Here is a 122250-nt window from a genome sequence, read left to right as displayed (position 1 = left end):
TTTCCCTCCTAATAAAGCTCTGAAAACTAACACTGGGTTCTGTCATGACCGGGACCTTTCCACGCGGTAACCAGCGCCGCCACCAGCGCTGTTTATCATCCTTTCATTGGTGCCGTGGACTCGGATAGGAAATTCCACTCACTCGGGGTCGGGGGCTGAGCATTGTCGGAAACCTGTACCCAGGACCTGCGACTGCCCGCTACACTTACGCTTTTTCCATTTGCTCAGCCGCAGGACCACCACACCACATGTGCTGCCAAGACTGGTGAGTCCCCCCACCGTTTCCTGCGACTGCAGCCTGAGCTCTATGCCTCTTGCTGGACCCCCAGGGGCTCCTTGGGCTGCGCTGGCACCGACTCGTTCTCTCTCTTGATGAAGAGGTCAATGCTGTTAGACCCCCCCCCCGGGGGGGGGGGTCCTCATGCTGTGTCCGCTCCCAGCCCTTACTCCTCTCTTGACGAAGCAATGAATCGGGGAGTAACCAGTCCTGATGCATAGATCCGTCTCCTACCTCAGGGACGCCTGGGACTGGAGTCTGACCCTGGTTTGTTGTTTTAATTTTTTATTTTTCTCTCTCGGTGCTGCAGCCATGGGACACAGGGGTGGATACCAGTAAATCTGGCTGTTTCAACCCCGATATTTCACAGGAATTATCTGACTTCTGCCAGCGAACGGGCATATGAAAAGAGCTACCTTACCCCCAAGCTTTCTGCTGAAGTTCTGAACCCTTCTCCTTCTCCATTTCTGATTCTTTCTCTGCCATGTGCTACCACGGCTGTCTGTCTGACTTCCGTTCTCCGCCCTCCAGTGATGCTTGGGCCGCTTCTGCCCACTTTAACTGTCTCTCACTTTAACTCGCCTTGACTCCCCCCCCCCACACCCACTCATTCTCAAGCTGCCCTGAGAAGCACAGACAGGTCTGGAAGCAGGCTAGGATCCATGCAAATAAGTTGACAGTAATCAGGGTGGCTCTTTAGCCAGAGATCAGTTCACACCCTGCCTCCTGGCGGGTCTTCCTAAAGCTGTCCCCAAGCCAGCAGACATTTAAAAAAATAAATTCAAGGCATGAAGTAAAATCCATCTCTTGTCCCCCAGACCTCCCTGACATAGGACTAAAACTTAATTAAGCATCTGGAGAGCAAGGCTCCTGACCCCACAGGCGGAAGTTCAGCTGTGACATTTAAAGTGTACCAATGGAGAGATGAAAAAAAGCTCGAGAACAGAATTGCCAAGCGCTGGCACACACTGGCTCCCGAAAGCCGTTGGGTCCCTGTTTTAAGTATGGGGGGCAAGGGGGAGGCCATGAGGGCTAGTGCATGCCCTGCCAGGCCATCAATTGAGCCTTGTTCAAAGTGCCGCCTAGAAAGACAACCAGTCAGCTGACTGTACCCAAGCACCAAGGTGCAAGGGAACATCAAGCTGAGACCTCCAGCAGACCTAGGCTTGGCCACAGGCTCGCAGGGAACCCAGATTGCAGCATGGAAGCGATCCATTTCTTTCCTTCTGGACACCAGAGCCACTAACCCAGTCCTGGGAGTTTTGGGGTCTCACCTTTCCTCGTTTCCCTAATGTTGGGGTAGAGAGGACAGCCTTATCTCCACCTTCCCAGATTTAATTGTACTTTCAGGGCTACTTGATGGGAAAAGATTTCCCAGCTAAGGTAGGAGCTTTCATTTCTTTGCTCCCTCCATGCCTCACTCCGGACCTTTCAGAAGCGCTTCTCCTCCTCATGCACAGGGACACAGACAGGGCCCTGATCTCTGCCTTGTCCCTAATTCCAAAGAAATAATTTCTCACGCACCACAAGCTTTTCTCTTCCCGGTTCCCTCTCCTGATTAACTGCTCAGCTAATGATACAGGACCACCACAGAACTGGAGTCCAGAGATCATCAAGTAAGAAACTGTAACAGCTAAAAGGTATTTACACCCCTAGAACCAAAAGTGTCTGGTCTCTACAAAAACAGACTTTAACATAACCATCTATTACTGTTAAATGCTCTCAACAATTGATCATCTGTGTCTCCAGGATGCTAAACTAGTAAAGGAAACAGGTGCCTTAAAATAATCTGTCTCTGATAAAGCTTAAAAACATGTTCCAATCTCTCTGTCTCTCTCATTAACACTAACTAATATAAGCAGAGTACTAAACACTACAATGGTCACTAATTTTCTCATGGCTGCTTCTTAACATGTTCAATTCCCGCCCCCCCCCCCCAAGCCCCAGAAACCAGCTTAAATCCATCTGGACAGGTCGGATCTACTTCAGGCTTTTCCTGTCTCACCAGCATCCTGTCAGATACAAAAGCGGCCAGGGTGCCACGCCAAGAGGAATGGATGGCTCCAGGGCAGCAGGACAGCCCACCATCCCAGGACGGCTGTCTACCTCGGAAGGCCTCCTTCCCTGCCCCCTTCCCTACCCCCCCTAAAAGAGCCAACCCATGCCCACCAAGTCAGCTGGAAGCAGTTTTTCTAAGAGAAACGATGCCCCTATTCTTATTCACTTGCTTTTCTATAATGAGCAAAAAGTCTGGAATGTTAGAATCCTCCCCTCATTCCCGCACATGCGCAGCTCGGGGTCTTGCGTCTTACATCAGGGGGCAACTGGCGACTATGTATGTGCGGCCTGGTCATGCAATCTGCGTCTTAGAAGCCGGATGCAGACCCCACGCTCTCTCTGCTCTCTGCTCCCCTCTTCCTCCACCCCACCATCTTCCTCTCTCCCCAGGCCTGGTCCCCTTCCCCCACCTTTTCCCTCCTAATAAAGCTCTGAAAACTAACACTGGGTTCTGTCATGACTAGGACCTTTCCATGCAGTAACGAGTGCCGCCACCACCAACGTTTACCATTCTTTCAGTAAGGGTCAAGATTCATTTTGCCTACTGAACCCTGACTATTTCAAAAATCATTTGTTGGGGCTGGAGAGAAGGCTCAGTGGTTAAGAGCACTGACTGCTCTTCCAGAGGACCGGGGTTTAATTTCCAGCAACCACATGGCAGCTAACAACTCTCTAAAACTCCAAGATCTGACACCCTCACACAGACATACATGCAGGCAAAATGCCAATGCACATAAAATAAAATAAAATATTTTTTAAAAAATCATTTGTTAAGTAGACTCCCCCCCCCCAGTTGAATTGCTATGACACTTAAAAAATCTACTTATCATTGATTCAGAATGAGGCCTTTTCTGAACTCTCCATTGATCTGGATGTCTGCTGTTTCCTTAGTTCCTGTAGCTCCTCTACACGCTGAAAATAACTAGTCCAGGTTCTTCCACTGTGCTCCCTCTCAAATCGCTTGGTTTCTGTAGGTTCTTTGCATTTCCAGTAAAGAACAATAAACTCTGCAGTTTTTACACAACCCCCGCACCCAGGCACACTTTCCAGAAGTTTGGTTGGAATTTCACTGAATTTATGTATCAGTTTGAGGAGAACTCACCTCACATCCAGTTTGTCATATTATTTCACTTATTTAAATCTTCCTTATTTTTTCTTCACCATCTGTGTTAGGTTTTGGTGCGTATAGGTACTATATATGCTGTGTTAAGTTGACCAAAAAGTATTTCATGTTTTCAGAGATGACTATGAATTGAGCAATAATTATTATTGTTAATTCAATTGCTAGCCTGAGCGATAATATTTTTGAATCACTTTAACATTTTTTATTGCTCCTATTTTCTTTTAGTATCTAAAATATATATGATTTTTGTCTTTAAAGCATGTGACCTTGCTAAATACACATTCATTTGTAGAATTTTTACTATTTTTTCTATTTTCTATATAAATGACTACATTCACTATATATTCACTATAAATAACTTCTTTGTATTTGTTCATTAGTTTGTACCTTTTATTGCTCAGTATTATTCCATTCCACTAGTGTGCCTTTCTAAAATATTCTCTCTTTAAGAGCTTTCTTTAAAAATATTCATTAACGTTTGATTAAAAAAATGGGTTGCTGTGTTTTGAGCCATCAAGCCACAGGAGCATTTGTGGAAATTCCTCCTGCAGACACGAGCTTCGGCAAATACCAGCGGGTGGAATGGCTGGCTCCTGTCAATCACAGATGTAGACTTGCTTCTGTAGGAAAACAGCGAACTGTCTCCTCACAACAGTTGTACAGTTTTGCGTTGCCACGAGCAGAGCACTGGCAAAAAGCAGAGCCAGCCTTTACTGACTGCCCGCCACACTCACCTCTTCCTCTCAACACACTCCATCTACTAGATGACCTCTCCTGCTCTGGCCACCTGGTCCCCTCCCAGGGGCTTCAGCATACACAGCAACTTCCTGTTTCACAGCATCCTTACCACTGGCTTCCTCTCTCCTGACCCTCTTCCTTTGTCTCTTCAGAAGTTCTGGCTCTCTTGTTCACCTAGGGTTGTAGACCACATCCTCAGAGCCTAAGCACTCTACTTAGACATTGCCTGCCCCTGCTTCATTATTTTCTACTTGTTTTTTTTCCTTTGTAGCATTCTTTCCTGCCTGTAATTATAGTTAGTTGTTTTTTTTGTTTTTTGTTTTTTTTTTTAAATCTATTTCCTTGGCTGAATGAAAGTTTTCCCACAGCATACTGTGAAAAGAACTAAGACTGGGACTTCGATCATTGAACCCTTTACTTACAACCCATTTGCTTATCACTAGTGTTTTTTTGTTTTTTCATCCTTATTTGAGAAATACTAGGCAAATTTGTAGGAAGATGCAACTCAGCTGAACAGACTGACTTGGACAATACTTATTATAATAGACTGAAAAAAAAATATGTTCTTATGAGCCCACCTGAGAAAACTGCTGTTGAATCTGCCATCAAATCTTTGGGCTTTCTGGTTGTCCTTGTGGAATAGTTCAAGAAGAGAGGACACATTTGTTACTCCCACGCTCAGCCCCTGCCTGAATCTTTTATGAATGACACACAGTTTTATTAAGAGGGACCAGCGTTGCACCTATGACAAATGGGATTTAGTAAGAATTAACTTTGGGCGCACACACTGTGCAAGAAGCGAGGACATGGCCTGTCTAAGGTCTGGTCGAAGGGAAGGCTTTTGTTATGAGGGAGAGTACAGAGTTTCTCCCTCTCAGATGTTTCTCACGAGAATTTCTTTCCTCGCTTTCCAGCTGCTGGAATTTTCCTCACGCCACCTTCAGCTCCTGGTCATGAACAATGAACAACTGGAACCTCATGGAACTAAAATCCTTCTGTACAGGAAAGGAAGCAGGCAAGTGAGGGAAGAGGCAACTTACCGAGTGGGAGAAAGAATCTCCTGGCTATTCATCTGTCAGAGGGATAATAACTCTGACAGATGAATAGCCAGGAGATGCTATAATATAATATTGAAGGAACTAAAACCAAGAAAATGATACAATAGGAAGTAGAAATGAATGTTGAGTCTCAAAATACAAAAAAATTCAGATTCTGTAGTGTACCCCTGTATCCTCAGCCCTTCCACATCCAGATGCAAGGTAGAGACAGGAAGTTTGTGGGACAGGTAGTTTAGAGTGTACAGCTTGACAGAATCACCATCAGAGACTCTGCTTTAACAGGATGGAAGGCAAGAACTGACTCGTGAAAGTTGTCTACTGACTGCCACATACACATTCTGGCATGCACATGCCCCCACATATCACCAATAACAATGACAACAATAACCACAACCACCACCACCACCACCATCACTACCACCACCACCACAACAACAATGGAGCTACCATATAACCCAGCCATACCGTTCTTGGTAATATACCCAAAAGACTCTCTAATCTGCTACAGCAATGGTTCTCAACATGTGGGTCATGACCCCTTTGGGTTCTGCATATCAGATATTTATAAAAGTAGCAAAATTTCAGTTATGAAATAATAATAGCAATGAATTAATTTTATGATTGAGGGTCACCACAACATGAGGAACTGTGTTAAAGGGTCACAGCATCAGGAAGGTTGAGAACCCCTTTGCTATAGGGTTATTTACACATCCGTGTTCACTGCTATTCTAGTCACAACAGCTGGAAAATAGAATCAATCCAGATATCTATCAACAGATAGATAATGAAAATGTGGTATACATATACCATGGAATTTTAAGGAAAATAGAATCATTAACTCTGTAGGAAATGGATGGAAATGGGAAATATTACTGGGTCAGATAACTGAGACCCATAATGACAAACGTTGCATGTCCTTTCTCAAATGTAGTGCCTATTTTTGAATTTTTAGATTTATATGTTTAACTTGGAGTACCTGTAGAGGTGAGGAAGCCAGAAAGGAGTCGTACGGGGAAGGAGGGATGCCTTCAGGGAAAGAGGATACAACAAGATGATGTGAAAGAGAGGAGTACTGGATGGAGATGCAAAGATTTAAATGGGGATGAAGTGGAGGATGGGAGAGATGAGGAGGTGGAGGGGAAAGCCAATCAAAAATAAAGATATATGGACCATACTTGATAAGCTAATTAAAATATATTAGAAGGAGAAGATGAGGAGGGGGGGGGAGGAGGAGGGGGGAAGAGGGGAAGAGCTTGAAGGGAGGTACCTTGCATATGCAGACAATGCTGTTCCCTCCAGTCCTGTGTTATTAAATGAAAATCCCAATTGCTCTGTGTGGGACTGCCCAGAGACCTCCAAAACCACACAGGCATCTGCCATTGCTCTTAATTACACACTAGAACTAGACGATAATACTCCATTGCTGAAGACAACACACATTTCGGTTGCCGGACTAGAGAAATCAAGCTGAAACTGAGCTGGGATCTTCCTCCCTGCTGGCTAGCTTTCATGGTGCTGGAAGGTACCATGTAGGCTGTTGAGAGAGAAATGTCACCAACAATTTTACCCAGACGTGAACCCCCAAAACTACAATGTCAACCTGCCAGGCAAGAGGAACCCACTGATGCAGCAGTGGCGTGATTGTCATGGAGTAACCAATTCCTGATTAGGCTGGAGACCCACTTCATAGCAGGGATTTTTCCCTGGTACTGTAAACCTGGTCAAAAGCCCCATGGGGGGCTGGGGATTTAGCTCAGTGGTAGAGCGCTTGCCTAGCAAGCACAAGGCCCTGGGTTCGGTCCTCAGCTCCAGAAAAAAAGAGAAAAAAAGACTTATTTGCCGGGTGGTGGTGGCGCACTCCTTTAATCCCAGCACTGGGAGGCAGAGCCAGGCTGATCTCTGTGAGTTCAAGGTTGGCCTGGTCTATAAAGTGAGATCCAGGAAAGGTGCAAAACTACACAGAGAAACCCTGTCTCGAAAAACAAACAAACAAACAAACAACAAAAGCCCCATTGGGAAGTCATTGGCCCTAAGGGGGTATATACTACTGTTGCTTTGCTAAGATACAGTGTATAAAATTTTCTTCTAAATATTTGTTTATAGCCATGTTAAGTGCAGCATTCAGCCTTGGTCACAGAAACTTCTATTTGCTGTGGGTGACAGTTAATGCAGACTCATAATTGGTCAAAGTGATGAGAATAAGTGACGGTTGCCTGCTTGGCCTTAAATAAGACTGTAATCAGAGCTTTTTCATCAGACCATTGGTCAGCTCTGTCTCACCAGCTGCTCCCAAATACCCACAACTGAAACTTAATATCAATTATAAATGCTTGGTTGGTAGCTCAGGCTTGTTACTAACTAGCTCTTACAATTTAAATTGACCCATATTTTTTATTTATGTTCTACCATGGGGCTCAGTACCTTATCTCATGTTCATCTCCTGCTTCCTCTGCATCTTGCTTGGAAGAGACTCTGCCCTTCTTCTTCCCAGCATTCTCTCTGCCCCGAAAATTCTGCCTAGCCATTGGCCAGTCAGCTCTTTATTAACCAATGAAAGTAATATATATTTAGTGTGGAAAAGATTGTTCTACAGCATAGGACATCTGTAATTGCCTCCTGAAAGTCCCAGAGATCATTGTGGGAGAGGGTTGGAAAGAACACAAGGGCCAGAGGATGAGAAACAGTGTTCTGGGGCTGGCGAGATGGCTCAGAGGTTAAGAGCACTGACTGCTCTTCCAGAGGTTCTGAGTTCAATTCCCAGAAACCACATGGTAGCTCACAACCATCTGTAATGAGATCTGGTGCCCTCTTCTGGCCTGCAGGGACACATGCAGGCAGAATACTGTATACATAATAAATGAATAAATCTTTTTAAAAAAAAAAGAAAGAAAGAAAGAAAGAAAGAAAGAAAGAAAGAAAGAAAAAGTGTTCTGAAACATGATTGTGTGGATCTGACAGGGTTGTTATAGACTTGCATTAGAGAGGCGACATAAACATTCCATCATGAGCGGGAGAGGGGGTTGTGAAGCCCTATGCATACCCGAGGGACTGTGGGCAGCCAATGAGCTCCAGGGGAGGTAAAGTCACATTCCTTAGTGGTATAGTACCACTGGGGCAGCTTGTCTTTGTCCCAGTGAATAACCTCACTTCCATGCAGCCATAATTAAGTGTGGGTCATGAAGAAAAACGTGAAAGTGAGAGGAGGGGAGGCCTTGCTGAGAAGAAAAGATTTAGTGGGAGGGGAATTTGATTTAAAAAAAAAAAAGAGTAATTATGGTGAATATAACCAAAATACATTATACACATATGGAACTGTGAAAGAATAAATAATTTCTAAAAAATAAAGTCTACTTAACAATGGGTATAGATATGTATAAAAGAAAGGGTTTGGCCCACTGTGATGAGAAGGCGTGGTGATGGAAAGTGTGAGGCGGCTGGCCACACTGCCTCTGCCCTCAGGACGCAAAGAGATGAGTGTTGATGCTCAACCCGCTTTTCCCGCCTTTGTGCTTTTATTCAGCCGAAGATCCCAGCCCACAGGACAGTGCTATCACATTCCTTCCTCTGTGGATGCTCCCCAGAAATGCCCTGGCGACACGCTCAAACTCGTCTAAGAGCGTTGTCTCTTAGGTGACTTTTAAATCGCTCAAGTTGACGAGGGAGATTAAACAGAACAGAAGTTTTCAGAGAGAGGGGCAAGATCATTTCTCCTTGTGATTTCAAGTATAGTCACAACTGCAGTATGTGGGCAGGACATGTCACTGCCCCCCCTGCCCCCCGGAATAACCCACAGCCAGGGAAGAGGCCTGCCAGTGACCTGGGCACACACCCAGCCTCGGTGTCAGCCTTGATGTTTCTGGGAGAAGCTCTGAGGAGGCTGAAATTCGAGCACACCCTGGCTTCTGAGGCATGCAGGGCTGACGAGGCAAACTCTACCCTAACTGCCTATGTTTGCTCATTCACCGCTGACCTTGGTGCAACAATGTCAGGGGCAGCTGCAGTGCCCCCCTGGGTGTGTATAGAACCATCTAGATGGGCAGCCACTAGCCACATAAGACTCTTAGGCACCTGATATGTGGCTAGCCTGAATAGAGACATATGCTCAGGGTAAAATGTCCATCCAATTTTAATATAAAAGCGATTGTAAAGTATCGCTACAATATTTGTGCTAAATGATAATATTTAACACACACTTGGTTGAATAAAATACATAATTGAAATTAATTTCTTTCTAATGTGGTCACCAGAACTCTTAAATTCACATATATCACCGATGTTTATTCATATTCAGCAGCACTGACCTCTGATTGATGGTCACGTGGAAGCAGGTAGCAGCAGGCAACAGGTTTCCAGGCCAGCCATGGAACATAATCCACACTCAGTGTAGTAGGAAGAATAAAGATGTGGTGTTTCCAGGGTTTGAAAATGCAGGTTGTGGACACAGCAGCTCAGTAGGTCCTGACATGTGCGTGTCATGTTCCCACTCTGCCCTCATCTGGCACAACTCAAAGTTGGTGGATTGTGACATTTTAAGGGTCGCATCCAGATATTGTCCATGATCAGGGGAAGTGAAGCTATGCAAAGATTGCCTTTCTTTATCTCTCTCAGTGACAGCGATGGCATCTTTGCAATGCTCCTCCCAGCCACCTCCTCCGTATTCCGTTTCCATGTGCCTTCTCAGTTATCTTGCCCCACAATACACCTGAGCCTTAAAACAATTCCATTTCATCTCAGCAGAGGGCGTCCTTTCCTTCTGGGAACACAACCAGCTCTTAGTCACAGGAGGCGTAAGACATAAGCTATGGGACCTTCAGAATGAGGCCATAAGAACAGTTTCAAAATCTGAAAAGATGGGCTCAAGTGCACTCATTATCCAACCTAATGACCTCATTTCCTGTGTGACTATCATTGCTCAGAATCCCACGTTCTGATGATGCCTAGCTAAGTACTAGGATTTAGGCTTCCTGTCGTCTACCCAATGCGTCTTCTCATGCTCTTCCACAGCCCTCTGTGCATTTGCTAAGCAAGAGCAAGCTTAGCCCATTTACATTTAATGTAATTACTCATGTTTTGGAGGTTTAGTCTACCTATAATTTATTCTTCTTCTCTCTCTCTCTCTCTCTCTCTCTCTCTCTCTTTCTTGACTTCTTTTGGATTGACAACATTTTTTAAGCATTATTTTCCTCTTTTACTTGTTTAGAAATTTTGGTATTTTGGAATTATCTATTTTTGTTAGCTAGTCTAAAATTATAGTTGCTACTATTATTTTATTTTAACCTTGCATTAACTTATTAAAATGTTACGTGAATATTGATTTTTACCATTATCCTGTATAATTTGGAAACATCAACAAGTTAAACCCCATTCACTCACATCTCAACTAATTTGCTATGTAGTGACTTATAATTCTATATAATTTTTAAACTCCACCAGATGCTTTTTTTTTCTTTATTTCTTTTTGCATCTTGGGCCTTCCATCTGGATCCTTCCATTTCTCCAGTAAGTGTAAGTTCCGGGATTTCCAAAACTCATTTAAACAAATGATAATAGAATTTCTGATAATAGAGTTTTAGGATTCTAAGTGGGCATCTGTTTTCTTTCTCTGGGCTGATAATATAGTTTTACTGCCTTTTGACTTTGAAAAATCAGTTTTTTTACTCCTTTGAAGGTAACATGTTCTCTGCCCTAAGTACGCACACTCCATCAGTTTCCTGTAGTTTCACTATGGTGCTTCTGGGAGTGCCATGTGACACATGCTAGTCTTCCTGGATCTATGGATTATGTCTTTCATCTGTTTTTAAATCGCCTTGTTGGTGACTAAGGACCCCAGGGCTGCCGTCTCTGGCGCTTCTGGCTCTGTTTGTGTTGCCTGTTACTTCTGCTTCTTCTTCTTCTTTTTTTTTTTCATGTGTTTTGTATCTGTGCATGAATGGTTCTTCTCGACACGTGTGTTTTAAGATATTTGTGAGGATGAGAATCCTTTTCCAAAGAGAATTTTTGTTTTCCTCTAACAGATACCTGAGGCAGTTTAAATCCAGATCAAAATCCAAGGTTAGTGGCTCCCTGGACCACCTAAGTGACATAAATCAAGACAAGAATTCTTTCCAGGAATTCCAGGGATTCGTTTACTTACAATTCATGTTGTCTGCAGCAGAAGCCATTTGGGAATCACAGCTTTAAGTAAGGTGGCCGATTAGAACCCTCACCTCTGGGAGACAGCAGATCTTGGCTTTGTCTCCCTCACACCAACTATGCAGCTGAGTTACAAATCAGTTTTGTAAGGATTGGCAAGTGTTCTGAGGATGAGATCCAGTTTGAACGTTAGTCTTGTTCTCTGGGTTTCCTACATCTAGCTTTTCATTTTGCACACCTTCACTATCTCGTTAATACTTTGATACTTTAAGCTATTAAAAGTTCTTTTCATCTATTTTTTCGGGTACCTTTAATGGGAGACGTGTCCAGACTTTCTAGTCTTCAGTTACTGCAAACAGAAGTTTCTACTGCCGTAGGTAGTCTTAAAGGCAAATCTCCATGGTTTTCTAGTTCCTCTTCACGATTGTGAACTTGTCAGTCCTTATTGGACATTGTTCTTATACAAAGGATTACTAGAAACAATTCAAGGGAGGAAGGATTTTCTTTGGCTCATGGATTGAGAAGACATTTTGCACAGTGGTGAGGGGATGGTGGAGAGGGCGTGGTGGAGAGAATGATGGAGAGGGCGTGGTGGATGGAGTAGCTCCCAGTCGTGACTGTTTACCTTGTCATATCTCTGTAGAGCAGGAAGGAGACAGTGGATGACAAGTGGGCCTGGGCCATCAGTCCCAAGACCTCAGTGACCCGCTTCCTTCATCGAAGCCCCACTTCCTAAAAGGTTCCACAAGCTTCCAAAACAGCATGAAGTGCTGACCCTGTGGGGACGTCGTATTCAAAATACAATGCAGTGGAAATAACATGGTGTGCGCTCCAGGGAAGAGCACAGGCGACCTTGTAGCATTCGCTCATTTGAAACCCTGAGACATTTATGTCTTGAAATGGAAAATACCCACACATACAGGAAGATGTCAATACCAACATAAGGAGAGGGGGCCGGAAGGAAGGATGGTGTAGCATTTAAAAGCACCGACTGCTCTTCTAGAGGATCTGGGTTCAATTCCCTGCACCCATACGGCAGGCCACAACTGTCTGTAACTCCAGTCCCAACAAATCTGATGCCCTCTTTTTCTGACCTCCAAGGGCACTGCACACACATGGTACACAGACATACATGCAGGCAAAGCACTCATATACATTAAATGATATCTCAATTTTTTTTTCAAAGGAGAGAAAATCCCAAGCAAAACAGGAGCAGGGGGAGAGATCTGGTATAAACTGCTAAAGATCAAGTTAAGACAAAAAGTCTAAAGGGACACAAAAGTTCTCATCGTGGATTCATTCCATACCAAGTAAAATACGGCATGGCGAGTTCCTGGGGGGGGGCCAATGGAAGCAAAATCACTGCCCCCCAGGACTCTGACCGTGCAGGGCCAGACGGGAGTCGGGTTAGCATGGTGGAGGAGGAGATTCATAGCTCCTCACTTCCATTTGGTGGAGAAATATCTTCTAGTGGTGACCGGCAGCTGTGAGCTTGATGGAAGACAGGGTAGTGACCTTTGAGAGAAATGTTTAAATTCAGAACCAGACATGAAGCTGAGGCAGGAGGAACCTGAGTTGGAGGCTAGCTTCGGCCACATAAAGAAACCTTGTCTTCAAAAAAAGAGGGTGGGGTGGAGAAAAGAGAGAGGGAAAGAGAAAGAGAAAAAGAAAAACTAGGGAAAGAGAAGGAGATCCCCGTGATGGGCTTGAAAATGACCTGTCAGAAAGTCTTGTGTTTCTTGGAGCCAGGGGGATTTTTGAAATGGAATCAGAGGAAAAAAAAAAAAAAAAAAACTGGGGCAGAACAGGGAAAGCCCGGAGGGTTCTGATCACCTCACAGTATTTGTCTCTCAGGAGGCTCCCTTCCCTTCCACAGTTAGAGCATCCCTCCTCCTCTGGGGAAGCTTCCTGCGCATGCTCTTTGAACTGTGCAAAGGTGGACGCCTCCCTGCTCTTTCCCCAACAAATCACAGCTGGGGGGCCGTTAGAGAAGCCAGTTTTCCTGGGTTGTCACCCCGTTTTAATGACTGCGGCCCCCTTTGTAAATGGAGTCCCATTTTAGTGATTGAAAACACAAAGCATACTGTCAAATATGACTCCTGAATTTGCTGTCTTTTGTGATGATGTTCTCAAGGAAAGACTGGGAAAGAGGCTGGAGAGGTGGTTACAGGGAGTGAAAGCATTTCCTGCACAAGCATGAGTTGGGATCCCAGCACCATACATATCACACACACACACACACACACATGCACTCACACATACACACACTCATACATATGCACACACACATGCACACACACACACTCACACATATGCACTCATACATATCCACTCACACATATGTACTCACACATGCACACACTCACTCACTCACACATATGCACTCACACATGCACACACACATATGCACTCACACATGCACACACACATATGCACTCACACATGCACACACTCACTCACTCACACATATGCACTCACACATGCACACACACACTCACACACAGACTGGGAAAGGTAAGGACGTTTGTGTGTGTAATGTAACGCTCCTTCTCCTCACCTCAACCCCACCTCTCCACTTCTCACCAGCACTAGATTTTAGCAATATCGCTACGGGAAGGAAAGAATCCAAGGCAAGGCTGCAGGCTGAGCAAGCGCCTGGTGTCAGTCAAGACAAGGGCCTGCTGTCAGATCCCAGACTTGAGCACCACCTTGGAGACTCGGGACCCAGCAGAACACAGGCCAACCTCGCAGGCCGTCTGCAGCTCTTCCTGTATCCAGAGGTCTTTTCCTGTGTTTGAACTCGCCACCAATGGCTGTCCTACCAAAGGTAAACAGCAGAAGCCTGGGCAATCCTCTCTGTTCCCAAAAGAAAGCTTTTAACTTTTCTTTTGGAGGAGGAAGGAGGGGGTCGTTTGAGGACTGGGTGGAGGAAGGGAGGGAGGGGGTTAGACCAGAGGAGACACAATGACCCCAGAGGGGGCCCTGCTGTGACTCTTTCTTCTCGCTGTCCCTCTCTTCACCTCTCTCGTTATTTTTGGCTGGCTCCTTGGTGCAGGCTACCTTCCATTCACGGACAGCTGCTTTGAACATCAGTCAGAGCGGGTCACCTGCCAAGCTGTGCGCCTCTGGTCACATCCCTCTCGGGGCTCCCGTTTGTTAGCTTCAAAGCCCTGCACAAGTGGCAACTTGCCTCCTTCAGAGTGAGCATTAAAAGAAGAGGAAGCCCGGGCCAGAGTTACGAAACCTGCGAAACGAAGGCTGGAAGAAGAAGAAGAAATAAGAAGCGAAGAACAGTGGCGGCCCCTGCCAGGCCCCGCTGGCTGGTCCAGGGAAGCTGGGGGCAGGAGGAGAGCGGAGCGTGTCTAGACTAGTTCTTCCCACTCCTGGGATTTCAAACTGCTCCTCACCGAGGCTCAGCCCGCCACACAGGTGACTCAGCACCAGCGACATCTCAGGAATGGGTTCGAAGGAGAATCAGAGAGAATGGCCGGAGGACAGAGCTCCACCCAGTCTCTTCTTCCTGGTGTCATTTTTATTTTTTATTTTTTTGTTCAGTCAGTCATTCAGCAGATGGTTGTAGGGCAGCTCGCCCCCAGAAGTGACTTCCTGACACCGCACAGGCAGCCCTGTTCAATTCCCACGAAACATTCTGTTGTCTATATTCACTTTAAAGTAATGTAAACCTTTGGACAAAGGGCTCTGCAGTTGTTGGCTTTTTTTTTTTTTCCATACTTAGACATTTCTAATGTCTAACTTTCTGAGCATTAACTGGTATGCAAAAAACATGTATATATTTTATACTGTATATAACAAATGAATAATTCTGTCACAACTTAAAACTTACCAAAAAAGACACTTAAAAAGAACCTGCAGAGGCAGGCGGATCTCTGTGAGTTCCAGGAAAGGCACAAAGCTACACAGAGAAACCCTGTCTCAAAAAACCGGAAAAAAAAAAAAAAAAGAACCTGCCTGAACGTCATCTCCCCCCTCCCTAACCCCACGACGCAGGAGAGAAAATAAAACAGCAAGGAGATGTTGTGGTGTTGGTCTGTCTTCTCCCAGGGGTTCCCATTGTCTCTGCCTGTCCTCTCCTAGGTCAGGTATTTGAACGCTATGAGAAGACTGAACTCAACCTTCCTTGGTTGGTGTTCAGGATGCAATGGTTAGCAGTTCTGTTTAGCATCAGGGTCAGACTTTCAGAGAAACCTGGGAAGATTCTCAGCTGGGATATTTGGTTTGCAAAGTTCAAGCCCAAAGCTGTAAACTAGAAGCCTCCTGGAATCTAACTGTATTAGTTATCTTTTGCTGCTTATCAAATTGCCCCAACACTTAGTGCTAAAACCAGCAACAATGAAAACCAAAACCAAAATAACCATGCTGTGGTTTGAATAGATATCCAGAAATCATGTGTTAGAAAGTTAGTCCCCGGTGTGGCAATAATGTGAGGGAGTGGGACCTTTAGGGGTGATTAGATCATGGGGGCACCTGTCTTCATAGGTGGATTAATACTGTTCTCTCAGGATTGGATTGGCCACCATAAGAATGGGCTATTATGACCTCCCCCGAGGTTCGTCTCCTCCACAAGTGCCTGCTTGTTCTTACAGTTCTCTGTCATGCGGAGACAGAGAATGCTCATCACCAACTATAGCTCCCCAAACTTGGATAGCTGGTAGAATCATCAGCTACATGCACGTTCTTTTACGTATACCGCAGCTAATGGATGGAGACAGGTAATTATTGTCTTATAGAGTCTCTGAATCAGGAATTCAGGATATGTGGGTGTTTTGTCTCAGGCTCTCTCAGGGTCTGGAAGGGCTGCTGTCACCTGAAGGCACCAGAGGTGACATGACCAGAACAGAGAGAAGACGGCCTGCACTCTCCTCCATGCGGTCCTTTCCATAGACTGCTCGGCTGCCGTGACAAGCAGCTCATTCCCCAGAGCAAGCAGTAGGACAAGAGTGGGAGATGAGAAGCCTCGCTGCCTTTGATGACTTTGTCCCCTAGGTCCCTCACTGTCACTTCGGCCTGAATTATTTTTCCTTTATGAGTAAATCACTAATTCCTGCCACAGGGAAAGGGTTAGGGGATCAGGTATTTTTGAGCCAATAAAGTATTATCAAAGAATTTGTGGGCATATTTTAGGATTATCCTTAGGTTCCATTTACAGATAGAATTTGTTTTTCTTAGAGACTTTTGTAATACATTACAGGCACATAGCTTTTTAAATTTTAATTTAAAAATATTTATTTATCTAATGCGTATGGGTGGTTTTTTTATTTTTTTATTTTTATTTTTATTTTTTTCAAGACAGGGTTTCTCTGCGTAGCTTTGCACCTTTCCTGGAACTCACTTTATAGCCCAGGCTGGCCTCGGACTCACAGAGATCTGCCTGCCTCTGCCTCCCGAGTGCTGGGATTAAAGGTGTACGCCGCCACCATCCGGCAGTGTGGGTGTTTTATCTGCATGTGTGCATGTGCACCGTGCACATGCCCGGTAAATGCCGAAGTTGGAAAAGGGTGTCTGATCCCCTGGAACTGGATCAGTGGGTGGAGGTGAGTTGCTGTGTGGGTGCTGGGAACTAAATCCAAGTCTCCTACAAGCACAAGTGTCCTTAACTGCTGAGCCATCTCTTCAGCACCAAAATACTGTCTTATCTGTTGATACTTTACTGCATATTTTTAAAGCATCTCATTATTATAGTCAACAAAATTAGTGATAGTTCCATAATATTTAAAGAAATAATCTGTGGCTCTGATAGCTTAAAACAGAGGTTCCACACAAAAGTTCTTATTTCTGTCTTTTGGGGGTTTTTTTGGCAGTGGTGGGGAATGGGGTGGTGGTTCGAGACAGGGTTTCTCCATGTAGTTCTTGAAGGGTTCACAACACGGTCGCATTTACCAGGCGGACACTTCCGCCTAGCCAATTCCGGTCAGGCCGGACACCTCCGCCAAGCAAGTTCCGGCCAAGGCATCTCGCGTTACCAGAATCCATGATGCTACATGGCTACGTAAGTGCGCAACGTGACCATGTGATCTACGCACAAGCGTGGAGTAGTGACGTGACCTGGCCACGCCCCAGCCGGTTTTAAAGTGGAGTGCCATGCTTCCCAGTCTCTCTTCTCTCCACGCACGTGTCTCTCCCACAGGCCTGAGCACTCTGTCCCTTTAACTCTAATAAACTCTTATAAGCGGATTCTGTCGTGTTTTGTAACGTTTCCTTGCAGGGTAAGAACACAATGCAGCTAAATAACTAACAGTTCTGACTATGCTGGAACTTGCTTTGAAGACCAGGCTGGCCTCGAACTCATAGAAATCTACTTGCCTCTGCTTCCCAAGTCGTAGGATTGAAAGTATGTACCAGTATGCCTGTCTTTTGATTTTTGAAACAATAAGGTCTCATCACCCTAGGTCTGTGTTCTCACTTAGTTATAGAACTTTGATGGCTTATGACTAACCAGTTAACCCAGCTCCCCGTTACACCCTCTTGTGAACATTATTTTTGCACATTTGTGTTAGCTGCTTGGCTCATTCAAATATTTGCTTTTGTGTCCAAATACAGTCCAGAGCTAAGGAGGCTGGATGATAGGCTTGAAGAGGAGAGGACCCTGACCCTTGTGGAGTCTCAGAAGACCAAGAACAGAACTCAACTGGGAGTTGAGTTTTGTTAGAGTAGCCATGACCATCTTTCTCTGGGGGAAAGGGTTCTGGGGTTAGTTAGTAGGTCTTTGGTATTCTGAATGCATGTTCCTGTGACAAGTCTTGACAATGAAGGCCTGGAGCCACAAACAAACCAGCCAGCTTTTGTGGTCCAGATCACGCCAAGGTTGGGTGCTAATTCCCTTTGTGTTCTCTGTCTGGAACAACTAAATGAAGAATGTGGCATCAATGAACAATAATGACATGGAGCTGTCAGCCGACTTAATGTCTGTGAAAGAAGTCTTTTCTTGGTTCTTATGTGGTATAGACGCAGAGGCTCCTGGAATGCTCTCTAGAGAGCCTGTAAGGAGGAGGCAGGCCTTGCAACCAGTTTGGCAGAGGAAACTGAGGTGGGCACTTCTGTACTACAGATGTGAGTACTGGAGGACGTGAGTGCTAACCTCTGGAGTTACAATACACCCAGTTACTTCAGAATGCAGATAGTATTACACACAGATTTTATGTATATAATCACACACACACACACACACACACACACACACACACACACACACACACCCCTTCTTTAGTTTTGTGAATGTATATCCTAAAATTCTTCCTGAAGATCCAGCTCACCAGTGGCCAGTAATTCAACCATGATCACATAAATGAAGCTCCCATGAGTTTGAGAGCTTGTAGATAGCCTAATATGGATGTTCCTAGACAATGGTGTGCCCAGAGACTGTGGAAGCTTTGTTTTGTTTCTCCATATCCCTTTCTACTTACCTCCATCTGGTGTTCATAGGCATCCTTTGTAGCATCCTTCATAACAAAGGACTGAACAGCTTGGCACTTTCCTGAGTTCTGAGTTCTGCTCTGTCAAATTATTCCAGCCAAGGAAAGGGTTATGAAAGCCCCAGCTTATAGACAGTTTGTTGAAAACTCATGTGAAACAAATTATCTCTTTGCAATTAGTGCCTGGAACAAGGGAGCAGGCTCAAGAGACTGAGCTCACAGCTTTTGACCGAAATGGTTTCTCTATGTAGCCCTTGCCAGGACTGAACTGAATTGGAGGACACTGACATCTGATGCAGAGATATTTGCTTGCTTGGTGTGTAAGGAAGTGTGTGCTTGCAAAGGCAGTTAAGTACTGTGTGGCCAGAGAAGCTGAGTCTGTGTTTTTTTCTCCTTCTCAGTCTTAGGTAATCCTTACAGCTATGTATGCTCACCCATCAAGTAGAGCAGAGTTTGCTTAGACAGTGTCGACCTTGGTTCTAACACGGAATAGCTAACATGTATTCTCTTCAACTCTAGCTCTTTCAACTTCTAATACACCACCCAAACTTGCCCCTTTCAGGCAAGCTTTAAGAGCGCTTGGTAGCTTTTTGGCAACAGCACTGGGTGGGTCCAACTCTGTGGTGTGGCTGATGATAAATTTAGGCATAAGAACACATGTTGAGACAGTAACAGAGAGGCAAGCAGATAGAATGTCAGAGTACTCAGATTGGAAAATGGGGATGGAATTAGGGGTGTGGTGGAAGATGTTGTTTGACACTACGGATCTTTCATAAACTATTTACATTTATATCACACATTGTCAATCTTCATTTTCTTGTCATACAATCTATCAACATAACTGTCAGTCTGTCATGGTTATTCTGTGTCCAGGTGTTAGCATGCCTGGCTGGATTTCTGATAGTCCTCACCAGGACCATCCACATAGCCTATGCTTTACAACTACCCGTCCACATTCACTCTTGCCTCTCCACAACCCACCTTTGCACAAGGACCAAGCTAGTCTTTCTGAAATGTCTTTGTGGTAATCCCATCTCTCATGTGAAAGCTTTAAAGGTTTTACATCCTTCTTGTGAGCAAGTACAGAGTCTGAACTCAGAGCTACCATGCTGTCCTTATATGAGTTTCCCCTTAGCATCGTCATTCCTTGGCACATGCTTGTTCTTTGGGCCTCAGTTGACACACAGTTTTCCCTGGAAAAGACTCTCTAAGCAATGATACTTGTTTAGGTATCCAGGCATGATTTGTTTAATTGCTTAATATAGCTCTATCAGGCAAACAAAATCCAGAAGCACACTGACCACTCACAGCATGAAGCCTTCAAATCCACAGACTTCTCACTGAATGGTTGTCTAGTGAGCTTCTTGGCCATGCATTTTTGCTTCTACAGTATAAAGCACAATTTCTCCAATTTTAGGGACCATTTGTTGTATTTTTTTTACAACTTGACAGGCATAGCTTACGTGGAGGGCAAAGCCAGTTGGTTCTGCGGCTTAGAATTAGAGGCCTGAGCTGGAATTCATGGGATTTGTAATCTTACTGATGGTGTGACGCTGCAATGGTGCCACAGTGCCATGACTACATGTTCTCAGCCACGGGGGGTTGGGGGGGGTGGGGAGGGAGGGGGATGGGGGGGACGGGACAGGGGACGGTGGCAGCACCTCCTTCACAGAGCTGTTTGCCCTGAGGCAGACCATGACATTCCAAGAGTAAACGGTGCCACAGTCCGTCAATATATAATGAATATGACAGACTTCCTTCCCCAGTAACCCGTTCAAATGAATCCTTCATATCGCTTTTTCAGGCAAACAAAACAAAACAAACTAAAACTAAAAAAGAAGAAAGACATGGATGTTCCCGAAATTTTGAGATGTATATATTTTGAAAAACATCAGGGATTGATATGAGAGAGAGAGAGAGAGAGAGAGAGAGAGAGAGAGAGAGAGAGAGAAGAAGAAGAAGAAGAAGAAGAAGAAGAAGAAGAAGAAGAAGAAGAAGAAGAAGAAGAAATCAAAGAGACAATGGATATTTCAAAGTATTTTCAGGCTGGGGATTCAACCAACCCTTTGACAAAACTGGATGATAGGACTCTGTGTGTCCACGTGGAACCCAGAGGGCATTAGAGACTTGCTGTCTGCAGAACCCCAAGAGATGAAGTCCACACCATGGGGCTGGAGAACAGGAGCCAGGGTCTCCAGGTCCCTGCAGGAAATGAGAGCAGCGCCCCAAAAGCTCGTTCAAGCTTCTCAGGCACTCTGCCAGCATCTCCAAGGTATCACCATATCCTCAAACCGAATCCATCTGATTAAAAAAGAAACCCTGACTCGGTGTATCCCAGGTGCGAGGAGGAACTGGATGCCAAAGGAAGGCAAACCAACCAAGCAACCAACCAACCAAAAAGAGTGAGTCATGGGAGAGGACGCTCTCCCCAGAGAGAAATGAGACCTGCCTCTGACCTTTAAGAAGACATCTGGTAGGGACAGATGCGACGCTGTATGGTAGAAATGACTCAAAGCTGCAGACGTGTAAATGGTGGTGTAGTCCCAACTTGAAGTACCGGGCAGCAAGGAGATGGAATAAGCTCAGTGCTGGGGAGGAATCTCGAAAATGCCAAGGCTGAAAACCCCCAGGCAGATAAACAAAAACCAGGTTCATACTTTACGCAACTCCAAAAGCAACTGTTGTTAGACATTAAGATGATATCCCCTGAGGACAGGTGTGGTAGTAGGAGCGTGAAAGCCCTGTTTTCGCGGCGGTGGACGCTGACCACACAGACAGATGTATTGTGGACTTTCACTGAGCAGTACACGAAGCTCTTGGTTCACTTTTCAGAATGTGCATTCTGTTTCAACCCTATCTCCCCCGTGGCTCCCCACCTCCATCATCTGGGACTGAATTACTCCCAAGGTGAACAGAAGGCTCCCCAGTTCATTGACATCATAGCCGGAGATGTCCTTGAGTTGGGATGGTTTAGAAGTGGGAAGCTGTGATGAGCTGAGTTCACGTGAGGAGAGAAGAAGCTGGTGCTGATGTTGGGTGGTTAGATTGTTGTTTTGGTCCCATCGTGGTTTTTCTCCAAGTCCCATGGGTCTAGGGCCCTTTCTGGCCAACTCAAATGATCTCTATAATGAGTCATGCTATGTGGAGATAATTGAGGTGGGGATCAACGCCCAGGTTACAACCATGCCACACACACACATCTTCACACTTGCTCAGCACTAGTGTCCATCCCCTTCTCCCTCAGTAGGATCCAGAGCAACCTCCAGGAGCTCCCTAGAGCTTAGGGGCTGGCTCAGATCTCTCTCAGGAGGCCTAGTGGGAGGGACCGAGGAAGTTGCAGTTTCTGGACCCCAGTGGGTGATGGGATGAGGCTCCTAGGTGACTTTCCACATGACTGGCAGGGCAAGGAAAGAGGAAGAAGCCTCCCTGTGGCTCCAGCAGGCAGGTTACAGCCAGGTGTCTGCATGGAGCAACCTCGGGGAGGCCCATGGGCATCCCAAGAGCCTACTAGAGGTTGACACCGGAATCCAAGGCCAGCACACTGAACGGACATGTTCCTGTCCAGGCTCTCCTGGGTGGGTCAGCTAGCCATGAGAAAACAACAGGGTCCAACGTGACAGGTCCCCACATTCTGAAGACTTGAAAGGGAAATCCTTTGGATTGGGTCTGGACTCCTGGGGCTCAGCCTGGCCTGGCCTGAGGCTGCCAGAAGAATAACAAAGAGGAAGGGTCATGGGGTGTGATTGGCTCCTGAGGTGGTGAAGGATTCTTGGCTGCAGGGATTCTTGTCTGTTCCCACCCACCTCATTGCTGTGATGACTGATGCCCACCCTCTCCCTATGGCTCCCACTGGCCTCTGTCTCAGGACCTGCTGTGCATGGTAAGGTGCTGTGCTCCACAGTCTCTGTGCTCCACAGTCTCTGTGCTCCACAGTCTCCGTGCTCCACAGTCTCAGTGCTCCTCAGTCTCAGTGCTCCTCAGTCTCAGTGCTCCACAGTCTCTGTGCTCCACAGTCTCTGTGCTCCACAGTCTCTGTGCTCCACAGCCTCAGGACTCCTCCCAGCTGTGCTCCACAGCTCCAGGACTCCTCCCAGCTGTGCTCACTGGTGCTCCCCTCCGAAGCCTCTGCTTCTGTTCTTGCCACCTCCGCTCTCTGGTGCGTGTTTCTCTGGCTTTCCATTTCCCTTTTCCTCCCCTCCCTGCAGATGCAGGATGCAGAGGAAGGCCAGCAGAGGGCAAGAGCCCTGGAGAGGACTCAGGAGGCAGATGAGTGCTTGCTCCCCACTGCTTGAAGGGCAGAGGAGTTTTGCTGGCTGTTGGTGCTCTCACCTATGGGGACAGGCTCACTCATGGCGGGAGTCTCTGTGGGAGCACTGGATGCATCGCAAATGGAAAGAGTAGGGTCCCCCCACTTCTTATAGACATCCAGACTACCCTTCTTACATGCCCTTTCTGGTCTTGCACCCGTTTAGACTGACAGGTTGATAGGCAGGCAGATAGGCAGAGACCAAGATGTAGCTGGAAAACATGGGGTAAACACTCACTGCCGTGGACCATAGTACCCGGTGAAAGTATCGTATGGACTCTGAACCCAAGCCTCACTTTCTCTGAAGTCACCTTTCCCTTGGCAGTCAGGTATACCCCCCCATTTTTTCCCCACTGTCAAGTAAATCGAGGAAGCAACTTATAAGCAATATTTCTTGTGCCTCCAAAAAGGACCACAACTGCTGGTTCCTGTTTGTGGCGGCTATGGTCTCAACTGAGCGAATGGAGGGCACGGGACTCACAGAGCTGATTGGACGACTTGAATCCAGCTCCCTCCGTAAGTGCGGGCATCTCTCGCCGAGTCCAGGCCTGCCCATCGAGCCCCAGCTCCCTCCCCTGAAGTCCAAGCATTCCTCACAGAGCCCCGGTCTGACTCCTGAGCTCCAGCTTCCTCAGTTCAGTGCAGGCATGCTTCACAGAGCCGAGGCCTGCCCACCGAGCGCCAGCTCCATCTTCGGTAAAGGACGCTCACTCCGTTTTTCTCTGCTCCCACTCAGCCTTCCCACCCTCCTTCAAAAGCAGACTGATTTATCTAAGACCTCGGCCGTTTCACAGTATTTTCAAAACAAATTAGCACTCTTCCTCCGGAGTTCCAGAGGTGACTACATCCAAGAGAGACAGGGCATGTAAACAAGAGTCGGGTCTAACCATGGCCGGCAGCGCCCCGCGCTAAGCGGCTGCTTTGCCTTTTTCGTCCATCAGCAAAGATGGAGCTGGACTCGGCCCCACTGCACAGAGTCCAGTGAGCGGTGCATAAATCTGCTTTTCGGTCGGTCGGTCGGGAGGAACTCGAAGGACCCGGAGTCAGCCAAGGAACTGTAGCAACGGTGGTTTCTCAAAGCAGCTAGGAAGAGCCAAAAGGCCTGGGTGACCAGCCGCCATGCCCTTTGTGAAAGGCTGCAGGTTCCCTTTGGTTAGCACTATGGCCGGCTGAGAGTCGACATGACATGATTTGTTCCTTTGGGGCCGTGTCAGTTCTGCAAGCCAGATACCGGAGGCCGCGGCTCAGGAGAGCCTGCGTTTGTTTGGACAGGACAGGGCCACTCAGGAGCTCCCATCTCAGTCAAACTCCCAGAGCAGAGAGCCTATCTGAGAAATTCTTTTCTGTAAAGATTTTCTTCCTTTCTTCCCCCCCCAGCCCCCTCCTCCAACATTTTTGTTTAAGAGAAAATGAGATGTCTATCTTCTGTTTCCTTATTTTTTTTCAGGAAAGCGAAGGGTTGTTGACTTCCTCCCTCTTCCCCTCCCTTCCTTCCTTCTTCCCGAAGGTACTCATCTGAGAAAAAGAGAACGAAGTATTGTTCCTGTTCTCTTTCTTAAGTCATTTGAAACACTGTCCCTGCGAGTTCCCCAAGTTCCCCTGCAATCTGTACACAAGAGAAAGAGGGAGAGAGAGAGAGGGGAAGGCAGAGACAGCCAGAGACCAGGTGGGGCTGCAGCCACTGAGCCCTCAGGAGCTGGTAAGTGACCACATAATCCTTTCTACCTTCCTTTCAATGTCCTTGCGATGGAGGCTGACCCGGCATCTTCCCCAGAAACCACTGGGCTGCTCTTTAATCAAAAGGTGTGACTGATGGATGGCCCAGAATGTAAACTCATGCCTCTTTGCAGAAGGGAATATGAAGGCTTGGCAGAGCCCAGCCTGGCAGAACTGGAAATGGAATTGTATCGGGGCTGAGGAGGACGCTGTGTGAAATCTGAATGCTTTGGCACGGACAGCTTGGTTAACCAGGAGCCACTGGGACATGTGGTGTGCCCTACTGGTGGGATCCCTGCTCCCCCGTGCTGCATCCTGGGAGCCCTCTCAGGGTGTCCTTTGGGAACTGCTATTTGCTAGGGGTTTTGCTGGATTGTCTGACGTGAGGCGCCCTTCTGCTTTTTTTTTATTTCTCTCCATTCTGTATTCCACCTTCCCAAAGAGAACTGCTCATGTGTGACTGTTGCTCTGCCACTCAAGTGGGAGAAAAAGGAGGGGAATGTCGCTCTGAAATGGTCTGCATGTGGGGGACTTAAGGGAGGGGTCCCGAGTGTGGGTGAAATGTAAATGTACTGTCCACCGTCAGTGGGGGGTGTCATGGGCTACCCAAAAGAAGGTGGAGATTCCAGGGCATGTAGCTTTAGTTTTGAAAACTGGCGTGTGACTGGAGCGGGAGGATTTAGATTGATTGCTGGTGTCAGGAAGAATGAAAAACGAAGCCATGGATGCAATTGAAAAACAGTCACTCGGAGCCTGCTTTTCTAAGTGCCAAACAGAACACAGCAAGGTAGCCGGGCGTAGACACACAGTGCCACCAGCGTTTAAACATCTCACTCTCTCCCACTGCATTTGTCAGAGAGGATAATGTTACCAAGAACTTATTATGGCACGCCATGAGGGAGCCAGGATCATGTTGTCAAAAACAGGTCATCAAGGTCAGGCCAAGACTGGGGCATGCATGGCTGCAGATAGTAATAATTTAATTCAGTGAGGCGCTGGGTGGGCAGAAGGCGATGGCCATGTGCACTTCTCAAACTACTCGTTTTTATGTATGGGTTGAAATCCTCAGGGTATGAAGAGTGTAATAGAGGTAGCCAGTCATTTTAAGATTAATTTGGCCGGATTATGTTTTAACCATGATCAAGTAATTAATCTTTATTTGAAACGGAGCCATCATCTCAGTGAAGATGAGAAAAATCTGATAGAACTGGATGCTTAATATAGGGTTTGTTCCATTAACAGGCTTATTTTCCTTTGTTTTGAAAAAAATAAAATGCTTCCCCTAGAATTCCCATAAAACAAGCTACATGAAAGAGGCATGATGAGCAGTTGCCCACTTAAGGATGCAAATGAGTGTGTAACAGCCATGACAAGCGGTGCCCAGCTCTCCCACATCCTACCCTAGCCACCCTGTCCTCACACATCTCAGGGCAGCAGCTTCCAAGGTTGATCGTCTTGGGCGTTCTGTGTTAGTTCTCGGCAATTGTGACCCCAGAAGAAATGCAGGGCTGCGCGGGATGACTTCTTTCGGTTTCCTTTCTCCCGATATTATTAATGTTGTGTCCAATTAAAATACTAGCACGGGACTTTGCTTATTGAGAACAAGCCTCAGATGTGATGTGATGGGAGACAAATGGCTTTGGGGTCGCTCTGTTTAAAGGCAAGTCAGGTAAAAGTGGGGAGACCATGTTTACCATGTCCCTTCATGGTGGCCAAGACTAAGCAGCCGGAGTAGTGAAGTCTTTGCCAAGATAGCTGTTGGATACTGTGGGGGAGGGCGGAAGCTCAGGAAAAAATCCTTCAGGGACATTAATTAGCCTAGGTCACTGCTACTCAATTTATCTTTTATTCAACTCCAATGAGCCAGTGGGCATTTGTGGAAATTTCCAGAATGACTCTTCTTTAGGGATATCATAGGCTCCTTTTTGATATCATTAGGGAAATTCCAGTTTGGAATGATACAAGACTTCATCAGTTGATCTCTGCCCAAAAAAAAAAAAAAAAAAAAAAAAAAAAGGTACCAATAACTAAATTACCAATGGGCAATCTCATTTGGGGGTGTTAGGGACTGAACTCATGGTGTGTGCTAGGCACTTGTTCTTCCTCTGGTCCCTGCCCTACCTTTAATTAAATATAGTTTAGATCTCATCCTGGTTTGTGTCCTACAGGGTTGGGTGTGCATGGGTGAGCCCAATGAGAGCGTGCAGAGTGTGAAAAGTCCAGGCTGGAGCGATACAAATTGAGCTTGAATTTCAAATTTGTTGCCTGCTGATTGTGGGGTTCAGGCCTGGTCTTTAAGTCTGTGTCCCTAATTGTCAAACTGCATTAATACAATATATCCTGAGGATTAAGTAGAGTTATGAATAAGAAGCAGTGAGCACGCTGCTTGGAAGGTCACGGGCGTCAATCACTGTCAGCTAGGATTTTTTTTCAGAGCCATATATTAGTACTTAGGTGGCCTGTGTTTTCACAAATTGAGAGAATAGACTAAAATTCCCATTGTTTGGGTAATTATTCTTTCTCGATAATATACCAATGATTTAGCAGAAGAAATTATTTCTTATAATTTGCAAGGTGGGCACACACCAAGTACACATATCCTGAACCTTGAACTCACCTGAAACAAAGGCTGATATTGTTGAGAATGCTTCTCTCTCTCTCTCTCTCTCTCTCTCTCTCTCTCTCTCTCTCTCTCTCTCTTTCTTCTGAGACAAGGTTTTCTATGTAGTCTTGGCTATCCTGGCACTCACTCTGTAGACCAGGCTGGCCTCAAACTCATCACAATCCTCCTGCCCTGGCTTCCCCAGTGCTGGGATTAAAGACGTGCACACCAGCCGGCTGGCTGTCTCTCTTGTTGACAGAAACTCGGACCTTAGCTGCGTGGAGCGACAGCTTCATTCCAGCCTTCCCTGCTGGGAAAGGCTTCCCTGGGACCAAACTTCTCCATGTAGATGCACGTGGGAAGGGAATCGAACGATGCTGCAGACATCTGCGCCTCCTCTCACCCGCTCCCCCATGTCCAAGCTTTTCACTGTGGGTGACCTTTTCCCCGGCTGTGGAGGAGTACAGACACTCATTCTGAAAATGGCGGTGACTGTGTCATGACTTAGACAGAAGGACAAAGAGGGGAAGGGACATGGAGTTGAGCTCCCTCTCCCTAAGCATTCGTAGCAAGTCCTCACTCACCAGTAGGAAGGTCTCGGCCAGCACTGGGTGTATGTATCGGGTGGGGGAGGAGGCATGCATGAACCAACTATTGTTCCTCTCTTGTTCTAAACTTCATAAGCGGCATGTCTATTAGCTCATCAAGTAAAAATGATGCTTTTATTTAGCTCCCAAACTTCCTTCCACTTTCCGAAAAGAAAACATGGACCGGCAAAAAACAGCCCAGACTCTACCCCACAAGCCCAAGCCCTGGAGATTGATTCTCTAGGATAAAGGCTCTGATACAATGGAGACTGGTACCCATACCACTGTGCTAAAGGTGCCTTTCAATGTGGCGTGGGGTTGGAGAAAAACAACCAGATTAGGAGCCAGAACAACCTATGTTCTGATCCAACCTCGGCCACTCCCCGAATGATGCCTTGGATGGCTGAAAGATGCAGATAGTTTTCACTCTTGTGGACCTCTGTTTGGAGATGACGGGGCTGGACAAAGTCAGTGATGGGAGTGAGTGAGAAGACCCACACGCGAGGGACTTTCTTCTGTCGATTGCCACATGCCCAGGACTAGAACAGCAGCACATAACATAAAATAGGCGCATAATAAATATTTGTTGATTAGGTGAATTAGGAAAATGGGCGGTGCAGTGAAATGTGCTATCTTTATATAATGCCAAATGAAGCAATTAATTAGTTAAGGGGGGGAACAGGTCAAGCTTTGGGCAAAGGGAGGGTCTGGCTAATCCCACACGGCCAGTTTGGCAGTTCCGCACTGGTGCTGACTGGAATTCTGTGGGCTTGTTCTGATGATATGTATGGGGCTGCTGCACACGTATTACAGGGCCATGCTGGCAGGCAACCCACCTACCTGCTCATGGGAGATAAACATTTACCAGAGAGATACCCTGGAAGACTATTAGTTGCATTTTATTTTCCTTTTATTTTCTGGGCAGAAGATGGGTTAGCAAATTGTTTTTGGCAAGAGAGGGAGAATGGCTATTTGTTTCCCTTCGACTGAAGAGCTATGAGCCAGGACTGGCTTTCAGAGAATGAATGTCCCACTCTTGAGTTTATTGTAGGCAAGGCTGTGCATGCAAATGAAAGGGGTGCCCTGTCTGGTGAGAGACAGAACACCGCGGGGTGAGTTCAGGGAGGGAAATGGGAAGGCCCTGTTGGGTGCATTTCACTTAATTAAAATTTGTGAAGATAAGCCAAAAAAAAAAAAAAAAAAAAAAAAAAAAAAGGCTCACGCCAGTCTTACATTTATTTGGCAAATTTAGTGGGGAAAGTATGAATGTCTAATAGCAAGCTGAGATTGGGGGTGATGTTCATTACATTTGACAACCGCGTCCAGGGTTTCTACTGTTGTAGTAGAGCCTGAAAAAAAGCTCTGCCTGTCCGCGTTGATGAAGCCTGTCTCCTTAGAACCAGGGCCACGCAAAGGCTGTTCTGGCCCAGTCCCCTATTTCCTTCTATAGATTGTGGCCCCATGTTGACCTCAGTCTCCGTGTCTGGGGATACCAAGTCAGGGCATGATGATGTAACCTGAGAGCATGTTTGGGGTAGAGCCCATACCAGGTTTGCCCGCCCCCAGCTTCCCCTGCATCAGAGCCTCCTGCGTGAGGCAGCAGGTGTCTTACTCTCCAGTCTTTGACCTGCAGAAGTGCAGAGAAGCCAGAGAAAGTGCCGTGCTTCCCCAAACTGAGCTTGCTGTGTTCAGCTTCCTCACTAAGAAAGGGAGAGCATCTGTAGCTGATACATCTTTAAAACTGGCACACCCCTTCAGGCAGGACCCCACAAATGTGACCGGAGGATCCCCAACAAGACATCACCTAAAAGCCTGTTAGGAGTGTGGAGCCTCGGGCGCCACCCCAAACCTGCTGGATGAGACTCGGTCTTTCAGCCATTGAACCCCAAATCACAGTTCCACACAATTCTGCTACCTGTTCTAATCCGAGCAACACCAATAGAGGTTTGGCCTGCTGGACACAGGGTGCGGCAGGCCCCTGGTTCAAGGCATTTCAAAACCATGCGAGCTGTGACTCTGTTTAAGACAATGGGACTGTCCTTTAACGGTGGCATTGCCAGACTAGTCTCTGCTCCATTCAGCTCAGGGCAACATTTGACTTGTATATTGTGGTATCGCCCAGCAAGCAAATTCTGTCCCAAAGATCCCATTCCTGCAGGGCATTGCATTTCTGGTGTGTTTTAGGTGTCAAAAATCAAAGCCAGCCAGGGCGGATCCCTGGTTCTGGAAGATAGCAGGAATCTGGCATCCAGAAGCAAAGCTCAGCTCAGCTGGTTAACCAGTCAGCAGCTTAGGATGGAGAAACCCAAAGGCCAGGCAGTGGTGAGGATGAGGTGGGGATACAATACTTTGAAAAGGAGTTCTGCCTTTTCAGCAATCTGAGAACCAATTAAACAATATGCTGATTTAATTTCCAGCACAGAAAAAGACATCTAAAATATGAGAGAGAGAGAGAGAGAGAGAGAGAGAGAGAGAGAGAGAGAGAGAGAGAGAGAGAGAGAGAGAGAAACTCTTTCAGCTTCTTATCCAGAAAGCTCCACACAATGAGGACAAGAAATCCCCTGGTCAGCTCAGTGTCTCCGGGATTCCGTGTCCAGCATCAGAGCCAAAGGGGAGATGCCAGGACACAGACCTCATGCCTCTCATGTAGAAACGTCTGCGGAAAGAATCTTTAGAGTTTCCTTTCTGCCGGGGACTCACCGTTCTCTCCCAGAACAGAAATCAAGAAGGGGCTATTGTTGGAGGGGTGGAGAAAGGAAACGGCGGAAGGAGCGAGGGAGAGCACCGGAAGAGCCCGCGCTTGCTGCAGCAGCGGGGACCCAAGAGGGCCTCTGCCTGGAGGGACTGGGACGCTTCTCCTCCCTCACTGGCCCCCTTCCATGGCAGTGTAGGGGGCAGAGGAACTTCGGGTTTCAGCGGTCTCATGGGGCAGCTCTTGCAGCAGGGCCGGCCGCTGTTTCTTGCTGACTGGTCTTCTAGTTCTGGTATACCCCGGTAACCCCCAAAGTCCTGGGGGCAGGGCACAGAGCAGGATCTTCTAGTATTAAGATTAAAAAAAAATGTGTATCCTGACCCATTTGAATACTCTGGGGCTCTGTGCTTAGACTGTTGAGATTGGGGCGGGGGGTCCTGAAATACTGGAGGTGGATTTTGTGGGGTCAGAAGCATGCATAAAGGGCTAAGCGTCCTCGGTAGGTTTTACAAGACAGGTCTACTGTGTGTGTATTGTCTTTTCGGCCCCCTAGAGAAGCTGGGAATGTGTATGCCTGTGGGCGTCTCCTCCCGTGGGGCCCATAACCCTTATAAGTACACCGGTTGTTTCCCACACCATCTCTTGTGTCTAGTCATCCAGGCAGAGAACTTCAGAAAAAGATCATTCTCATGTCCTGGCTGCAGCTCAGGTCCCAGGTCTGAGCACGGAGGTTGAAGCCTAGGTTTTAGTACAGAAGGTCCTGCCCAACACTGCATTATTTGGAAGAAGGTGACCCCATTCCAGGGATCTTCAAAACCTTTCCCTGCCACAGGGCAGTATGGCATGACGTATACACTACCCTCTGGCTCCCCTGAGAGGAATATCAGTCTCGCGACTTTAGTGAGTTCCTTTGGGGAGGATGGTTCACCTGGCGCTCATCCCATTTCATTGTCTGGATGTAAAGTGCTAAGTGTAATTGTTCTTCAGTTGCTTTGGATGTCTTGGGAGGGAGAACTGGTTTACTTGATAAGATGCTGCCACTTACTGGAGCTGCCACAGAGTCATACACATGTCTGTGTGAACACCCAGCCTATTCAAAATCACTGGCCTTCACAGAAGACTAAGAGCCCAAAGATTATCCATAAGTTATTTATTTAACTCGAGGACACCGTATCTGAGAAGGTGGACCGACTTCGTGTGTTTTCCTTAGCACTTGAATTTCATCAGTCTGAGGCACCAGGGAGAAGGTGTCGGACGAGCCAATGGCTCCTAGAAACAATTCGTAAAGTGTTTTATCTGCCTACTGTGTGTAGCTGAGGAGAGAGTAGGAGTCATGAGACTTAGGTCCCTATTGGGGGAAATAAACCGACAACATGCTGTGTTCCTTAAGTTAAAATAAATTTCAAATAGACTGGGGACATCAAATGTTAAAAAATGAAAACATTCGATGACTCTAAAATTACATTGACATGATGTCTTTTTTGAAAAAATGAAAGACTAGGGGTGTGGGAAGATGGTTTGGGGGTTAAGGGGTTTTGCTGCTCTTGCAGAGGCCCTGAACCCGGTTCTAGTCACGTCAGACTGCCCCTAACTGCCTGTAATTCCAGCTCGGGGGAATCTGACGCCTCCTTCTGCTCTGCATGGTCACTGCACTCATATGCACACACCCCCCCACACACACATAATTTACATTTTTTTCTAAGAATGATATGGTAGCAAACACCTTTAATCCCAGCTCTTGGGAGGCAGAGGCAGAGAGATCTCTGTGAGTTCAAGGCCAGCCTGGTCTACATAAGAAGTTTCAGAAAACCAGGGCCACATAGTGAGACTCTGTATCAAAACATATCTCTTAAATGAAAGAATACGTTTTTAGAAAAAAAAAATGAGAAATTTATGTTTTTGAATCCAAGATTAGGGAGGCTCTTTGCAGTTTGACCCAGAAGAAACCTTAGCATGTATTATACATTTTGTTGCAGTACAACAAACGGTTTCTTTAGGCCCTGAAGGTAATAAACAAACACAGAATGGGGGGCGGGCTGCAGAGTGGATCCCAGAACGCCTAATGGAAACAAGCACGGGGAAATGGCACGAAACACATACCTCACATAAAATGAAACACAGCCCACCTGCAAACGTGTAAAAAATGAACAATACTCATCCCACTTCACAATAGGAAAATACAAACTAAAATTCAGATGTCAGTTTCCACCCACTTGATAGACCCAGATAAACACATGGAGCACACTTGTGTCTGGACACTGGTGTGACTTAAACACATCAGATTTCTAAAATAAAAAAAATGTGTAACCTTGGTTGAAAAAGGATGTCTTATCATCACACACACACACACACACACACACACACACACACACACACACACTCCAGCAAAAGGAAAAATGGATAAATGAGATTTATCAAAACTAAAAACATTGTTCTTCAAGAAAAAGATACCACTAGAAAAATAAAATGTCAAAAACTAGGAGAAAATATTTTCAAAACATTTATCTGGTGAAGGCTTTATTTCTAGAATATATGAAGAACTATTTGAATTACATAAGGATACACTCGCCCAACTGAAAATGGAGGATTATGAGAATGCAGACTTGAATCCTGCAAGGATCCTTTGTGCACCTGGTTAAATGTTCCAAGCGAGGATGGAAAATGCTGCAGGGATATGCAGACTGGACTCCCCCTGTTCACTGATGGTATGAATGTAAAGGGTTACCGATACTTTGGAAAACAGTATAGATATATACCTACCATATAATTCAACGTTGCTTCTAAAACAATACGTTTACGTGAAAACTTGACACATTCCCAATAGAACTGTTTGTAATAATTCCAAACTGAAAATAATTCAAAGGGCCATCAGTTGGTTAGTAGATATAGTCTGGCATGTTTATGCAACAGAATACACTCAGGCATGGAAAGGGGCTTCTGATACATGCCTTACTGTGGGTGAATCTCGGGATCATCCTCCGTGTCAGAGGAACCAGGCACAACATTACTGAAAGACACTGGCATACAAGAATTGCTGACGGCTTTTGTTTGCATGAAATTTCTAGAAGCACACAATGATGGATGCAGAAATTAGATTTGTGATTTTCTGGAGCTGGGGGTGGGAGGATTGAAGGACTGTTATGAAGTGTGAAGGAACATTTGAGATTGATGAAATTATTCTAAAGTTGGATTTTAGTGATAGTTGGACTTTCTAAAATGCATCACACTGAATATTTAAAACACTTAATTTTATACTATGTAAATTATACCTCAGCAAAGTTGATTAAATCAGAAGGGGGGTAATATTATGAAAATCTGTATGTTCTCCTAAAGGGATACTATCCAACCTGTATGGTTCAGGGAAAAGGCTCTGGTGCCTTGATGGGATAGAATGGATTGTTTTTATAAGCAAATGGAAAACCAGAGTCTAGTTTTGATGTGCATAGAATATCTCTAGAAAGATATGGCAGACTTGCTAATAGAATTTGGTTTTGGAAAAGAGAGAGAAAGGAATCTTGAGCTCCAGGTCAGGCATGCCAGGCCCCAACCCTAGGACCTTAGCCGTGTGACACCTGCTGTTCCTTCAGCTGAAAAATGAACAGGCTGGACCAGTAACGTCTAAGGACACATCTGGTTTTAAGTTCTGTTGTTCTTTTTTGTTGTTGTTGTTTTTGTTTTTCGAGACAGGGTTTCCTCTGTGTAGCTTTGCGCCTTTCCTGGAACTCACTTGGTAGACCAGGCTGGCCTTGAACTCACAGAGATCCGCCTGCTTCTGCCTCCCGAGTGCTGGGATTAAAGGCGTGCACCACCACCCCCCGGCAAGTTCTGTTGTTCTTTAAGAATGACCTCTGGCCAGCCGGTGGTGGCGCACGCCTTTAATCCCAGCACTCGGGAGGCAGAGCCAGGCGGATCTCTGTGAGTTCGAGGCCAGCCTGGGTTACCAACTGAGTTCCAGGAAAGGTGCAAAGCTACACAGAGAAACCCTGCCTCGGAAAAAAAAAAAAAAAAAGAATGACCTCATGGTTTTCTTTTCCTCTTATCATTCCATCACCAACTTGTCATGAAATGCCACATCTAAGGGCGGGCAAAGGTTCCTCGTTTATTAGTTCCCATCCTCTTGGCAACACGTAAAATCTGGGTGAGCTGGCAGCCTAGGAAGCCAGCAGGGCGCGGTGGCTAGACAGGATTCGGGGGTAGTCCCAACCACATGCTGAGACTAGCTGTTAGAGATGAACCACCGCCATCTTGCTTGCCTGCGCTGTAAGCATGCATCGTTATCTCTCATATATCTTATATATGGCAGGAACTGGAAGGCATGGTGCTCTTTGGGTGCCAACTGAGAGGACCGATTCTTGGGATCACTTAGTACAGTTAGGAACTCACACCTGAGTGCTATGTGGGAATCCTTTGATTAAGAAGTGGAACTGTCCTTGTTCATAAGACGGGTGGTTTCCCGAGGGTAGAGGAAAGAGAGGCCTCGAGTTCAGTTTGAGGACTCCTTAGCCCTGTGAACTGGACCTCCTTAGGTGGATGAGTTGGCTTTGGGTGTGTGTGTGTGTGTGTGTGTGTGTGTGTGTGTGTGTTCCAACAACCCAATGGGAGAGGCTGCGTATGTTCTGCAGCCCTTTAGCTGATGTCACAGAGGGAAACGTCTTCTAGGAGTCCGTCCTTTGGCATCAATGCCAGCCTAGAACTGAGACAGATGTGGTTGGAAGTTATGAGATTGTGGCATGGTGCAGAGGCTTGAGACCATTAAGTTACCATGAGTTTCAGTTTGCCAGCTGAAGGTTTCTTAAATTAGATAGGCATTAAATTAGATAGGCTATCAAACATTAATAGCATTGTGTAACCTCCTCTCCATAGTAGTCATCCAGAAGATCTGAATACGTCTTCAAGTCCAATGGAAGCAAGCCATCAAGCCAAAAATCTCCTATCACCTGATGAGGTGTAAACCTCCTGTTTCAACTGCAGTTTTAGGCCACAGAGAGGAAACCATCCAAATACAGATGGCTCTCTGTGGATGCCTGTGACTTCAAGCATCTTGGCCATACATAGCAATGCACCCTGCCCCCAACACATCTTGCTGCAGAAGTATCTCTGATGCCTTTTAAGTGAGGTGAATGTCCCCTGTGTGCCCGTGAGGATACAGTGAGCCCCTCTGGCACGCACTCTGTCCTATTCTCCACCTAGAATTTAGAGAACACATTTAGTGCTTTGCTCTATGAACCCATCTTTCAAGGGTGTTTGTCGTCCCTAACCACATGAAAACTAGACAGGCAAGGAACTGTGTGGTAAACCATTTTTATCCCGTCCCAGATAGAAGTCCTCCACATTCATCATGGTTGTACACTAATTCTGTGAGAGGCTTAAAACAACATCTCATGGGGCTGGAGAGATGGCTCAGAAGTTAAGAGCATTGGCTGTCCTTCCAGAGATCCTGAGTTCAATTCCCAGCACCCACATGTTGGCTCACAACCATTTATAATGAGATCCAGTGCCCTCTTCACTGTATACATAATAAATAATTAAATCTTAAGAAAAAAAGAGTTTCTAGAAGGGTCCAAGACATGCAGAGTGTGGGAAGAAATGAGAAGCTCAGATGTTTCTGGCAGTGGTAATGTATGCCTTTAATCCCAGCGCTCAGGAGGCAGAGGCAGGGGGGATCTCTGAGTTCAAGGTCAGTAGAGTGATCTACAGAAAACAGCCAGGGCTGTATTGGGAAACCCTGTCTCAAAGGAAAAACAAAAACAACATTTCGTATCATCCCCACTTTAGAGATGGGGAAGCTGAGGCCCCGGGGACAGTGAGCACCTGGGCAGAGGTCAGCACAGTGGATCTCAGGATGTCGAGTTTCCATAGAGTATATCGGGGTCAGGCTCCTAGTGTCTGCAAGCCAGCTGGGAAGGGTAAGTAGCTGCAGTATTCAAACCTGGTTGTATCATGGCAATTTGTTATCTAGAAATCAATGTAAAGATGTTGCGGAATTCAAATTAGCTTCTATTTATTTTGTGTTTTTTTTTTTCAGACTCATTAGGGATATGTAAAATAGGTTTATTCTTCAAATCTGTAAAGTGTCCCCATGCTGAGAAGTCTGGGATCCACTCCTGGAACCAAACCTGGAGTTTACTAACACATGGTAGAGGGATCTTGGGGGAAGGATTCTGGTGACATTGAGCTTTTCCACCTTTATGTGTTTGATCAAAGTTTTTTAGAAGCATACGTTATTTAATAATTCTTTTTTTCTTTTTATTTATCTTTTCATTTATTTTTATTTTTATTTATTTATTTATTCTTTTTTGGGGGGCTTTTTTGAGTCAGGGTTTCTGTGTGTAGCCCTGGCTGTCCTGGATCTCGCTCTGTAGACCAGGTTGGCCTCGAACTCATAGAGATCCGCCTGCCTCTACCTCCTGAGTGCTGCATTAAAGGCTTGTGCCACGGCCACTGGCTAGTTTTCGTTATTATTGCCCTATTTCTTTCTTTACCAACAATCTCCCAAGTCATAGTTCCTTCTTTTGTTGTCCATACGACCTTGGGCAACCTTCCAGCCTGTTCGTGTTTTAGTTCCTTCACTGAGAAAAGTGAAGAGAAGAACGTTACCGCCTAAGATGCTGTGACAGTCATCTGAACAAGCACATGTGATGTCTTTAACGCGGCCTGGTCACAGAGGAAACACTCAGCAAATGCTGGTTAGGCACCGCTCGTCACTGCTTTTGACACACTCTTGAGGCCGAACAGACATTCTGGCACGGAGTTAAGGAGAGAAAACACGAAGGAGGAATCAGGGCAGCTGGAGATGGGCAGCTCCTCACCCACAGTCCCTTGGCCCCAGCCAGGCAGTGAAGACAAGCTTCATGCAGATGCTCCATTTGTGGAGCGTGTGCCTGCGGGGAGCTCAGGCTAGAGGATGGGCATGTTCCTGGATCTTCAGGCTCAGGCGCCTTTCCAGGTTCATATCCCTAATGTGTTCGATGCATCAAAGCCCACATGGGAGGGGCCAGCAGCTTGAGCTTGGGCCTAGAGCTTGTATAAGGCCCCCTTTTCTCCCCCTCACCAATGGGCGCGAAAGGAAACAAGCCCACGAGCCCCTCTGCACCAGAGGACAGAAGCCAAGTGGTGCTGTATTGCCACAAACCAAACTGCTGAGGGTCGTGGTTATCAGAGGGCCAAGGGGAAGTGCTGGTGAACTTTCACCGCGCACTCAATATTTAGCCAGCTGATAATTTCGCTTCCAGATCATCTCTCGGAGGGATATTTGACTTCATTCTTATCAGCAACCTTCTGGCTGAACAGAAACAGTTGGCTTGGGGGTTAGAGTGTGTGCGGGTGGGGGTGGGAGTGAAATGATCAGTTAAATCTATTTAACTGATACCTAAAAATTGCACGTATTATTGGGGTGTCAAGTGAGTTGGGGTTTTTGAATATAAGAGAAGAGAAGCTGATGGTAGAGTTTAAAATGGACCACTTTGTCCTGAGTTTGGTACAGGCTGGCTTGTGTTTGTTTGTTTGTTTGTTTGTTTGTTTGTTTGTTTGTTTTCGAGACAGGGTTTCTCTGTGTAGCTTTGCGCCTTTTCTGGATCTCTTTATCTTCTCCCTTCTCATCTCTTCCTTCCTTCCTTTCTTTTTGTTTTTGTTTTTTGTTTTGATTTTTTTGGTTTGGTTTTTTCAAGACAGGGTTTCTCTGTGTAGTTTTGGTGCCTTGCTCTTGCCAGATCTTGCTCTGTAGACCAGGCTGGCCTCGAACTCACAGAGATCCGCCTGGCTCTGCCTCCTGAGTGCTGGGATTAAAGGCGTGAGGCACCACTGCCCGGCTCTGACATTGTTTTTAAGAGCAGAATTCTGAGGCAAATCAGACAATAAAGAAAGAACCAGTTTCTGAGAATCAGTCATTTTTCTGAGGATAATTATTCTTATCATGGCAGCAACTGTTCCTTGGGCACCCCGTGTGTGTGTGTGTGTGTGTGTGTGTGTGTGTGCGCGCGCGCGCGCGCGCAAGAATCACAACAACCTAAACCACAGGAAGAGAGTTTCCCACGGGCATGGCAGATTCCCCAGGTGGGCAGTTGGTATGAATGCTGGAGAGAGATTTTTCCCACCGGAGCCTCTTCCGCAATCTGTAGCACAGTCTACAAGGTCCCTGCGACAGCTATGGGGACGGTTGGTTGATGGCCATGAAAAGTCAGAGCATTCATTCTAAACAAGCCCTCTGCTTGTCCTCTTCCTTTCCTCCAAGTCATTCTGTTCCATCCCACACCATGCCTTCGGAGCTCCATGGCGCTCTACACTGGTCCTGCCTTCTTTGAACTCCAAGTTCATAGGTCAGTGCAAGATGCGGACAGCAATGAAGGTCATCTTAGGGTGGGCTTTTCCTTGGCTCTTTCTTCCTCCATGGGGTCCTTTATGACCTGCTGGGGGCTTTCTGTTACATCGCTTCCAACAACGCTCACACTCAAGGCTCGTGATTCTCAACTAAGAGCAATATAGCACCCCCTGGAGGCAGGTGGGAGTAAGACGTGTGCTTTTGGTGGTCATAGTGACCAAGGCCTACTGTTGGTGGGTAGCGGTTGGTGGTGGGCAGTGGTGTCAGCTTTTTTTCCATATACACCCTAGTCTGGCATGGTGGAAAACAAGCCCCCTGGAGAAGGTCAGGGCCATCACTGCCTTCTCAGCATTGACCCTCCCTGCTGAACACAATGTTCCTTCGCAGGTCTTTGGAACAACTCTTGAGTAAGTGTCCTCGTATGTCATCCCCTACATTTCCACTTGTCTCTGAAGAGAGGTGCTCTGCCTCTGAGCACCTTCCTTTCATAAACAGGTGTGCTAGTCAGCTGTGGCATCCACATTCCACTCCTCTTTCCTTCCGTCTCAAATTCATCACCAATTTGAGGCCCACAGCACCGAGTGTCTTCTAAACTGATCACCTGGGACTACCCTTCTCAGTACGGATTAAAGACACCGCTTTGTAGAGTAATGTGGGGCAGGAGTTTTTCTCTCAAAAGTAGATTGAGGTGCTTTAAAAAGGTATCGAGTGGATTGTTTCATGGACTATCTTGATCAGTGAATAAGTCTGTGCCCCATGTGAGGTGCTCACTCCTTGATCTCAGCACAGTGCTTCACAGTGAGCACCCTCTGGTACCTTCAGCATCCATTAATCTAAATCTTACCTTCTGAGTAACCCCGTGGGAAGACCCCTAGCTCCTTTTCCCTTGGCAAACTTCAGGGAGAAAATTCTCTTCCCAGGGTGGGGATGCCCAGCCCCTTTCTTTCCATTACGTTTCTCTCATTTTGTTAAAGGGTTTTATAGAATACTTGAACAGGTCTTAGAGTTCATTGTCATCCTTCCTAAACTGAAAACACACCGTAGAGTAGTCTAGCTTGTGGCTACCAGGCACATGCAGGCAAGGACCACGTTTGCCAAGAGGAGCAAGCACTAGCATTTAGTCAGCCCTGGCCTTCTGTCAGGCATAGAGACCACAGTTGAACTCTTCTGCAGATCCAAAGTGTATTTGCAGGAAAGAGAAAGCTACGATTCAATATGGAAAAAGTGCCAATTCTCCAATGGGAAAGACAAAGGAAAACAAGGATTTGTTTTTGCTTTGCTCTATATCCACTAAATGAATAAACCAAAGCTTTGACCCTGGCATCTTAATTTTGGGCCCTAGACCAATATAATAAGTGTCACTGAAAAGTTTCACGTGGCTACAATAGGGACAAAGAAAATGATGTGGAACCGTAAACCACTTCTCAAACGTTCTAAAGAAGTGGCCCATGTCCCCGTGTTTATACTGCATCCAGTGTCATGCTCATGTCTACTTATAATGGGGATAAGGAAGTGCAGCCTGAACACCTGGGGGAAGGGCATTTGGGGTAGTTAGGGTTCTTGTTCACTGAAGCACTGGAAGGTTGGTAAGTGGCAGAGCTGCTTTCCCAAGTCCTATTTTGTGATGTTGTCTCCTGAGCTCTTCACTCCTTCTCCATGGGTGCACAGAGCGCTGCATACCTGGTACCTGGCCCGCCTCCGTATGCTACTGTTGAGATAGTAACCCGGGTTCAAGGGCGTATGCAGATGCCCTTGAGAATGTCTGGGATGAAACAAACGCAAAATCATTGCAGTTCAGCCACTATTCAATATTTGAGTTCCCTTCAGGGGCTTCGACACAAGTAGTGTGCTATGTAACAGAGTCTTGACTTTGGAAAACATGGCAGGTTTTTCTTTCAAATCTCGGGTGTCGTTAGGTTTCTTTGCTTACTGCTTTTATTTGCTAAGTAACGAGAAGACAGTCACATTCTCCTCCGTTCAGCAAGGCTTCTGTCTGGTGGATCTTCAAGATCCAAAAGAAAGGTGTCCAGAAGGCTTCAGTTACTTTCAAAACAAACAAACAAACAATGATCTCCAGAGGGACACCCCTGCTCCGAAGAACAGTAAAAGGAGATCAGCTCTTAGAGAATCATCCTCAGGTCTCATCCCCCTGGGGCACAGTGCCATCAATTACGTCACAGTTATGTTAGCAAGTGCTCAGTGAAGTCAATCCACCTCTGACTTTTCTAGTCCAAGCTTCCCCAATGGAAGTGAAAAGCTTGAGAAATACTAACTTGTCTGTAACTGGAAAGTTAGACTTTAAACTGTCTGTGTTTCCTGTGTTCTGTTCTGTACTTATACTCGAAATGGAAATGTTTTAAGTTAATCAACACTACAGAAGATGGTACTCTATGGTTCCCACCATCCCTTCCCCAGCATCCCAGCATGCAATGACAATATACTCATCATCTGAAAGTGGGGCTCTGGGGAAGGCAAGGGTTGCGGCCAGGTTTGTGGTATGTGAGTGTACCCCTTAGCAGCTACAGCACCCCAGAAGGCAGGAAAGAATAAGGCAGAGGAGGATGTGAGGAAGAGGAGAAGGAACAGCAGGAGGAAGAGGACCAGGAGGAGGAGGGGGAGGAGCAGGAGGAGGACCAGGAGGAGGACTATGAAATGACATCAGGAGACAAAGAGGAGTCAACACAGACAAGGAGAGCCCCCACACATGGCCGAGAAAAGTATATGGCAATAGCTTCAAACCAATTTACTGATTAACGCAGTTACTAGAACACTACATTTTTTATTCATTATATTTTTTTGTGCATTAAAAAAGACAAAGTACTTCGTTAGGAGCGAAGCAAGCTGTGGGTTGAGGCAAATGGTTTAACCTTGCTGGTGTCCAATCCATAACTCAGGGGCTGCTCAAACTAATGAAGCATAAGAGCACAAAAATCTCTCAAGGTGAAGAGTGCAATTTCAGGATCATGTATTATTAAATAAAAATGTCTACTTAGGAAGGAAACTCTCCAGTCACATTCCATCGCCCTAAGGAGTCATCAACACTCAGAAGAGCCAGTTGTTCAAGTTCCAGGGCAGAGGATCCGATTGTTGATCACTAAAAATGGAAAAAATATAAGAACAAAGACACTAGGCGGGTTGTAACAATTGACACGCTCCATTAAGGCATTGGCTGCTTTCAGAGACGGGTTCCTGAGCCGAAGAAGGCTTCATTTACTGGAATGGAAAAACCTAGGGCCAGGAAATTGCTCAGAGGTCTCCTGTCTTCCTGTGAACAGTGAGATGCACTGTGTGTTGGCTACTGTTTGGATCAGAATCTCGGTTTTAGAAATCTCTTGAGTGGTGTCCTTGGGAAAGAAGGGAGTCGTGTGGTGTGTTTGTGTGAAGTTGGAAGAGGAAGGGGAGCCGGAGAGGATGTGGGGAGGAGTCCTTTATATTCTGTCTGGAATGAAATTAGCACAGTGCTGTGCTGGGAGATTCCCAAGCCAATCTGAGTTTAGGTAGTTGCCAAGTTCCTGAAGTGGGTCCCCCTGAAGATATAGGCTCACATCTAGGATAGGAGGTTAAGCTCAAGATGAGACATGTCAGAAAATAGTCAATGTCCGTGCGCTCATGGAGCCTACATTCTAGCAGAACATCAGTGAATGAGGACATAGGATGATGGAAGACATGACGTCAGGGTCCATAAGCTTTGCTATATACAGAGGATCTCAGGTTCTCTGACCAGAATCAGGCTAATGAATGATCTGTGGCTAAATGTCCATGAAGGCTGTCTGTTCTTTCTCCACCTGAGGAATGAAGGAAGAAGGTACATTAGCTATGGAGGTGGGGGGGGGTGTCTCTTCTTCCTCCCTACCATAAATAGCAGTGCCTCCTACATTTGAAAATTGAACAGCTTGTCATCGACGAGCTGTGGAATTCGTGGACATCAGTGTAAGACTATCTCAGTTTTCCGTAAGGAAGGCTCTCATCACTGACTCTAGGCTGAAGACAGTTTTTCCTTCTTGGCTTGCATGTGGTTGGTCCTGACCTTTCTTTGCTGACTCTTCTATGACAGCTGAGAAGTGGGGAATTGTCTTTTTGTAAAAAAGTGACAGAACCCCCAACATGATTTCTCATGCCCAACAACAGAACAACAACAAATGATTTTATTAAGGGAAATTTGAATACTAACTAGACACTTAAATGGTTAATGGTTTTGTTTTTGTTCTTATCAACAATACTGTGGCAAAATTTTCAGACTAAAAGCTTAGATTACAAAATAATCAACTTTCCACATCTTCAGGTTATGCCTCCACAGATCAACCAACCTTGGACTGAAAAGAAAGTTTTCAAATTGCATCTGTATTGGACATGTACAGACATTGTTTGTTTGTTTGTTTGTTTTGGAGACAAGGTCTCTCTGTAGCTTTGGGGCCTGTCCTGGAACTCACTCTGTAGACCAGGCTGGCCTTGAACTCACAGACATCCCCTGCCTCTGCCTCCCGAGTGCTGGGATTAAAGGCGTGTGCCACCACCGCCCAGCCCCTTTCTTAAATAATACAACAGTTTACATTTATGCTGAATTAGGAACAAGTAATCTAAAGATAATGTATATGGAAGGTTTGTGTAGGTTATATGCCAACAGTATGCCAATTAAATTAATTAACTTATTAATTTTTATTTTGAGACAGGGTCTCACTATGTGGTCTTGGGTAGCCTGGAACTCAGTTTGTAGAGCAGGCTGGCCTTGAACTCATAGAGATCTACTTGCCTCATGGGTGCTGGGGTTCAAGACATGGGCCACCATTCCCAACTGACTGCCATTCTATATAAGATAATTTTGGTAACAGAGGAAGCCTTGACACCAATCTCCTGTGGATGCTTAGGGGCAGCTGTGGTTTTTTTTTTTTTTTTAAGATTTATTTATTTGAGCCGGGCGGTGGTGGCGCACGCCTTTAATCCCAGCACTTGGGAGGCAGAGGCAGGCGGATCTCTGTAAGTTTGAGGCCAGCCTGGGCTACCAAGTGAGTTCCAGGAAAGGCGCAAAGCTACACAGAGAAACCCTGTCTCGAAAAACCAAAAAAAAAAAAAAAAGATTTATTTATTTGTTATGTATACAGTGTTCTGTCTGCATGTATCCCTCATTACAGATGGTTGTGAGCCACCATGTGGTGCTGGGAATTGAACTCAGGTCCTCTGGAAGAGCAGCCAGTGCTCTTAACCACTGAGCCATCTCTCCAGCCCTCAGCTGTATTTTTTGGTGAACTAACATGACGTCACAGATCTATTTCCAAATTATATATTTAATTGGAAAGCAGAGTGGGTAGGTAGGAGTGAAAGAAAATTGGTCATGGAATGAAACTGGATAGAAGACCCAAGTATTCATTATATTACTCTCTCTACTTTCATAGGTTGAATTTTTCCATGATAAAAGTTATTTTTAAAAAAAATCAGACTCTTGGGGCTTTTTTAGGCTCTATTGCCTGTCAGACTTCAAATATTCTCCTTCAATGTTGTGTATACCTCATGTTACAGAAAAAAAAAAGCCACAGGGGCTCCAAGAATGCACAAACCTTACCTAAGGCCATGGAATGAAGCCCCAGGCACATGACTCCAATCATAGTTTAAATATCTTGCTAATTTTAGTGATAATATTTTATCCTCATTGACCTTCCCTTTGATACTGCTTAAGATCAATATCTAAAGAGTGTGTGTGTGGGGGGTTATGTTCCCATGATTCAAGGAGAGCCAGTTACCGCCAGAGCCACACAGGTGCCCAAGAAACCAGAGCACTGACTTGGACAAAGCACATTGCACTCAGGAGGGCACTGGCATCTGGATGGTACTAGCCCATTTCTTCCTCCTTGCATTGTGGAGGCAACATGCTCCAGACATGGGTCGAATCTACTGAGCGGGGATCTCGGAAGGACCGTGAGCTCAGAGTCTCCAGGGACCAGCTTTTGGGGACTAGACGTGGGTGTTCACAGAACTCTCTTACCCTAGTTGCCTACACATCATCTGAGTGACTGGCATAAGGCTGTTGTTGAGTTTAGTGAAAGAACTCAGGCCTCCTGTTGGTCTTGCTTTCTCAAATGCCATGGTGGGGGAGGAGGAGACTGGCCTCTGCCTCCAAGTTATGACCCAAGACCTGTTGAGGAGCTGCACCGGTTAATTAGGAACAGAGAGCAGTGTGGCCAGGCAGACGCCTCAGGCAACGTGGCTGGCCAGCCTGGATTTTCTGTGATCAGCACACTCCTATGTCTCAGCTCTCACCAAGAACGAAGGAGCAGATCCTCATGTTTTGTGAAGGAGTCCAGTTGCTGGCATCTTTAGAACAGTGTCTACGCAGGAAGGGGACAGGACTCAGTCTGAATGTTTTCCTTTTGCATTTCAGCCAAAGGAGTATTGAGTTTAGGGTATCAACATACGGCACAAGTGTTAATGTTAAGCATGATTTGGCATAATCAGCACATTGACTGTGTGTTACTTTTTACACACGGGACATTTGCCTCCAGTGGTAGCAACATGGTGCCAGATCTTCTTAAATGCCAGACATCTTCAGAAACGATTTCTCAAAAAAAAAAGAAAGAAAAGAAAAAAGAAAAAGAAAACCAAACCATGGATCTGCTACTGTGGTGCTTCTAAAGAAAAGGAATTTGGCCCTGGAGACAAAATGAGGCAGCTGCTAAGTAGAGTTCTTGATGGATCACTGGCGGAGTGTCTAGCATCAGCAGGGTGTTGCCCAGACTTCTAAGCCACAGGCTTTAATCCCATCATTAATTATTCAGATAAAGACCTACAAGTCTGCACAGAACCAAGGTCCAGAACTTTGGGTTGGAAGGATCGTTGACAGTTTCCATACATCCCATGACCTACTGAAAGAACTCATTCATTTGTGCTACATAAATGGGATGATCAGGTGAGAATTAGCCAGAAGCATGGGCTTCCTCTGTGTCTCACAAACCCAACATTTGTCGGTCCTTGTGGTCAGCCATCTGACACTCAGGCATGTTGGCCCCGAAACTACACGTGTTCTTCCAAAATTTCCCTGGAGCGGTTTGTTTTTACCAAGTTCACTCTGAGTTCAGATTTGCCCCTCTCCACTGCTGCTGGCTTATTATCCTCTGCTCTTGGGGGATCTTCCTGGGAAATCATCCACACCATGCTAAAGCTCTCGTCTTGAGAACATGAAACCTCTATGACTCTGAGTCCAGATTTCCAGTTTCTTTCTTGTCCCCGTCATCGAGGGAGAAGTCTCAGGCTTGCTGGGCAGGCTCTGCCACGGAGACTCCTCCTGAACCACAGAGAGAAACCTAATCATGTACTTCCTGGTGGATTTGTTAGTCAGTATGGGGAGGAGGGAATTGCAAAAGCTACAGAACTTCACAGGGACCAAGCTAGAGGCACGATCTTCTAGTGCAGTACTTCTCAACCTTCCTAATGCTGTGACCCTTTCACACGGTTCCTCATGCTGTGGTGACCCCCAAGTATAAAACTGTCTCGTTGCTACTTTATAACTGTGATTTTGCTGCTGTTATGGAGTGGAATATGACTATCTGATATATGGGAGAGCTAATATTTGACGCACAGGGGTCGAGACCCACAGGTAGAGAACCCCTGCGCTAGTGTCCGGTAATGAATGAGCAGAGATTCTAAAAACTGAGTTCTAGAATATTAAAACTTTCCTATCTTCTTTATGCTGTTGTCGGATGGAAACATCCTCTAGCTCTGAACAAGATGGTATCAGAAAGCCTTTCCCATGCCCTAAGCAGTCTTCTTCTCGGGAAGGTTTGTGAGAATCAAAAGTGATCCTGGTCATGGTAGCTCTTGAAGATGTTGAGAAGGACCTCAGTGTTGCCATGGCACCGTGACTTCAGTATTGGGTTGCATTTAGGGGCTGCCTTGAGCTCATGTGGACGGTGGAAGTAGCCGTAAAAGGTAAAGAGATACATCTAAAGAGATAAATGATATAAATATGAATTAGATTGATCTGGAAAACAATTTAGCACTGTGTGCCAGGACCCAGAAACTCAGACTTTCACTTCACAACTCTAGTTCTAAAGAATCTAATTTGAGGAAATAATACTCAAAAGAGATTTATGAATGAAGTTGTTTATTTTGTATATTATTTGTATACTGCACAGAGATTTAGATTAAATAGTACTGTCAAAGGAAACACCCATGCGTAGTAAAAGAAACTAACCAAAATATTAACTTAGCTACTTTGGGATTATTGATTATTTTAATTTTCTTCTTCAGTATTAAATTTTACAGTGCTAATGGATTTATATTATTTAAAAGTCATTAAAAGCAAATTATGTAGAATTCTTTACTATAATCAAATGCTGGTGCCAACATATTCTGGGGTCTAATGTGGCATGATCAATAGCTGGTGTATCTCAGCTGCATTCTGAATTTTCCTTTTTCCATCATTCGCTGTGGACTTCAAGCTACAGCTCCCCTTCCCTCAGCAGATTTCTAACACCCAAAGAGCTGAGTCCTGTTGATTCCTGAAAATCTGAATTGTGGCTCTCCCTTCTACCTCCTACACATCTTTCCTTCTCATGAAGTTCACATGCTATTAATTAGCTCATAGCCCACTTCTCCTAGGGTAGAATGCTCCATGGGACATTCATTGTAAAATTCAGTTTGCCCAGTCCTCTTTGAGAAGTTCTAAAGCAGGAACTTTCTACATTCATACCGAATTTCACAGTGGTAAATAGCTAGAATAGTCAGAAGTTTCAGACATTTAATAAAATATTAAAACTCAGAATTTAATATTTTATTATTAACAAATAGCTCCAAATGAGTACCTCAACCACACGAGATGCTCCGTAGAAAGACCTTGGTTACTTACTCATTCTTCTAGATTAGTTGTCTTAGGTCGGGTTCTCTATTTCTTCAGTCAACCAAAATCAGTATAATAACTTGATAATGGATGTCTAAAATGCACTGTTAAATGATGTTAGCAGCATGGTCTTCTCTTCTTCCCGTCTTTTCTCTTCTTTCTTCTTTTCCTCCTTCCTTCTTTCTCTCTCTTTCTCTCTTTCTTTCATTCTTTCTTTCTTCCTTTCTCTCTCTTTCTTTCTTCCTTCCTTTCTTCTTTCCTTCCTTCCTTTCTTCTTTCTTTCCTTTTTTTTTTTGATTCAGTTTGACCTGGATGTTGAATATTATTGTCATATGTCCTTTAACAATGGGAATATTTTCTGAAAAAGATATTGTTTGTAAGTTTCATCATCATGCATACACCACAGGGTATACTTACACAAGCCTGTATGGCTATAATGTCAACGGGCAATATAATCATTTAGAACTAATGGAAGGCCCTTCCCTGACCTAAACATCTGTATGTGGTGAGCTACTGCATTTGTCAAATGATGTAAACATTTTTTGGTCTGCTGTTCTCTTATGAATTTTATGTGATTTGGGGCATATGTGATTTTTTTTCTTATGTATTCATACTATCCAATTTTCTAATTCCTACTTCAGTGAAGGGCTTAAGCAATTAGAAGTTTAAACCAAGGACCCTAGTGGTCTGTCCTTTAGTGATCAGAGAGTCTGCTGTGGATGAAGCTGGTCCAGTGTTCCATCACGGGTTTCTATTGTCCAAACATCTGGGCGGGGAGCTGGTGTGGGAGAAGGGATTAGTGCTAAACCCACGTCAGGGAGAAAAGCCCTCCGAAACAGAAAGAATGAAAGTGGGAAGTGGCCTCTGGGGCACGCAGTGACGGTGATGACTGTAAGAATTGTATGTGCTTACAAGAGTCAGGTATGTGACTAGTAGTTGAATGACTGTCCTATAATCTTTACCAAGCCCCTCAGTCTTTGGCTGAGTTTAGAGGGACACTTCTCCTCAGACTTAAATAACCTGAATGATTCAGTGATGGTATTTCTTGGGGTGGGTGGGTAAGTCCTTTATGGGGCCAGCAATGTTATGAGTAAGCTAAAGGCTGGCCTGGGTCCTATAACCAATTCCCTCCAGATCCCCTACTTAACACATGCACAAAGTGCCCCCCACACACACACAAAGATCTTTCACATGCCAGACTTAGGTTGTTCTAGCAATCAAGTAAAGGACCTAGGGCACCTCAGGACTTCCTGTTCTTTGTAGAGAGTAAAAAGAAAAGACTTTCAACTTGAACTGAAATTCTGAGCTCACGTGGTGGCGGTGGTTGAGTTGATAGGCAAGGTGGGCTGTGCAGCCCATTATAGAGAGCCTGTGTGACCTAAGTGAAGGTACACAGCAAGCCTGTGGTTCAACCACACACGCTCTGACCTCAGGCAGGTAGCTTCCCCTCTGTACTTTTATTTCTCTCCCACAGAATGGAATAACGGCATCTCTCTTACAGAATTCATGTGAGGCCTCAGTTATGCAATATTTCACTTCCCTTGACTCTTATATTTATTTATTCTGGTGGTGTGTAGTTTTGAATGCTGTCTGGAAACTTAGGGAGAATCAGCTGTGTAGAGACGGAATCTGGTCCCCAGTGGGTGCTGCATGAAATTCCCAAGATGCACTGGCAAATTTTCTCGGATGGGTCCTTGTGTGGTTTTATAACTCACACCTTGTGGCCTGATGCACTGAGAATAAGACGTATTTGAAAGAGCTCAGTTATTTACCCAGCTGACGCTGTGTACTGCAGCTGACGCTGTGTACCGAACTCTGTGTCTGCTCATAAGAGTTCACATGCAGATGTGAAAGATCCCCACTGAACTGAAAGACTCCAGAAGTGAGCATCCAAAGAGAACTTGTTGTCAAAATTAAAAGCAGAAAGAAGTCAGCAAGTTACAGCCCTCAGGACAAATCCAGCCCACTACCTGTTTTTAAAAAAATAAAGTTTTATTAGAACACAGACACTCCAATTATTTACCTGATCACTTGGGCTGTTTTCTTTTCAATAGCCTTGTTGGTCAGCTGCAACAAGAGATTGTGTGTCTCATAAAGCCAAAAATATTTACCATCTGTCCTTTTACAGCAAATATTTGCCAGTCTCTGGTGAAGACCTAGTACTTCCGGGCTGTGTGACCTTACCCAGATCATTTAAACTCACAGTACCTCAGATTCCTAACGTACAAAAAAAAAGGATGGGCTGAGTGTGGCAACTCACACCTATAACCCAAGCACTCAAGAGGCAGAACAAGTTCAAGCCAGCCTTGGCTAACTTGGTGGGCTGGAGGCCAAACTGAGTTACCTAGCAAGACCTTGTCTCAATAAATGAATAGATAAATGAATAATAGCCGAGGTATACTATTTAAACCAGATAGTTCACGAAAGAGACTTGCATGTGATAATCTTCAGCTAGCACAATTATGAGTAGTGCCACTGATTGACACCTAATCTTTTTGGGTAAAATACCCTGGGCAGGTTTTCAAAGTACTCCCCTGCCCCCCACCCCCGTAGATATCATTGCAGCTAAAATTGTCGCCTTTCCCTGCCACCAGTGTGATCTTAAGATCAGCCATTTCAATGCTATCAGCTCAGCATACTGTCCCATTCCTCCATGCGCTGTGGAGACATTTGGATGAGTGTCATTGAATATTTCCCAGGAGTCTGTGCATCCTATCCGGAGAAGGGGGATTGAGGAAGGCATTCTGTTAGAATTAAATGTCAAGACGACCAGCTGCTTCTTCCTCAAAATATGAGCTAAATATTCCAAAAAGTGTGAACCATCAATCAAAGTATCGGAGAATATTTTGAATTTGCTGGCTGTTGTTAGGGGGGAAAAATTTAAAAATTTTTAGAGAAAAATCAGCCTCTTGACAAATGGCACCGAAAGCTATTAGGGAGCTGAAAAACCCAGGCGCCCCCCTTCTCCTCCTCTGCACAGTGGGAAACGCTTGCTCAGTGTAAAGAACATGCTCCATCCTGAAGTTCTGTCACATATGGGGGTGATTTCCAAGAGAGAAGTGAAAAGAAAACAAAATCCCACAGCCCAACCTTTCAGAAGTATCACAGTCATGCACAGAGAAGCCTTCTTCAGCTCTTCCTTATTGTCAACCTTTGCAGACTAGGAAAAAAAAAAATCAACCTGGACCAGGCTAGCTCTCTACCATGAGGCAAGGCAGGGCTTTGGCAAGAAGGGGGAAAGAGAGGGTGTGGGTGAGGAAACTTCTCCAGCTGAAGACTCCTGCACACATCTGTGGCACCCTCTACCACCATCAGGGTACAGCAAGGCTGGTTGGGGACACCTCCATTTACAGATGATTATCGAGCCCAGGATGGCCACTGCCAAAGTGTATATCCTTCATCAACTCGGACTTGGCCCAGAAATGTCCTCCTCTCCCTCACCCCCAGTCTGCAGTGTTCGGGGGAGGCAGTAGGAAGACAGGGATGGTGGGAAGTCACAGGGCTTTCCCCTTCGGAATGCTTCTTTGTCACCGTTGCCCACTGGCACACCTTGTCACACTTGCTTTCCCTTTGCCCGAACTCTGCCAGTGACATTCGGCAGGGGCTCAGTGAGTACTTCCCTTCAGTAGTCCCCAGCCGTGGTTGACAATGAGAGTCACCTACCAAGCTCTTTAAAGACATGGATACCTAAGCCTCTGCCCAAAGACCCTCAGGTCGTTGGTTCTGTGGAGAAGAAGAGGGCAAGGAGTGGTATATCTTTAACACTCTCCAAGTGCTTATAATGCATCAAGACCTACTATGGGCTGGTCCCTCTTCGAGGGGCACGAAACAGAGACCTACTATGTGTTGGTCCGTCTTCTAGGGGAATGAGAGAGAACCCTGGCCAACTGTCTGGTCTAGTGGGGTGAGTCAGATAATAAATAAGCGAATGGCCAAGATACTCTTTTCTGATAGTCACACACACACACACACACACACACACACACACTTGAGGTTACAGAAGAATGAGGCTGGTGTAGGGGTAACTTGTGATTTTGCTTGTTCTTAGCTCAGAATTTGCTTCTTCACTTGGTGAGCTCTCTTAGTGTTCAGGACCAGCTACAAGACCATGTTTCTAGTCAGGATGGTTAGCCTCCCTACCTTCCCCGAGCCCAGGTTTCACAGCTTGGTGAATGCTAGCAAGGACACTCTCACAAAGCAGACCTTAGTTCTAGGAGGCCTCTGCCCTTGACCTTTCCACCCAGTGGACACATCTTTCACCCAGTGGGGCACATCTTGAACTATTCTGCTTCTTAAAAAGCAATTTCCGCTTATTTCTTCCACTGATGCAAACTTCTTTGGCCAACCTCCAAAGAAACACCCTATTGACAATATTTATTGAATGCACTTTTATGTCTTGTGTAATGGTAATGATCAAAGGGTTATTTATCACGCATGGGCACGCTGCACAACAATTCACTCAACTCAGCCACCACTAAGATGGGCATAATAAGTCATGTTTTGTCAATGTGGAAACTGAACTCCCATAGGAACTTGGGACTCAGTTTAGCTTTTCAGACCTTTTAGGTTTCTTCCAACTCAGGGAACTTGTAGTCCTTTGGTCTCTCACCAATTTCCCCAGCTAGGAGGAAGCCCCCAGGAAAGGCATCTGTCTTACACACTTTGTCTAGACTCCCTTCTCTCCTACCTGTCAGGAGTCTTGCTTGTGGTGATGAAGGCCACCCAACTTTGATAGTCACTCCCTGAAGGCCCAAGAAGATTTTCTGCATAGGCTCTAGTGTTCCTCACAGGATCCTCTGTGTTGGAGCAAAGCTCCAGACTTTGTCAAGATTCCCAGCGGAATCCTCAGCAGGCAGCATTGGGATCCCACAAAGCATGCTGCTCCTAGAGCACCTCCCAGGCATTTATAAGGGACTTGTGTGGGTGTTTGTGGCCTGGAAAGAAAATTTCAAAAGAAACATTCTTTCTTACCTTTCTTTAACTTTTTTTTTCTTTTTTTAAAGATGAGATTAAAGCACAAAATAGAGTCATTGTAATCCTCAGGTTAGGAATCATTATTCAATAAGGCAGATTGAGAATTTCAATTAAGTGTGTTCTGTACTTAAGGTGGTGGAGGATTCCACACATGGAGAAGTTCAGGTGACGTTCTTGTCTTCAAAAGGAATAATAAATTTTGTTAATGTAAGACAAGCAATATGGCAGGTTATATAAAATGTGCTTTTCCTAAGGCTTGTGTGTATGCGTGTGTTGTGTGTGTATGTGTGTGTGCATGCACATGTGTGTATGACACAGAGAAGAAGAAAGTGAGGATGTGACCATGGTGATATTTCATTGAAAAAAAATGAAGAAAGAAAACTAAGAAGTTATAATAACCACGGACAAAGGGACATTCTCTAAGATGGCAAGTCTGTGATTAAACTGAGAGGGGAAATCAGTGATGTCTTGTCCTCTTTCCTCTTCTCTGGTCCTTTGTGTAAATGACTAAACCTGGTAGTTGAAATTGATGGCTCAGCAATGTGGTCTTGCCCCAGGCCCACACAGCAGCCAGGTAGCTGAGGGTCTTTTAAAAAAAAGGCTTTTGTGGGCTTTTTGTTTTGTTTTGTTTTGTTTTTAATGTCAGGATGCCATAGTCTTGATTTCACTTCCTCTTGGTGCTAAAAACCCAGATTGAAGGAGTTAGAGGTTTATTGTCAACATCAAGATCTGCCCTGTACACAATATGCAAATCCAAACATACTTCTCACTGCAATAAATAACACACAGCGATAATGTTGGCTGTTGCAAATTTCTCCACTTGGCGAATTAATTCATTCCGACTCTGAACTGTCAGTCAATGCAAATATTAAGTTATCAGATGGAGATACAACTTGCAATTCATAGACGCTCTTAAAGCCACAGGCAGATCTGCTTTAAGACGGTTCAGCAGCACATACTAAGACAACCACAGTCCAGCAGCAGTACCATGACCAGCACGAGAGGAGGTGCAGGAGGAGAGCACAATTCATGAATGTCAGGCTGCTGGAGCTTAGGCAAGGGTTGAGAAAGCAGAACTTACCCATCAAACAATCGGAGTGAACTGTACGGGAAAACTTGTATTTCATATTGGGCTCAGTCACAGGAGATGGGTTACAACAGGATTTGAAAGAAAGGAGACATAACCAGGCATGAGCATAGAAAAGGCTTCTCGTCATCTTGACAGAATGTAGTGAATCAATTTAATTTTATTTCCCGAAAGGCCATTTAGCCTATGCAAAGTGGAAGAGGTAGGTTGGTGATTGGCTTGAACGGCTTGTCTAAGGTAGTGGACAGAATGCAGCAGAGAGGAATTTAGAGAGAAGGGATCTCCTCCCTTGAAAACCGGGAAGAGGAGTTTGCACTTCATTTGCTCCTGGAGAGGTTCTCTAGCTGAAGGCGTTTGCTCGACACAGTACAGGACTCATTTTCGTAAAGAACACAATGGCCGGCATCACATGAACATGGAGCTCCATGTGCCTCTTTCTCCTCCTCCTCCGGCTTAGTTGTCAGGAAGCAGCCCTTTGCTTATGGTTGCAATGCGGCAAGAATATCCGCATGCAGTCCTCTATATAACCGGCTGCCAGGCACTCCTGGCTGATTGGAAAGGCTGGTGCGTTTCTCCTGGATATATCGTCACTATAAGCAAGATCGGGCTTCTGTTTCTTAAGGAAAAGGGAAAATGGGTATCTGAGCTCAATTAGCAGTCTCTACACAGTATGTCTAGAAACTGCTATATGCTACTATCTAGGTTCCTGAGCAGAATTGTCTTAGAAAAACAAACAACGTATTTGTGGGTGGATGAGACATTACGTGAAAAGGACATGGGAGAAAAGGGGAAGAATGTCCAGGAGGATGGTTGGAGCCAGTTGGGGGTGTGTGAAGTGACCATTTGGACTGGAGTTCTGGGTACCGTGATGGAAAGAAAGAGGCAGGCTAACAGCCATTTCCCAGGAACAATCACAACAGTAACAAACCCTGGAGTGTTACTGTGCTTTAATACTGAAAACATCTGAAGGGCCAGAAAAGGACGAGGGAGCCCAAGGAGGGAATTCTACAGGAATCCTCCCTCTTGGAGACTGAGAATCTCTTTCCAGGGATATCCTCATATCACATAGCAGGCCATTAGCAAACCCCTAGAATACATCTGTGCTTAAAAATCAGCCTTGGAAACAGCTCACATTCCTTTCCGTGACTAATCCTAAACAAAGCAAGTACCGGGCCTATCTGCAGGAATCAGAGCAGAAGAGAGGAGGAAAAAGGAAGGAATCCCACGGACTGGTGTGTGTGTGTGTGTGTGTGTGTGTGTGTGTGTGTGTGTGTGTGTGTGTGTGTAGTTTTAGTTACTAGTTAGTTATAAAGGAACAGAATACAAACTTAAGGCTAGAAAACTATTGGACTGTGAAAATATGTCCCTTAAAAGTATCAGACAGGCTGCGAGGTACTTCTGGCTCCTGGAGGCAGCCTATCACAGTGCCTGATGCAGACCCCCCCCCCCCAGCCAGTGAGCACAGACCATGGGAGTTGGCAGATGGAGGAACTAACCCAGCCCAGGGCTGGAACACACTTCGCACTTAAACATTTCAGCAGCAACACACATTGTTGGGAATTTTGTGTGAGCCTGAAAAGAGTTCCAAAGCATCTTGGGGGCATGAGAGCCCTGAGAGAGGACCTGACATCCGAGAGTGTCACCGTAGCATCCCAGAGTTCTGTCTGCCGAGGAGAAACTCCAGGATGAGAGGGATGGGGAAACCGGATTCGTATGCAATTCGCCGTGACCAGGAATCTTCACACTGTGCTCATCTGTCTGAATGCTGAGTGTAGTTTGGCCCTTTCCTTACATAAACATGGCTTCCTGAGGGCAGCCCCATTTCTCAGGTCTTCCTCTGTTGCCACACAGATGGTGAGACTGGGTTATTGGGTGGCGAAGAAGGAGGGTTTTGTCCTCTTCCTTTCACATCTGTAGGTACCCTTCACTCATTATGAGGTGTCCTGATATGTTATGGTTCAAGAAGGAAACACTTGAAAAGGAAACAGTTCATTGAATCAGTCAAAGGGACAGAGTTCTGCTTCTGGTTCTGTTGTGTTCAGAAAATCAAGCTTCTAGGACAAGATTCTTTCACGGTAGCCCCAACATTTTTCCCCACATCTGGTTATCACCTGCTCTCTTGCCAGATGTGGAGTTCCTCGAACATGTTTAGCTGATAGGGCCTCGTGTTCCTGGCGCCTACCCTAGGGCAGGCACAGAGTTGCTTGCTCAACAGATGTCTATGGAGAGGTCCCTCACGGTCTCAATCTGAGCTGTAATTTATACTTATTTCCCCGATGGCTTGAGCCTGGATTATAATACTGCATACCCAAGAAATAAGCCAGGATGAACTCTATCATCATTACAACAAAAGACCTGGGGAAGAAAATCAAAGATAAATCAAACAGTCTGAAAAAGTGCTTTCGAGCTATGAGGGAGATGCTATATGTCACTTTGTCTGAATGTTTAATGCTTGACAGCCAAAATGAAGGTGCATGTTTACGCATACACGTTTGAACAGCTTTGCTGGTGTATAAAAGTACTGGTTGAAAAAGTGCACAAATAATCCCACCCAAGGAACTGCTCAGCTGCAGAGTCACCTTCCCGTGGGCTCTGATAGCAGCAGCTCTTTCTAAAGTCAGTAAGTCTGATGCTTAGCTCCCAAGCCTACCCCTTCCTAGCCACTCAGTCTTCCTCAGAGACATCAGGCTATCGTATTTCCTTCCAGGCTATGTGTACATGTACCTGAGAAGATGTGCATATATGTTTTCTAAGTGTGTGTATGCTTTCTTTACTGAGCTTGTTGAGCAGAATCAATAGAAACAGCCAATGTGAAGCAGACGAGTGAGAGGATACTGAAGTGAAGAGTTGGAGGAGGGAGTAAAGGTCTGCAAAGGACTCATCATCAAAAAGCAGAAACAGAGTGGGGGTTCATCCACATAAAGAGAAGGAAAGAGCGGGGTTCCAGGTCCGTGTGTTCATCACAACGGACATTCCCCAGAGCTAACAGACACTTGCACAGTGTCACGGGAAGTTGTAGCTGCTGCTCACATGAGACGAATCACCATGGCCTGCCGTCCAGGGACACTCTGGGGTGACACACTCTCTTAGAGGCTCAGTGGCATTTGACCACTGTCCCCTTGAGAATATCCAGAGACCTCCCACATTAATTTATATTAGTTTAACAAGAGAGAACATTCTTTCAGGCTAAAAACTATGGCACACATTCACCAAGGAACTCAAGCCAAATGAAGCAGAGGCTCTTGGGAGCTTCTGAGCAGCTACCATTGTCCCAGATCCACTTGGGCTAATATATCATCTTCATTAGAGATATTCTTGGCAGTGCATGTGGATGAGGTTAGCTTGGATGGGTTAGCATGGATGGATTGGAGGAGAACAATTTGAACAGTTAATCCTTTCTTCAGAGAACACCCAAATTTGCTTGGGATCAAGGAGAAAGGAAAGCTAGAATGTGGCATTACCACATTAAATTGTCAAGAAATTGCTGGTCTCACACATTTATGGACCACCAAGTTTCTGGCTTTCTAAGTGCGTTATATTACAAATGTAGGATACACACACAGATATGAGAGAGAGAGAGAGAGAGAGAGAGAGAGAGAGAGAGAGAGAGAGAGAGAGAGAGAGAGAGAAGGGCCTGGTGAGGACTGTGGGACTCAGCATGTGGCCCATAGGTTTAGAAGTTGTATAAGTGAATTCCATTCTTATGACAGAACTCAGTTAATCAGATTCAAAGAATAATGAACTAGAGTGATTGGTGGGCCTGAATATTAATATCAGTCAATTGATTTACAAGGGGCACAAGTATGTTTTCTAATGACCAAAATGATCTTGTTAACTCATGGCAGACTACTTTACACTTAAAAGATTGTTGGAGTAATTAGAGAAGATTGCTTATTGAGCATGCAATCAGGGCCCAGAGATTAGAAGACCTTCATGTCAAACGCAGCATTTCTGCCTTACCATATTCTTGTTGAATTGGACATACACACACACACACACACACACACACACACACACACACACACACTGCTAGGTTATGTCATATTTAAAGTTCTTCTTTTGGACTGAGTAGGAATCATTCTTATGACCCAGCCCATGTTCATTTCTACACACCATATGCAAATTATTAGAAACATTCCATAGCTAAAAATTTGTTAGAGGGGTCTTCGTCACCATGATTACTGTTTGGACCTTTGACAAATATCCTTAGTTATTCATAGTATGATATATAGTATTTTTTTTTGCATTTTAAGACTTATTTGAAATTTATATTCAGCATAATTTCTTTTTTTATGTTTTGAAATTATAATGTAATTACATCATTTCCTTCCTTCCATTTCCTCCCTCCAGCTCATCTCATACAACCCCCTTGCTCTCTCTCAAATTCACGGCCTCTTTTTCTTTAATCAGTTGTCATATTAATTCTTTAATTAACTGCTGTTATACATATTCCTAAAAACACAAGGACAATTTCTTGCATGAACTATACAAACTTTGACAAATATAGAGCTGTATAACTCCACAATCAAAATGCAAAGCATTGCATCGTCTTCCCCTCAGAGAAATACTGTCTTGAATGACATTTTCAAAATAAGTTTTCTTTTACATAGAACCCACAACAGTTGGTTGCCCCTCTGAGGGTCATATTTTCCAGCCTTCTCCATAACATTCTGCCATACCTGCAGATGGACACAATGAATCTTTCTAATGTTAAGTGTGCATGTTTGCTTAGCTACGAGTGAATCCCCTTAAGCTCCTCTTATCTGTGAACATAAATGAACATAAAGCAAAGCAAAAGTTGACACATGTCCTAAGGATATTTTCTCCAGGGTATTGGTGACAAATTCCATCCAAATGAGATACATTTATTTGGGGGTACGGAAAGAGAACTGCTAAGTCGTATCTTCAATTCACTTCCTCCCTCTAAACAAGCCACATGCACACAGATCACCCCAAACTCTCAGCTGCCTGAGCACCCAAGCCACCTTAGTCACCCCGCTTTTCAGAAAGGAGCCCTAGACAGCACCCTATAAAACCCACATCCATTTGGACCTGTGCAAATTAGTGTCTGAATTCATTTCAAGGGTGTGTGTGTGTGTGTGTGTGTGTGTGTGTGTGTGTGTGTGTGTGATGGCTTTCTCTAAAATGGGGGCCTGGTGTGATGGCTTCGAGGGTAAAGGCGCTTGCCGTCAAGGCTAATAACCTGAATTGGATCCCCCCAAGCCCACGTGGTAAAAGCAGAGAACAGACTCCACGGATGTGTGCTCTGTCCTCCATGTGTGCACTGTGACACACATCCACACATGCACTTGTGTGCTTATACAACACACACACACAATACCTAATGTAAATAATTTTAGGACTTTCTTAGACATTTATAAACTAGTATATATCCATGCAGGTTCTGGAGATTTTTAAACAACACAAAACTTCTTTGTGTTGTCTTTTCTGTATTTGGCTTTGTATTGTCTCTTGGTGGTACTGAAGAACTGTTTTGGTTTGATTTTGTTATTTTTCTTCCAGACAAGATCTCCCTACAAAGCCCTGGCTGTCCTGGAGCTTACTCCATAGTCTAGGATGGCCTCAAATTCAGAGATCTACCTGCCTCTACCTCCCTAGTGCTGGGATTAAAGGTGTGTGCCACCACACTTGGCTAAAATTTTTATTTTATTTTATTTTATTATGTGTATGGCTATTTTAACTGTATATATGTCTGTGCACCATGAGTGTGCCTGGACTGGTGCCTGAAGAGGCCAGAAAGAGGATGTATATGTGCATGGTGTCTGTGACTACCTGGAATTGGAGTTACAGACAGTTGAGAGCCTCTGTGTGGGTTCTGGGAATTGAACCCAGGTCGTCTGGGAGAGCAGCCAATCCTCTTAACCACTGAGTCATCTTGCCAGCCGCATACTGAAGAATTCTGATGCACATTCAATTAACTGTTTTATATGTGACCAAATCTTACAGCCAAATAATGTGTTTTGGCCACTATCAGCAGACAAACTATTTCCTTTAAACAAGTAGGAGAAATGAGGCTTGTAAGATAAATGGGAACTAGAAAGGCATCTGGGCACCTCTTTTTGGCCTTACTGCTCCACCTCAGGATGTATGTGGAGACCCTGCATTTCCTGCCCATCCCAGGACACAAGACTGACCACTGCCTCCCGTTACCTGCACAGAGAAACTCAGCAGGCCGGTGCTTCATTTTATCGGGCAACTAGAAACTGCATTTAAACTCTCAAGGTCTCCAGCTAGGTTCAGAAAGAACGGGAAAACCATTAAAACCTCTCTCTAGAGGGGCCTATAATGAGGCCCCTTGTAAGGAACGAGGGGAGGACAGTCCCACCCTGTCTTCTGTTGTTCTGCACACACCCGCTCCTTCTGTCCCTCTTGGCATGGCTCCTCATCCTCACACATCCCCTGATCCCCCCCCCTTCCCCGTTGAGAACGGAGCTCAAAGATAAAGTGCAGAAGCAAACCACAGGACTTCTTAACACGGAGCATCTTGCCACAGAACGTTGGCAAGCTTTGTGGAATAAAGAGCATAGTTCCTCTCTTTCATGCGAGTGTGAGCAGCCTTTGGTCTGTTTCAGGATGTACAGGAGTCAGTGCAAAAGAGTGGGGATAAATCTGCCCCCCACATGCTGACTCACCGTGACTCTTCTAATACCACTTACCAGAATGACCTTCAGTTCAGATGAGAACCACAAAATACCAGTAATTTTATTTGGGGGAATATTTATATTTTGGTACAGTAGGTGAATTCCTAATGAAAGGGCATTATTAGAAGCATTTCCCTCCAAATCCCATGTGGTTTCATTTTAGTTGGGCTTCTAATTGGTCCACATGATGGAAAAAAAAAATTGTTATTTTTATTTTTAATTCACCCATTCCCTATTTCCTCATCACTGACTCCCAGGAATACAGTCTCTCCTTGTAAGCTCCAGACTGCTGTAGACAGATGAACCCCAATCCCTCCCTCCTCAAATGGTGCTTTCTGGTTCAGCACCCACAGAGTCTGGTGACTGAGTGTGTAGTGTCGAGAGCAAATTGTCCTCTGCTCAAAGAAATGAGCGATAGGTAGTCTACCGTCAGCACTTCTGTCGATACAAAGGGCAGACTAACTTCCTAAGGGTTAGAGGGGGCATGCATTCGGTTCTCAGTGCAGGAGCCCTATCGCGGGCGACCTTTGGGCTTTTCAGGAATCCGCTCCCTGGCTAGGCTGTAGAACGGTGTGGCACTTTGGAGAATGGCATCAGTGGCTGGCTAATGCTGCCTCTGAGGGTCAGCCAGGGACCAAGCACTCACCACGGGATTGTGTGCAGAGTACCCCCTACCGTGGCTGCATGGTGTGTCCTTTGTGGGGTAAGACAGCAGATAGAACAGGGGTGCTAAGGTCTGCCCTAGAACTCGTGAGGGTACCGCCGATTGTGTTCATCACATACCAAAAGTCACCATAGCCTGAATCACGTAAGATAAATTGCACGCATTCAGGCTTCCTACGGGGGCTTTATTTACAAGAACAAACTAATCCCTTACCTCAACAGCTACTTTGAGCCACGCACATGGCGGGGCCTAGAGACACGGCACCAGACAAAACAGATCAGGTCGCTTAACCCACACAGCCCAGAACAGTGGTCCTCAACCTTCCTAACACCGTGACCCTTTAATACAGTTCCTCAGTTGTGGTGACCCCCTCGCCATGAAGTTATTTTTGTTGCTGCTTTCTAGCTGTAATTTTGCTATTGTTATGAATTGTGATGTAAATATCTGTGTTTTCAAATGGTCTTAGGTGACCCCTATGAAAGCGTTATTCAACCCCAAAAGGGTCGAGACCCACAGGTTGAGAACCACTAGCATATACGCTCTGTCGGTATTGCTCCGGCGTTGTCCTAGCAACTGCGTCTTTGGGTTTCCCAGATAAGTAATCCCCAGTATTAGATAGGGGCAATCCTTCAGTCTCTTACACAAGCTAAGGTAGCTCCCAATCCTTCAGTTCAACTCGGCTTCCCTCAGCAGTCTGGTATTAACGTAGGCTGCAGGGCATCTTCAACATAGGAAAGGAGACCTGGGGAAGGGTGGGGAAGTATTCCTAAACTCAAGAGCTACCACTGCATGCAACTAGTAAGCTCTTTGGCTTCTTGAATGTGTACATCTTCACCTCGATGACAAGACCAATACAGCCTGAAAGGGTAAAGCCTTGATTTTGGCCAAGATGCCAGCTGGTGGTGATTGACAGTGTCTGTTTAGAAAACAGAAGTTTCAGCCAGTATCAATCCACTGATCATGGAGCCCATGTTTCCCATCCAATCTACTTTCTTACCTCTCAAGGACACGCTGTTTAATACACTTTCTCACACCCTATTTTAAGCCTGTAACCATATGGGGATATCCAAGCTCCCATTTGACAGATGGGAACAACAGACCTCAAAACCATCTTGCTCAATCTTCCACAGCCACCAGTGAACCCAGCATTCAAGCCCAGACTCCTCCGGCACCAAACCGACGTTCCTTTCATGATCCCACAGCTGTCCACTTGAAAATTTCAGTTCTTTCTTTCTGTGTGTTGTTTCAACACATATGTAACAGGTGGGAAACTGCCTTACAGCCTGCTGGTTTTCTCCAGAGCTCTGGAAGCAGCCTGCGACGACCACCAAGGAGAGGTCTCCCAGTCAGTCAGTCACCTGTTCTCAAGTCTCTCTTGCCTCCCCCACAGGAATCCTGCAGATGCCTGGATGCCTGTCGATCTACTTTTAGAACTAGGGAAGGGCATGTAGGTGGTACGCATTGGAGGTGTTGTAGGGTCTAGTAATAATATTCTTTGCTGAGGACACCCGGAGTTGTAAATTGACTAATTTCAGGATGAACGACCTCTGAAGGGGAGCTGGCCCTTCAGCACCGCCCATTCCCAGCTTTGCTTCTTTTCTGGGCCTTGTTGTTGCTCTCTCTCTCCCCAAGGACTTCTCCCAGCCCCTGGCACTCCAAGCCAGGGGCATTAGTAGCTAGCAGCAGCCTCAGCTGACAGCGAGAAAGCCAAGCAGGAAGCAGGGCTAATTCTCCTTGACCTCTGTCGGGATTGGCAGTGGTCCCTAAGATCCTTCTGCAGAAGGGGCCTGCTGCTTTAAAGATCTGAGCAAACATCCATGGGTGGATCCCCTGCTTTTTAAAACTTCCTGGGGTCACTGACTTTATTCCAGGGCACATAAGATACTCTTTTAGGAATGAGAGAGTAGGAAGACAAAACAGGAGGAAGTGAATTTTAAGATCTTCAAATGAGTATGATATTAGGATAAACATATAAAATCTCTGCCTTTGGGAACATAATAGTGGCATTTATGTATATTTTTAAATCCTTGTTCAAAATATTTCTTTGACTTACCAGATTAACAGTGATGATGTAAAAATGCAAACACGTGCTTTTGAGGTTAGTTTTATGTAGAGAGTGTCACTATTAATATATAAAAAGTTGACCAGTTCATAACGTCAAACTAAATATTAGACAAGACAATATCAGTGGGAATAAACTAAAACATCTTCAGTTTCGAAATCAGTGGTGACCTTCCTGTCGAAGTAGATTCCCCATAGAAGAGAGAGCATGTGATAGAAAGGGCCATGTATCCCCAGCCACAACCTCTCAAGTACCTTCTTAATAACTTGACAAAACATACCAAAAGAGTCGTTACGTTCCAACACGTCCATTAGTTACAAATTCTCACATCAAACTCTCTAGTGTGAACTAGGAATACTCTGGCTTATTTTAACCACATTGGAGTAAACAGAAAACCACTTTGCTTGGGGTAGGCTCTTCAGATAGTGACAGGCACTACCCTCCTTCAAGACTACCTTTTCAGTCTCAATAGCCTCTGGGCCAAAGGGAATCTCTCTCTAAAGGGTTCTGAAAGTAGCTCTGGCTTAACATGAAACTCCAGAGAGTCACCATTGCTCTCTCCAATGCCATAGCCTTTCCCGGAGGCTAATCTGGAAAAGCCTTGGTCCAGATCATACTCTTAGAGCTCTGTGACTAGCGACCAGAGCCTACTGACCGCCGAGCAAACATGGGAAGACACCAAGGAGCCTCTGCTGTCTCCACCTCTGGCCCGTGCTACTTGACCACAGCAGTGCCCACCTTTTGTTTTGATGGCCCACCTACATGTTCTCAGAGACACAATGCAAGGCATCTATCTCTCCTCCAACCCTATCGCTTCCTACAATTGCCTGGGGTGCTTAAAGATCTTGCATTTTGTAAATAAGAATTCTTTGAGAAAGCAGGACTTGCATTTGCTGGATACACAATCTTTCTTTCTTAATTACTAAGCCCCAAGCCCAGAGAAAGAACAACAAAACAGGACCATCCCCCTACTTCCTAAATGCAAAATAAATGTTAAGGCGTCATCCTCCTCTTCATCATCATTATTATTATTTTAGTTTTCAGGCCAATTCACTGAAGAGCTTTAAATAGTGTTTAAATATTTATGTAATAAGGATATTTCCCCCTCAACAGATTGTTTGTGTATGGACTTGGTAATCAAATATTAAAAATCCATTTTTATTTTAATTGCATTATACTTCTCAAATGTCTCAAAAAAAACAACCTTACACATAATTTGGGAATGTCTGTATATCTGTAAAAACTCAACGTCTCACCAAAGGTTCTGGGAAATGAGTAGAAGCTGCCAGCCCTCTCATCCTAGGATCCTACACCCTTACCCACAGCCTCCAGTCCCTTTAGGTCCCTATTCCAGCCCCTTATCCACTGGCTCTAGTTCAGCCCTTACACGTAGTAGACCTGCCATCTCTTTTGAGCCTCTGGTAATCAGGGAGGACCATCAGAACTCAACGGGTTTGTGTAGCAAGAACCCTCACTGAAAAGACAGAAGCGGCCACCGGTTTCTTCTTTCCATGTCCTTGTGGAAAATGAAGAATGGCAAGGGGATCCATGAAAAGAAACATGTCCCTTGGTCCAGATTTTGGTCTACTGGTTCTTTTAGCAGTGCCTGAGGGGGTCACCATGGTATGGTATCTGGCTTAGTGGGAGACGTGGCTGCCCTTGGCTTGAACATCTGCATGAATGGAAAAACACAAGTGTGGGTTTAGAGAGTTGAAACATTGGAATTCCCCCCCTTGAACTTGCTTCTGATTGAAGATCTAGAATATATGGACTGACAGAATGACTTCAGAACATGGAAATGCCCGTACGTTTCCTCTTCATGTCATTCTCCTCGACTCATGTACCTTAGCAGCTTGCCTTGTTCAGAGTGGATACTCATTCACATCGTGTCCAAGCTCAGCACTGGAGTCTATCCTCTTTCACGGTCTTTGAATATCCTAATCCGGTGCAGCCCAGACTCCAGCACAAGCGGTGGAAACTGGTTTTCTTCTGCACGAAACTGACAGATGAGACACACTAAAAAACGTCTTGGGTAAACACAGCCACAACTCAGATTGAAAACTGCCGCAGCATGTGTCCGCACTCTGCCTCCTCCTTCGAGTAGCTGTGTGACTTAAACAGGTCATTTCATCTCCAAGGGCCTTGGGACGCTCACTGTAAACAGAAGGGAGGAGAAGGGGGTCACACAAGGGACAGATGAGTTTTCGGGTTTCTTCCAGAACAAATCCACTCCCAGCCTCTACGGTCCTGCAGGTCTCTAGTTCTGTAGTTGACAATAAGCCCTCAGATCTCACTCTCCTTAGCCAGTGCTTTCCACATTAGCAGCCGAGTTTAGAAGAACTCCAAGGGTCAATATATAAACAAGTATTACTCTTTATAAGTTAGTATTGATCCGTAACCCAAACCCTAATTCAGAAAAGAAGGTTGCAAACTGAGCAAAGCAAAAACCACACAACAGTGTCTTTCTCGTTCAAGGGACCCTGCGAAGGATGCAGACGGCAATGAAGATGGTCAAAGATGAGGATGGACCCTTCAACGCTGCTGTGAAGAACATCCCCACCTTTCCCCACTGCCTACAGCCCGAGGCTTCCCGAGGGAAGGCTCCCCAAAGACACCCCTTCCCTGAAGCTCTCCGGGGCCCCTTTTCCCAGTTTCGGTATGAACCTCCTCCAGGAGACCTTGATGGATTCCCCGAGGTCTTCGAGGGAGGAGGGTCCCGGAAACGGAAGAGCATGCCCACAAAGATGCCTTACAACCACCCTGCGGAAGAAGCCACGATCGCGGAGGAGAGCAAGAGCCTCGGCCCCCCGAACCTGGCTCTGCTTTTCCCGCAGCCACAGCGCCCCAAGTGCGACTCTCAGATGATCGACCTGTGCAATGTGGGTTTGCAGTTCTACCGCACCCTGGAGCACTTGGGGGGCAAACCGGTCAAACAGGAGCCGGTGAAGCCCAGCGCCGTGTGGCCCCAGCCGACACCTCCTGCCTTCCTGCCGGCACCTTACCCCTACTACCCCAAAGTCCACCCGGGACTCATGTTCCCCTTCTTCGTGCCCTCATCCTCACCCTTCCCCTTCAGCAGGCACACCTTCCTGCCCAAGCAGCCCCCCGAGCCAGTGTTACCCCGGAAAGTGGAGCCCCAGGAAAGCGAGGAGACCAAGCAGAAGGTGGAGAGGGTGGACGTGAATGTCCAGATCGATGACAGCTACTATGTGGACGTGGGTGGGGCTCAGAAGCGCTGGCAGTGCCCCACCTGTGACAAGTCCTACACCTCCAAGTACAACCTGGTGACCCACATCCTGGGCCACAGTGGGATCAAGCCGCACGCGTGCACCCGCTGCGGGAAGCTCTTCAAGCAGCTCAGCCATTTGCACACCCACATGCTGACGCACCAGGGCACGCGGCCCCACAAATGCCAGGTGTGCCACAAGGCCTTCACCCAGACCAGCCACCTGAAGCGCCACATGATGCAGCACAGCGAGGTGAAGCCCCACAACTGCCGCGTGTGCAGTCGGGGCTTCGCCTACCCCAGCGAGCTCAAGGCCCACGAGGCCAAGCACGCCAGCGGGCGCGAGAACATCTGTGTGGAGTGCGGCCTCGACTTCCCCACCCTGGCGCAGCTGAAGAGGCATCTCACGACGCACCGCGGCCCCATCCAGTACAACTGCTCCGAGTGCGACAAGACCTTCCAGTACCCGAGCCAGCTGCAGAACCACATGATGAAACACAAGGACATCCGTCCCTACATCTGCTCCGAGTGCGGCATGGAGTTCGTGCAGCCCCATCATCTCAAGCAGCACTCGCTCACCCACAAGGTATGGGGGGGCACCAGTGGGGGGGCGGCAGTAGGAAAGGAACAAGAGCTGGGGGACCTGTGGGTGGGGAGGCCCGTGCCGCTCCCACCTAAAATGCTGAGAGGAGCGGTGTGACCCTGGCTAAGATACTCGCCTTACTTGAGTCCCCGGGGCCTTGCCCACTTCACACAGCAAACAGTGAGTGACATGATAGTCGGCCATCAATTAAGCCCTTTCCCAGAATAGCCCGAGAGTCTAAGGTGGGACTGGAAATTACCAGTGCAGACATTTGGAGAGGACAGTGAGGAAGGATGCAGGAAGCAGCTGGCTGCCGTGATATTTCTGCTTAGCCCCCAAGAAGCCCTGGAATTCTGCCTCTAGAAACTTCTTTTGGGGAGCTAGTGGGGGCGGGGGGAATGCATGCCATCGGATCTCAGATCAATTCCACGCCTGGGCTATTCCAATGAAAGCCACCCGGGAGAAGTCTCTGAGAGGTCCTTCCAGCTGAAGCAAGGGTTCCTGGCTTGTTGGCTGGCCCTGCTGTGAGACCTGCTTCCTTCAGGGGGCTATAAACTGGAGCCGAGTCTGGTCTAGTCACTCAGGGCTAGCTCTTCTCTGTCAGCTTGGGTTGGCTAGTCTGTGGTATCCTTGTGGGAAGCAGGAGGAAGCTTCCTTCTCTGCTTGGTTTTCGATTCTCTGGGCTCAGATCTTCATGGAGAAATACAGACCCAAGGCTCGAGTTTCTGCCCTATTTGTAACCAGTGCTCTGTAGTTCAAGCTGGAACAGGCAAGGCCACAGGGGCATCTTGAGGTCTCACCCCATCTGAGCTGACCTGGGTCTGCTTTGAGATGCCCAAAGGAGACTTTTGCCCCCCGTTGACTTCCAGTCTCACCCTTGTCCTTAGTGGTTTCCTTGGCAAGAAAGACCTCTAGGAAGCCGCTCTCTAAACCAACCTTTATTTCCGAAAGGTCACGAGAGGACTGCCCAGCTGAGGTAACGATGCCGCTTTGCTCTCCTGCGTTTCGTTTGTTAGGTTAGGACAAAACACAGTGCCTTCTGGCTCTGTAGCAGAGAGATGCTTCCTGACTGTCAAAGGGCACCTATAGACACCCTCTGAGGGGAGCTGCCTGCCGAGTGCAGGAACCTTCCGCAGAGGACCTGCGATTAGATTTGGCCACGAAGGCATCATTGGCTTAGCTCGGGGGTGCCTGTGTATGTGGAAAAGGAACCAAGGGTTATTGATTTTAGATCTTATGGATTCTGCGAGGCAATAGAAAATGAAGTTCAAATGGGAAAAACAACCTGTTATCTGGCATGTATTTCCTTCAAATCAATAAACAAAGTGTGTTTACAGTAGAGACACCAGCAAACAGCGAGAGGTAGTGATCACTGAATGCTTGCTTGGAGGTTCCCGACTCATTCATGCTGATTCTCAAGGATGCTGGGATCTGCTTCCAACTAAAAGTAAAGACACCAAAATATGATGAGGACTCTCGGGAACCCCAGCACCAGCACCCAAATCTTTATTTATTCATTTGCTTTTTTATTTTGTGCTTATGTGCATACGCACGCAAATGCCCACGTAGAGGCCAGAGGTCACCATCAGGTGTCTACTACGGCTCTCCACTTTATGTTTTTGAGGTAGGTTCTGTCACTGAACTGGAGCTCATCAACTGGTTAGAGTGTCTGACCAGCGAGCCTCTGGGCACCCTCCTTTCTCCGCCTCCTGGCGCTAGGATTACAGACATGCTTTACTATGCTCCGCTTTTTCTGTGAGCACCGTGAATGCTTGCACAGTGTGTACCACTCTGCCTGGTTTATGCAGAGCTGGGGCTCCATCCCAGGCTTCATACATATAAAGCAAGTACTTTACCAGCTGAGTTATGGTCCCACCTCCCCACCACTTCATCTTAAGACAAATCTTCACCAGGAAAAATCATGGAACTCATTTCAGGCTTCATAGTCAGTAAAGGGTTGGACAGAGACGTGAACCCACCCTTTAGTGCTTTGGGCTTACCAAAACTAACGAGTGCTAATCTCTTACCACACTCCAACTAAAGCAAGTGAGAATATAGCTAGAGTTAGCGCTAACTTGGAATGTCTCCTTCCTCAGGCCACTTACAGATACCAGACAGGATGAATTTTTAAGGTGTTAATTTGGTAACTTATTCTAATCCTCATTTTAGTGCCAAGATTCTTTGAGTCTTCCTTTTTAAAAGTCATTCTTGCCTGGAACAGCAGTGCACACTTGCAGTCCCAGCTACCCAGGAGACTGGAGCAGGAGGATTACTTGAACCCAGGGATTCAACACGAGCCTCAGCAACATAGTGAAACCCTGTAACAAAAAGTCACTAGGAAGCCTGCAGAGATGGCTCAGTTAAGAGCACTTGCTGCTCTTGCAGATGACCTGGGTATGCTTCCCGGCACCCACTTGGCAGTTCATGAGCATCTGTAACTCCAGTTCCAGGGGGCATTTGACTCCCTACTCTGACCTCCTCAGGTACTAGGCACGTAGGTGGTATACACACACACATACATACGTGCAAGCATTCATACACACAAAATGAATCTGACATTGTTTTGAAGTCGTTGTGGATGGACACCTTTTGTCCTGGGCTTTTCTGGGAAGTGAATGCTGTCCAGAAGGCTAGCATTCTATCTGGGGGTCCCTGGAAAGGCTCTGAATTGAGGGCATCAGCACTCCACATGGAAACACTGCTCTATAGACAGTGAGGGAAGCAGGCGGCCTTCTGTTCTGTTTTCCAGTTTAGAAGGTTGTCCCATGCCAAAAAATTCTCTAACAGGAGCAGCTGGACCGCACAGAGGAGGCTCCAGAGCTACGGCCCCCACCGGTCAGCATGGCCTGTGGGAACCCAGGGGACCAACCGGAGAGGGCGATTTTCTACTTGTAATTGATTGAAGCAAGGGTGAATGGTTCTTTGGGGATTTTCGAGTCCATTAGTGAAAACTGGTGTGACATTGGCTTCCTTCTGGGAAACGATAATATCAGTTTAGATTTTTTTCATCATCATGAAAGCCAGATTATAGACTCATTTCACATATCATTCTACCATGCTCTTTCCAAAATCATATTAATCCTTGCAAGCTGTTGCTGTAGAATTAACCCCATCAGCAGTGGAAACAGCAATGGCTTTCTTTTCTCCTAGTTTATGATGTTCAGAAAAAAAAGAAAAAAAAAAGGAGATTATATAATCAACACTTTCCAAGGAAATCACAACTCAACATGGCTTACGATGTGTCGTTTGGAACTTGACTTCCGCCTGGAAGTAACGACTTCAGTTTCTGGCGGATCTCTGGGTCAAAGGGGAGCAGCCTGTAACACTCGGGAAAGCCTGGCACAGGTTCCACGCTCACTCTTTTGAATCTTGCCTCCCCACAGGGTGTGAAAGAGCACAAATGTGGGATCTGTGGCCGTGAGTTCACCCTGCTGGCCAACATGAAGAGACACGTGCTGATCCACACCAACATCCGTGCCTATCAGTGTCACCTCTGCTACAAGAGCTTCGTGCAGAAGCAGACCCTCAAGGCGCACATGATTGTCCACTCTGATGTGAAGCCTTTCAAATGCAAGGTGGGAAGGAGGGAGGACTCTGGGGACTGTAAAAATGTCTGACAGGCACGACCCTGGGGAACCTTCTACTCCATTTCCTAAGTGGTACAACTGAGGCGCAGAGTAGGTCTGTGGCCAAGTCCAAGTTGTGCCCACCAAGTTGGCCCTGTTTCTGCCACACGTGCTCACAGCGGTTCTTACCTGGTCCCTGTTTCTGTGACTATGGCGTTAGTGCTTGGGTTGGGGGCAGGGGTAGGCAGACAGTCATGAGAAGTCTGAGTGTAGAAAGCTCATTATAGAATAGCTTAGAAGAGGAGGAAGATGATGGGGAGGCACTGCCGGTCTACAATGGAAAACCAGGCTGGCCCTGCTTCCATTATAAGCCAATGAGCAGTCACAAAAAGGAATCTGAAAATCTAACACATCCCCCATCCCTTCCTTACCTTCCCTCTCCCGTCTTGACACTTGAGCTAAACCTTACAATGTGAAAGCAGGCATCCCAAAGAGGATTCTGGTGTGCCGACTTCCTTCTCTCTGGATAGACCGCTAGTTCTTAAGAGAGTTGCAGCACGATCCATAATAGTTAAGACGTGGAACCAACCTACAGGCACATCCGAGGATGAGGTGAAGAGAAGGTGGTCCACATGCAAGATGAAAGGCTAGTCAGCCGGAAGAGGAGCAAAACCCTGGATCTGTGTCCAACACGAATGGAGGCCATATTGGAGGATGTGATGTTAAGTGCAATAAGCCAGGCACAGAGAGAAAAATGTTGCACGTCTTTGCTCATATGTAAGAGCTAAGTTGACCTCAGAAGTAGAGCTGAGAACAGCAGTTATCAGAGGCTGAGAAGGGGAGGAAGGAGAGGAAACAGACGTTAGGAGGGGTGCTGAAATGCAGTTAGGTAGGAGAAGTGGGGTCCAGAGTTCCACAGTACAGCAAGGTAACTAGTTATCAAGACTTCATTGAGCATTTCTCCAAAAGATTTTGAGCAACCCCAATATCAAGCCTGATGACCTTGATCTGCTCACCGCATGCTCTATACATGAATCTAAATATCATTCTATATCCAACATATATGTATAGTCATTATGTGCCAATTCAAAATATTCTGAAAAAGTAGAAAAGGATCCAAAGTGAGCCCTTCAAAGGACTCCAGAAATGCTTGTGTGGACTGAGGGGTAACTGAGAACTCCGCCGCTATGGTATTTTTCCTTTATTCCTAAGTACCACACGGCCCAGGGTCTAAGGACCTTTGTAGAACAGCTGTATCAGATTACTACCGTTCATTCTTATTTTCTCAGCTGAGAGGATGTGGTGAGCTAGAGATCTTACAAGACCGTGGCTTTCCAAGGCTGCCCTGCCCCAGGGCTGTTTCAAGAGGGTAGCTTAGGCGTAGGTGGTTGGAGGTCTGTATGGATGGGTGCCATCCCACTCAGGAAGAGAGAGCAGAGGATGGAGAAGAGGAAATACTGCATTCAGACAGCGGAGTGTGTCCGTGTGAACACTAAGTTTTCCTTTTCTGTTGCTGCGTGCTGTCTAGAGTGTGGGTGACTCACTTTGCAAACCCGGATCCCTGCCATTGGACCCCCTCCTTCCAGGGATGCTGCTTTCATCCCTCGGTAGTGTGGCCCCCACTTGAAGGAACCCCCTGCGAAGTTGACTTTTTTTTCCTGTGCTGGCAGCTTCTCCACGGGGTGAGGGGTCAGGAACCAGAGCTTCCCTGGGCCTTGTGGACATTGTCTAGAGAGGGGCCCTCTCCCCTGACTCCTTTTCCTGCCTCCCACTTCTGTTTCCCCTTCTTTTCTCCAAGCTTTCTGCTGTTTGAAAGTCCCGTTATGTCCCTCTTGAGTGTGTGAGCTCAAGGAGGAGAAAACAGTGTGCCGGATGGGGGGCATCACTTTCAAGGCTTCTTTGCAGGGGAGGAGTAATTTCCAGAGCAGATAAAGCATTAACTCAAACCCAGGGTCCTCCTGACGAAGATGCCCATGAGCACCTCCAAGTCACTGGGCTCCACAAGGACTTCTCTCTCACTTCAGACGCTCTTCCGCTTTCCTTCTCACCCCACTGACCTCCTGGGTGCTTCACCAGTGACAGTTACAGCGATGCCCTGCAGAGATTTACTGTCTCCCATAGTGGAAGTGCAGGCAGGCTCTCTTATGCTTGGATGGCAAGCATGACCTGCGTTCATTATCTTACCAACTGTTGGCTGGAGCACAATTGTTATTCTATAAAGGGAGCTACCTCTTAGTTTCTTCTCTAAAGAAATATACACCTGCTCAGTCCTAACTGTATCTCCTCTGATCCTCAGTAGAGATATTCCTCCCTGAGATGGAGGCATAGATTAGGACAGAGATATAAGTGGGGGGAGCCCCTGAGATGGAGGGGTAGATTAGGCCAGAGTTACAGTGTGCAGGGAGAGCCCCTGAGATGCAGAGGTAGGTCAGGGAGAAATTTTTGTCTGGGAGTAGGGGTAGCCCCTGAGATGGAAGGGTAGGCCAGTGCAAACATATAGTCTAGGGGGGAGCCCCTGAAGTGGTATTCAGGGCAGAACCAGTCTAAGCAGTGTGGGATCTGGGGACATTCATGGGACAGTTCTGCTTCCCTACCCTCAAAGGCCTGCAAGATCTCTTGGGCTTGATAGCACACAAGCATCTGGAAAATTCTCTGTGGAACCAGGGCACAGAAAGTGTGCAGGGTTGTGCACTCTGGGCCTAGTGCTGCAGTGAGCCATCCTCGGTGGATGTTTTTGGCCTCCGTTCACAGAAAACTACGCCCTTCTCCTCCTCAACGATGGGGCATCACACATGGCCCCAAGAGCATGGGATAGTCTGCCGTGTGGCTCAGAAACTCCATTTATCTCTCCCTTAAGGGCTGCTTAGGCTTTTGGTGTCTTGGGCTCTTTTATGTCAGCAGATGCCATATAAAGGTGAAATCCCAGCGTTGACAGGAGAGACAGTTTACACTGCACAGGAGAACAGGACCCGGACGGCTCTTCTATGGGCAGCTCTTCTGCATGGTGTTTGGGTTCTCTCAGAAGGCCAGAACACAGCTCTCCACCTAGGGAGTGTAGTCTGTTATTAGGCAGCGCAATTTGGAAGATAAAAGGCATTCTCATCAAACTTAGCTGGCCCTGCTCCAGTGCTTAGGCATTTCTGAAATAACAATCCACGTAGGTCACCTTGACCGAGCCCTTTCTTCCTGAAAGTTCCAGAAGCATGCTGCCTATTTTTTTCCCTCCTCACCCCCCCCCCCACTTCCTTGCAGTGGCATTCTTTGGGCTAGCCTTTGGTACCATCACTCTTCGTTATTTCAACAGGCTTTCCTGACACGTGTGGGCTACATGCCATACAGGTTCCCCCATGTGCATGATCTCTGCTCTGTGAAGCCCGAGGCCCCGGTTCACATCCCAGGGTGGTCTTGGGATGTCCTGTGGACTTTGCTTCCTGCACTTTGAGCTGGATGGAAATCTGGCCCTGGGTGAAGGCTGTAGGGGATTGGAAGGGCTAGACAAGAAATGGAGGCCACTTGTTCATTGCTATGCCTTTTATAACCGACTGAGACAATGTCTCAATGGCCACCTGCATAGCAATGATGGGATATATGTACATATATATATATATATATATATATATATATATATATATATATATATATATATATATATACAGTTACACCCAAGTTTGATAGTCATAACAGAGGGTAGTTATTCTCTCCCCATGATTGACGTGGCTGGGGAAAAAAGGCAAGGCTTGCTCACTTCAGCAGTGAGCTGGCTCTATTGCCTCTCCCCCAAAATTTGCAACAAGAAAGATGCTTTTGGTAATAGAGTCTAATTTCTTGGGATTTTTGCCATTGGAATGCACGCCTCAACATAAATCCCTCCTCCTGTTGCAGCGTGCAGTGGTTCTCACTGGAAACAGCTGTCCCCAGTGAGCAGAAGTGTTCACTGGCTGTAGAATTAAGCGTTAACAACAGGATGGAAAATTAGTGGGGAGAGAAGTTTTCCTTCCTTTCTCTCTCTCTCTCTCTCTCTCTCTCTCTCTCTCTCTCTCCCTCTTTCTCTCCCCCCCCTCTCTCACACACACACACATATATATATATGCATACCATATATTTACTTATGACTGCCTTTCTGGACTCTTGCTATTGGCTAGACTTCTAGCTCCTGGGAGCCAGCTGGAGGTAGTCCAGAGACCCAGCCTTAAGTAGACTTAAACTATGTTTCACAAATACACTTCCCAGATTCTGCGTAAGCACACAGGCCTTGATTTGGATACTCTCCGTGTAGTGGCCGCACTCCATAATAGCATAGAACCAGCTGCCGTCTTTGGAAAACCTGTCCAGGAAAAGCTTCCATCCAGAATTTCCGGGACAAATCCTCTTTTGAGATGGGTGAAGCCCAGAGCTGCCTAAGTTATGAATCACTGGGTCATCTACAGCCTTTTCTTCAGCAGAGGGCTGAGGGCTGGAGGCCTGTGAGTGCAGCAGAGGGGTGAAGTCGCCTTGAGAAGGAAGGGTCTCCTCTTCCTCCCCCAGACTGACTGTCCGCGGTTTGCAGGGACCCAGTGCCGGGGGGGGGGGGGTGGGGGGGGTGGGGGGGTGGGGGGGGGGTGGGGGGTGTCAGGGTTTCCAGGCTGGCATGGAGTGGGTTAAGGCAGTGACCAGATAGCAGCCTTTTGGCAGCAAAGCCCTCCTCCTAGGCAGAAGGAAGGATATAGCTGAACGAACTGCCTGCTTAACAATGCCTAGCATGTCCCCAGGGGCCCGCCTGCAAATAGATTTCATCTTGCTTTCTCTTGTGCTTTTCAAAGCTTCCTGTTTTCTCACGGTCCTTTTGGACAGTTTACAGTCTCTCTCTCCCTCCCTCCCTCCCTCCCTCTCCCTTTGAGGAAAGGAACACCCTTCTTATTAAAGAGAGGAGAGGGAGAAGAATGTAAAGGGGAGGGCAGTTGAGCCGAGGCCATTCTCTGGGGCTGGCTGGAGCTCGCTCTTTGACCTTTCCTCTCCGGATAGGAAAGAAAGCTTCCCCGGGGCATCTTGGCTCTGAAGTTCACCTCAGGCAGTGGTAGCCAGGTCCAGCGCTGCTTGGCCTTCTGGGCCTCTGCACTCAGCCAAATGCCTGCTACTTACTGCCTTTGCTCCATCTCTGCCCACAGCTGACCTCTGTGGCGGCGGCTGCCGCGGGGGCTCATGGGAAGCAAGTACCTCCAGGCCCTGTACCTCGGGGGGTGGCAGATGGGAAGGGTACCAGGAGGCCAGATCAAGGAGGCTGAAGCAAAGAGGACGGTGGCGTGTGGCAGCTGTTCCAAGGGCATCCTGGACATCAGAGAGCCATCTGGTGGGCGCCCCCAAAGACTGTGGTCTATAGTGAATCGCCGCTTTCCACCCATGATTCCTGGGCTGGGCTTCCAGTCAGTTCCAGGTCACCTGGCAGGGATTTAGCCAGAAGATGCCCCCTGTCAGTTCTTTTGATGTTTGGAAAGGACAGCACTTTTACTGGGGTACTGTGGCTCACATCTGGAAAGATGTAAACGGAGTCTCCAGCTCTCCCTCAAGCGCCTGCACCAAGGTCTCTCTTACTTTGATGCAGACCTTGTGAGATCATTCATCCAGTCCTGGCTTGGGACTGCGCTGGGATTTTCAACTCTGAATTAAGGGAAACCTTCACTTCAGCTCCTGATTTTTCCCAGGGAAGAAATGAGTTTTGCTGTTTCCTCTGCACTCTTCCCCTTTCCAGTCTAAGTCCCCTTCCCGGCTGCAAGGACTCTTGCTTAGAGCTGACATCCCAGGACTCTCTCAGTAGCAGACCCCAAGCTCTTTCTGTAACCTCTCTTTGCCAGAGGGATGTCTCTGTGTGCCGCAGACATAAAAAACAACAACACAAAAACACAAACACAAAACCTCTCTACACGGGGGCATTGTCATGTGAGGACACTCCTCCAGGAACAGTGGAGGAGCAACTGATCTGGATGAGGACCACGGGGCTCCGTGGAGGTCAGAGGTGGAGGGAGAAGCTGACTGCGAAGCTCCGACTGAGATGAGAACAGAGGCCAGGGGCTCCAGGTCCTTTGTAACCTGACTCCATCCTTCGGCCACTGAGTGTTTACAAACTGGTGTGTGTGTAGGCTAGTGGGGAGATGAGAACCAGGAATGACTGTATTTTAAGATTGTGTATGGGGTGATGATATTTCCTGACTTGTTTATATATTCTCCCAACTTAATGCTTAACTACTTGTTAAGGGTGTTGTGTATGTAGCCCTGTGCCTGATACTGAGGTTGGTTACAAAGAAAATTGAAGTGACCCTTGAGTTGAAAACTGACTGGGACACTTTGGGACTTTCAGAGTTGACTTGCCTCCACTGATCTCCATTGTGACACCCAATAGGCTACCATCAGTCATGCAGGGTAACTCTATTATATAAAAACTAAGCTTGCCAACATGACAGAAACCAGTCTCCTTTACCAATCAGACATAATAGAGCTGACCTGTCATGCTCCACAGTGGACTTCCCTTCAGACCATTGGGATTACTTTAGAGGACAATATGATGTTTTTTGGTTTTGATGTGGTGTTTTGTTTTGTTTTGTTTTGTTTTGAAACAGGGTCTCTCTACGTAGTCCTGGCTGTCATGGAGCTAGCTCATTATGTAGACCAGGCTTAGCTTTGAACTCACAGAGATCTGACAATATAATTTCAAAGTCCAATATAAATTTAAATATAATTATGATGTCCCCATATACCACTAAACTGTCCCAAGAAGTTTTATATTGAATGAATCGAGCCAGAAAATCTGTAGTGTAGAACCATTGACTAGGCTTTCAGAAAGGATCAAAAAAAGGTAGCTTGTCTGTCCTAGTTAGGGTTACTACTGCTGTGACGAAACCACCATGGCCAAAAGCAAGTTGGAGGGGAAGGGTTTTATTTTTCAGTTTACACGTCTAGATAACAGTCCATCACTGAGGCAAGTCAGGGCAGGAACCTGGATGCAGGAGCTGATGCAGAGGCCTTGGAAGAGTGCTGTTTACTGACTTGCTCCCCCTGGCTTGCACAGCCTGCTTTCTTATAGACCCCAGAACCACCACCCACAATGTGTTGGACCCTCCCCCATCAATCACTAATTAAGAAATTGCCCGGCAGCCAGATATTATGGCAGAACTTTTTCAATTGAGGTTCCCTCCATTCAGATAACTCTAACTTGTGCCAAGTTGACATAAATCTGTCCAGCACAGTTGTCTGAAGCTGGAGAAGAAGCTACAAGGCACCCAAAGGTGGCCATTATGACAAACACACACCTCTGAGTGTAGACTTGTGGTGAGGGAAATTGATAAGTGGAATCTTTGAAGGTTGGCAGGTGGGACCTTGGGGTAGATAACTTGCAGGACATGACCCCATGTTCCAGGTATGATGGATATGACAGCCATAAGCAGTTAACCCTCAATACAGCAGCAGTAGGCCCCTCACCTGTGGTACAAAGTAGACTGAAGTGTCTACAAAAATATTCACGAAGATGCCTGGTACTCGTGCCAAGGCAACAGTAAAGGGCATCCTTCAAGAAAGAGCTAAACTATTCTTGCGTGCGTGCGTGCGTGCGTGTGTGCGTGCGTGCGTGCGTGCGTGCGTGTGTGTGTGTGTGTGTGTGTGTGTGTGTGTCTGTGTGTCTGTGTGTGTGTCTGTGTTTAGTGATGTTAATGTGGAAGCCATAGGTCAACCTCAAATGTCATTTCCCAGAAGTCATCAGCCCCCCCCTCCTGTCTTGGACCAAAGGACAACTAGTCAGCCTAGGCTGACTGTCCAGTGAGCCCCAGGGACCTGCCCATCTCCTCCTCCTCAGCACTAGGGATGCAAAGGCACATCACCACACTCAGCTGCTGACACAGACCTGGGAGTCCCACTGGAGTCCTCATGCTTGGACAGCAAACGGTTTACCAGCTAAGCGGTTGCCCCGGATCCATCTCTCTAATGACGTGTTTTCAGGCCAGTCCAGACTCTAACACCTGAGCATCGAGATAATGGCTGGAAGAAGAATGTCTTGCACCACAGAAGCCAGTGCTAAAAGGCCTTCATCTTTCCCTTTCAATGATGTCTGTCTGCTTTAGAGCAGAGCATCCGACCCATCTATGTCTGGACTTGCCCAGGGATTGAACTGATCTTCCGGCCTTCTGCGTCTCTCTCCCACCCGGGGCTTTTTCTTCTCTAAGTTCTTCTATTGCAACAGGTCCCACCTTCTAGCTGAGACCCTGTCATGTGTCATGTACAAACAAGGCAAGTTGCGATCCAAAGGCAGGCAGAGCCTTCACAGACTCAGCCTGCTGGATAAGAAACAAGTATTTCAGTATTGACTAAGTCCTGGTCCCAGCAATTGTACCAGCGACACACCCCCAAACACTCAAGAATCACCCCCACAGAACACAAGAGGTGTGTTTCTTCTCCTTAAAATGTAACGTGGGTCTTTAGATCTGAAGTTTTATTCCATAGCTATAATAGAGAAGTGGGTAAACTAGGCTAACAGTTATAACTTAACAAAACAACTTTAGACACGTGCAAAATTGAGCACAACTCAGTGTCTTCATGAATAGTGTCTAGTGGAAATAAAGAAAGTATCGGTCTCTCACATGGCTTCTCTAGTGGGAGTTGGAATTGGATCTGTTTTCTCATCCTTTCCTCCCCTTGGGGTGTCATTTTTATGTCGTTGCCCCCCACTCTATCCTGGGGTTCAAACCTAGGGCTTACACTTGCTATGTGAGCACTGTACCCCTGAGCTGTATACCCAGGCTTCAGGGGGCACCGTCTTCTAATGTGTGTGGTGTACAGTTACTCTGAGCTTAGAAGTCTGCCTAGGATACCAAAGTCAGTCCCAGGCTGGCTCCTCTTACACCCAACATTCTTTTGCCTGGCCTCCCAAGGTCAATCTTGTCAGCTCTGCCCGCCTGTTCTTCCAAGGTTAGCTCCACGGCCCTTCCCTAAGGAAAATAATGTCTTTGGTAATAGAAAATCAGTCTAGGATCTTCAACATTAGCCTTGAAGATCTCTCTCAAAGAGAGGAGAACGCTTACGTAAGCCCCAGGGGATGCCATACCTCACATCCCCACCCACCCCCAACCCCCGTGGTGTCTCTCAGCACATATCGCTGTCAGCACTCCACTGTCTTGTTAATTAACACGCTGGTTTACACACCAACACAGCATCCTTCTTTGTCTTCCTCATAACACAACCACGGAAGGGCTGGAGCTCCCAAACATTGCTCTCCTGAGGCCGAGGGACACAAAGCGTCCCAGAGTCACTGTTGTGCACTTTCCTCTGTAGAGAAGTGTCAGGTCCACTCTTGAGATTCATCACGTTTACACCCATGGGTGGCTCACAACTGCTTGGTCACGTGCAGGCATACAGATGCACATTGGCACACATACACAGACTTAGACATACACACAGGCACATACATTTTTTTTAATATTTGCTTTTTTTTAATATCTCACACAAAATTCTCACTTCTTTGGATCCCTCCCTACCTAGAGAAAAGACATCTCCTTTCTTAGATTTCTGTTCCTTTTCTTTCGACACATAGTGAGTTCGAGGTCGGCCTGGACTACATGAGACCCCCACCGCAAAACAAAACAAGCTTTAATTTAGAAGTTTTGAGATCTGGTCCTTACGTTTAGAGATACTGGACACCTAGCGTCTCACAAATCCAGTCCACCCGCTCCACTTCTGAGCCCAGGTAGCCCCTGGCCCCTCCCTGACTGCCAGGGGGACCTTGCCTTTGGAAGTAGTTAGAGCACCAAGCAGGTGTGGCCACTGCTCTCTAGTCGTCGTCATCGTCGTCATCCCCAACTAGAACACAGGTTCTCCCCGGTAAGATCATTGTGTCCTGGTCTCTGTCCCCAACAGCTGTGCGGGAAGGAGTTCAACCGGATGCACAACCTGATGGGTCACATGCACCTGCACTCGGACAGCAAACCCTTCAAGTGCCTCTACTGCCCGAGTAAGTTCACGCTGAAGGGGAACCTGACCCGCCACATGAAGGTCAAGCACGGAGTGATGGAGAGAGGCCTTCATGCTCAAGGTACTCCTTCCTCTACCCTGGTCAGAAGCCCTGCCCACCAAGCCCAGGGCGTGACACATATAAGAGGGATGTGCTTTTATGAGTGCGCAATTTTTGTGGGGTGGCACGTGATTCTTTAGGCGCCCAAGAGCACTCGGGGATGTATTTTTAATGAGTTCTAGAGCAGCGGAGAGCGAGCAGCCGGCAATGTTGGCACAGAGAGAGGTAGTAGGGCTTCTTGGTCTACTGTTTGTTACTTGGTTGGTGGTATCGCTTGTCTCCAGGAAGTCTGACAGTGGAGTCAACGTAAGATGACTCGTCTTAAGAGCCTTTAGCTGTACTGGCGCTTCGCTCAAGTACTAAGCGAGGCAGCTGTTAATAGATTAACCAAGACTAGTGGGAGGTTTATTGCTGATCAGCGCATAATTTTGTGCTGACGAGGCTGGGAATACGATCGAACCAACGGGGGCTTCTTTGGCGAAGGTAGGTTGGGCTTGTGTGCGATCGGAGGTGAGGTATGGAACACTAGATGCCAGAGCTCATGAGGACTGGCTTAAGCCTACAGAACGTTTTTTTCAACTCTCTAGCCTGATTATCATCTCTTCTTTGGTGGAATACGGGGACGGATCTTCAATGGGCTAATGGGAATATTGTTTTGCATAGTATCCTACATGTATCTCTCGAGAAATTAAATCTATACTAAATTGTAACCAACAAAAGCGAGTCATTCTGCATACCCCTAGCTATCCAGCCGAATGCTGTGGCTCTTTTTGTTCAGGGTGGGCATGTAGTTGTGGCCCTCCTGTTACCCAACGCAGGCAAGTTTTGCTAGTCCCTTTACCCAGACTCCTACGCGAGCCGGCGGTTTAGTGTCGTGCTGCCATGCCGCAGGCGGTCGTTGTAGTTGAAAACCCTGGAACAAAGAAAAAGCTACTTTGCCTAGTGACTCTTATCTTCCTCGGTGGGCAGGCCGGGCCCGGGCATTGATCAAGGATAGAAGAATCTTTGATTTGTTCTCGGGGGTTCCTTATGAGGTGGCAGGCAAGAGCCTGCCTTAGCTGCTCGACCGTAAGAATCTTAAGGACCGCAGTTCCTCATATACTACAGAGCGACATAAAGTCGACCCTCATAGACTTAGGATATCGACCCAAGCATATTGATCGCGACGCCGAAGTATAGCGTGTCAGGTCACAACGGTTGCGCTCCCGAGCCACTAGTATAAGTTGCAGTAGGATCCTGTTAGGTTGGAGCCGACAAGGGAAGATAGGAGAGGATGGACGTACCGCACGCAGAGCGTTTTACATTTAAAAAATTTGGTACAGCCCGAAGGCGAGCGATGGAAGAGACTGGTTGGCAGTAATACTTTGATTCAATTTCCAACTGACCCAACTACGAGGGGAAGCACATTGTTAGAGGAACCCGCGATGTACTATTTCTTTTATTTCCCACTGCGACACTATTCATGAACGACACTGGGCAGTTGGTGCATCGAAATTTGTACATCGTGTTAGAAGTTGTAGTTGTTAAAGCTTATAACGTGTGTATCCTAAGGCTAGTTACCCGAATTTCTCCTATTTAAGGCCTTTACTAGGCAATAAAATTTCCGAAATTCTAAGACCTCACTGTACTTTCTTAGTATAGGAGAGCAAGAGACAACAACTCGTAGTGTTCTGCTCGACTGGCGTCTGAATTTTCTTGTTGTTTGGGGAGAGTGAGTCGCTCGTTAGAGAGCTATTTCGCTAGGGACCCGATGAGAGTCAATTCTGAGTGAAACTACTTGGTCTTATCCTCAGCAGGTGCTGGTAGTGATGAGGGTTGTCTGAACGTGGCTCTCTATAGGAATGCCTGAGAACTAAATAGTCGCATCTGTGCTTGCTTTTGATGATCAATTGACACATTGCACATGGGAGTCGTCAGCTAGTAAGGTGACGACGTGTTAGGCTAGCACTATAGAAGACGTTATGAGATTAGAAAATACGACCGCACGGCTGTTGGGGAGAGAGAATCGCAGAGAGGCCCGAAGACCGGAGGGTTCGATATTACCACGATTCCCTTGGGCAATGTCTAGGTCATTTACATAAGATGATGAGGTACGGTGGATGGCTGCGCGGTTGCTACACAAAAGCATGTACAGACATCCGATTCGAACGGTGGGATAGGTGCATTGATAAGGGACGTCTAAGCACGTGCTTCTGCTCGATGCAGACATCAGGTGCACATTATCTCCAGCCATTATATACTCGATAGGCATCAGAAGGCTCCAGTTATGAGAGTTCTGGGAGGAGCTGATATAACTCGATAACATTACAGAAGGCACGCCATGGCCATGCCGGGTGTGGCAGTGGGTGACCGACGCCCTGTAGCTGGCCTGGTTAAAAGGAGACCCAGGTACTGTTTTGTGGCTGTTGTCCATTGGCACATGACAATAGGCTGGGATCGTGCTCCTAGTGCATTAGGATTTGCACACAGAGTAGCTTGGTGTTCAGGCAGCGAAAAGTGAGGTGGGTGTTGGTGGTTTGTATTTGTCTCTGGTTGTCAGTCTTCTCCTGTGCTTGAGGTTTGTTAAGGGATGGATTGTATGTGTGGCATAGGTTAAATTTGAGGCTAGACATCTGGCCTTTACCGACGTTTCGCAAGTCTTACTGTTTCACTCGTGAGATTAATGTCTCTGTGGGCTGTCCATAGAGCACGAAGCGGTGCGCGGAGCTAAGAGTGACTTTCTTGAGAAATGGAATGCGAATTTATGGTTTTGTACCTAATAGATGGACGTCCTGCTTAATTCACATTAGGCGTGTGGAGAACACAGACACAAGAACAGCATGCACAAGAAGGCCACGCAGTGCAATCTCTACTGAGACACAACTGACAGTAAGCGAGAGTCACATCTAGCAATTTGCTGCACCACACCACTTGAGAATCTCACGATCTTACAGCTGGACAACCGTACGTGGCTCTGTCACTCTGGAGGACAGCGGCACGAGCACTCAACGTGCTGTACTGCACTGCCAGAGGATTGCGGTTGAGCAAGTCACGACATTTAGAGCTGGAGTTATTGTGCTCTCTTAAACTCTAAGGAATTTGTTCCTGGTTGGCTACATGTTGGTCGTATAGTAGGCTACGGTAGAATAATATTCTCAGTGTCTTGTTCGGATTTATTTGTGAGAGTGCTCATAACAGTAAACCACTCAGATTCCTACTGTATAGAGTTTAATGAGGCCTACCCATGGCTGAGCGTGAGCTTGCTGACTGCAGCTTGCTGTATTGAGGGCTTTAATGCTTGTAGTGGGCTGTCAAATAGACCACGCTAGCCATCACATCATTGTTACCCTCTAGGGACAATAGGCCCGCGTTAACCATGCTGGTTACCTTGCAACTCAGCTCCTACTCCTCCTCGGCAAAGTGCTGTGAGCCACCGGCCCAGACACTCACACCAGCCTGTGCACAACGTCGCACAACCTTCCGTGTCCTCTCATCACCCCGTGCTCACTCTAGCCCTGTTGCACTTAATATATCTATCGTCTGCCCTGTTCATTGCCGGATCAAGTCCTCACAGGATGGGGCTTGAACTCGACGATGAAATGAGACTCACCAGGCTGTGTCTAAGTGCTGATCCACGTTATAGCTCGCGCCTCTTTGTCTAGCGTTTTATATGGTGGTGCCTCAGTAGTCCAGTTGTATCCTGCTGCCTCGCTCGCCAGCACTGTCTAATAGGAGAGACATATACTGTGAACGCTGCCGACAGGATATACCTCTGATGTTTCGATGCATTAGTGCGAGCAGAAGCATATCAGAGTTAGGTAGTCGGTGAATGGTATGGGAACCGTCAACTCTCGACAATCGAAGAAGGTGTCTGCACGTGCGGACCATGACACGTTCTGGCTGTTCCGTGTTTGTCTCAATTTTCTCTTAAGATTAGAATGGCATTAGTATGCTTGGGGATGGGTGTTCTCAACACATTTCTTCATTGGACTTGTAAAGTATAAATGCTCTCCTTCGCTGGTGGTAATATAAGATTAGAAATACTTCACAGAAGTGAGGAGAAGATGTTGCGGCAATCGGCTTCAGGGTTCATCAGTTTTGAGATCTGAGCGGACATCTACCAGACAGTGTTCTTGATAATTGAACCAGTTAGAAGAGGATCATCATAAATGCGGTGGAGGTGAAGAGAGAAAGCAGAGGGACGTTAACTGACTAAGTACTGTTGGGACACATATATAGTACATATAATAGGCAATAGCCGAGGGCCCCCCCCTTTGTGGCAAATGTAGTAACATTATGGAACACACCACATTTTAATTAAAATACATTAGCAGAATACATGTAGATGGCTTGTTCAGTAGCCATCTATTATACACCTGCGAACATTACTTCATCTGTCATAGAGTCCTGACCATTGCTATGTGTTTAATTCAAATTGTTTATAATCATTTTTTTTTTTTTTTCCATTTCACTCATTCCTTTCGAGTATCATATTGCGAGCAAAAAAGAAAAGTTCAGGCTCACGCTACCCTGCCTGATTGGCCCTCATGTTGGCTAGTTGAATTGCCTGTCTTGTTCTTGATCTTTTTAAATATGTTTACCCAATTCTGCAGTGAGATTGACATTAGCTAAGTCCTGGTGAGGATACGTTGCATCAGAGGATCTGCCGCTTCTCAACAGGGTTCTGCAAACGCGTTCTACAAGCTTCCCATTGTGCCTCTGATGGTAATCCGACTTCATCCACCTCCGCGCTGTTTTTGGATAATGCGGCACAACCATCGATGATTAAAAGGTGTCTGTTGGGCATCTGCCTTTCCTCAGGCATGTAAATTCTGCTCTGCTCCATGCAGGTCTGGGCAGAGTGACGGTTGTCCTGGTCGAGTCTCTCTACACTGTCTGCAGGACCTGGAGCGGTACGGATGCATTGCCCCTCTCCTCAAAACGCGCTACGTGCAAAGGTGGCGTTTCGCAGTCCGACGTGGCGCAGCTCACAGATGTGCCTCTGCCATCCAGGAGGAGGAGGAAGGTACCGATGATGTTGAAGGGTGATGGATCAATCTGCTATGCCGAGGTGGCAATTCCCTAAGCAGCTCTTCAGCTGGCCCGGGAGCCGGCGCAGTGTCTCTGTTGCGCCCAGAGGATCTGTCCACAAGCAGGTAGCACATCACCCTCTTCTGGGCCCTGGGGAAAAGTTATGCAGGGATTAGGATGTTCCGAGAGGAGTATGCAGTGAGGGTGAGTCGATGGAGTATCACTTGAGGGCAGGGTTACATTAGCCGTGTCTACCATATAGAGAGACGAGCATCTGCGCCAGCGTCTGTTGCAATAGCTCGACGGCAGAGGCGCCTCGTTTTCCGATTAACTAGTAGGATTCCAAGCACGGAGTATGGAGTTATAAGAGACTTACTGGAGACGGGAAATTGGATAAACGCCGTCTTACTGAGTAATCATAGTTGAGCGAGCATTTACTTAATCATTGAGAAATGAATTAGGACAGTTCAAAAATTATATGTTTCTCACGAAACTCCGTTCTACATGGTGCAAATTGGCCGATCTGCGGAGGGATAAGGCGTCACCTGGTGTGCATGACCATGTATGCTCTATTACATAAATGGGCTCTATGACTGGAGACGTGCGGGGGTATACCACAAAGTGCTTTCGTCGGAGTTGTTCTGTTACTCTTTGTGGGACATAGGATATATAGTATACAGGTGCCGGGTTGCCTTCATGCTGTATGTAACTTCTTAACGACACATCAACTTCCACACTTGCTTGAACTCATGTGCTGGTGGTCATCACTAAACCCTACTTGCAGTCATGAACTTTACTAGGTGCTTGGTAGCACACTGTTATACTCTTAAGAAGGTCATAGAGGTAAAATGGTCCAGTTCTCTTCTAAGCTTTGCAAAAGCTGTGGGTGTCATGTTACCTGATTAGTGACTACTAGTTACATTTATGAAGGTTACAATATCATAGATGAAAATATTAGCAGTTGTATATAATAATAGCTTCTATTAAATGATAGAAACATGGGAACACTGATTTCCTGGGGCAAAAAAGAAATGTCTCTTTGTTTGTGGCCAAGGTTCGGCTGTTTTCTTTATGTCTCACACTACAATCATGATGGGGGTCAGACCTTAGTGCGTTTTATTCAGGGGATGGTAAATCTGTTTTGAACCTAAAAGAAGCGAGAATCTAAAATCGCTTCAAGATGGCTCAGGTTGGATACTCCTGTTTCTGCCTTCAGCATTACCTGTTCAGAATGGGAGATTTTGAGCCAATCCACTCTGGGATATCTTTCATGGAACATGCTTGGAAGTCCCACTACTGCAGACAAGATTCCGTCCAAGAAAAGGCTTCCTCGAGAAACGTTGCCACCCTTAGTTCCTGCGAACCTATCACGCTACAATAGCGCAACTGAAAGGGAGGGGGGGTTGCCAGCAATGAACATCAATTGAGCTGCGGGCTATGAAACTGGAGGGTTCAGCGAATTTCCCGTAACAACAAAGCCCATGCTCATATATTAGGGATAAAGAGGCAAGATGATCAATTCGACTCAATCGCTATAAAAGCAGACGCTGAAGACTAATGCTTCTCAGAAGCCTAGGCATACAAATTTAGTTCTTTTTGTAACGTAAGAATCAGAGTATTCCAAGTCACAGAGCTACCATACAAACTTAATAGACAAACTACTCAACTAGAGTTTGATAGTTTTACAGTCAGTAAGTCATGGTAACTCATAACTGTTTTTTTTTACCTGTGCCCAAGGCCCACAATGGGAGACTGAGGGGCGAGGAGGATTGCTGTACATGATATATATTTGAAGATCATAGTCACGGAGAACCTATGGCATCACCCCATAGACACAATCTAAATATACAGTCAATGTCCATAGGATTTCATCTTCCCACTAGGCTCTGATCACACACCCAAGGTTTTGTTTACATTTATCTCAGACAGATAGAAGAAAGAAAGAAATGACAAGGAAAGTAGAGACAAGAAAGAAAGAAAGAGAGAAGGAAGGAAGGAAGAGTAGAGAAGAAGTCAGGTATAGAGCAGAAGGAGATGCTGGAGTCAGGCGCCTAAGGACAGCGTGTAAACGTGAATTTCTCGATATACGTACAGTCACCGGAAAGCGCATATCGAGACACAGAGAAAGTAGAGAGAGAGCAAAGAAAGAGCACAAGATAAGAGTCAAGTGCGCACAGGAAGGCAAGTGAAGCGACAGGAATGCGAATATGAGAAGGAACGGCAAGATCCAAGCGGGGAGCGCCCGGATGGGTGCAGCTGCATGCCAGAAAACTAGGAATAAGATTAGCTCGTTGCATCTCCAAGTTCCTCTATGCTGTGTGAACACATCTGGAGTGTGGGCCCCAGCGACTGAGAGTTCCCAAATCGACCGTCTGAGGTGCCATGCTCTGTGCAATAATGACAAGTCACACTGTGTGATCTAATGGCCCCCGTGTTAGAGAGTGTTTTTAGTGCATGTTAGGCCCTTAGCTCGAGTTCTGTTGTCCTCTGGGACTCTCGCGCCTTTCGAATATGTCTCATGAGTTCGTGATTTCCCGATCTTCTAGATTATCGCACTACTGGCAGACACCTGAGGCAGACACGTGCAACAGCCACACTAGCGAGTGCCTGCCAAGTCGTGCAACATGACGTTTAGGTTTCACTGAATAGGATCGTGTTGCAGGCGCTCTGTCTACTGCATGCCACGACGTCAGCGCTGGAGATGGTACGAGCTCATAACGCAAGATCCTTGGCCAGCCGGGAAGGGGACTGACCTGGAAAGGGAAGAGTGCAGAGGTAAACAGCAAAAACTCATTTCTTCCCTGGGAAAATCAGGAGCTGAAGTGAAGGTTTACCTAATTCAGAGTTGGGAAATCCCAGGCTAGCAGTCGCCGCAAGGGCCAGGAAACTGGTGAATGAATTGTCATCTTTTCCGACTAAGGGTCTCGCATACAAAGTAAAGAGAGACCTTGGGTGCAGGCGCTTGGGGAGGGATAGCTGGAGGACTCCGTTTACATCTTCCGAGATGATGAGTCCAGCAGCATTCCCTACAAGCTTGGAAAAGTGCTGTCGTTCATCCAAACATCAAAAGAGCATGACAGGGGGCCAATCGTTCTGGCTTTAGAGACTACCTGCAGGTGAGCCTGGAACTCAGCACACTTATATGCCCAGACCCAGGAAGGACATATGGCGTGGAAAAGCGGCGGATGTCAACTAACGTTGAGTACTCACAGATCTGTGGGGGCAGCGCCACCAGAAATTGGGCTCTCTGTCTCCGTCCATGGATTGCCCCTTCTTGAACGCGTTGAGCTGTGATTGTCGGACTCGGTCTCGGTGCAACTCCGTGCATGTCATCTCTCTCTCTCTCTCTCTCTCTCTCTCTCTCTCTCTCTCTCTCTCTGTGTGTGTGTGTGTGTGTGTATGTTACAAAACAATGCCTGTGATGATTGTAGCCACCAGTGTGTTGAAAGATGCATGATGATGCTTATTCCTGCCTGGGTGCTTGGACTGTTCTTGCAGTGAACTGTGAGCATTATGATGGATATGGTGGGCCTTCTTAGACCCCGCAGTACTAGCAGGGGGTTGAGTTCATGTCACTGACTCATGATAGGTACCAGACCCTGTTTGGGTAAAGCCTGCCTCTTGGTTGAGTGTCAGCGTTCTTGGTAAAGCCAGCTTCTGGGGACTCTCTTGCTTCCTCTCCTCCCAGAGTGCCCAGCACACTCCTTGAGAAGATCCAGTCTAGCTCCAACTGCATGCAGCTTTCCCCGTCAGCCAAGCTGCTTCTCCGTGACCCTCACCTTTTCACCTATGTGCTTTGACAACCTCTCACCCATTTCTCCTGCCAACATCCTAAAATTCCTTCCTCTGTCACGACTGCCACTGTGAAGCACAAAAGCTTTATGCGTTTCCTACTGCCACCTGAGCACATCCCTAGGTCCCAACATCTGCAAAAGGATGGATGGCGGGGAGAATGCCCTGGCTTTCACAAGCAGAGCTCTGGACACAGAATTGTTGCAGGTCTTCAGATGGGCATGATTCTTTCCGTTCACTATGAATGAAGCTTTTTGGTGTCTTTGATAACGGTGCCAAGAAAGCTTCATTCAGAAACCAAGAGTTGAGGACCTACTATGTGCTGTGCCTTACCACCATTCCACATACTTCCAGGTGCTTCTGGGTATGTCCTGTTGGAATAGAAGGAACCAGGAGAATCTAGAGGAGCAGAATCTAGTCCATCACAAACAAGTCCCGTGGGACTGTTTGAGGAACCAGTGATGTCAGAGAGAGAATGGTCTAGAATGGTGGTTTACAAGCATGTTTTGAAAAGTGGGAAGTCTTATCATAGGGTCCTCCAGAGCTGCTAAGGAAGGAGATAGCCAGCCCGTAAGACCATTTCCCTCCAGCAGGCTTCCTCTGTGTGGTGTTAGCATCCTAAGTAAGATTTCATGGAGGGAGAAGAAAGACCCCAGGAAAGTAATCACAATGTAATATGGCCTATGCTGACCCTGGCTCTACATTCTACTTCCAGGTGTAAAAGACTTAGTAGGCTTTAACCAACCCAGCACTGACCGAAAGTGAAGCTAGCCCCAGGTCTGGAAGAGGCAGTAGCCCTCCTTTATACCTGTGAGCCCAAGGTAGCCACTGGCAGTGGTCCCTTGCTTCTCAAAGGCATCCCAGTATGTCTGGTCAGTTTCCTGACTTGGGAAAAGGTACGGCCAACCTTGATCCATGATCGAAATAGCCAAATACAAATCTGAAAGGGGCTCCTGGGGCCCACCTCAGAACACCAAAGAATAACATCATCTAGGGTCACCAGCCCTCCAAAGCCAAGCTCTTCGTCCCATTATAGAATCCTGGAAATGGATCGGAGGCAAATGCTTTCCAGGCTTCTGACCACCATCACTTTGAACCAGCTAACAGTCCTGCCAAGGGGCATATTTGCCTCTTACGCTTTTGATTCAGGCTTACGATGGTCCTTGTCACTTTTCTATCCCTCTTTCATTCTTTTTTTAAACTTAGATATCCCTTTGGCCATGACACTTTCCTAAGTCAAAAGGACTTAACGGGTATATCTGGATTATGTAGCTGCTGGAGAAAGTTCAGTGTGCATACTGTCTTTATTGAACCCCAAAGACATCCAATAAATATTAACATTGTGTTTTGAAGTATGATCTTTGTCTGCTTTGCTGAAACAAAATGTAACCAAACTAACATTTGAAATCCTTCATATATTTGAACAACATTACAGCAAATGTTGCTTTTTATGCAGAATTTTGGGCTTGCCAGGTGAAAACTAAGCCTCCAAGTGTCTAGCACCCCAAGTTGTGAATATTGCTTCCTGTTTTCAGGCAGTTTACCTGGAGATGGCATGTAACCTATATTTTGTTAATTTAAGCAAATAAAAATATGTTGGAAAGAACTGTGTTACTTATTTGCAAGTACCTGAAATTTGGGAAGGAGGCTACCACTGTCAACATCACACTTCTGTCGTGGCACTGTCTGCCTGGAGGCAGGGGTTCGGGATTCTCCTGCCCCAAGACTTTGGAAAAGATGAACGAACATCAGCCCATGTGTACACAGATGGCATCATGCTCATTGTTTTATCCCATTCCAGGTTCATGGAGTTAAGAGGCAATTATCTCAATCTGAGTCCAATGCTTTATAAAATGAAATTGACTGGAGTCAGAAGACTCCAGAATAAGAACACTCAGGCCAGGCCCCTAGTTCTAATCCAGGCTGCTTGGTTCAGACTCCCAGTTTCAAATCTCTGCTGCCTGAGACCAGACCTCAATGTGTTAGTTTCTTCATCCGTAGACCAGGGCTAGGAATTAGACCTTCTTCATCCGGTTACTGTGTGGGTTAAAGAGCTTAGACACAGGACACTAGACCATCTTGGGCTCACAGTTTATGCTATGAAAGAATTAAGTATGATAATGGTCAACAGCATGGCCAGAACACTAAGAGTTGGTTTCTTCCTCCACTACAGAGAACTCACAAAGCCATGTTAGCACAAGCTAGCCCCTTTTCAAGGAGCTGCCCTTTAACATAGCACTACATGTGCAAGCCACGATCTGTTCTACGCCAGGCATTGTGCCTGGTGGTTCACTCAGTAGATTTCATCTTAGCCCAACCACACCAGGAGGCGAACACCATCCTTTTTCAACTAATGTTACCAATGAGGAAATGGACGTTTAGGACACTGAAACAATTAGCTACTAAAAAAAACCTAATTACTAAGATTTTTCCTATGTGCCTCAAAGCACACAGCCCAGTTTTGGTCCCCTGGAAGCAGATGCTGAAACAAATTTGGAGGTAAGATGTTTGTTAAGACTAACACAAACAAAAAGGCCTGAAAGACTGAGCAAAGAGGCCTTTCCTACCGCCGTGGCTCCAGCTCTCCTCAGTCTGCGCTCACCCGGGGGTGGGCCGCCCTGAGGCGAGCACACCCCAGCATTTGAGACCTACTCCAGCAGGTCAGCAGCTGGAGGCTGGCTGTTCACCGCACTCCTGAGGCAGCTGCAGGCCTTTCCTTGGAGGGACACTGAGGGGGGAAGGGTCATCTGTATTTCTCAGGGACGCCACCTCTGGCATCATCATGGCCACTTCATGGAGATTCATGGACCTTCTCTGGCAGGTTCTGACAGGCTTTTTTTTCAAGATGGAATCTTGGATTTTTGGTTTTTTTTTGTTTTTGTTTTTGTTTTTGTTTTTGTTTTTTGTTGTTGTTTCCGAGACAGGGTTTCTCTGTGTAGTTTTGGTGCCTGTCCTGGATCTTGCTCTGTAGACCAGGCTGGCCTCGAACTCACAGAGATCCGCCTGCCTCTGTCTCCCTGTGGTGCAATGGATAGCACACATTAGACAAGATGTAATCTTAAGAGAGGAAGGTGAAAGCAAGTTACAGCCCCTATATCTGCAACGCATAAGGGTTCCAAGTGTGGGGATACTCCTGTTTCCACTCCTGGTCCAGGACTCATTCAGGCTTCCTATTGATATATAGCACCTTCAAAAGTCTTTGATCCATGAATACACTGAAAGATGGGGCCCAGTCCTCACAGACTATTTCCTCTAACCAGGAAGACTCAACTCCTGGGTATCACATACGTAGTTCAGCCAATGGGCCCATCTCTTGACTTTACCGAAGTCAGGCTCACGGTTTGATGTGATGATGTGTGAGTGAAAGCAACACTCCATCGCTGACTGGCACAGTAGTGCAGGCTAAGTTCTTACATGCAGCACAAAACAACTCACACCAGGCATCTGTGTCTGTGCTGCTGGCCCTTCTCCGTGAAAGGTGGACCTGTCATCAAATGGCGGGTTGCTCTTCTTGAGCAGTGGGGCCATTTGGGAAGCTCAGCATCACTCTTCACTGGTCCGTTCAGGAATGGGAGCAGCTAGTTAGGTCTTGGTTGGTGCAGTTCAGGCTGCCAAACTGACGGGCCACGCCCACCTCTGCCGCTGTGGCTACTCTTCAGTGTGTTCTTTGTTCCAGCACTGTAGTAGCTATTGGCTGAGGCCGATAAGGTCATTGTACCTGCCATATTACTGAGCCTCTCTTCCATGGTGGGTATTAACATAGTATACAAAGATTTTCATACTTTTATTCATTCCCATACATACATCCACCTAGCTATCCTAGATGGAGGATCATAAATACTACTGCTTTGCTTTTTTTTTTTCCCAGAATGTAGCAAAAATAGCCTGTAGCTCAGTTCTGGATAGAGTTTTTGTACTCCTCTTGGTGAACTGGGCCTCCACTTTCCACATTTCTCCAAGAATTCTTATAGTCCGAACTCCTACCACAATGGTGAATCTCTGCTCAGAGCATTTGATGGATTTCCTAGGCCAAAGTCCCAGATTCTTCCACATTCCTCCTCCAAACTGGTCCCAAAGGACTATGAACCCCATAGTCACAGCAACAGCCCAACTGCTTGACATAAGTGTTCTGTATTAGTTACTTTTCTTATTTCTGTGACAAAATACCAAGGCTGTCTTAATCAGTATTCTGTTGCTGTGAAGAGACACCGTGACCAAGGCAACTGTTAACAAAAGACATTTAACTGGGGCTGGCTTACAGTTTCAGAGGTTTAGTCCATCCTCCTCATGGCAGACAGCTTGACCACATGTACTCAGGTTCTGGAGCAGCAGCTGAGAGCTAGACCCTGATCTGTAGGCAGAGAGAGAGAGAGAAAGAGAGAGAGAGAGAGACAGACAGACAGACAGACAGACTATGGGATTATGAGATTGGAACGGGCTTTTGAAACCCCAAAGTCCACCCCCAGTGACACATTTCCTCCAAGTCCATACCTCCTAATCCTTTTAATCCTTTCAAATAGTGCCCCTGCCTGGTGACAAGCATTCGAATATATGAGCCTATGGGGCCATTTTTATTCAAATCACCACAGGGGCCAAGCAACTTGAGGATGGGAGGGCTTTCTTTGGCTCCCAGTTCTATGTCTTCCCCTCTGAGCAAATGACATTTAACTTGAAAACTGAAGAACCGAAAGACAGCCATGGGAACAAAGGATGGAATGGCTTGCTAGGTGGTGTCTACCACATGAGCAAAGGTCCTGTAGTGTAAAGAAGCATGTCAGAGGGAAGACATGGCCACAGGACAGGGACAGCAACACAAGGTGAGGATGATATTAAAAAAAAAACATTGAACAACGAATATAAAATATTCACATTTTTCAAACTCATTTTGACTATCACGTAACAGAATGATTTGAAAGATAGCCAGAAGAATGCTGGGGGATACTCAAGTGGCAGCTTTAATATCCTGTGAGAGACAATATTAAAATCGGGTGATAACAAAGAATTAAAAAATAGGTACAGTGGCGCATACCTGTAATCCCAGAACTCAGGAGGCTTTTCTGAGAGAGAGAGAGAGAGAGAGAGAGAGAGAGAGAGAGAGAGAGAGAGAGAGAGAGAGAGAGAGAGAAAGTTTTGGAGACCCTTTGACTTACTATATTCAAGGAAAATTTAATAGCAAAACCCAAAATCGGGCTGGGGTGATGTGCCAGCGGGTGAAGAGCTTGTCTTGCCAACATGAATACCTAAGTTTGATGGTCCTGAGCCCATGCACGGGGCAGGGCTTGTAACCCTAGAGCAGGAGAGCTGCTGAGGGGTAGATCCCCTGTGCTTGCTGGCTGGCCGGATGAGGCAATTCATCAAGCCCCAAGCCAGACCAATTACAAACCCCATCTCAAAAGCCAAAGTGGATGGCGCCCTGATGAAGAATAGCCTTTACACATGCGCACATATAACATGCAAGCATGCACATGTATATATACAGACACGCACGCACGCACATGTGCGCACACACACACAAAATAAAATGCATACTTTTCTAAATACAAAACAAAATGCCCCTTGATAAGAAGTCCTGCCATAATGGCTAAAGGGATCAGTTAGAGTCTATAGCTCCCATGTTGCCCACGTTCTTTACTTGGTGGGTGAAAGGAACACTTACTAAGTACTGTGTGGTGCAGAATTAAGTCCTTCTGTTCTCTCTGTTTTCTCCTAGGTTTCAGTTGGTGAGAACTGGAGCAGGCAAGGAAGGATTGCACAGCACAGTTAGAGACCCAAGGCCGGCGGGCAGAAGCTAGACCCTAAGACCGTAAGAGGCTGGGAAGAGTCCTTTTCATCTCCAAGGCTCTCGAAGCAGCCTCTGATCCAGGAAAGCAAGTGCATGAGAATGAACTTTCATTCTTAAAGGAGAATTTACGGCCCAAAGACATTTTCATTTAAAAAAAAAAAAATCAGTTCTCCAAATCTAGCAGAAATGTTGGACTAATGTACACCTTACACCTCAGTAAGGTGAGGAATAAACACAATATTGTTATGTTACAAGTCACAGAGACAATTGTCCCTGGGCACCCTGATAGCACTTTAAGAAGAAACAAAAAACAAAAACATGTGGAAGGAATTTGACCCCGCCCTTAAGGAACACACCGTTCTGAGCCAGACGGCAGAACAGTAGGACACAGCTAAAGAGTCTGCAGAGGCCTTCTCCAGAGCCCCAGGGCCTTAGAGCTGAGCCGATCTGCCCTATGCAAACCTAGGTGTGTTTACAGCCTGCTTTACCCAAGCACTGTCACACACAAATGCACACACACACATCACACACACACACACACACACACACACCATACACCATATATCACACACACATCCCACACATACACACCATATCACACACACCATACACAAACACACATATCACACACAGCACATCACACACACCATACACACATTACACACCACATACACACACCCCACATCACATACCACACACACACCCTGCATCACACCACACACACACATATACCACACACACAGCACATCACACACACCACACACACACACACACACACACTACACACCACGCACACACCATACGTCACACATCACATAAACCACACACACACATACACCCTCCCATTTCTTTTTCTTCTTTCTTTTCCCCTTTGTTTCCCCACAGTGCAGCGCCAAGAGCAACTTCCACATCCATGACTACGAACTCCCTCTGCAAGCAGAGGAAGACAAGCCCCTGTGGTAGCTGGGGTGTGACCCTTACGGATCCCTGGGGACCCAGTATCAGTGGCGCTCACCGCTTCCTCTTCCCTGGATGCAACAATATATTAAGGGAGAGGGGAGAAAAAAAGAGGTTGGCTCTTTTCATGATTTTCCTTTTTAGATTTTTGTTGAAAGAGGGCTGTGTTCTCTTGATCCTTCAAACAAATGGAGGGGAAGTGGAAGCCCAAAAATCTCTCTTATGTTCCCCGGAGAGGGTGGCTGTGTTTGTAGTGCGATGTGGGAAAAGTCCTCGTGTATCTGCTGCATTGTCAGGCTGTACCAAAGTGATTTGCGCAGGGAAACGTGGGTCGAGTAAGATTTCTGTGTCGGGGAAGGAGAAGGAGCCATGGCCCAGAATCAAAGCTCTCCGATTGCCCTTCATCTCTAAGACCTCCCCAGCCTCCAGCCTCCATCTTTATCCCACGATGAAAGAAATACAAGAACATCCTCTGAGCTTGACCCAAACAAGACATCCGAGCTGGAGTCTTTGCTCTTCACAACACCCCTCACCCTGTCACCTGCCTTGCCCGAGGGGGTGGCCGAATTACCCATAAATGACAGGGGCCATGTGAAGTGGGGAGGGCTGTTCTGGCCCCACACCTAAGAATCCTTTTTAACTGATGCTTGGCATATGCAGCGAGTCTCTTTGAATAGTGGATCTTAATAAACTATGGTCTTTGGAAGAAAGAGAGATACATTAAGAGGCATATGGAAGAATCACAAAGCTATTGCTTCCAGGCGAGTGATTCATCATATTGAGCTGGCAAATAATTTTGTTTCTACCTCTAGAAAACGGTAAGAGCAAAACCGGTCTCCAACCTTGTGTGAGATGAGGTAAAACCTATTAGTCACTCTCGACTTGCACAGACAATTGCTGTGTCACTCATGGTGTATGGGAACTTCCCTCCCAACCTGTATCGAGCCTGATGAAGACAACGGCTTCGCTTTGAGTGGCAGGTTAGTCAAGTCAGAATAATATGTAAAGCACTCAGCTGTCATTTTCTGAGACGGTATACATACAGATTCGAGTCAATTGCCCTTTCTTACACTTTAAAAACCAATTGAAAACAAAAGAAATATGAATTCTTTGGCAGTGGAAAATTCCTTATGGGAAGAAAAAGCAAGAATCAAGGCACAGTAATCAGAACTTTAGAAACAGCCTGTGACAACACCACTTCCTAGGAGGATGTTCAATAAACGTTCATCGATCGACGATGCGTTTCTCTGAAGAGAGCACAGGCCCTTAGCAGTCACCCGAAGCCCCCATCTGAAGATGCGGATAATTCACAAGATTGTCAAGGGCTTGGGTGTCTCCCGCTGTTCATCTCCTCACACGGCTGAAGGAACTCCGCACTTTTGTTCTCGGGTTTATACTCAAATGTTTTGCTCTACTCCGGCTGTGAGCTCACTGGGCAAAGAACTGGACCAGGTTTTAGAGCAATTGGATGTTGGCCAGAGCTGTTTTCTATGATCCTCCCTGAGGTATTATGAGAATGCCGTCAGGTAGTATGTGAACTTACCTGGAAGTCTTCAGGAGGACACACACAAAATGCTGCTACTCAAAAATACACATCCTTCCGCTATGGTAATTTTTTGAGACAGGGTCTATTGTAGCTCAGGTGGACCTCGAACTTCCAGACACAGCCAAGAACGACCTTGAACTCCTGATCCCCCTTACCTCTACCCCATGAATGCTGTCGCTTACAGACTCGCTTTCCCACCCCCAGTTTATGTAGTGCTAGGGTCAGATCAGGGCTAGGCAAGCACTCTATCAACTGAACTATGTCCTTAATCCCTCAGCATGGTGAATTCAAACACTGTGGGGTTTGGGTAGAATTTTCAGAACACTGGTAAGAGGAATCTAGAAACACTGCTCTTCCTGAGACATCAAATAAAATAGGTAAAAAAAAAAATTCATACAGACACTTCATTCAAAAATTTGGTGATTGACCAAAGGGCTTAGAACAATAGAAGAGTTTTTCAACAAAATCTCTATCAATCAACTCAGTAGGAACAGTGGGAAGCTAACATGAAGCAGCGGTTGCCTGCTTCCCACCTATCATTTTAATATGATAGAAGATGAGTTCAGGGAGCCCAAGGTAACTCCCATCTCCAAACTCCACAAGGAAACACAATACCACAAGTAGGAAGCCAGACACTGGCACAACACCCCATCCACAGGCCTGGCTCAACAGGAAGGAACTGACCTGGGCAGCTCCCATCTCACCTAGTTTGTTGGGAAAGGCAGGTATTCTAAGTCGACTGAGTTGCCGGGCAAAATTGGCACATCCACTTTCCCAGCTCTGTGCTGTAGAAGATGGGTAGCATCAGGAGACAGCTGGAGGTACTGGTGGTGCAGTACTGTGAGTATAATTACTATAATCACAGGCATTAGCATGTGTTTGTATTGAGTTGCACATACTGTATTGTTTACCTATTTTTAGTGAAAAGTTCACTGGCATTAAGTATATTCACACAATAGTGTATAACTATCACCTCTATTCATTGCCAGGAAATTTGTATCATTCTAAAGGAAAACTTTATACCCATCTATTAAATAGATTTATCTAAATGAACAGAACTGAGGGAGGGAGAAGGAGACACACACACACACACACACACACACACACACACACACACACACACACGAGAGAGAGAGAGAGAGAGAGACAGACAGACAGACAGACAGACAGACAGACAGAGATTGAGATTGCCTTAAATAATGGAATCTAGGTAATCCAACCTTAGCTATCTGCACACCGCAGGGGCTGAGAACCCAGTAGACAGTCTATGAACCTGGATGCTTCAGCAGTCCCAATCCAGTGCTGATAGGCTGGAAACCCCCTTGAAGTCACTGATACCATGTCCATGTTGAAAGGCTGAAGAAGCTGGAATGTGATGTCAGTGGAGGATGATGGATGGTGACCAATGGTGGTAGACACTCATTCAGAAAAAATCTGCAAAGGCAGGCATGTGCTGCCTTTTCCCTGGGCCTCCTCATAGCTGCGCTGTCCATTGGAAGGTGTCGCTCACCTTGAGGATGCGTCTTCTCCCCAAGCTAATCTTCTCTGGAGACACAAGCTCAGAGGTGGGGACTCCTAAGTGATTCTAAACACTGTCTAGTTGACCATCAAAACCAACTTTCACAAGTCCACTCCTTGGCGACTTGACACCCAACCCTATCTCCTTATACCATGATCAGATTCCAAATAAAGACAATAACAGGGTCATAATTCCACTTAGCCCCAAATAAATATCCCATCCTGAACAGAAAGTATGCTAATTCTCTCAAAATAGAAAGTCCCCTGAGGAATGCTTACTGTTTTAATATCCCACAGTTTATACACAATGATACAGACTGAACAACAGGTAAATGCTGATATTGACTCAATCAACGTTGTGTTCTATGGCAAGCATAGGAAAGGCAAGAAAACACAGTTACAGGCTTAATATATGCAAATAACATATGTGAATATGCACAAACATATTCTTAACAAGTAAGAAAGAAACACATATGACAATTAGAATCCTTGTTTCTGTAATGGGTCATGTGTCCTTAGTGAACATTTATAATTACTCTTCACTACCTGTTCCATATTCTCCTACCCTCAGCATGCACGTTAGCAGCGTTACTCTTTATGGGAGGGGAGATCGACACCTTCTTTCCTGAAGGGTCTGAGCTATTTCTCATTATGCCTAGACAGAGCTGTGGTTTCCATGGACTTTAACTGAAGGGCGTGGTGTCTCCAAGAGATGCGCCGTGATGACTCATTTTCACTGCCAGATTGACTAGGTTTAACACCACCTACCACGCAGCCCTTCTAGGTTTGTCTGTGAGATGAGGCTGTTTGAGGCCAACTCTCAGTGTGGGTGTCACCACCCCATGGCCTGGGTCTAACTCGGCATGGAAAGAAAAACCAAAACAAGCTGACTGCCAGCATTCACCTCTCTCTCTTCATCTTGACCGTGGACCCAATGTGACCAGCTGCCTTAAGCTTCTGCTAGGACACCTTCTCTGCCATTACTCACTCACTGCACCCTTAAATCTTTTGTTTAACTATGCAAAGGTGTGTTGCATTTGTTTAATTATGTAACCATGTGTTGCTGTTTTACCTTGCCTGCCTAAGGCACCTGATTGGTCTAATAAAAAGCTGAAGGGCCAATAGCGAGGGAGGAGGTATAGGCGGGACTTCTGGGCAGGGAGAGAAAGTAGGAGGAGGAATCTAGGTTTGAGGAGGAAAGAAAAGGAGAACAGGGGCCAGCCAGCCAGACATGGAGGAAGCAGGAAAGTAGGACATACAGAATGAAAGAAAGGTAAAAGTCCCCAAGGCAAAATGTAGATGAAGAGAAACAGCTTAAGTTAAGTTAAAAGAGCTAGTGGGACAAGCCTAAGCTAAGGCAGAGCATTTCATAACTAATAATAAGTTTCTGTGTCTTTATTTGGGAACTGGTTGGTGGCCCAAAGAAAATTCTAGCTACAATCATGAGCCATAGTACACTTTCTCCTTTAAATTGCTCTTTTCCAGGTGTTTGGTCACAGAAATGAGACAGATAACTGATACATGTCCTACAGGATCTTTGGCACTCCAGATATACTCTTCCTACCTCCATCATGGGGAAGCAGTTCAGTGGCCTTCAGTAGTCTGGATCAGTCACCCCCACTGACACTGAAACCCCTTTCTCAGTCTAGTGACTCATAGATACCACTTCCATTTTATGAGGGATTGCCGCTGTGCATATCCAACGTTATGTTGTGTCAAATGCCATCCAACTCAGCTTGCATGGTCATCAAGTAGCATACTGTCAAGCGTCCAGTTTCTGCTAATGCCCAATGGAAAGCCGAGGTCTGCTTCTCAATGGACGACTAATTGTCTACAGATAACAGCAGGGCCTTTCTCTAAAATCCATGGGCCTCCACTGTGATCCTTGTATGGAGGTTGCCAAAGGCTCCAAACAGCATCCCCTTCTGCCATTGATACCCTGAATACTGTTAGGCTTGCTGGAGCAGGTTTGCTGCAAAAACCTATTCCTCTAGAATGGGAGGGTCCAGAAGAGACGATGTTAAGCCCCATCAGATTGACAATGAAGATCAGCCATCACAGTCTACAAGGCTAACAATAAGTACTGGTCTCCTTCCCCCATGGCCCAGCGGTCAGTCTATTCTATTCTATTCTATTCTATTCTATTCTATTCTATTCTATTCTATTCTATTCTATTCTATTCTATTCTATTCTATTCTATTTCTAACTCTAAACTTGACCAGCCTGAGCACCCACCTCACTTAATAGGATTCATACTACATGAATCTTGGTGTCTGCCTTATTTTACTTAGTATAATATTTCCAAGGTTCACCTGTGTGATAGGTAGCCCAGTGCCATGGCTCCCTTCCATTTTATGGCTGAATAACGTTCCATTGTATGTATGTGCCATGTTTTGTTCATTCACCTATCTGTTGATGGACACCTGGGTCCTTTCTACCTTTTGACTAGTGTGAATGATATCTGACTTCCAACTTTCAATGTCAGTTTTTGGATATTTACCTAGAAGTGGAATTGCTGGGTTATCTAGTCTTTTTTTTTTTTTTTTTTTTTTTTTTTTTTTTTTTTTTTTTTTTTTTTTTTTGAGACGGTTTCTCTGTGTAGCTTTGCGCCTTTCCTGGAACTCGCTCTGTAGCCCAGGGTGGCCTCGAACTCACAGAGATCCGCCTGCTTCTGCCTCCTGAGTGCTGGGATTAAAGGCGTGCACCACCAGTGCCCGGCGGTTATATAGTCTTATAGTACTGTCAGACTCTTTTCCACCAAATTTATAACAACAACTTCTTTTACATTACTACCAGGGTTCTATTTTCTCCATAGACTAGCCAACACTTATTATTTCCTATTCTGGGTAAGTATCACCCTAATGGTGTAAAGTATTATCTCACTATGGTCATAATTCTTAATGGATACATTTGAATTTCTTTTCCTATTTAACTGTTAATGCTGAGACCCACATTTAATTTTACCTGGTTTTTTTTTTCTTTCTCATGAATGTAAAACTAGAAACTAAAACATGAGGCCCCAGGGCTGTGTGTGGTTTTGTTTTCATTTCCTGGCCACTGTACTTGGGATCCTTTTAAAGACAAGCACCTTGCTTGAGTCTTTGTCAGAGTCTTTCATTCCAATTAACACCTTTGCCCTGTTTTATCATCCTGTTTTCTTTTCCATTTTTGGTCCCATTTTCACTTGACCCTGTACCACAAGATAGGTCAATAACTAGAGCAAGTGGACAGTCTTCTTGACTGATCTTTTTTATTCTATTTTTGAGAACTTCCTACATAACACTGTATCTCCATCACCCACACCTCTCCTCCCCTCTCAAACTTCTCCCATGTTCCTCTCCCCAGTTCTCTTCTTTAATTATTATTGTTATGTGTACATACGTGTGTATGTTACACCTACTGAGTACATTTAGCGTTGTCCATATGTGCATGTATCCAAGACTGACCATTTGGGATTGGACATCTCATTGAGGAACTCATTCCTGGAGGAAATGAAATCTCCCTCTCAGCAGCCATTGATGGTCTTCATCCGGGGGTGGGATCATGTGGAGTATCTACTGTTCTCATTGGCCACTGCTGTTACCGTTACACTGATCTTGTTTGGACAGCCAGAGTGTGGCCTGGGTGGGGGTGGGGTGGCATGAATTTATACAGAAGCAGTAGTGACTCCAGTTCTGAGTACTATATATCTCCTTTGTCCATGCATGCAAATTTTTAGCTGTAAGAGCATCAAAGCAAGCAAAGGGAGAAGGGACCCATGGGACTCTTAATTGTTTAGAGAAAAGAGCCAGTGAGGCTAGCTTGGGGCTACTGTGAGTCATTTAATCATCAGTGCTACACTTACCTACTAGAGATGTGGGACAATACGCATCCACCAAAGCCTTGATTCTTGTAGACTCAAATTTATAAACAGATGTGTGGCGTTTGCCAGCTGTGATTTTTCTGTTTGAACTCAACAAGACTGACAGCTTCACTTGGCATGGAATGTTTATTGAACATCTATGGTGTGACAGGTGCTGTGTTGAGGAGCTGCTACCATAATGAGCATGATGGGCGCAGTCACTGTCCTAAAAGACCTCATGGTGTAGTGAGGTCATTATACAGAGGTCATTCCATACAAAGGCCATTGCTATGACTTTCCTAATATAGAACAATAAGTTCCCAAGTCATTAGCATCAGAATTCAGCTCCTGGGGCTTGAGAGATGATTCAGCATTTGTTGCTCTTGCAAAGGACCCAGGTTTGGTTCCCAGCACGATCATCTGTATGTCCTGTTCCAGGGGATCTGATGCCACTTTCTGACCTCCAAGGGTACTGGGCACACACACTGTGTACAATGCATACAGACAAAACATCTAGAAAAAAAATAAAAATTAAAGCTTAGAAGTTGCCTAAGAATTAAATTCCTGTTGAGGCAATGATTCTAGAATTCTCCTATAAATTAACTGACTGTGATAATAACAACTACTACAATGATTACTTAGACACTGTAGTGGGGTTGCCAGAGGCCACTCTTCTTTTTTCCAATTTTTTTTTTTTTTTTTTTTTTTCGAGACAAGGTTTCTCTGTGTAGCTTTGCGCCTTTCCTGGAACTCACTTGGTAGCCCAGCCTGGCCTAGAACTCACAGAGATCCATCTGGCTCTGCCTCCTGAGTGCTGGGATTAAAGGCATGCACCAGGCTTCCCTGACACTAGAAATTCCTTTGGGAGGCTTATAGTCTAACAGTGGGGCAGGAACTGGGTGCTGAGTATTGAAGAACCACATAGCATGGCTCTTGCCCACAGCCAGTTTACTTCTGTTTATTTATGTGCAACAAATGTAATGTTTTTCTTGACCTCTTATAAAGCAGGTAGTTAAAAGATTCAAGTTTACCCTTACTTAGACTTTGTTTTGGTCTTTAAGGAGTCCTGAGGGGTCCTCCAGCTTAGGTGGTTATTCCCCCTAAGGCAGGAAATCATTTCTGGGAGACTTACTCTTCTCATTCTCCATCTCAGCAAACTGGTCGAGAGTTAACCAAACAAGACAGGATTCTTTGTTAGCCACCCTGGTTCTTCCTTCCTAATGTACTCAAGCTTGCATTAGAAACCACATCCCCCTTATATTCCTCCAGTTCACTGTGAACTCCGCAGAGCTGAGAGGTTTTGATGAAAGAACATGGCCCTGGTGCCAAGGTAAAGTTTGTGTGGATCTAGGTTCCATCACCTCTTAGCTTTGGAACCTTGAACATATGACTCAATGTTTTGGAGTTGTTTTCCCGTTTATAATCTAGAGATAGTGCATGATGGTGCTGGTAGGTGCAGGCCTGGGCTCTAGGCTGGGCTCCATCTCATACTAGCCTGGACGATGGTGATTAGTCATGAAGGCTTCGATCTTCCCACTCACATAATTGGGAGCCATATTGTATCTACCGCATGGTGATGCGAGGTTGACATGGAAGAATGCTTGTAAACGCTTAAGCAAAAGAAGCATTGAACATATGTTAGCTCTTACTGTACATACTGCGCTGACCACACAGTAATGGGCCAGAGAGAGACCTGACACACAGGTGATTCCTTTAACCATGTGAGCCTCCCAGCCCTGTCCCATGTCCTGGAACTGAACTTACTTAATTCCAAGTGTGAGCTCATTCCCCTTGCCTTGGGCGAAGGCACAGAGAAGGGAGAACCCACACAGGTCTATCTGCATCTCTTTCTTACCTTCTCCCTTTCCTCCCTGCAGCAGATCGCTCCTCTGAGTGACAGCACCACAAGCCTCCTCCTGTCAGGAGCCCAGTCAGCTGTGGGAGATGGATTTCTGGCTGGGGCTGGCTCCAATTTGCATTCATTCCTTTCCTTTGACGTGCATCAAAGGGCATCTGCCGGGAAAGCATCTCCCCAGCTGTGACAGATAATCAAGCAGAATGGCCTCGCCAGGTGCACTCCTGATACTCCCCGGAGCAAAGACAGCGCAGTCCTGCAGCTCTGAGGGAGAAAGCCTCGGGTAGATGTTGCTTCCGGTACACTTGGTACACTTGGGGTGGAGGAACTCTTAACTTTTAAAGAAAGAACAAATCCAGCAGGCAGATAGCGGAGGCTTTTTGTTACACAGGTAAACACCTGGATTATATGTCAAGCCCGTGGGTGGCATAAAAAGCAATATTTTTGAAACAATTCATGGCTCATTAAAGGACCGTGGAATCAATGGAGTTGAGAGCAGCACTTTTACGAAACAAAATAGACTACATTAGAAAATGCCAGAAAATACCATGCACAGTAAAGCCAAGTGCTCTTGGTGAGGTTTGGTTTTGGATATATGGAAATGGAGATGGATTACATTGTCAAAGTTAAGCAGTTTGAAAGTCACTTGAACACTGGACACAGAGCAGTACAACTGTGAGATGGTTATTGAAGCAAATAAAACCCACTTGGGATTGAAGAAGTACATGACAATAAGAGAAACCCATCGTTCAGTCAACGTCTTCTGTTCATACTGTGTAGTGATGTCACCACACAGTCACACAGCTACATGCTGATCACAGAGTGAGAGGGAGGATCTACACAACGTCTGCTTCACAGGGTGCTGGCAGCTTCACTTCGGATAACTAGAACCCTGTCAGGGAGAAAAACCAGCTTACAGACTCAGCTCTTCTGGCTCCTGAGTAGTGGATAGTGTTGGTTGTCAGCTCCTGGAGAGTGAAGATCAGATCATAGCTCTCTGTGTTTCATCTCAGCAAGTGTTTGGGCACTTTTATTGGCCTGATGTCTGTGTGGCACAACAGTGATGAATGTTGACATGGGGTTATCCTACTGTTATATATATAACTCACCTGGACCATCTTTAGGTGTTTTCCTGTGCTTCTGTTTAGTGAGTATGGTGAATTCTTCAGGAAGTTGGAGTGAAGTTTCAGGACTTAGTAGAGAAGCAGGGGTGCATAGATGGTGGGTAAAAGACGTGGTAAGTCCTAGAAATTAGTACTAGATCATGGATGGAAAGCCTGCTACCTACAATTCTAATTTCTTGAATGCTTTTAGATGTACTGCCATATAGATGTGTACCTTGTGTATACATGTGTACTTGAAGCATACTTTGAAATACAAAAGTAATCTAAGTGTCCACCCATGGGGGATTATCTAAATGAATCATGATGCCTACCTGCTATGGTTTTAATCTGGAATATTCCCCCACAAGGCTCGCATGTAAAAGGTTTGGTCTTAGCCTGAGGAGTCACTAGGAAATGATGGAGCTTTCAAGGATGGAACCTAGTGGGATGACTTAGGTCATGATAAGGCATACCATTTCAGGGGATGACAGGACTCCAAACCTGTCTGTCTCTCCTTTACATCCCAGCTGTGAGGTAAATAGTAGTTTTGCCATGTGCTGCCTAGCCAGCAGTACCAATCAGCCTTGGATGGAAAGCTCCAGAAAAATGAGTCAAAGTGTCCTTTGCCTTTAGAACATCTCAGGTAGTGGTTTGAGAAAGGAAGCTGACTGGCATGCTAGCTGCATTCAGTGAAGCGCTCCCTTCTACACTCTAGGTGGAATAGTCCATACAGAAAACAATAAAGAAGCTCTTGCTGTCCCCATATGGAATGGACCCTAACAGAGTCTCTTAGTCAGTGTTCTATTGCTTTGAAGAGACACCATGACCACGGCAGCGCTTATAAAAGAAAGCACTTAACTGGGGCTGGCTTACAGTTCCAGAGGTTCAGTCCACGATGCTCCTGGCAGAAGCATGGCAGAGTGCAGGCAGACATGGTAGCTGAGAGGTCTGTACCTGGATCTGAAGGCAAGAGAGAGAGAGAGAGAGAGAGAGAGAGAGAGAGAGAGAGAGAGAGAGAGAGAGAGAGAGACTGGGCTTGGCTTGGGCACCTGAAACCTCAAAGCCCACGCCTTATGATGTACTTCCTCCAGCAAGGCCACGCCTCCTAATTCTTTTTAATCCTTCCACACAGTGCCACTCCCGGGTGATTAAGCATTCAAAGACACGAGTCTATGGGGCCATTCTTACTCACACCACCACACAGAGTGAAAAGATCAAACCACTATAGTTCTTTAGAAGGATGACTGTGGCTCTCCCAGCCTCTAAAGCTCTCGCAGGGTCACTGGAGATGATGTCAGAGCTCAGTCACTCCTTCTGTCAAAACTGCTTCTTCCCCTCTGTCCCGTGGGTGTCACATCATTTACTGGTGGCTGAGTGAAATACTGCCACGATCAACATTATTCTCCTGCAGGTCAGGGATCTCAGAGTGGATGATCTTAAGGTCCCATGTCACTCTCGCCAAGACGTCCCCTGGGTCTGTTCCCACCACACCAGGTAGAGTGTGGTTGTAAGCGTGTTTGGCGAAAAGAGGTGACTGAGGCCTGAGGGTAGTGCAGACACTGTTGAGGATGGGCAAAGCTGCAAAAGAGCCATCTTAGAAAAGGTCCATCTCTTCTAATTGATCAGCCCCTGGGAAGAAGGGTCTGTAACCCCGCTCCATCATCTCCTCTGCAGGTTGGCTGCAGTCTGTTTTCCCTTGGTCATTCCTCTCTGAGCATGGAGAATGAGCTTTAATTCCTCTCTGAGCATGGAGAATGAGCTTTAATTCCACTCTGAGCATGGAGAATGAGCTTTAATTCCACTCTGAGCACGGAGAATGAGCTTGCCATTCTTTCTTCAATATCCCTTTTAGAAGTGCACAGCGATTAGTTCCTCTCCCCTTTCCTCGACAAAGTGGAATGATCTCATTCCTGTTTTAGTGTTCCTCTTCACCATTCTTCTCGTTCGTGTCTATCTGCATGGATAAAAGTAGAAATGTAGCCTGGAAATTGAATGCATCCTCTTGGAATAATTTTTATCTATTTTACATATTAACTGGGGTCAGGTAGTATGGCAATGTGTTCATTTGTTCCATTCTCCATTACTATCCCAATAACTCCCCCCCCCCCCCCCCCCCGCGCCTCAAAAAAACACCTTTTTCACAGGTCTTCTCTACATCTTTCCCAACACGCCTTACTCATGGTTGAAGTAAAGAATTCTGTTGTGAAAACAGTGGTACAAAAGGTGGGTTCGAGGCCCTGGTCTCTCTCTGGCCATTTGATCTAATTTCTAGCAAGTGTCAAGCCACCTTAAAATAAGTGCACAGTCAAACTAAGTCTACTTTTAAGTGAGCCCCCACAACATTTTTATCCCTTACCACCCTCTAAAAATGTCAAAGATGGCTACTGACCTGGGCATACGTTAAGGCAGACTATGCCTTTGCCTTCCACTTCTGCTCTAGGGAGCACTGCTCACTGCGATTCCAGAGGCTCTTGAGTTTTACTTTGCTGCAGATAAAGTGAAGACTGCTTCTTTGTTTGGAAACAGGGGTTCTTATGAAAAATACCTGGTGCCTTTAGTCCAGGCAGAACCAGCTATGACCTAGCAGTCATTCACATAAAAGAGGGCACTGAAGTCCCAGCCCTGCTCATGGCAGAAATGGCAAATCTTTATTTCTGTCTTTTCTAGTCTGATGTTGTTCTTGAATCTCTGGATCAGAGATCCCCCCACATTGACACTTGGTACTGTCTCAAACTGTATTTTACCCTCAGCTTTCTGTCTACCCCTCGCCTGGCTGTTGCAGAATATTTGTTTACACTGTGTGAAGATGTGTCACTGTGATTGGTTTAATAAAGAGCTGAATGGCCAATAGCTAGGCAGGAAAGAATAGGTGGGACTTCCAGGCAGAGAGAGGAACTCCGGATGAATCTGGGGCCGGGGGTGGGGGGGGGGTGGGGGGGTGGGGTGAGAGATGCCAGCCAGACACTAAAGAAGTTGGACATATGGTAAAGAGGAGAGGTAACCGAGCCATGTGGCAGAATATAGATTAATTAAAAACAGGTTAGTTTAAGTTATAAGAGCTAGTTGGGGAAAAGCCCAAGCTAAGGTCAGCTTTCATAATTAATAGTAAGTCTCTGTGTCATTGTTTGTGAGCTGGCAACCCAAAAGAAAAGTCTGACCACACCTAGCAGTTAGAAAGTTGCTTTGCCTAGTAAGTGCCAAAGCCTTGGGACCCCTCCAGTGGTCTCCTGCTTGGCCAGGATCAGATCTTGTAACTTCAATGTAGATGGCTGAAAATGCAAACTAAATGATGAGCAAGTCTCAGACGTCCACATAAGATGAAAGGTCACTCCAGGGACAAATCCCAGTGTCAGAGACTCAACTCACCCTGGCACTGTGGTTTAGCTTTCATGGGACTGAAGACCCCTGCATATGACATTTGGGACTATTTGTGTCTTTGCCTCATTTTCAATATAGTACCTAGAAATCAGAAAGCTTAAAAAAAATGCTCTTGCAGTTCTGCTGTGATTCTGATTTATAAAGCAACAGAGCTCCAAGATGGTCTGAGAAAACTCATTAGTAAGATCTGGGCCTTGAGAGATGGCTCATCAGTTAAGAACACTGGCAATTTTCTGGAGGGCCTGAGTTCAATTCCCAGCATTGGCATGATGACTTGCAACCAGTTTTAACTCCAGTTCAAGGGGATCTTCTGGCCTCTACAGCACCAAATACTCACGTAGTACGCAGACATACTTGCAGGCAGAACAGCTAAAAAAAATAGGAAAATTGATCAAGTAATTTTTTTCTTTCCTGATATCATATTCTTTCATTAATTCCATGCTTCCTACCACTGTCCCCATAAAGTCCCATTTGATTTTGAATCAATGGTCTGATCATTCCCTTTATTCCTTCAATAGTTAAGTGTGCATTGATATTCAATGTGGATGCTGTGTTTTATGGACCGTATCCATGGTGATGATACCTGCAGTTAACCTGGTCAATTTAGAATAATGTCTGTTTGGATGAGCTATTTAGAAAGCACATCCTGGCCTAGGTTAGTCACCGTGTATCTACGTCCTCACATGGGAACAAATGATTGGGCTGCCCAGGTGGTGGTGGCACACGCCTTTAATTCCAGCACTTGGGAGGCAAAGGCAGGCAGATCTCTGTGAGTTCAAGCCAGCCTGGTCTACAGAGTGAGTTCTAAGACAGCTAAGACTGTTACACAGAGAAACCTGTTTCGAAAAGCCAAAAAAAAAAAAAAAAAGAGAGAGAGAGATTGGGCCTGGAGAAGCACATTCATCTCCAATCTTCTAACTAGGAAGTTTAAATACAAGGTGCCACTGTGTATACATTCTAAATCCTTCTTGTTGACGTCCCAATTTAAGTGAACGTGGTCACGAGAAGACAGTGGCTGGATACAGAGCTGGGCAATCATAGGTTAGCGTAAGTTTCTGGCAGGAGTCAAAGGTCGCTTATGAGGTCTTGAGGAAACATATTTAATAAGGGAAAGATAAATGAGAACTCTGAAATATTGGGGAAGAAGGAAGAGCCTAGGAAAAACTATCAGATCAATGTTGTGAATACGTCAGACATGCCAGACGACGGAAAACTATGAGGACCATACAACCAGATGGGAACTAAAGGGACAACTAACCATTCCAAGAGGAAAGTCATAATTTTAGGAAGAAAAAAATAACAAAGTTCAGGAACAATGTTAATTTTCTCAGGGTCTGCGTCATAATCCAAAATACGCTTTTAAAGTGATTCGATATTTTTAAAAAGACTTATGTTTTATTTATGCGTATGTATGTGTGTCTACATGAATTTATATGCATTGTGTGTCTGCTGGTGGCCACATGGATCAGGGAGAGTCAGATCTCCTGGAACTGGAGTTACAGGCAATTGTGAGCTGCGTGATGGGGTATGCGGGCTGGGAACCAAACCCAGGTCCTCTGCAAGAGAAGTACATGCTCTTAGCCACTGAGCTATCTCTCCAACTGCTTACTAAATATGTCAGCATGAGGTAAATGCATTTGTTTATTGATGCTCAGGGCAATAGAGTTACGTAACTGTTGTTAGAATAGGAGTAGAGGTTGCTGGTACCTGAGATTTCTCCTCATAAGATGCCTGCAGGAAGCCTCATTCTGATAAAGCTTCCTCTATTATAAACTTCTGTCTGCTGTCTTTCACTAGGAACACATTTTCCCAGAAGCAGACAAATCAATAAAAGCAATACAATCAACACTTAATTCTAACCCAAAAGGTAGAATTTAATAATAAATTGGAAATGAAGTGAAGGCAACCCTGGGAGTTGTAGTGGGTGTCCTTGTTCTATAATAGTCTATCATATATCCACTCCACTAGGAGTAATTTTATCCCAATTCATCCCAGGAACATAATCTCTCTTCCATTACAAGCAGTCTTAGTCTCCATGCAAATTAGGGTTCTCTGTTTTTCCCTGATCAAGGGACAAATATCGGAACTCAGTTTGGCCATTCAGACTCTGTCTCCCTTAGGATTTCTAATTGTGGGTATATGGCATGAAGGCAGATTAGTCCCTGCTGAGTGGAGTCCTGGAGCCAGCCTGGTTCTAGTGGAGCTAAATTCGGAGGGCTCCCAGCAAATTCCATTTCTACTTAGCCACACTCTGTTTCATCCACCATGAAACTAGCAATTTTATTGCATGTGAAAGCCCTATGGTGTTCCATGCTGTGATAGCCGAGAGGAAAGTGGAGAGTTCTGAGGCAGGCATCTGAAATTTCAAATATTCTAGCCAGGGATAGGAATGCTGATAGTGCTGGAACCCATGAGTGCAGAAATAGCTTAAGACTTGAAGAAAATATGGACATAAATAATCTTTAAAATGATCTTGATATAAAGGAAGAGGGACAGGAATAAGAATGTCTGATGGTCAGGTCAATGGAATCAAATTAGAAAAGATCATGGGGAGTGGGGGGTGGAAGGAGGACAGTGCATTCAGAGAAACACTGTTGCCAAAGACTAAGTCATACCTGGAAAACAGAAGCCAAGAGGGGGAAAAGAATCAGTGTATAGAAGCATCTAGAAGCATCAAAAGAATATTTTGTTGGATAGTGCAAAACTGGACAGAACTGTGCGGTGGGGCTCAGTTTCCCAAACTGATAGATAGCAGAGAGAGGAGAGGAGAGGAGAGGGAGAAGGGGAGGAGAAGGAGAGAAAGGAGGAGAGGGAGGGAGGGCAGGAGAGGGGAAGAGGGGAGGAGAGGGGGAGAGAGAAGGAGAGAGAGAGAGAGAGAGAGAGGGGGGGGGGGAGGACTTTCTTATACCTCCCAGTTTCTGTCTGCTCTATGGAAGTAAAGGCTTTGGATCTGGACGGGTAGATCAATTGTCGTGAAGAACGTGAGGGTGAGATAGGAAGAGAACAGGATACCCCTGTCAAGAGCTCAGTTCTTCAGACCTGAGTGAATTCCACCCCACAGTGCTGAGGGAATTAGCCGAAGACGTGCAGAATCGTTGCAGTTTCTTTTTGGGAAATAAGAAAGAATGGAGACAAATGCCTCAAAGCTGCAGCTGAAAATGATTACTTCTGAAAGAAGTTAAGGTGGTGAACAGTGGGGGTTGGGATCCACAAATAATCAGTGTAACATCGAACCTGGTTAGCTGAGAACTCTGACACTGAGGGTCATCATTCTGCCGGCTTCACGGTGACCATCCTGTTTTAAAGAGGTAGACCCCCTTGTGCTGCCCTTCAGAAGAGCATGGACAATGCCTCTGTACAGCTCTGTGCATTCCTGTCTGGCCGGCAACCCCCACCCAGGGAGTGTTTGATGAGTCAGCAGCCTCTGGTGGGTGGGTGGTGGGCTGTGCGGCAGGAGTCTGTGCTTACCCACCCCACACAGTGTTTTATCAACAACTCTCACAGAGCACTGGAGCCGCTCTGTGGCTGACTCAGCTAGAAGGAACAGCCTGTACACTGGATATACAAACACGTCACAGAATGGCCTCTGTGCGTCATTCATGTACAGAAATGCCTCTATTTATGGGTGACTGGAAAGCTGTTTATTGAGGTTCTGGGGAGAAGAGCATCAAAGTGTTCAGAATGATCAGCACTGAGTGGGTGGCTTCATAAAATTCCTAATGTTCTTTCTGCTCGTCTCCACTTTATAAACTTGTAATGAACAAGTATTCCTCTCACAACAAGAAAATGTTATTTAAAAAGATATATTCAAAAAACAAAACCCACCTCCATTGGTTGAAATATTATAAACCTAAACCAGATGAACTATGTGGATAGCTGTAAAGCCCCTGGCTCAAGCCAGGAGTGTATTTCCACAAGCATGAGTGAGAGGTAAGGTGGGTCTGAGAATATCTGGAAGTCTTCATCAGCTGCATTAGCACTTTCTAAAGGGACAGATGGACGCGATCATGCACGCAGTAAAGCTCTTGCCTTGCAAGCACGAAGGCCTGAGTTTCAGCCCCAGAACCCATGTTCTCATAGGCAAGGCTGTCTGGAGAGATGGCTCCGTGGGCAGAGATACTTACAGGCATGCCTGACTAGCTGGGTTCAGTCCTTCCACAGACAGAAGGAGGGAATGGATCCCTGCAAGTTTGCCTTTGACCTCTATAGTTCTCTCTCTCTCTCTCTCTCTCTCTCTCTCTCTCTCTCTCTCTCTCACACACACACACACACACACTCACACACACACACACACACACACACACAAATAAATAAGAAAGGAAAAGAGGGAGGGAGGGAAGAATGGAGGGAGGGAGGGAGGGAGGAAGGAAGGAAGGAAGGAAGGAAGGAAGGAAGGAAGGAAGGAAGGAAGGAAAGAGGGAGAAATTGCAAAGCCATGTAATATTAACGTTAGGGAGGTAGAGACAGGCAATTAGTTCCCTGGGGCTCACTAGTCACCCAGACTAGTGAAAGAGTCTCTATCCACAAAAACATGGTGGACTTTAGCTGGAGTTTTCCTGCCTGGCCCACAGTCAGGACAAATCTCTCTCACCCACCAGTCCCACAGCCGCTCAGACTCAACCAAGTAAACACACAGAGACTTATATTGCTTACAAACTGTATGGCCGTGGCAGGCTTCTTGCTAACTGTTCTTATATCTTAAATTAACCCATTTCTATAAATCTATACCTTGCCACGTGGCTCATGGCTTACCGGCATCTTCACATGCTGTTTGTCATGGCGGCGGCTGGCAGTGTCTCCTTGACTCAGCCTTCCACTTCCCAATATTCTCCTCTCTCCTTGTCCTGCCTATACTTCCTGCCTGGCCACTGGAAAATCAGTGTTTCATTTATACAGAACGATATCCACAACAGTGGACCACATCCTGAGAAGCAACATATGGAGTTGACCTTTTGCCTCCATACCGGAATGTGCCTGCACATGTGTGTGCACATACACACACACACATACATACCAAAAGTTTTGAAGAAAGACTACAATGGTTTAATGAGGTGTGGTCAGAACTCATATGGAACACTGTGACCAGTTCTGAGCCCTATATGCTAATGTGGGTATTGTCGGTCCAGAGAAGGAATAGAAGAGGTCATTCCGAAGAGAGATGAGTTTGAAGTCCATGGCACCTGAAAGTGTATGTCTTAGAATAATTGTGATGGATCATAGAGACTGAAAAAAAAAAAAAAAAACTATGTGATAGCTCTCACAGAACAGACTGGCATTGATGGAAAAGGACAAAGTAGGAGCCACAGACACGATGGACTCGCTGTGCAGTGAGTACAGTTGGTGAAGTTCCCAGCAGCTGAAAGCCCGGGAAGGTGGTAGAAAACAGGACCATCCTGAAGACAACAGAAGTCACGAATGCCAGCCCTATTAGGTATATCTGACAGCAGAGTGGGGGACCCAGAAACATTCTGGAAGCTCTAAAAGTGAGAGAGAACCACCCAGCCCCTAAGGAGTTGGGATACTAAATAGACACCAAAGGAGTCTATTAAGAAATGGGATTCAAGAGAAGGATCCAGCCGGGCGTTGGTGGCGCACGCCTTTAATCCCAGCACTCGGGAGGCAGAGCCAGGCGGATCTCTGTGAGTTCGAGGCCAGCCTGGGCTACCAAGTGAGCTCCAGGAAAGGCGCAAAGCTACACAGAGAAACCCTGTCTCGAAAAACCAAAAAAAAAAAAAAAAAAAAAAAAAAAAGAGAAGGATCCAGTCTGGGCTTGTCTTTAATCCTATCACTCAGTGGCAGAGGCATGTGGATCTCTATGAGTTTGAGACCACTCTGGTCTCCATAGTGAGTTCCAGGACAGCCTGGGCTACATAGAGAAATCCTATCTCAAAAGAAAGTGGAGAGTCCAGTTACTGCCTACCTCATAGTGCTTAAATTGTGGTGTCCTAACTAGCACAACAAATATCACACGGTAACTAGTGATCTATTCTCTATCTGCTCTCCTGGTCCCTCTCCAACTTTTGGGGCACTGGCTCAGGCTGGAGCTTCATGCTGCCAGAGTCTCCACCCCACCTGGTCTAGAATCCCTACCCTGCTGGCTAATTTTTTGTTGCAGCCTCTCTGCAGCAAACTCCCTCGGTTTTGGGGCTCCAAAACCCACAGGAGTCAGCCACTTTCCCACACTCCTCTGTGCAGACAGCTGACAGCCCAGGCCCAGGCTCAGGCCCAGGCTCAGGCTCCAAACATGCCGAAATTAGCTACTTTCACATGTTCCCCTGTGCAGACTGCTGGCTCTTTGGCTTCACCCGTCTCCTGGTGGGTGGGTCATGACTTTCTCTGGGCCCCCTCCTCGGGCTGCTGCCACACCATCATCCGAATCATCATTCATCATTATCAGCAGATTTGGTGAGTCAATTGGGCTTTCTTAAAGGGAGAAATTAGTTAAAGGAGAGCCCCCCCCCCTAATATTTTTTTTTAAAAAAAGGGAAACATTATTACAATGGAAGGAGTTTGGTCTCTGTTTGATAATACACTAGACAGTCTGAAAATGGAACAATTAAATGAGAGGATAACTAATGTTAATGGGATTTATGTAATGTCAATTTTAAATATTATTTGATCATTTCTTTTTTATCATTTTAAAAGTGTGTTAATATGAGTGCCAAGATACAAGTTTTAGGGAAACTTATTAAAACAGATCATAGAGATATTTAGACCCAGACAGAGGAATTTAAAGAAGAACCAATTTCAGTATTGCATTATAAGGTTAGGGAGAAACAGCCTAAGGCTTTCAAACAGCCAACCTTAAGTCATCCAGTAACCTTACAGGAACTGCCAAATGATAGATATCCCCAAGACTGTATAAGAGCTCCTGTATAAATGTTAGATTTGAGAAAATTCAAAGAAACAATAGTCTCATATGGCATGCACTCACCATTTGTGAAGTAAATGTTAAACTCGTGATCAACTTGTAATAGAATTATCCCTCAAGACTGGAGAGATTTGGTTATAGCAGTCTTAGAGGTTGGTCCCCAATTACAATAGAGGACCTGGTGGATGGATGAGGCTAAGACCATTGAACAATGTAGTAGGGCTAGAGATACTGAAATTTGCCAAGAACAACTTCTTGGGGAGGGTGATTATGCTGATATACAAAGACAGTCTTTATATGTTGACCACACCCTGACTTTATGCTGCACAGCAGCCTTGAATGCTTGGGACAGAATTGAAGAAGTGGGAAAGAAAATTGAGTCATTTACTGAAGTTATACAGGGCCCAAAAGAAACCTTCACTGATTTCTTACACAGACTGACTTTAGCAGTAAATAGAATGATACCAAATTCAGAAGCTAGACAGATAATAATTGAATCTCTGGCTTTTGAAAATGCTAATGAACAATGCAAAAGGGTAATTAGGCCTTTGAAGGCAAAGTCAGTACCCTCGGATGAATGGATCCGAGATACAATCAATATTGAATCTCATAACCATGATGATGCTCGGATAGTAGAGGTGATTTCCAGAGGTTTGAAGAAAAATAGTAATGTCAAATGTTTCAATTTAGGTAAACAAGGTCACCTAGAAAGGAACTGTAAACAGGGCATTCCTAGAAACAATGTTTTTTCAAGAAATAATTCCAAAAGAATGCCCCTCCCTTCTGGATTATGCAGAAAATGTGGCAAAGACAGACACTGAACTAATGAATGCAGATCAACAAGGGACATACAAGGCAATCCCTTGCCTTTACTGTAGGAAAACACCCTGAGGGGCCTCTCGAAGGCCCCCTGTGTCAAATTCTGCTCAGTTCTTTCCTTTCATCATAGAGGAAACTCCTTCCAGAGCAATTAAAGAACCTAATGCCTATTGTAAGAAACCATACTGCTTTGGATTATAGAAGAGCTATAGAAGAGAGAACAAAAAATCAGGAGATAGTATAAATCAAAATTGATAAAAATTAGATTGGAGACTTACCTAATTTTTAGGGTTGGGGAAGGGTTTTGTTTTTGTCTTTCAGGAGAATGAAGGCCAAGGAATCTGAAGAACACTGGACAAATGAGACATCTGAAGAAAAAAGACAAATCATCCAGAAAAAAATGTCCCAAGAAAAAGAGTAAATTGGCCTATTGGTATATCGAATATCTAACAAGAGAAAATTTCATAGCTTTTTCTAAATGTTTGTTTCTGCTGTTCTCTACAGACACATAATGCAAATGGTCTTTATGTAGTCCCAGTTCAATTAAAAATTAAAGCTGGCTTTGGAGTTGGCTCTCTCCTTCTCTAAACCTAAGCATGCTTATTAAAAGGAAAATGCAAAATCTCTGTATCATGTCAGAAGAGCCATCTGATATGGGACAGAAGAAAAACCAAAATTAAGGGACTATTCTATTGCTACTATCTCATAATTCTTTGGTTTTATTTTGACCCTTTAAAACTTTTTTAAGGTATAAATTTTATGTCAAAATTTATAAGATTAATATATATATTTTAAACTTTTGTCATGATATTAATGGTCATATAGAATACTAACTAATTCTAGAAAAAAGGCTTCATCTAGCTTCCTATATATGATTTTGGGTTTGAGTCTCTATCAGTTTTCTGCAGTGAACATGACCACACCTAACAGTGACCTTTGAAGTCTCCAAAAGGATCATGGGGCCCCACAAAGACGATTCCACCAGGACTATGATAACGTCACTAAGCTGACAAACCTAAAGATCAGCTTCGGACTACAAACTGCTCTGAACAATTTCGAGATGGGTAGCTGAGATGATACAGCCTCACAGACTGCTATAGCCAGGACTTGAGACAAGCCCTGCACTTTCCCATTATGCAGAGACTGGACAACAAATGATACAGCTATCTCTCCCAGGACTGGACAGTTAACCCCAAATTTTTCTTTTCAGGATCCCCTAAAGATGCCTTTGCCCCCAGACAGCAGGAAGTAAATTTAACAACACAACACCCACATTCCCAAGAGGTGGGGTGGGAGGTTATTGGTCATTCAGTGAGTTATGGATATTTGTCATTGTTTTGGTGGTTGATTACAAGTTGTTATTGATAATGGTCAGGAAAAAAAGCAAAGGAGATTAGATTCAGGGTTCTTAGTTTGAAAAGAAAAAAGAATATAGATATGATAAGATAAAAAGTAGATTATTAAATTTACTCTGAAAAGAAAAAAGGGAGAATATGGATATGATAAGACAAAAAGACTATTGGATCTACTTTTAAGAAGCAACTACTAGTTTTAAATATTTTATATTGGATTGAATTTTTGTGTATTGTATACAAATTGTGTATACTGATACAAGTTTGAGATTAATTTTGTTAGAATATACTGTACATATATTTCTACTCTTGTTCAAGGTCTTGTGCCTATGCAGCTCATTTAACAATGTAATGAAAATTGCTAGTCCCTGAAAGTTATTATTACAAACAATTTAGGATAATAAAGAAATGCAGGTTAGTAGTTAGTCACCTATCACAATGGAACTTGTAATCGTGTTAGGTTTTCAAGGTCAAACAGAGATATATTCTAGATAGCCTTCAAACACTTCAGCAATCTGCAGAATATGGCATTTAAGATGTTTTAATAGCATACATTCTTTTTTTTATGACAATGAGACATGTCTGCTCCTGGTAGCACCAATCTACTTCAGAGAAGACAATGGGTATTGAAGAAACTTCTTATGGAGTTTACTTTTTTGGTGGCAAAAGTTAGCCACTGGGCAAGAAAATGTCCTTGCTTCAACTGCTGACAGTATGCTGTCCGAAATAGACAAGCAGGACACAAAAGAAAGGACTGCTGAACCTTGCCAAGACAAACTAGGACAGACCTTCAGAATATCCTGCTTCACAGAAAAGTCTGTCAGATTTTGCTAAGCCTGTAGGCTGAAGACAGATGCCCTGATGTTGCAGAGGAAACTTGGGTGATTGTCCAGGCAGCCAGCTGTTTCTGTCATTTCTCACAAATTGGAAGTCACTTGCCTACTCTTCTGGTTTACTTAGGTAATATTATTTTCTTCTCCGGTCTCTGATGGAATAGATAGTTATAGTTTTCCTTGTTAACAAATTCAGAAAAGAAACTCACTAAAGAGTTGTAAAGTGTGGAAGTTTGAAAGACATCAAAAGATAGCTTTTGGTTGTTAGTACAAGTTAGGATAGAAAGTGAATTAGGTACAACACTTTGGACTCACCAAAATTGGTTAAATAATGGAACACTTTTTCTGAATTTGTCAAATGTTAATGGACTGAACATTTTTAATGTAATTCTTCACTGCATATATTGTATATAGGTATTGGACTTATTGTATATAGTTTTTCTTATATTAGTTATAACCTTTTACTATTTTAGACCAAAAAGGGGGAAATGTGGTGATATATTGCTTGTAATAGAGCTTGCCTGAAGATCAGAGGACAGAGCCAGCCACAGAGTTAGCTACAGAGGTCAGACAGTGGTGGCACACACCTTTAATCCTAGCACTCGGGAGGCAGAGATCCCTCTGGATCTCTGTGAGTTCAAGGCCACACTGGGCTACATGAGATTAATCCAGTCTAAAGAAAAACATGGCCAGTCAGTGGTGGCACATTCCTTTAATTCCAGCACTTGGGATCACACACTTTTAATCCCAGCACTAGGAAGGTTGAAACAGGAAGTGATATGGCTGGGCAGAGAAAGGAATATAAGGTGAGAGGAGACAGGAATTCGCTCTCTTCCAGAGGCTCTGTCCGGCTGAGGAGTTGATGAGGTAGGCGGTGGTGGCTGTGGCTTGCTCTGCTTCTCTGACCTTTCAGCTTTCACCCTGATATCTGGCTCTGGGTTTTTATTACAAGACCATTTAGGATTCATGCAAAGGGATCCTCTACATTCAGCCTGATCTTTCGGGGATTTTTTTTGAGACAGTCTCACTGTGTAGCTCTGGCTGGGCTGGAACTCTCTATGTAGACCAGGCTGGTCTTGAACTCACAGAGATCTTCCTGCCTCTGCCTCCCATGTGCTGGGATTAAAGCTGTGTGCCACCATGCCTGGTTTTAAATGAAATGCTATCTTGACACATATTCTCTCAAGTCTCAGGCTAGCCTCGGGGGTCCTCTAAGTTCTATTGCCTTCTCTACATGCCTAGTGAAATATGTAAACAATAGGTCAAGGAAACACTCAAATATTTTTGTATCTCAAACCTATTGCTCTCCTGCCCTCGTGTAAATTAGCAAACCTTCAAACTGTGAATCAGTCCCTGTCTCTTCCACTCCTACTACTACTACCCGAGTTCAAGCCACCCCACGCATCCCTGGGGAGAGCTGCCCCAGACTGCCACTTTCGTGTGTCCCACTTACTCTGACCCCCTTACTGCTCCCCACACTGGTCATAGTCTACTCTAGACTCAGACCCTTGTCCTTCACGCATCCTCTACCGAGAATCTTCTTTCCTCAGCTGCTCCATGGCTCATTCTCCTGCTTCCTTTTGTCTTCTGCTCAACTGGCACTTACCAGAGAGACTCGCCTGCCTTTGATGTCCCGTCACACCCACGCTTCCGTATCCCGACGTGCCACATCCACAGTGCTCACTGCCATCTCATAGGAGGCGAGCAGGAGCCACAGAAACACACACACTCTCAAGAAACCGCTCCTTTGCAAACATGATGGAAAAGCTGACTCTCCCAAACGATAGTCTGACAAAGCCGTTTGCTCCCTGCAGGGCAGTGGAGAAGTACAATCTGTTGATGGACACATTGTCCGTCTCTCTGAGATGTGAAGTCTGTGTTGTAAGGAATTTGCTGTTCACTGTTACCCCCTCAGTACCCGAAGTAAAACCTGAGCTATAGTAAGAATTCAGTAAAGATATGAGTGACCTGCTGGCCTACTCTAAGACTAGAATTTCTTTTTCCTTGCAACTCTCTTAAGTCTCAAAGCTTGGAGCGGTAGGATGAGGTTAATAGTGCCCATACACGGCACAGTGAGGAAAAGAGCTGTAGCCCTCTTCTGGATGTCTCTGGCAGTCACTGAGAGGTGGTGACAGAAGAGTGTGGCCTAGGGGAAGCAGGCTTGGAAATATCACAGCACTTCCAGTCTGGGCTGGGGTCTCAGTCCGTAGTTATGAAAGTTTCCTTTTGAGCACTTTAGCTTATGAATAGAAGGAAGGGAAGTCCATTCTGCAACAACTAACCCTAGACCAGATTGATTTGATTGAACTAAAACTTAAAACAAGATAAGCTCTGCATGTCTAGCTATGATGAGCCTCTGCTCCCACAGCCCCTGGGAATAACCCCATTTCTGTACCTATATCACTCACTCCTGGTTCCCTTAGCTCAGCCTTGGTCCTGCAGATGTCCCAAGTCACCCCAACATCAACGTTAGTGTCTACCATTGCTCAAGTCCTTTATACAATGGAGTATTTGCAAATAACTTGTTATCACTCCCAAACACTTTATCTCTAGGCTAGTATTGGTGTGTCTGTGGGGTGGGCAAATGTTAATTTGGGAGCACATGTGTGTGTGTGTGTGTGTGTGTGTGTGTGTATGTGGGGTGGGCAAGTGTTAATTTGGGAGTTAATGTGCGTGACTGTATGTGGAGGCCAGAACTTAGCTTCATATGTTGTTCCTTGGGAGCAATCACCTTGGTTTTGAGGTAGGGTCTATCATTGGCCTGCATCTCATCAGGTGGGCTAGGCTGACTAGCCTGTAGGCCCTGGCTATCTTCCTGCCTCCACCGCCTCAGTGCTAGAAATACAAGTGTGTGCCATCATGCCCAGCTTTAAAACAAA

General features: G+C 45.8%; 1 protein-coding gene across 1 annotated transcript; it reads left to right on the top strand.

Annotated features, from left to right (window-relative positions):
* Positions 1-23622: 23622 nt before the first annotated feature.
* On the top strand, positions 23623-89524 carry Znf366 (zinc finger protein 366). The gene is made up of 7 exons (XM_037209548.1): positions 23623-24821; positions 65788-67124; positions 70505-70696; positions 80561-80735; positions 85544-85719; positions 88701-88840; positions 89413-89524. The coding sequence occupies exons 2-7, from the start codon at positions 65802-65804 to the stop codon at positions 89522-89524; spliced, it is 2118 nt and encodes a 705-aa protein (XP_037065443.1). The 5' UTR covers positions 23623-24821; positions 65788-65801.
* Positions 89525-122250: the final 32726 nt, after the last annotated feature.

Source organism: Peromyscus leucopus, chromosome 11 (assembly GCF_004664715.2).
Source record: "Peromyscus leucopus breed LL Stock chromosome 11, UCI_PerLeu_2.1, whole genome shotgun sequence".
NCBI classification, from domain to species: Eukaryota; Metazoa; Chordata; class Mammalia; order Rodentia; family Cricetidae; genus Peromyscus; species Peromyscus leucopus.
Note: the sequence above shows the minus strand (reverse complement) of the source record. Positions and strands in the feature narration are given on the sequence as shown.

Excerpts from the sequence above, each read along its gene's own strand:
- Znf366 (XM_037209548.1), top strand. The coding sequence starts at position 65,802 with ATGCAGACGGCAATGAAGATGGTCAAAGATGAGGATGGACCCTTCAAC. Across the intron at positions 80,736-85,543 it reads GAGAGGCCTTCATGCTCAAG|GTCTGGGCAGAGTGACGGTT; the intron begins GTACTCCTTCCT and ends TGCTCCATGCAG. Across the intron at positions 85,720-88,700 it reads CATCCAGGAGGAGGAGGAAG|CTGGAGGACTCCGTTTACAT; the intron begins GTACCGATGATG and ends GGGGAGGGATAG.